The sequence below is a fragment of the Fundulus heteroclitus genome, chromosome 24 (genome assembly GCF_011125445.2).
Source record: "Fundulus heteroclitus isolate FHET01 chromosome 24, MU-UCD_Fhet_4.1, whole genome shotgun sequence".
In the NCBI taxonomy this organism is placed as follows: Eukaryota; Metazoa; Chordata; class Actinopteri; order Cyprinodontiformes; family Fundulidae; genus Fundulus; species Fundulus heteroclitus.
The window spans coordinates 24,310,907-24,415,784 of record NC_046384.1 but is presented as its reverse complement, the minus strand read 5'-3'; the positions used below and the strand labels follow the sequence as shown (position 1 = coordinate 24,415,784).

At 41.3% G+C, this 104,878-nt stretch overlaps 3 protein-coding genes and 1 long non-coding RNA gene across 8 annotated transcripts; 2 read left to right on the top strand and 2 right to left on the bottom strand.

Moving 5' to 3' along the window:
• The first annotated feature begins 6,441 nt into the window (after positions 1–6,441).
• On the top strand, positions 6,442–73,424 carry LOC105931049 (unc-80 homolog, NALCN channel complex subunit). 3 transcript variants are annotated; one of them, XM_021320012.2, is made up of 66 exons: positions 6,442–6,868; positions 7,078–7,126; positions 7,440–7,596; positions 9,311–9,654; positions 9,728–9,851; positions 9,929–9,993; positions 10,252–10,394; positions 14,511–14,784; positions 14,882–15,016; positions 15,113–15,329; positions 19,075–19,215; positions 20,856–21,124; positions 21,247–21,579; positions 21,684–21,818; positions 22,031–22,178; positions 24,480–24,530; positions 24,994–25,142; positions 29,004–29,167; positions 31,760–31,858; positions 32,025–32,233; positions 34,149–34,255; positions 34,578–34,731; positions 36,692–36,864; positions 36,941–37,153; positions 37,233–37,368; positions 37,977–38,110; positions 38,199–38,376; positions 38,459–38,668; positions 40,856–40,953; positions 41,038–41,238; positions 41,311–41,418; positions 41,568–41,706; positions 41,893–42,074; positions 43,036–43,167; positions 44,383–44,569; positions 44,670–44,798; positions 45,739–45,882; positions 47,255–47,355; positions 47,942–48,028; positions 48,111–48,294; positions 48,384–48,478; positions 51,697–51,786; positions 52,406–52,507; positions 52,593–52,773; positions 52,860–53,125; positions 53,444–53,578; positions 53,667–53,805; positions 54,353–54,449; positions 54,534–54,704; positions 54,779–54,871; positions 54,953–55,171; positions 55,871–56,101; positions 59,019–59,142; positions 62,434–62,559; positions 62,648–62,771; positions 62,850–63,056; positions 63,135–63,319; positions 63,479–63,644; positions 63,732–63,911; positions 64,288–64,435; positions 66,090–66,146; positions 67,080–67,161; positions 69,495–69,600; positions 69,888–69,908; positions 70,163–70,335; positions 72,540–73,424. In XM_021320012.2, exons 1-66 carry the CDS (start codon positions 6,777–6,779, stop codon positions 72,990–72,992), a joined length of 10,266 nt encoding a protein of 3,421 aa, XP_021175687.2. In that variant the 5' UTR covers positions 6,442–6,776; the 3' UTR covers positions 72,993–73,424. The 3 variants fall into 3 exon arrangements, with proteins under 3 accessions (XP_021175687.2, XP_021175686.2, XP_012724993.2); XM_021320011.2 differs by having other exon boundaries at positions 44,667–44,798; XM_012869539.3 differs by lacking the exons at positions 31,760–31,858; positions 69,888–69,908 and having other exon boundaries at positions 6,443–6,868; positions 44,667–44,798.
• A 906-nt stretch (positions 73,425–74,330) lies between these two features.
• LOC118557719 lies at positions 74,331–77,600 on the top strand. Its single transcript, XR_004927955.1, has 2 exons — positions 74,331–75,473; positions 75,633–77,600. It is a non-coding gene; the product is annotated as an uncharacterized LOC118557719 (long non-coding RNA).
• Positions 77,601–78,673: 1,073 nt separating this feature from the next.
• Positions 78,674–84,833, bottom strand: LOC105931044 (high affinity choline transporter 1). Its single transcript, XM_012869534.3, has 8 exons — positions 83,028–84,833; positions 82,826–82,939; positions 82,323–82,478; positions 81,105–81,253; positions 80,829–80,972; positions 79,703–79,856; positions 79,396–79,610; positions 78,674–79,319 (listed from the first exon to the last, which is right to left on the bottom strand). The coding sequence occupies exons 1-8, from the start codon at positions 83,209–83,211 to the stop codon at positions 78,789–78,791; spliced, it is 1,647 nt and encodes a 548-aa protein (XP_012724988.2). The 5' UTR covers positions 83,212–84,833; the 3' UTR covers positions 78,674–78,788.
• A 122-nt stretch (positions 84,834–84,955) lies between these two features.
• On the bottom strand, positions 84,956–103,956 carry LOC105931055 (oxysterol-binding protein-related protein 11). Of its 3 annotated transcripts, none has more exons than XM_036127947.1 (13): positions 103,536–103,955; positions 103,307–103,375; positions 103,025–103,200; positions 102,740–102,867; positions 101,501–101,689; positions 98,668–98,866; positions 97,907–98,052; positions 95,230–95,370; positions 90,149–90,611; positions 89,526–89,712; positions 87,928–88,110; positions 87,688–87,841; positions 84,956–87,603 (listed from the first exon to the last, which is right to left on the bottom strand). In XM_036127947.1, exons 1-13 carry the CDS (start codon positions 103,649–103,651, stop codon positions 87,532–87,534), a joined length of 2,223 nt encoding a protein of 740 aa, XP_035983840.1. In that variant the 5' UTR covers positions 103,652–103,955; the 3' UTR covers positions 84,956–87,531. The 3 variants fall into 3 exon arrangements, with proteins under 3 accessions (XP_035983840.1, XP_035983841.1, XP_035983842.1); XM_036127948.1 differs by having other exon boundaries at positions 102,788–102,867; positions 103,536–103,954; XM_036127949.1 differs by lacking the exon at positions 103,307–103,375 and having other exon boundaries at positions 103,536–103,956.
• Positions 103,957–104,878: the final 922 nt, after the last annotated feature.

The window sequence follows — 104,878 nt, the reverse complement described above, 5'->3', positions numbered from 1 at the left end:
CCAGCCCCTTCTTTGCCTGTGTAAGTGTATTTAAAGAAATGTAGATGTGTGTGCACTATTTCCAATGTTTGAGATGTACTGATGACAAATGCTCCGACAAGATGATGACAGCATAAATAAAGAAAATGAAAACTGATTTCCATGAGTCATATGTATTAATTCAGGAGAAATATTTTCACTGACATGTTATGTACTGCATGCTCCAGAAATAGCTAATTTGCGTTCACACAGAGTTACTAAATGTGGGTCTTCAAGGCAATGTAATGTTTTTCGTTTCTTCATTTGCATCTTAGAAAATGAGTTTCCAGGAACTGTTAATTTCATGTGTATATAAAATGAAGAAAATACTTTTTCCTCATTCTTTGAATTAGGGGGACTATTACCATATATGAAGTACGCCAACACTCTTTGTAGTTAGAAAGGGAATTAAACTGTAACAATTATATCTCACTTTTCCAGTCATACTCGCCAACAAACAAAAATCTGAAATAATATTCTGAGAAAATTTATATATTTTTTCTTTTTCACGTAATAATAAAGATAAAAAGGAGCAGTCTCATGAAGACAACAATGTGTATACTCCAGTTTTTAGTTTTCTTCCTCATCCTCCTTGTCTTTATGTGTCTGAATTACTAATTACAGTAATTGCTGATTACCAATTACTCATAGCTAGACTTCCATGTGCCTGGCAGGTCTGTGAGGCACATTGTAGCTCTGGCTGTGTATTTATGGACATTGACTGGCTGAAAGGTGAACTTCTGCCATCCCTGCAGAAGAAAAGCCTACCCACAGAATGATGTTGCCACCACCGTGTTTCACCATGGGGTTCAGTGGGTTCAGGATGATGTCTAGTGTTGGTTTTCTGCCACGCCTTGACACAAATACTTAATTAGTAATTTTTATTCCAGACATTGTTGTTATTTAATATCAGTCATATTACATGTTTTCAATCAAGATGTCTGTATTCTTTTAAGCACACTACACAAAAAATTAAAGGAACACTTTGAAAACACATCAGATCTCCAAACTTATATAAAATGGCTAATGTCTTAGGAAGGAAGCCACATCACTTGACCAACCCACAGAAGGCATAATCCAAAGTCACTAAGAAAGTGAAACTGAAAAACACTCCAATTTGTCCTCAGTATTATAAATGGGCCCCAGGTGCTTGTATGCAAGCCTGACATTGCTCCTTATGAGATGAAGGAAGATGTCCTTGGGTATCTCCTCTCAGAACCTGACAAGGGCATCACTGAGCTCCTGGACCGTCTGAGGTGCAACTTGGTGTCGTCAGCAGGATCTAACACATGATGCTCCAGAGATCATCTATTGTATTTAGGTCAGGGGAGTGTGAAGGCCAGTCAAGTGTTTTAATTTCTTCAACATGAATGAACTAATAATGGGTCTAAGGGTTTTATCCTGGTACCCAGTGGAAGTCAGGGTGCCATAATTTATCCTGCACAGGTCTCTGCGTCCCTCCATGGATTTGCCTCCTCAGACCAACACTGACCCACCACCAAACTGATGATGCCGAACAATGTTGAGGGAAGCATAACATTTCCTGTAGCTTCTCCAGAGGAGGCACTCTGAGCTCCGTCACAGGAGCTCAGAGTGAACCTGCTCTCATCTGTGAAAAGAACAGGGTGCCAGAACTGAACCTGCCAAGTCCAGTGTTCTTGGATACCAGTTGAGCTCCACAGTGTCAGGCACTAAGCACAGGACCTACTAGAGAACGATGGGCCTTTCAGACACCCTCATGAAGTCTATTTTTGATGGTTTGGTTAGAGACATCCATGCCATTGGCCAACTGGGGGTCATTTTGTAGGGCTCTGGCAGTACTCATCCTGTCCCTCCTTGCACAAAGGACCAGATGGCGGTCCTACTGATGGGTTCAGGACCTCCACCGGCCTGTACACCTCTGTAGGGTCCAGGTATTGCCTCGTGGTACATTGATCCTGGCTGAACACAACACTACTGTAGAGGATTCACAAGAAATGAAGAAGAAAAAATATCTGGGGCCTCCACCTGCAGAACCATTCCTGTTTTGGGGATTTTCTCATTGTTGTCAGTTTAGCACATCACTTATTAACTTCATTAACACCAGAACAGTCAATATTAATTAACAACCCCTTCTACTGCTGATATGACCAGATCAATTCTATTCAATTTATTTATATAGCACCAATTCATGATACATGTCATCTCAAGGCACTTTCCAAAGTCAGATTCAATCAAACTATACAGATTGGTCAAAAAGGAAACCCAATAGATTGCATCACTTGTTGTGTCTCTGTTCTGTCTTCTGTAACCCCAGTCGGTCGAGGCAGATGACCGTTCATACTGAGCCCGGTTCTGCCGGAGGTTTTTTTTTTTTCCCGTTAATGGGTGGTTTTTCTTCCCACTGTCGCTTCATGCTTGCTCAGTATGAGGGATTGCAGCAAAGCCATGTACAATGTAGATGACTCTTCCTGTGGCTCTACGGTTCCCCAGGAGTGAATGCTGCTTGTTGGGACTTTGATGCAATCAACTGGTTTCCTTATATAGGACATTTTTGACCAATCTGTATAATCTGACCCAATCTGTATAATATGATTGAACTTGACTTTGTAAAGTGCCTTGAGATGACATGTTTCATGATTTGGCGCTATATAAATAAAATTGAATTGAATTGAATTGAAATCTTGACAAGCAGCATTCACTCCTCATGAAAGAGCGTAGAGCCACAGGGAGAGTCGTCTGCACTGTCCATGGCTTTGCAGCAATCCCTCATACTGAGCAAGCATGATGTGACAGTGAAGAGGAAAACTCCCCTTTAACAGGGAGGAAAAACCTCCAGCAGGACCAGGCTCAGTATGAACGGTCATCTGCTACGACAGACTGGGGGTTAAAGAAGACAGAGCAGAAAAACAAAAAAGAGACAAAAAAGCACAGAAGCAAACATTAATCCAGGAATCCTTTTGATGTTATATGGTAATAGAGGATGGTCTGCCTCCCCTGGATGATGTCACAGCTAATAGAACGCCAAACCAGGTGTACCTACTGTGGAAAAAAATGACAGAGAACCAAAAAGGTAAAGGATGAAATAACAACAAGCAACGTACATTGGAGAACAGTAGGAGAACCCAGCAGAGTGAGAGAAATAGACCCTGATGTCCTCCAGCAGCCTAAACCTATAGCAGCACAACTATAGAGATAGCTCAGGGTAACATGAGCCACTCTGACTAGAAGCTTTGTTAAAAAGGAAAGTTTTAAGATTAGTCTTAAAAGTAGACGGGGTGTCTGCCTCACAGACCAAAACTGGGAGTTGGTTCCACAGGAGAGGAGCCTGATAGCTAAAGGATCTGCCTCCCATTCTACTTTTAGAGACTCTAGGAACCACCAGCAGACCTGCAGTCTGAGAGCAAAGTGCTCTGTTAGGAACATACGGGGTAATCAGAGCTCTGATATATGATGGAGCTTGATTATTAAGGGCTTTATACGTTAGAAGAAGAATTTTAAATTCCGTTCTTGATTTAGAAGGAAGCCAATGAAGGGAAGCTAAAATTGGAGAAATATGTTCCCTCTTGTTGATTTTCATCAGAACTCTTGCTGCAGCATTTTGGATCAGCTGAAAACTTTGAACTGCATTTTGTGGACTTCCTGATAGTAAAGAATTACAATAGTCCAGCCTTGAAGTAACAAATGCATGGACTAGTTTTTCAGCATCACTCCTGGACAGAATATTTCTAATCTTGGCAATTTTCCAGAGGTGAAAAAAGGAAACTCTGGAAACCTGTTTAATATGGCATTTAAATTATGTATCTTGGTCAAAAATAACACCAAGATTTTTTTACTTTATTACTAGGAGCCAATTTAATGCCATCCAGATTAAGTGAATGATTAAGAAGTTTATTTTTTGAGGACTCAGGTCCAAAGATTACAATTTCTGTCTTGTCAGAATTTAAAAGCAGGAAATTTGAAGTCATCCAGGTTTTGATGTCATCAAGACATGCCTGTAATTGAAGTAATTGATTGGATTCATCAGGATTTATGGATAAATATAGCTGAGTGTCATCAGCATAACAGTGGAAATTAATCCCATGCTCTCTGATAATTTTGCCAATAGGAAGAATATATATATTAAATAGACTTGGCCCAAGGACTGAACCCAGTGGTACAGATCAATTTTCCACAAATTAACTGACCTGATATTCTGCCAAACATCCTCTTTTGCCCAGACATAGATTAAATAAAATGTCCAGTTTTCATCTTTTTTCATGGGACCAATAGATTTGTTTTAACTTGACTATGTGAATGGACCTTGTTGTTCACATGGGCACAGAATGTAAAAAGGCTGAGCGAGTTAACTGAGTCACACAATGAAAATGTTAAGAAGGGTATCTCACTGATGCAGAGCCTGCGGATCAAAAATAGAAATCAGCTGTCAGTTAAGTCACTGAAGAGAATTCTGCTTGTGCAATATAAATTTAAAATGCACTTATTGAAAAGACTTCCGTGCTAATTTCCTAAATAATCAAAAACTAAGAAGTAGAATAAAATCAAAATGTCCCTTATTTATGGGGTGACTGTGCCTCAATGGGTAGAGTAGATGTCTTGCAAATGGAAGGTTTTGGGTTTGATTCCAGCTTCCCACTGTCACAGGTTGATGTGCCCCTGGGCAAGGTGTGAATGTGTGTGCATTAATGAGTGAAATGATAAACGCTCCATCACCTATCAAAGACTGGGGGGATACCTGGGACAGTGTTTTACGGACTTACACTAACTCACACATAAAATCATCAAGGATAACAGTTGTTCATAGTTTGTAAATAGTAAAATTAGATTTCGGTTTGATCCCCTTCAGTCATAATGGTCCTTAATAATAATAATTTTTTTCTGGACTTCCTTGAAGAAAAACCTTCTAATTTCTCATCACCCCTCAGCCAATCACTGAAAGGCGGTCTGTTGATTGGGAAAATACAAACAAATATCAGATGCTTTTGATGTTAAAGTTTCCAGTGACATTTGAATGAAATATCTTCCCTCACACAAGAACCCTCAGAACCGAGAGAACCGAGAACTACAAGTTCCTCTGTGTCCACACCTTCACTGACCTCACCTGGAACGCACATCTCATCCCTTGTGGTGAAAGCACAACAAAGACTGTATTCCCTCAGGAAGATGAAGCGTGTTCTCCTCCCTCATCAGTTTCTCACAAACTTCTACAGGTTGGCGGTAAAAAACCTCACGGTATGTTGATGCACTGCGTGGCTCTCCAGTTGATCTCAGGAGAAGAACCTGCAGCGGGTGGTGAGGTTAGTTGAACAATTTGTTGGATCACAGCTGCCCTCTCTGATGGACAATAACAGCTGCTGACTCTAAAAGGAAGCCAGCGCCATTGCAACTCCACTCAGCCCGGACTAATTCCTTTTTCTTCACTCCCATCTAGTAAACGGTTCAGGGCTTTAAAAACCAATACACACAAAGTATAATATTATCCCAAAGGAAACAAATCAGTCACCCCCATCACTTGAAGACACCATATGGGAAAGACGTAGTAAATATCCTGATTGCTGCTAACCCTTTTTAAGGGTATAAAATCCAAAACAAAAACCAACATGTTCTTCCATTTAAAAAGTTTCATAAAGAAATTCATTTTCAATTTCACAATTTGAAAAAAAAAAAAAAAGACATAACTATTAGCGGTGCTTTAGGCTGACATACACAAAGATCTTTTGAAAATAAAATATAAGCGTTTTCCATTTATCCACAATTAGTAAAAGTTCTTGCGTGATTGACAGAGGCCCTCCTTGAGCTACCCCACAACCAATCAAAAAGCAGAAAATCATTTAAATGCTTGGGCAGGATTAAATACAGTGTACTTTCACACAACGCACATAAATTAGCCTCCCTATTCTCTTTTTTATGCAACTGAATCTAACTAATAGCTTTATCAGAAAGAAAAGTTTTAAGCCCAGACCTAAAAGTGGACAGAGTGCCTGGCTCATGGCTGCCCAGGGTAACTGCCCAAATGTTCCATAGAATAAAAAAATCAGTTTACAACAAATGATTAACAAGTTAGGAAAAGCAACATTAGTATTAGTTAAATTATAAAAAAAAACAGGTTATTTTATCTCTTAGTACAGTGGCGGAAAATGTACCATAATAACATTTTACTTCCTTACTACAAAAACAACAACAAACAAAAAACAAAATGACAGTTGGAATTAAAAAGGATACACTTTGTAATTGTATTAAATGCTATATGCTTTTAAAAATATTCCTTGATTGTGGTTTTGCAGATTGGAGGAGTCAGGCTTGTTGATGATGATGTTTCTTTCCCAGGTCATCAACCAACCTGTTGATGCTCAACACGGTGCATCGTTGTCAAGATGTGAATAAAGATGCGCCAATTTGTTTTGGTAAATCTCATGCACAGCGAGTAGAGGGGGCGTCAAGGTGGAGAAACATCTGTCCTGCAGCTGCTCTCTGCGTCTTTAAGCGATAAATGAGCACCGATCATCAGCTTCTGTACGCTGACGGAGGTGCAGAAAAATCAGACCCCCCCCCCCTCTTTTTTCTCTCCTCCTCCGCTCCCTCTGCTCTCTCTCCCACTCAATTTCTACCGCCGCCGATCGACACTTGCAGCCATTTTACGCAGGATGAACCCAATCATGTCGTGAGGAAGGCTGGCTGGATCACCTGGGCTGAGCCAGGAGCAGCAGCAGCGGCAGCAGCAGCGGAGCTCCCACACAGCCAGTCGGGAAGGAGTCCAGGAGGACCGATCCAGAGGCAAAATGGTGAAGAGGAAAAGCCTGGATGAAAACGAGCCGGAATGCGGGAAGGGAGTACCGTTCCCTATCCAGACCTTCCTCTGGAGGCAGACCAGGTTGGTGTGTGGGATAACAGGTGTTTGTCATCGGCGTAAAGAACGAAGGCTTCTCCCGGTTCGGATCTGCTGTGGCTTGTTTTTAATAAAGGAGGGCACGTTCGATGCAGGATGCCGCACCTGGAACGCACATTTGCACCAAACGCAAACAGGTCTACCATGCGCCGCTCGGATGTAATCTGATTCCAATCATTTTAATGTGATTTCAGTGCTTTCCTGCGGCCAAAGTTGGGGAAACAGTATGAAGCCTCCTGTGTGGTGAGTCATTTCATGATGAGAGGCTTCTAATCTGGTTTGCCTTAATGCACCTGCAGGTTGAGTGGTTTTTACATTTAACAAATGAGTTCTCCCTCTTGCTTCCTCGTATTACCCAGGAGCTTGAGCATTTGTAAACTCATATGCATAATGATGCTTCCTCCATGCTCCCAGAGCAAAAGCTGCTCCTGTTTGTCCCAAGGGCATTTCCCCTGCTTGGGGCCATGTGGGACATTTAGATAATCAAAGAAGGGCCGCTCTAATTCCTGTGTTTTGCTGCCTTCTTCCTCCCCAATGTTTCTGGACGCCTTCCCAGTCCTTTGAGCGGGTACTGGTGGAGAACAAGCTGCACGGGCTGTCACCGGCGCTGCTGGAGGCCATCCAGAGCATCTCCCGCTGGGAGCTGGTCCAGGCAGCCCTGCCTCACGTCCTCCACTGCACCTCAATCCTGCTGTCGAACAGGAACAAACTGGGTGAGACGCATTGAGACTGTGGCTTTGCTCGTGTTTTCATTCAGAACCAGAGAAAATTGTGTCATTGACATCAAAATGCATAAAGGTATATAACTGAAAGAGCATCATGACCTTGTTTAAAGCACTTTAAACAGCTGATAGATGCTCTACACTCCCTTTGCACCATAAGCTGATCAACTTCCAAAGTGACCTTTTTTACAGTTTGGAACAAGTTTTTCCTGCATAATTGATTCAATTTGGTTTATATCATTTTATGCAACATTAAAGAACACCTACCATCAGTTTATGTAAAAAACAAGAAATCAATTCAAACTCATCCAATTCATTTCAGTCCATCTACAGCCAAGTATAAGGTGCATATAACGACACATTATGTTGCAATGTAATAGGTTCAAAATGTAATAAAATGTCAGTAAAACCGTGTTTTGTAATAATCACTGCAAAATTTAATAAATCTGTGAATGCATTTCGCAATAGTTTCTACCGCATTGTGTTTACAATTTAGTGGCGGTTATTATAACGTGCCTAAATTCCAAACTTTTGGTTATTTTGTCACTTATTTGGCTTCATCGCAAAGGCAGGAACATGAAGGATGCACTCTCCAAGGTGCTGAATCCGTGATTGCTTATAGGGTAGTAATAAATGTTGTTTATAAGGTACTTAAGTTATACATATCTCAAAGTGCTACAAAACAACAGTAAAAAGATTTAAGAACATGAGAGTAAAACACGGAAAAGTTGACAGCCACAATCAGACATCGAATTAAAGTTCTAAACAGCCAACCCTGCAAGGAGTTCATAGGGGAGTTTTTTGTTTGTTTGTTTTTCCTCTAATGTCACTTTACAGGCTTTATAAATGTTACCTGGTCTCAGATGGCTGGTAATATTCACTGTTGCTTGCTTATACACGTACCACAGTATTTAGGTTTGGTCATAGATTTTTTTCGTTTTGGTTTAATTGAAGCTTGTCTGAAGTCCCACTGCATTAATCTATCCCCCACAATTTATGGAACATGCAACAGACAAATATAATCCGCATCACATTTTCTGGGCTATAAACGAGCGTTCCTCTAGTAGTGTGATAAAACAAATATAACAATGTTATAACATATTGTGGAATAAACTGTTTAAAATTCTTCATGGTTTTTATTACATTGTGCAGCAAATATGACAAAATGCAATTTTAGTGATGTTTCATCACATTTTTAAGTCTAAATTTGTTACAATAATGCAGCATTACAGTGCAACTCATTGGGTTGCAATAAATTTCATCTCAATTCAGTTCAAACATTTAATTTAAGTTTCAATGAATTTAATTTGGTCAAATTCTAATCCAATTAAATACGTGCCAATTCAGTTCCATTTAAAAGTCAAACACAGCTGGCACTATGAGACATACTATCTTCTGTAAAATTCTGATTATGTAGTTCCGATCCTGAGAAAGTCATCTGAAAAGTCAACTGAAATTCAAAAATATGGTTTCGGATGAATAAAGACCGATACAGCAGTGGACCCACCCACCAGAAAAGAAAACACACGGGGGAACCAATTTTTTAGCAGAACTGACTGTTATAGTTGTTTTCTTATAGATGTCCTACCCACTAATGCCGCCATGGGCAACTGTCAATGTGTGTCAGTTTTATGATGCTTTATCTGGACAATAGATTGGTATTAATGAAATTAATTGTTTTCTACCTATTCAAAACCTCCGACAGGCCACCAGGATAAACTAGGTGTGGCTGAGACCAAGCTGCTGCACACACTGCACTGGATGCTGCTCGATGCCGCCCAGGAGTGCAACCATGAGCCCATTCTGAGCCAGGGGTGGTCCCGGGGAGGTAGCAGCAGCAGCGCCTTCCTCCAGCCCGTGGGGAATCAAGGATCCTCCCCAGGTGCGCCCGGCTCTGGCTCCGGGTCGGCCCTCAGCGGCTTGGGGCCACAGCACAGCAGCTCCCTGCTGGAGGACGACGAGCACGCTCGCACCAAGTTGTTCCACAAGAGCATGGCCACGGTGGAGCTGTTCGTGTTCTTATTTGCACCGCTCATTCATCGCATCAAGGTCTGTGGAAGTTCATGTTCAACACAAGAAGTGGGAACGACAACTTTCTGGAATCTAAATGTGGTTTGTTTAGGAGTCGGACCTGACCTTCAGGCTTGCCAGTGGTTTGGTAATATGGCAGCCCATGTGGGAGCACCGACAGCCGGACATCCCTGCCTTCACTGCCCTCATCAAACCAGTCCGGAACATTGTGACGGGTAACTACAAATCCCTGTTGGACTTCTCTGTTTATTTGTTCGTGATTAGGATAATCGGCTCTGTTCTGTCCCCACAGCAAAGAGGAACTCCCCAGTCAACAACCAGTGTAGCCCCCACGGCTCCGCCAACCAAAGTCCCATGGTGAGTGAGTGTATTTAGCTCCTATCTTGTCAGATTCAGCTTCGCCTGTTGATTAAATGTGTTCAGGCAAGAGTCAGAGGATCCTTCCCCCTCCTTGTTTCCCCCTCTGGGGGACGGCTGCTAGTATTCATTAACACCAGCCAATCGGGAGCAGGGTAAGCTAGGATCATGACAGAAACCTCACTCTAACCTCTTTAATCACCAGGACGGGCCTGCTCTCCTTCCTGCCCGTGTTATCTGTCCATCTTCAACCCACAGGGTTTCCAGGTGGTCTGTGAAGCCGGCCAGTCGGATTCCTCATCTCTGGCAGCTGGTGAGCAGAGCTGTCGTCGTGCCAACTCGGTTGAGAAAGGAGGCACTTCCCAGCAACCCCCGTCTGCCAAAGGCCCCTCTAAGAAAAAGTGAGCACCATCATTTACCTTAATGTGAAGATCAAAAGTGTTAATAGTTAATAATTTTCATAAAAAGATTCTATGTATTCTTTAACTTTAGCATATTCATATTAGCAACAACCATCCCTGTTTAAAATCTATCAGCTAAGTAATAATTCAAAAAGTACTTTATTCTTTCCAAAGTAAATAAATCCATTAGTGTCACATGGATGGATAAATTATTAGAATAATACATGAATAGGTGGACGGCTGGATGGATGGATGGATGGATGGATGGATGGATGGATGGATGGATGGATGGATGGATGGATGGATGGATGGATGGATGGATGGATGGATGGATGGATGGATGGATGGATGGATTTGCAGATGGATGGATTGTATTCAATTCAGTTCAATTCAGTTCTATTTATATAGTGCCAATTCACAACACACGTCATCTCAAGGCACTTTATAAAGTCAAATTCAATCAAATCATACAGATGAGTGATGCTGAAGTATGGATGAACAATAGAAGGATGGATAGCTGTTGTCACATTCAAAGTTTAAATGGATCACTTTAGCTGACTGAAATGGTGTTTTGAAAACATTTATGGTCTATTTCAGTTTTAGAACTTTTTGGCAGACATACACATTTTCCAGACAATGTTTATCCTATAATTCAATCTTTAGACTTTAGATTTTGTGAAAACATTTTTTTAATTGCAAAGTACCTTTATGGGCATATTTTCCCACATCTTATCTTATATATTGAAAAGCAGGTATTGCTATCACCAGCACCCCTCGAGACCCCAATAGGGATAAGCGTGTTAGAAAATGGATGGATGGATGGATGGATGGATGGATGGATGGATGGATGGATGGATGGATGGATGGATGGATGGATGGATGGATGGATGGATGGAGGTATTGCTATCTAGTTTCACCCAGTGGGATTCTTATTGCTGTAGAATTCACTTCTTTCAAATACTTCCAATGTGTGGAGTTCATACACCCAAAAAAATTCCCTCCCACTATATTTCATCTTAGGAACTTTCTTTTAAAACTGGAAATAAATTCTGTTTGTAATCTTTTAAACGTATTTTAAGTCTACCGTGTTTTACACAGTAGACTTATTAAAATGTGAATGCTTTCAGTAGGTTGTGCCACCCAGGGTTTTACATTGTCCTCTGATACAACTTATAGTTTTGGCAACTAGAGACTTTTTCTGATTCTCTAGTTCCTAATTGTACACTTTGAGGCCTGTAAAAGTTTCACCACCAAAGTGGAATAGAAAGGGGGGGGGGGGGGAGTTCAGGTAACAGTCTGAGCCATGGTGATGTTGGTGGTAGAGGAAAAATGATCCCTTCAGGCTTCTGTCAGATAAACTGCACAGTTTATATTAATAGCTGCATTGCTTGGAGCAGTTCTGTCTCATCAGGCAGACACAGAGGCTCTTGTTTCACTGTTCTGACTTTAACCCACATAACCAGGGTAATTATGCTCAAGTAATGTGGCACATGTCTGATGCTGGCACCGCTGGTCTGGCATGACACGGCCTGGCTCGCCAAAAACTAAAATAGTCATGAAATAAATGTCTGATTGCTCCGAAATGTCACCGGGTTGTTTGCCGCTAACAGGTGTGTGTAGTTCCACTCCTACTGTGGTGTTTTTGTTTTTCCAAATGCATCACAGCAGGTTGGAATAATTCTGAATCACCCTTGCAATGGTTTGGAGAGGGAATGAGGGATGGAAGAGGAGGCAGTGCATCACAACAAGCCCTAAAAGCTCCCCTTCCTCCATCCCAAACCTCTGTGTCCCCGAGTCGCATGGTAATCCAGAAAGACGGAGAGGTTTATCCCTTCTGCTCGGCAGAACAAAGTCAGATTAACTGCCTTCTTCACCTGCTGGGCATTTTAATGGGGCATGACTGCAAGATTCATGCGGGTAAAAACAGACTCCGTCCAGTTTGGGCTCATCTTTGTGTTTCTTCATCAATTAGGCCGCTATTTTTATCCGCTCCTCTGCTCGGTTGCAATTGTTTCCGGCGCGGGGTGATTAACACGGCTCGCTCCCGTCCCGCGGCGCCGTGGTCCACACCTCTCCCCCAGCGCCGCTGATGCGGAGGCAGTTTCCATGGCAACCCCCGGCTGCTACCGCTGTTGCATCTTTCCCCGTCTCTTTGCGGATGGAGTGCTGGGGGACTGTCGTCACTCGGTCTCCGTGGCAACCTGAAACAACAGCTGAGGAGTAGGCAGGGAAAAGGAGCCGCAGCCTCCTTCAGACTGATAGGGCATCGTTCCGTGCTCGCTGTAGATCATCCCAGGCTCCCTATGTCTCTCGCCGCCCTTCTTGTGGTTTTCAATATGTTTCTCCGCGGTTGAGCTCTGCAGCAACCGCTGACCTTCATTCCAGCTTATTTATAGTGAACTCACGTAGGCCAAAGCCCCCCGTCTCGCTGCTGCTGCCCAAATGATGCTGAGGGGGATCTTTGCCCTTGTTCACGGTCCTTCTTTGATGTATTATTAATGAGGCATTGTGGCAGGAGTGGACAACAGGGCTAGTTTGACAGGAGGAGGCATTGGTATGGTATTATTGTTGTGCACGTTGCAGGAAGGCTAAGGAGCCACAAGCTTTAAAGGTTAAAGCAGTAGAATGCTGGTTTTGCTGCAGTCACCACAGTGCATGGTTGCTCTGGACCTAAAGCAGCTGAAATTGAATAGATTTTGTAAACGAAAACCTGAAGAGCTTGAGAGTAAGGGCTAAACAATGCACAGAAGTGGGCTGCATTTTTCTACTCTGAGCCAACATTTCACCAGTACAGAAATGCAAAACGGCAGACGGAGTGGCTGAGCTGTCCGACTCTCAGAAGTGGGTCTAGACAGCATGAACACAAGCTGTGTCATGCTTCGTCCCATTAACTTCATCTCCAAATGTAACTCTTGTCTCCCAAAATAATCCCCGGCCACGGGAGTAATATGTGCCGTGATTTATGGTTCCCCGCGCAGCACTGTCAGAGGGATTTCAGAGTCACTTTAAGCTTGCACGCTTGCCCTTGATGGACCGAAATTTCTCTGGATTTCTTCTCTTTTTTTAAAGCCTTAATACACGGTTATTTCAGCTGCTGCTAATCTGGGGCACCATGTCAGCTAGTTATGAGCAATATGACCACCTTTAATAAAAAACTTGAGCTGGGTGATGTTATTGTTTTGGAGCATGAAGATGTGTGTTGAAACTCTGCCAGAGTGGAAAGAAATCACCGTTGACCTTCGTGGACTATGTTGTAAAATTGGAAGTCAAAAGTCAGCCAGATGGAAAGAAACATTACTAATTAATTTAATAAGGAAAAGACTGTCTAAATAAGCCCTATCTATTACTTAACTATACACATTTATCCTTTACCTCTGTATTAAGGCCTTCCCATACTCCAGCGGTCTCTGTGCGAAAGGTAGGGTACACCCTGGACAAGAGGCAAAAGGACTCCATAAAATTGGTTTAAAAACATCAGAAAAAAGATTAAATACCACTTTTAATAGGGAGAGGTGCTGATCGTCGTTAAAACAAAGTCAAAGCAGCAATGACCTACAATGGCAGCTGATTATCTTGTAACATGGAGAAGCAAAATCAGTCATGTGCAAAGGTAACCATTTAATTATGGCATTTAAAAAAATACAAGAATTAGGTGTGTGTTAACAGGACGGACAATAGCAGCACCCTCCAAGGGCCCCTGAACTTGTTATGAAATGATAAAAAGATCCATAATTACAGAAATCGAAGGGGAAAATAGATGGTCCTTCTTGACACAATGCCAGGGTGAAAAGAAATCAGCGATGACATCCATACCTGATGTCACAAAATAAAGCAAAAGGAAATCAGCAAGTTACAAAGATGCAAAATCACATACACTGTGCAGGAGGGAAATGAACAACTCTGTATTAACACAATGTCAGGAGAAAAAGAAATCAAAGACCATAATAGGCCTCTTATTGTGTTATTAGAAGAGGAAGAAAAGTGAAAAAAATACTAAATTTGAATACCGTACAACAGGAAAGCTTGTCCACACCCTAATGCTGGCATAATCAATGCTAATAAAAAGATCCAGTCACAATAGTGCTTTTTCCTAAAGTTGAATATTTCCTCCTTCAGGACTTCAGCTCCTGCCGGCCTCCCGGCGTCTCTGGCACATCGAGCCCGTTACGCCACCTACTTTGACGTGGCCGTGCTGCGGTGCCTTCTGCAGCCCCACTGGACGGAGGAGGGCGTGCACTGGGCCCTCATGTACTACCTGCAGCGCCTGAGGCAGATCATGGAGGAGAGACCCGAGCGCAACCCGGAACCCCTGGTCACACCTCTGCCACGGCCACGCAGCAGCTCCATGGTGGCCGCGACGCCCTCGCTGGTCAACACTCACAAGACCCAGGTAACGGCAGGAAGTTTGACTAGTCGAGCTGTAAGACTGTAGACTGTAGAACTTGTACTACTTCAGTGACCCTACAATCACTAATAATAATTTGCAGGACATGAGTCTGAAGTGCAACGAAGAAGGCAAATCTCTGAGCACAGAGACCTTTGCGAAGGTGTCTCTCACCAACTTGCGTCGACAGGCAGTTCCGGACCTGTCCTCTGACCTGGGCATGAACATCTTCAAAAAGGTCAGTTCCTGGCGCCCAGTTTGGACCCTGAGTCGGAGTCTTGTTCTGCCAGGAGGAATGAGGACTGGCATAAACCTGCTTCCTACTCTGCTGTAGTTCAAGAACCGACGGGAGGACAGGGAGAGAAAGGGCTCTATCCCCTTCCATCACACTGGGAAGAAGCGCCAGCGCCGCATGGGTGTGCCGTTCCTGCTGCACGACGACCACCTGGACGTCTCGCCCACACGAAGCACCTTCTCCTTCGGGAGCTTCTCGGGCCTGGGGGATGAGCGGCGGGCTTTGGACCGTGGTGGCTGGCAGGCCACTATCATGGGTAGGTGATAATGTTCCTGCCCTCCAGTCAGGTTTGGTGAGTCAGAGGATTCAGCTAGTGAGCTCTGACAAGCTGTTATTTCCATTTTCCTCCAGGCTTAAAGACCTTTTGTGTTTCTGTTCAGGGTAACTGGCTTTGTAAGACCTTATTTCCATGAGTTCTTTATTTTTATTTATTTACCGTAACATTTTATGAATTAAAAACAAATGCATAACCCCTTATTTCTTTATTAAACCTTAAATCAGACTGAATTTGTTCTGTTTAAGTCAGTTAAGATTACCAAAGCTTTATCAATATGCTCAATGTTATTTCAAACATTCTTCAACTTGTGCTTCTGCTCCATCAACCATCCGCTTGGCTTTGCTTAATGCTAGGTCTTTAGCTAATAAGACCTTCGTGCTACATGACCTGTTTACTTCTCGGGATTTGGATTTTTTATTCATCACAGAAACTTGGCTACAAGAAGGTCAGTTGTTCCCGTTTTCTGAACTTCTACCTCAGAACTGTGCATTTATAAATTCTCCCCGGTTGACTGGCAAAGGTGGAGGTCTGGCTACAATTTTTAAATCCAGTTTTCACTGTCAACAATCATCTATAAATTCATTTTCCAGTTTTGAGCATCAAGTCTTTGAAGTGAAATTAACTGAACCAATTGTGTGTGTGGTGGTCTACCGCCCGCCAAAGTTCAACAAGGACTTTATTCATGAATTTTCAGAACTTATGGCATGGATTACATTAGAGTATGATCATATTTTAATTACAGGTGATTTTAATATACACCTATGTTGCCCAGATAAACCTCTGGTGAAGGACTCTTTGGACTTGATTAATTCATTCCATTTCACACAATCTGTGGTTGGGCCAACGCATTTAAAGGGACATACTCTGGATTTGGTATTATCATATGGGCTTTGTTTGGATGTCATTGAAATCCTCCAGACATGTATTTCTGATCATTTGCCTGTTTTATTTTCTGTTAATATTTCATCTTCTGTGGATACAAACAACACAAAACCTCTACCTTCTCGTAATATAAACTCTGAAACTGCTCTTCAACTAAATGCAATCCTTGCTAACACTACATTCCCCACTGATAGCAATCTTGATATTGAAACTCTTATTCTAAATTTTAACAATGCATGTTCAAATGCTCTAAACACAGTAGCACCCTTGAAAACCATAAAAATTACAAAAAAGAAACTTTTGGAACCGTGGCTTAATGAAACCACTCGTGCCCTTAGACGGGATTGTAGGCGAGCTGAGAGGAGATGGAAAAAAGATAAATTGAAAGTTTCATATGAAATATTGAAAGACAGTTTATTTAATAATCAGAACAATGTCAAATTAGCAGAATCTAAATATTTTATTAATCTTGTAGCTACAAATAAGCATAGGCCTCAAGTCCTTTTTAATGTCCTAGATAGGATTGTTAATCCCTCGACTACATCTGGCCCTTTAGCCTCTGCTGAACTTTGTGAGGCCTTTTCTAAGTTTTTCATAGAAAGAATTGTAGCTCTTAGAAGCTCGAATACCCTATTAGTTTTAGATTTCCAAGAAATGCCACAATGCACAGCTGTTCTGGAGCATTTTCAGCCAGTTTCTTTAGATGAACTCACCTCAGTAATTAAGTACCCGCGGCCATCAAATTATCCTTTGGACTGTCTACCTACTCGTCTGATAAAAGACATTTTTCTTACTTCTGGCCTATATATCTTAATGGTGATAAATGCCTCATTGCAGTCAGGTTGTGTCCCATCAATACTTAAACATGCTGTCGTTAAACCCCATCTTAAAAAACCCAATCTAGACTCAAGTGTACTAGCACATTTTAGGCCCATTTCAAAACTCCCTTTTTTATCTAAGGTCCTTGAAAAATTAATTTTTATTCAGCTTGAAATCTTTTTAAAAGACAATAATATAACTGAGACATTTCAGTCTGGGTTTAAAGCTGCTCATAGCACTGAAACAGCTCTGCTTCGAGTGTATAATGATCTTCTTTTAACAGTTGATTCAGGCAATGTCGCAGTTTTATTACTTTTAGATCTGAGCGCAGCATTTGACACTGTAGAGTAGACCATCAGATTCTCTTACATAGATTAAAATATTGTGTTGGCTTGAGAGGCCCGGTACTTGAATGGTTTAAGTCTTATTTAGAAAACAGAACTTTCTCAGTTCATTTAGACCAATGTTGTTCTGGGGCTAAACCTTTAAAGTACGGTGTCCCCCAAGGCTCAATTTTAGGTCCCATTTTGTTTATTTTGTATCTATTACCTCTTGGTCAGATTTTCCATAGGTTTAACGTTTCATTTCATTGCTTTGCAGATGATGTCCAAATTTATATGCCCCTCAAACTACAAAATGGCAAAAGTGAATCTCTTCAACTATTGAACAATTGTTTAACAGAAGTCAAATCTTGGATGGAGCAAAACTTTCTTCACCTCAATCAAAGTAAAACGCAAGTTATACTATTTGGTCAGAGTCTTCACACAACAGATCCAGATCTGATTCTTGGTTCTTTAGCTCGGTTTTGTCAGACCTCTGCTAGGAGTCTTGGTTTTACTTTTGATAGTTGTTTAAAGCTAGATAAACAAATTAGCTCTGTCGTCAGATCAAGTTTTTATCACCTGCGTATTTTAGCTAAAGTTAAATCTTATTTTTGTTTAAAAGACTTTGAAGGACTTATCCGTGCCTTCATCACATCTCGTTTGGACTATTGCAATTCATTATATAGAGGCCTGGATAAATCACAGATGCAGCGACTTCAAATGATCCAGAACGCAGCGGCTCGGCTTCTTACAGGAACCAGGAAGCGTGACCATATAAGGCCCATACTGGCCTCTTTACATTGGCTGCCTGTTTTTTATCGAATAGATTTTAAGATTCTCTTATTAACTTATAAAGCTTTAAATGGATTAGCGCCCCCTTATCTTCTGGAACTTTTAAAATTTCAGGCCGTGTCCAGAACCCTACGTTCTAATAATCAGCTTTTACTAACAGTTCCTCGGACCAGACTTAAGAAGAAAGGAGATCGGGCTTTTTCTGCTGTTGCTCCTTCTCTATGGAACAATCTACCTTTCCAAATTAGATCTATCCACAGCCTGGATCATTTTAAATTGCTTCTTAAAACTTATTTTTATTCTTTGGCATTTAATTAAACTAGTGTTTGATACTTTGTTTTTATTCATTTGTGTTGTTGTCACTCTTGTACAGCACTTTGGTGCAGTTCTATGCCTGTTTTAAAGTGCTATATAAATAAATTTGACATTGACATTCAAATTCAGAGGTTTAAATCTACTAAACTGTCACACTTGGGTCAAAGTTCTGGAATGTCACCCATTTGTGCTCAGGCTTGAACCTGCCTCCTTTTTCTGAAAGACAAGATGGCTGAATATCCTCATGTTTGAGCAGATGAAGGTGGAAACTTCAGACATCTGGAATTGGTCCACATTTCTCATCCAGATGCAGCATCTTGGCTGATTTCTTTAGACTTTTCCATGACCTCAAACAAAGAAACAAGGTGTTTAAGTTCCTGGCTTGAAATAAATTCACAGGTGTGCCTCCATTTAACTCAGATGATACTATTATTTCATCCCTCATTATCTCTATGAGCTACTAACAGAAAACGGGGAACCTTTCATGCCACAGATTCACATTTTCCAGCTCATCTACCTCAAGCAGCATCTGCTTTCCAGGTTCCTTTCCTCAAAAACACTTTGCGTTCTCTCCCGTGTGCATCACTTTCCAGGCAAATTCACACGCCGAGGCAGCACGGACACAGCTGCCGACGCGGACAGCCTGAGCGCCAAACACTCCCACTCCCACCATTCTCTGCTCCGGGACATGCCCGACCACTCCAACAGCCACGGCGACAACACGGTGAAAGAAGGTGAGCACACCAGATGAATAGCAGGCAACACTGGGGAGAAAGCAGGAAACCCGTCAGATGATGAGGTGAAGTCATTAAACATTTGGAAAGTTTATTAAGGTTGAAATTAAACAGAGTCCAGGAATCATATTGTTTCACATATAATCAGGTTCATTAAAAGCAGGGCAGATGCATCCGGCTCCACTGACGTGTGCTGAGCAGAAATAGCGCAGGGTTACGTAACAGAGGTATTATTGAGACTATGCTAATTTACACACAGATAACAGGGCTGAATCCAGACTTTGATCGCCACAGTCACATTAAAGAAAGACTGTTGGTGAAGAGATGTCAAACCTGGACTAAAACAAAGGGTTTCAGAGGAAGTTAATTTCTGATCAGTTCATCTTTACTGAAAAATAATGACTTGTTTTCTTCGTTTTTGTATTTCATTTTGGTATGAGAGCTACCGAAGCCCTGGAACGCAGCTAAAATACTATTTATTTTTACCATAAACATTTAAATGATTAGGAGGTAACAAAGGTTAAATTATGTATGTATTCATTTTGACACACTTGTTTGTCTAAGTTTTTTTATTTTGTGATTTAACAAAAAAATCTTTTTTTTTACAATCCAAAATTCTTTACATTCTGTAACCTTAAATTTATCAGCAGGTAAATATTTTTCCAAGATTTATTGCGTTGAAAGGCAAACAGAAACATAACAGTCTGATAAGATAGGTCCAACTTTGGCTGTTGAATTTAAGGGATTTTGAAACTAATTCTTAGGTTTTACCTTGTCCACATTTTTTACTTTTTTGTTTGATAAAATCTGTTTATCTGCCTTTTTGGGGGGGTTACTCTGAAAATCTTTTCAACATTAAAAGGTCATGTAAATGGACAATTTTGAAACAGCTAAATAATGGACTCTAGGATATCTAGTTTTGATAAGTGCCATTTCAGACCCATAGAGGAGGAAGTAAAGATGTAATCCTGCTATAAAGTGATAAGACTGTTTTTCCCTCTGGGATTATTAAAGTATTTCTGATTCTGAAGAGACTCAACGCTTGAGTACTTCTTTATTAACCAGAAAAAGTGTTTGAATTGTATTCCCAGATGGGAAATTAGTCTTGTACAGTGAGACAAAAAAATAGTTCCCTTAAAAGCATAAATGCTGGGACGCGCTGGTGGTGCAGCGTGACCCATGTACGGAGGCCTAGCTGCGAAAAATCTCCAAAAAAAAAAAATCGTAAATGCTGTAAATAAAGCAAAATTTTGAGGAATAAATACAACTAAATTCAGCTTTGTTATACAGTATATTTAAAAGAAAACAAAACAACCATTTTAACACAATAATTCCCATATTATTGAAGAATAATATGGGAACCTGTAGACATTGCCATGTAAAGGATGAATAGCAGGTTACAGAAAGCTAATCACTCAAACAGATAGTAGTGCTTCAACATTATTATGGTCTTTATTTACTAACTTGGGCTTTAGAAGGATAGCAGACTAACTGAATGGAAGGATTGGGAAAAATATAAAGTGTATTCAAAGGAAAGATTTTTAGGGATTTCACAGCTAATGTTTGACAACCCCACTTTTGCTTTATATCAATCAATACCTTTGAGTTGAAATTTTGGTTATCCAACTGTTTTCTTGAAGTCCGATCTCAGATCTCCACCATCACCATGGCGGCGTTCAACACAACGGTTGCGTCCTTCAATGTGGGCTACGCTGACTTCTTTACTGAGCATATGAAGAAACTGTGCAACCCAGTCGCTGTACCCGAGATTCCTGTTGAGCCGCTCGCCTGCACCAACCTTCCACGGAGCCTCACTGACTCCTGCATAAACTACTCCTGTCTGGAGGAGGGGGAGAACATCGAGGGGACCAATAACTTTGTGCTGAAAAATGGCATGTTGGACCTAACGGTGGGTGAACTAGCCAGATCTACCAAATTCTAGTAGCTGATAATGTCTATTCCTTTTGGACCATGGTGTACCCATGTTTTGGTAGTGGCATGATGCATATACCCTTGCCTTTTGTAAATTAGGCTGTGCTGCGGGCTCTTTACGCTGTACTCAGCCATGACATAAGCTCCAGGATCTGCGATGTGGGGCTCAACATCATCGACTGCCTGCTGCAGTTGGGTGTTGTTCCCGGGATGGGCAAGAAGCTGTCCAAGCCTGACAACAAGGAAAACCAGGAGGCCCGAACCAAAGACCCAGCAGGCCAAAGCCTTGGAGGCGGCGCCCAGGGAGGTGGACTGATTCAAGGAGCTGGTGGGGGAGGAGATGGAGGTGGAGGAGGGGGAGGGGGAAGTGGTGGAGGAAGCGGGCAGGGGAGCAAGGATGATGTAAAAAATAACAAGGATAATGATAAAAAGGTGTGTTTATAGTGCATTTATTGACACATTCATTTCTTGACACAGTTTTGCCACAGTTTAGTTGGACATCTAATTCATTGTCTTCTTTATCTCTTCTTTATAAGGAGGACGAGGGTTCTGGTTTTAGCACCCACCGGTTGGCTTTAACCATGCTGATAAAGATAGTCAAGTCTCTGGGCTGCGCTTATGGCTGCGGGGAGGGGCATCGAGGGCTATCAGGAGATCGGCTCAGGATGCAGGTTGGCCACTTGGTCTCAGCTGATCGTTTTCTGTGCAATACCTATTTCAATTCAGGGGATGATTTTTATTTCTTTATCAGCAAACATAGAAGACTATTCTTGGTTGGACCTTATAAAAGGAACACTGGCATTCTTAACAGTTCTTTGTGTGTATTGTTGTGAATGCCCCATGAGACCCTTTTTGTATTTTGAAAAATTATCTCTTGTTTTAGGCCCAGAACTGCCTGACTAATCTGTATAAGCTGGACAAGGTTCAGTTTCGCCAAACAATGCGCGAGTATGTCAACAAAGACTCCCTCAATAACATTGTGGACTTCCTGCACGCATTGCTGGGCTTCTGCATGGAGCCCATTACTGACAGTGAGTATGCGGTGTATCTCCGTGGGATGCAAGCCCCCTAAAAAAAAAAAAAAACTGGCAACTGCATTCATACCAGATGCAGAAAAGGGATTGAGTAACACAAATTATTGCTTTTATTGTTGATTAGTATGCCATTTTTTTTTGGTACGATTCATTTAACTTAGAACAGGTATGTAGGATTTAAGGCTCAACGCAAAAAGTCAGGACTATAGCATGCTCATAATATCTTAACACGCTAAAGTTTAGCAGCCATGTTAGCACGCTTACCATCAAGCATTGGTTGCTAACTTTTTAGCATCAAATAACTGCAAAAATACTAAACATTTCCATTCACCTTTAACTTCTCAAGGGCTATTTTAATAAATTCATACCTTGTAGTTCTGCAAGGTATAAAAATGCAAACAGGAAGCATATTCACATTGCTCAAAAAATAATAATAATAATAATTGACTACACCGGGACTAATATCAAGTTTTAGGGTAAAACTAGTTTATAAAGTGGTGAGAGTTTATATGGATAAAGGAAGGGAGAAATTCAAACTAACGCATTAAAAATAATGACAGACGGCTTTTTAAACTGAGACAGACATCTCAAAGTACAGCCTGGTACATACGCCACACAAACTGAGATAATTGTTCTCAGCGTGGGTGTGATGTATACAACGGTGGGTGGGACTTATACAAATTTGACTGCTGACTTTATTGTGAAGCATGAGTTGTCGGAGGAAAAAGCTATTTTGTTCTTGTCCTTACCATCTCTAAAACAAGAACAAATTTATTGGTTCTTGCTGAGTATGAGACAGGCTTAAGTGCTAACCAGAATGTGAACATTAGCAGAAATTCACGGCTTGTAAAGTTTGAAACCATTAGAATATCTTTTTGATTTTTGAATAACAGGGATGGGAGGCATTCCTACAGATACATTTTCTAAAACATACATAAAATTAGGACAGAATATGCTAACATTAGCATATTTTTTTGTACAGATTTAAACCATAACTTTTTGTACATTTAAAATTTGGGAGAAAATCGTCAAATTACAGCATAGAAAATTGTTATAATACATATAATAGCTTGTTAGATATCGAGACAGTTGATCTCTTTTTATGTACACTTTTAGAAAAAGATGCCCTGCTAATGGAAAAGTAAACATTAGCAAACAACCACGATTTATAATGTCTGAGACCATAGGCTTTTCTATGGGACTAAGACTAACATTTCCAAAAATGTTACAACTTAAAAAAATATTTAGTCAGCTGCTCTACTTACAAAGGGTTACGTAAAGACGTAAAGAAGTTTGATCTGAAATTTGAAAAATATATACATGTAAGGCTTAATAGAAAACAACAAGTCAAGGAATAAAAAAACTTAATATTCATAAAGGCTTGTTAAAAGGTCTAGCCTAGTAACACAATATTTGCCTAGAATAGGATTTGGGAAGACCATTCTTCTTTGCCAAATGTCCAGAGTCGGTAACTAAGAATACTTCGTATGTAAGTGAAATTGGTCTTTGGTGTTCAGCAGCCAGATTACCCTTGAACTAATGTAACACAAGATTTAAAATTAATGTGATGTTTTTTTTTTTTTTTTTCTTACACTGAGGGCAAATTTACAACACAACAGAAATACTATGTAGTTATTAGGTATTAAAAATAGCATACTGAAGTAGCAGAATGTTTGAATAAAGCTAACAAAATAGAGCTCACCAAAGCAAAATTGTTATCCTGCTGCCTCACCTTGCACTTTGACCTTGCATTCCAGCCCTACTTCTCTGTATAAATGTGTATTTCCCTTCTCCTCCTTCCACTTGTCTTCGCTTGTCATGTTTTTGATGTTTTCCTCCTGCTTACATGCGCCTACTTTTCCTTCATCCACTTAAATAAGCCGAATCCTGACTTCCTTATTCACTCATCCATTCTGTACACTTGCCAATCCGAAGCTTTTCCCATTGCATTGCTGCTCAAACAGTGGCTTTACTCCAAAGCATTGAGATGCATCGACCATGCCAATATTCCGGTTTTGTGCTGAAATTTCAAGTATTTTGTACACGATCGCTGCAACCAACCATCATTTAGTTCAAAATACTTTGCAATTGGCAAGTTACTGAAGCGATGAGTGTTTTATTAACGAAAGTGAACAGGGCACCTTCTTCAGTTTGTTGTTGTGTTTTATTTTTTGACTGTGTGCATCTTGGGGTCACCTCCTTGTGGAGGTGGGGTGCCATGTCCTTTCTGAGACCACCTTACATGTCTGTGCTGGCCTGATGTCAATCAACTTGTGCCCCGCCTCTTTTCTCTTGCAGAGTACGGCAGTGCAGGTGAGAGGTCCAGGAGGGCGAAAAAAAGAAACATCGGTAGATACACACGATTAATGGTTAATAACAGTCAATAACATAAGCAATAAGATGAATATACTCACCCAATCAGACCCTTCCCTAGACACCGCTTTCATTGCTGCACCCCTCACTCTGTCCGAAAGTGACACACTCGCCTGCAACTCCTAAATTTACACTTGTGTGGTTGAATCTGGCTTTTTTGCAGCTTCATCTAACTGGACCCAGACAATAAACCCCTTACTCTGTTTTTAAAGCAGGCCTTAGTCACTTGCATGTATTCCCTATTCCCTTCCCAGAATCCTTTTACGTTTGCTTCTCCCCCATATGCTTTATGAACCCCTTTCCTTTGCCCCCGGCTCTTTTTCTGTTGTATGGGCTCACTACTCAAGCTGGTCAGTATTGTCCCCCTACCCTCCCATCCGACTGACTAAACTACCTCCTGTATCATCCCTGGTCTCTCCTGCCTTCCTGCTGCTTCCAGACAAGGCGGGCTTTGGTAACAACTTCGCCACAGGGGACAACAAGTCGCTGGCGCAGAACATGGAGGCGGTGGTGGTGGGCTGCATGTTCAAGTCCCTCATCACCCGCTGTGCCTCGACCACACATGAGCTGCACAGCCCCGAGAACCTGGTGAGTTGAGTGTGAAATCGTGGCTCCGCCATCGCTTCGTCTGTTTCGGCCTGTGATATTTATTCAGCTCGGGAATATTGTTACTGACAACCCCTTTGGAAACATGCATAGGGTTGTATCTCTAATATATGGAAACAGCTTGACTTGCTACTTTACTCAATGTGATTAGAATGTATAATCAGGTCTTATTTTCCATGAACAGGCCACTGTTTAGAACCAACCGAAACACTCAAGGTATGGGCAATTGTTTTGTTTATATGTATCATCTTGTTAAAGTACCAAAGTCAAATTTCACTTTTAGTATAATTTGATCACATAGTTGTTTTTTTTATAGAAATTCCACAAAAAAGAAAATTAAATGATTAATACGACTATATCAAAAAACAATATTTGAGTCTCAAAAACTAATACCTTAATGGGAGGAAATTCTGAGCAGAGATCATGTATTAAAGTATTTGACTGACTAATCGTTCTCTAAATATAAAGAAAAAAGACAATTCAAACATGTGGCACTTGGACAGAAACCATAGAAAGAAGCTTGAGTTACATTGTTACATTCTAAACCTGCTGTGTTGGGTTTTTTTCCGCCACACAGCCCCAAACTTGTGTTGCATTACAGAAAATCTGAAAAGTGACTGTTACTAAGACCAAATTTTTTAATACTTTGAAAGGTTGCTGAAAAATACTAAAGGAATACGGGAATACAGATCCTGATTTCATTTATTTTTATATTTTTGTTTATTTGTATATATAGACGAACAAGCATTACATGGAGCATTACATGTTATCCCTCTGTTAATGAAAGAAAAAAAACAACAATGTTCACTGAAATAATTTGAAACTGACTAAAGTAATAATAGATAATAATGTCCCGGAAATGAACCAATGAAAATCTGATATTGTTTTTGAATTGTGGTTCAACAGAAACATCTAATAAAACTGGTCTGGATGAAAATTCTGGTACTCCGAGAAAATGATTTGACCATAGGGGCATGTTGAACTGAGGTGTGTCCTCTGATTAGCATTACAGATGTCTTCAATCAGTCATTCTTTCTATTTAAAGGGTTACATGCCATCACTGTATTGTGGGTAACATGTTGCAGACAACACTGAACATGAATGACAGGAAGGGAAGGAAAGAGTTGTCTCTGGAAACTAGAATAGAAATTATAGACAAGCATGTTAAGGGTAAAGGCTATACGACCATCTCCAAACAGCTTCATGTTCCTATAACCACAGCTGCACATAATATTCAGACGTTTAAGGTCCACTGGACTGTAGCCAACCTACTTGGACGTGGCCGCAAGAGGAAAACTAAGGACAAGCCGAAGAGAAAGATAATACAAATGGTGACCAAAGAGCTCAGAACAAACCCCAATTAAGTTGAAGGTGACCTATAAGGTCAAGGAACATCAGTGTCCGGTTGCATCATCCGTCACTGTTTGAGCCAAAGTGGACACCACCACTGTTGAAAGCAAATCATGAAAGAGCATAACTGGAAGTTGCCACAATGCATATCATAAATCCACAAAGCTTCTAGGAGAATTTCTATTGGACAGATGAGACAAAAATGTAGCTTTTTGGGCAAGGCACATTAGCTATAAGTTCACAGATGCAAAAAAAAAAAAAACAAAAAAAAAAAACAGTTCCTACATGGAGGAGGCTCGGTTATATTCTGGGGCTGCTTTGCTGCTTCTGGAACTGGAACTGGGTGTCTCAAATCTGTACAGAGTTCAAGGAACTCATAAGACTGTCAAGGCATTCTGGGGAAAATGTACTGCCTAGTCTCAGAATGCTTGATCTCAGCTGTAGGTCATTATCTAACAAGAAAATGACCCAAAACACACACACACAGACGAACTACTCAAGAATAGCTAAGGGCAAAATATTGGATTATTCTGTGGCCTTCTGTGAGCCCAGATCTAAATTCTACTAAACATTTATGGAAGGAGCAGAGAACAAGCTATCTGAAGATGGCACCCTTCAAAACTGAGACAACCGGAGCAGTTTGCTAATGAGGGGTGGGCTGCTGACAGGTGCAGAGGTCTCATTGACAAGACAGAAGTTGATTCACCGCACTGACTGCCTCAAATGCTTGCACAACAAAATATTAAGTTACAGGTACCATCATTTTTATCCAAGCCTGTTTGCTTTGTGTATTTTCAGCCAAATTTCTGCAGAATATTTGTAAATTTTTGCATGTGAAATTTTGCAGGCAAATTTAAATGAAATAAATCACATGCACAATTTCACATGATAAAAATTCAGTGTTATAAATTCAATGTCGAAATTGTCAGGGTTTGTTTACCGAAGAACTCAGGAAGTGCACACGGGACTAAAGCTTAAGAGTTTTTAGTTTAAAAGGAAGTGTGCTGGATGGCAGATGATGAAGACCGGAGGTTCAGGACTGCAGAAGGTCAGGGATGTAGGTGATGGCAGGAGCTGACGGCCCGGAGCGAGAGTCCACAATAATCTAAGTGGCCAGGAAGCTCAGTGCTACTTAGTTAGCAGATTGCAGGAGACACCAGGGCACTGAGCAGAGCTTCTCCAGGGCGGCTAGTCAGGTTAGCAGATCTCTGGAGACACTGTGGCACAGAGCTGGGCTTCACCAGAGCAGCTTGACAGGTTAGCAGTTCACTGAAGACACCTAGACAAAGAGCAGAGCTTCTCCAGGAACGAACTACAGAATAAAGAGACTTACAGAGGGACTGGCATGGAGTGGTGGATAGCAGAAGACGGCCCAGTGCTGAACTGAAGACAGAGGGAGGTTTAACTAGAGCATTAACAGGTGAAACAAGGGTCTGAATAATTAACAAGCAAATGATTATCAGGTGTGACTGACTGCTGAGGAGGTGAAGTGAAAATTGACAGAAAATAACTGATGACTGAAAACAATAAATAAAATTAAACCTAACTCAAAAGAGATGAAAAAATGAAAATAACAGAAAAACAAAGTCAAACCAAAACTCAACCATGACAGAAATAAAATTCAGATTCTAATGAAACTATGGCTGCATCCGAAGGGGTCTAATTGGTAGGACTCTTCAGCCAAAGGGGACGTGCTTCAGCGGTCACCATGATAGGTGCTGTCCTAATAGTGCACTATTAAAGGAGGTAGGAAAAGGAGCCTGCTTCCTATCATAGCTCCTTTAGCATAGGGAGCTTGCGATGTCCCTTACCAGCTATAAGGAATCTCACAATCCTTTGCGTGTCATGACATATGAGCACGGCCCACCTCATGGAAATTAACAAAAATGTCCAGAGAGAAAAGAGCGTGCGCTTTGTAGTTCAATTTCGGAAAGCTGCAGGCCTGTATTTGACTAGGATCAGTGTTTCCATCACGCAATGATGTCGGAGTTAAAGGCTGTTTAAAATAGGCACAGCAGTTCGAAAGCTCTTTCCTCCCCACAGTAGAGTTCTTACTTCTGACCTCATTAAAAAGGTCAAGGAACAGGAGCTAGGAGCTATGGTTAGAACATTTCGGACTCAGCCTATATTTCTCTCATATGGGTAAGATGCATGCTACAGTGGGTAGCTGAGTTTTTTGTGAAGTAGGCATAGACAGAGCTAAAACAAAATAAAATCTTGTTCTTGCCACCTTGAAAAGAAGAACACATTTTTTGGGGGGGGGAGTTTACATAGTATGTAACGACCTTAACGTCTGGCACCTAATAAAAAGGCCTGCCATTTGCACGGGTGCTTTGCTAAAGTCTAGAGGGCTGCCGCAAAAAATTCATGCCCTGTCTGTATGCTAGCGAATGAACAGAGGTAATATCAGCATGAATGTAGCTCAGTTCTCTGATGCAGTGTCTCATTCGCACATTCCCTGGCACATCGATCACACTCACTCTTCATCCACAGGGTCTGTACTGCGACATCCGCCAGCTGGTTCAGTTTATAAAAGAGGCCCACGGTAATGTGTTTCGGAGGGTTGCACTGAGTGCGCTCCTCGACAGCGCTGAGAAGGTCACTGCCACCAAAAAACCCGACGAGAAGGAGGACAGCAAGCAGTTCGGACCAAGGAGGTATTGCCAAGTAATTTGCCACAGTTATTCTGAGTGGCATCATGTTTTTTTCTTCTGTTCTGAATGCTGATCCTCTTCTATTACCTGTAAATGTCAACAAACCCACAGTATGTGTATCCCATCATAGTGACTGTTTCTCATCAATGTGTGGATATTTCTCCACATGTCTTGTCACCATTTTGTCTGAGTGAACGTTCTCATTTTCAAAGTAATATGGCTAAACACTTGAGAAATTCCTCTGTGTTTGCCACGTTATATGACCACACCCAGGTATCCCTTCAGCGCCACTGTAATCTGACGGCAGATAAGTTCTTGTTGGTTTGCCAGTGTAGTTTGGACCCGGATTTGTAAAGTAGCTAAAATATAAAGCAATGCTGTTGTTTAGCTCTTGGCTCGCTGAGCTTCTTCTGAAATTTGTTGGACCCTGTTGGATGACGAAAGGCTTGTGTGGAAAGTAAGACAAGAATAAAAACAACAACAAAAAGTGTAAAAGAGAAGCAAATGCCAATTTAAAGACATTTAAACCAAAAGAACCTGCAAAACTGGCGGGGGTTACATTAGGAATAACAAGTCCATCCATCTCCTCAGTCGCACTCTCCAACTCATTCTGGGGGATTCTGGAAGGGACACATACATGTACATCTAAAAGAAAATCAAACATCGTGAAAAAGTCACTCATTTCATAAAGTGAAAGTTTAATTATACAAAAAAGGAAATACTGCAACACTTCATTTCTTATAATTTTGATGATTAAGGCTTACACATAATGAATATTCAACATTTCTCAAATGTTGTTCTTATGTTTATGCATTTTTAAAGTAAATGTCATGAGGAAGACTATTGATGGGACAGATGTCCAGATATCAGTAACTGGCACCCTGTACTATGAGGGTAAGCCACAAAAGGTTATTGCTAAAGGATGCATAGTCATTGACAGTTGAATGGAAGAAGTGGAAAAAGTGCGGTAATAAAATGGTGCACCATCCAACCTCTTAAGCCCAAGAGCCCCCAGTAGGAATTGAACCTTCTTTGTTTTCTTTTTTTTGCCAGGTTCTTTACTGAAAGTTCTCTTTTGTTAAAAATAGCTAGATTGGTATCCACAGATTATCTAAAATTAAGCCAAGTTTATTTAAATGGAGTTTGTAATTGCTGAATAAAGCATGATTACATTTAAGCATGTTATTTTGAACAAAAATCTTGAGAGGGGGGTGTGGGGGGGTTAAACAATTGGAACATTCCTGAAATGACATTTGCCCAGGTGATAGCCTGGTTTCCCAGCTGATCGGACTTGCTGGGTACAAAATACAATGGCAACAACCGCAATACCAATCACTTTGGAAGATGACAACGTCCCAGGAGTTTCATTTCAACCTGCTTCAATCAAGAAACAGAGCAAAGAACAGCTGAAACTTTGGTAGATATATAGAAGCCTCGAAATGAGCGGAAAGAAAGCGGAGAGGCTGTCCTCTCCTCTCGCACAATGGATAAAACAGGAAGAAAGACCTTGACCTTGTGTAATATTCTAAATTTCTGCGACGAGTGGGTCTTCATTATCTATAAGCCTTGATCATCTAAATTAGAAGAAATAAAGACTTGAAATAATTCATGAATCTGCGTACTGCATGACTTTTACTTTTTTGAGATGTACTTGTATATAGTGTTTTCAAAGGTGTCACGGTCAATTGACCATACCTTCAAAGCAAGGTGCTCAGGAGGTATCCTAATCAGTTGCCCAAACCCACCTCAACAGCTTTCTTTCAGTGCAGAGGAGTTACAGTTATAGTTTGTGTATCTTCTCTAAGGCTGGCCAGAGCCAACCTTTGGAGAAAGGTCGTATCAGCCACTTGAAGCTCTTGACTAATTCAAGGGCATTGCTTTTTTGCTCACCTTTTTCAACACCATGACAGTCATAATCCGCAGCTCATTTATTACATATCAGACCCAGTTCTGTCTCTCCATCTCCTGCTGACCCAGAAGGGACAATCCACCTTTCTCTATTGGAGGGCCAAAGTCTCAGACTTGAAGTTGCTTACTTCCCTCCTCGTTGCTTCCCACATGACTACAAACCCTTCAAGTTAACGCTGAAGGTCTTGATTTGAAGACACCAACAGAATCACATTATCTGCATGAAGCAAAGAGGAGATGCTGAAGTCTGGCTTCCAAACTTCAGCGTCTCACCTTAAGATCTTACCTGGACTAGCAACAAGGGACAGCCTTTTTATGTGAGTGTCATCATCTGTGACAATAGGATAAAGTGGATGTTTCTTCAAACCTGATGAAACAAACAAACTGGTGAAGGAGACTGCAAAATGCCAGACAGTTTGGGCATACTTTCCTTCAAGTGGAACTGGCATTTTTGTCAAAGTGGATTGAGTTAGGAACTGTTCCCAATTACTGGGTATGGGTAGTAGCAGAACTCTGGCTTTATTTCAAGATCTTTGCCTGTGCATTCTTAAACATTTAGAGGTCTTACCTGCCAAATTAGGGTTCATTCTATGGCATGCATGTTCTGCATTGCACCTCACTGCACCAAATAAACTCATTTGGCGTCTTACTCAAGTGGCCCGTGTTGGTATGTGTGTGTGCGTGCAGGTCTGAGGCGGGTGTGTCCGGGGAGAAGGGTCAGGTGTCCAGTGCTGCAGATGAGTGTCGCAGCTGCATCTCCAGTAGACCCCCCCAGACACCCGAACAGTGAGTGTCCACCTCACATCATCTCCATAAAACATCATCTATGTTGATCCCAGTTGCCATTTCCAACTGTCTGTGCAACCCCTTTGTGTGACCTTAATTTCTGTCGTTTCTTGTTGCATAAGTATTCAAATCCCCCTCCTACTGCCTTTCTTCTATGTGCTGCTAGTGACGAACAGATCCCTGGCGCTCTTCTTGGCAGGAAAGACTTCTGGAGGAAGATGTTTAAGTCCCAGAGTGCCGCCAGCGACACCAGCAGCCAGTCGGAGCAGGACACCTCGGAGTGCACCACGGCGCATTCCGGCACCACCACTGACCGCCGCTCTCGATCCAGGTCCCGGCGCATTTCACTTCGCAAGAAACTCAAACTGCCGATAGGCAAGTGGGAAAATCTTTAACAGTTTATCAACATACATATGCATCTAAATAGCTAAATATTCAGTTATTTCATCTTAACAAAGTCTTCTTGATCTCAGCAGTGTTTTACATTTCCATGACCATATCTCAATTTGATATATGTGCTGTATGTCCAACATTGCGTCATCCTGAGAGGCCGGATCATTTCATCTCTTCGATCTGCTTTCCGTCCCTTTGTGGGTCTTAGCATGCCGTAGGACTGCCCGCCTTCCAATCACTCGCTCTGTCTTACGTATGTGGACATGGATCCATACCTTCGATCCATCCCCATGCAGTGTTCTTTCTGTCACGCCTGTTCGTCTTTGTCATCTGTATCCCATGTGTGCACGCTGCTCCAGCATGGGACTCGATTGCATTATGAAAATAAAGCAACCAATTTCCACTCCAAGCTGATATAATTTTTTTGTGTTTTGTGAATGCTTTGGTACCGCCAAATTGCAAGCGAAGGTTCTGCATAAATAAATCAGCTTTTCAGATAGTACAGTAACTCATTATATGACTGTACCTATAAGGCATCTCCTGCTCCGATTCAAAAAATGCATGAAAAGAGAAGAAAAAACAATAATACTCCTAATCAAAAACAATGAAAAAGCAAGTGTGTATGATAGTATTTACATACAAATATAACACAAAAGTGTATAACTGATAACAACCAGACACAACAAGCTAAAGACATTGATTATACGCTTATAATAATATTAAATATGGTTCATAATTTTACACCATATACTTCAGAAAAAATAGATTTCTGCTACATTTAGTGGTAGTTTTCATACGCTTATTGAGTGGAATATAATTTTGCTTTGCTCTTTATAGAGTAATAAAAGTAAAACAGGCTTATAGAGGATTAATTAGTCGGGCTGTATGTCCAGGTAACTTAAGCTGCATATCATGCATGTCATAGCTTGTCCAATTCCGTTTCATAACAATGTTAACTTAATAAGCCTTATAGGTGGGGTATGTGTGGTTTAAGAGCGACAATTTTCAGCACACCAATTTAGTCTATTTAGGAAGCAAAGGAGAAGTGTAAGAGCTGTCTTTCAGCCAGCTGAACAGCAATTTGTAGCAACAGGTGAGAAAAAGGCAACGTTGTATTATGCTGTGCTCCATCATTAAAAGGATTTTAATCTGTAGGAATAATAAAGCAGGAAATTTAAAACTGTCTCTGTTTAAATTGTAGCTGTACCTTAGAACAGCAGAGTAAAGCTTTGTTGACCAATAGACCATGTTTTCATCAACATAAATATGAACATTTATGAACAACATTTATGCTGCAATCCTTTCATTTTCTGGAGGATTCAAAACAGCAAACCTCTTTGAAAGAATTTTTGCCGCATTTTTTTCTCTTACGCTTCATGATTTTTCACATTCAAATAAAAAACTTTACAAAATGTTGATATTTTAATTAAAGTCCTAATAATAAAATTCCAATTGAACAAGCTCAAAATTTCCCAGGTCACACTTCAGAGGCAATCAGACAATTAGAAAATAAGCATAAATGATAAAAAGCCTGATTGATGCAGCTGTGACTTATTATTAAATATTTTGTATGCATTCAAACATAGTGCAAATTCACTCTTTAAAATAACTACCTTAAACTAATTCATTTTTAGAGCTCATACTCTTAGTTCGGACTCCCATGATTAACTACTTCATGTTCATATACTGTAATAAAGCTTTTTGGTGATTTATTAAAGTCTCCTAAAATGTTGTCAAGGCGTTATCTTACTTTATAAGTGTTTCCCTGTGTAAATCTGTGCTTCTCCTCTGTTTGACCCTGCATGCTTATTTGCCTTTCCATCTAAAAGTTTTTGATAAAGTCGTAATTCGATGTGTTCGTTTTCATTGTATATGCTTATTTTGTTGATTTCTCAAGGCAACTGGCTGAAGCGCTCCTCCCTGTCTGGACTGACCGATGGTGTGGAGGACCTGTTGGATATCAGCTCAGTGGACCGACTCTCCTTCATACGTCAGAGCTCAAAGGTCAGCTGTTGTAACAGAGGCCCCTCACTAGCAGAGTTAAAAAAGAATCTGTTACCAAAGTTAGAACTGATGGTATAAACTTTGGTCAAGGTTTCAAAAGTTAATACAAACATATTTACTGAGATTTACAGTAAATTTTTCTGTAATCTATTTATCGGTTGATTATTTGTGGAAAACATAGTGCACTTCGGCAGAAACTGGGCTTTGGAAGAAGGCTCAAATGATGCAATGCTAACTGGTCAATGGAGCAGGACAAAGTGAAGACAAAGACAGAACCGCACTTTGAAACTCATATTTCTGTTTTTACTTTCATATGTTTCAGGTGAAGTTCACAAGCGCGGTGAAGCTGTCTGAAGGGGGCGCGGTGGGGCCGGAGTACGGCAGGGACGAGGAGGAGAATTTCTTCAAGCGGCTCGGTAAATGGAGGTCTGGCAGGAGGAATCCATCCAAGCTTCACCACACAGAAGAGAAAGATGGTAGACCTCCCCCACCCTGGGGTGTCCCACGCTCCATCGTGCTTTTGTCTCTTTCCTCTCTTTCCGTCCTTGCCTCTGTTTTGTCTGAGTGGTGTTGTGCATCGTCCTGTCTTTGCCAAGTCGTGGTGATCTGTTCTCCTTTTTTCGCCAAATCCTCTGTCCACCATCTGACATGTTACTTGGACAGCTGCTAGCTGCTGACTGTAACCATTTCAGCTACATCAGTCATGTGTTTTGATCATATTTCTAAAAAGTACTGCCACAAAAAGTTTCCAGAAAGTAATGAACAACAATGCACTGATGACCCTTTAAACCAAAAGATATTATGTGTTGAGTAAAAGATATCAAGTAACTTGCATTGGATTCATTTTAAATGCTTTGCAGTGGTTTAACGGACAAATGCATAAACTCAGAACATTTTCCAAAATGTACCTAGTTATACGGTAATAGTCTGACCAAACAAATGTCTTTATGTCTGGCACATATGAGTAGGAAACGAGGTGTGAAATAGGCCCCTTATCAGATTAGTTATAGATTTCCTAATAAGCCCCATGGTACATGCTTGTCTGAATTTGATGCAGTGGAAGTGTGGAACATATAATTGATCACATCTAGAAGCATACACAGCCTTCCATCAATAAATTGTGTGGTAAAGGGGGGCGCCCATCTGTGCAGGATAGACAAAATCCATTAAGAAAGGATATGGGTGTAGATTCACATTGATGAATATCATGACAAGCTAGTTAGAGGCTAATAGACCTAGTTCTATGTTTTATTAACAGCAAGTTTGTAAATAGGGACAACAAAGTTCGGTAATGGACTTAAATATGGGCCCTGTCTCTGAAAGTGCAAGTTTCATAATGGCTCCATGGTTGTTTCCGATATAGATTTGATGAAGGTTAGCTATGACCAGTAAATGGAAACTATCTGGGAAAGGTGTATACAATCCATTTGACCTCATCTTTAAGTAACATATAGTTTCTACATAGGAGTAAAAGTGTTATTAGTGGGAATATTTTCTTAGTGGCACTATTTTACTCAATTAGAGAGAACACTGGGAATGGATTTGGCACAACTGAAAACAAAAGCCATCTTGGTTCAGCATTTACGCTTTGTGTTTGTCTAAACATACAGAACGAATAACTCAGTATTTCAAACACATAAACCTACTAATTAGGAAATAAAAAAAATAATGCTTCCAAATGTGTTAAAAACATCTCATTAAAAAGTGCATTCTGTGTTTTTGCCTTTTCTAAACTTTCTGCAGAACACTGCAATGCTCAGACGGATACAAAACGAAGCATTCTTAAAATATTGATTCCTTCTACAAGTAGTCATATTTTCAAATAAAATAAACAGAAATGCATTTTTCAATTACATTTTTGTGTTGTCTAAATTCTGCATTCCTGTTTTTGTCCAAAGGATGTACCTCATGTTCTTTGAACCTGGATGTTGTTTCTAAATAACCCATCACTCCAAGACCATCTTTCTGCTGCTGAGCATATTTCCATCCCAGCTCAAGCATGATGCTGTCTCAGCTCCCTCTTGTCTCTTCTGTGGTGACGTTGTGGTGGCATTTATCCAGCGCCTAAAAAAAAAAAAAAAACTAAAAGAAAAGAAGAAACAGTATTGTCTGCATACAGCTTTATTCCTGTGCGACTGTGCTCACGCTTGTCATTTCGATTTGATTTCCGGATGCCATTTAAATATAATTTTTTTCACAATATATGTCATTTAGCAGCAACTCTGCCACATTTATTTACCAAAAGCAGAAAGGGAAATTGAAAATGCAAGTGTAAGCTCAGCCCGTGGCTGTGTGTCATCTCTCGCTCATTTTTTTTTTCATTTGATATTTGTTAAATGTACTCATAAAGTGAGAGCTTCATTGACGTTTTTTCTGTGAAAATAATCCTCTCACCTGCTCAGTTATACCACCTTTCGTTTCCATGTCGTTCTCCAGGGCCTCATGGTTTTCAGGAGCGTTTAGCAGCCAGTCAGGAGGCCATGAAAAATAGGAACGTGGTGAATCTGGGCGCGATCCGGCAGGGGATGAAGCGCTTCCAGTTTCTCCTGAACTGCTGCGAGCCGGGAACCATTCCTGATGCCTCCATCCTTGCTGCCGCTCTAGACTTGGTAGACTTTGAAGACAGTAAAAACAAGCCAGACCTGGTCTGTTTAATCACTTTTTAAACTTTTTATCTGCTGTTAGGAGGCTCCAGTTGTGGCCCGTGCGTCCCTTTTCCTGGAATGTGCCAGATTCGTCCACCGCTGTAACCGTGGGAACTGGCCAGAGTGGATGAAGGGCCACCATGTTAACATCACCAAAAAGGGCCTATCCAGGGGTCGCTCACCAATAGTGGGTAACAAAAGAAACCAGAAGCTCCAGTGGAATGCTGCCAAACATTTCTGCCAGTGGGGAGATGTGAGTTAAATGTACATGGGGTCTGGTGGCAGTTGGTAATGGGCCCTCATTTATCTGTTGGTGGGCTTTTTCCTCTCAGGCAATCGGCACAAGGCTCAGTGAGCTCTGTCACTCGGACAGTGAGAGTCCTGCCAACATTCTGGGTTACATTTATGATGAAGAGACCAAGCGGAGAATGAGAAAAGAAGACGAGGAGGAGGATTATTTGGAGGACAGTGAGTCACTTCACTTTCTTTATCAAGAATCGAGAATCTTCATTGTCTCCATGTGTTACCATAGTGACATTATTTTAACCACCGTTCATAAATCTGAGGAAAGTCAATCTTAACTTGAATTCTTTGTACTTAAAATGTCCCTTAAGGTTTTTTTTACCTCTTTTAATTACCTCTACATCACAATGTTTTTCTTTCTCGCTTAAAATAAATAATTGAAATAAAAAGGTTGTTAGAGATTAGAGCTATGTTTAATCTCACCACCAGATAACAGAAACTGTTTCATACAGCCGCTTTAAAAGTTTTTCCAGGTTTCTCACCTGATCGTCAGCACCTATCTGAAAGAAATGTATCATGAGATGTGCCATATTGATAATTTGCTCTGCTGACAACAATAATATGCAATACAAAAACAAAATGTCCTCATAAACCTATAGAGCTTTGAACTCACAGAGTCAAGAATTTAAATATTATATTTTTCTTGATAAAGTGGTTGTAATTTAAAAATGTTATTATGGCTCCAATAAATTGAATATTTTCATTTTTTTTTAGAATGCATTTGAGCAACAGTTTAGATGCTTGATCAACATCTAAGTGTTTTATATCCCAAGACACAGTGAACCCCACAAAATGCGGCTGCCCTTTTGCTCTGAAGATGGCCGCCTGTCAGCTGTTGTTGGAAATCACCACCTTCCTGAGGGAGACGTTCCCGTGCTTACCTCGCCCCCGAACTGAGCCGCTTGCAGTCAGTTGTGGTCCTGACATCTATTAATGTTCTAAAGGAGAACATTGGCGTATTAAGTAACTGAGAGGCATTCAAACATTTGTTTTAGGACCTGGACAGCTGCCGTCTGCGTCTGGATCCAGACCTCGGCCGCCATCGCTACGAGAGGAAGATCAGCTTTGCGGGCATCCTCGACGATGAAGATGGACACGATTCTCTCAACAGCAGCAGCCACACTCTAAAGTCTGACACCACGGTAGATGAGAAGAAGACCCAGGAGGCCCAGGGTGAGACCAAAGCAGTTCTGGCTTTTCTCTCTACATCCTTTTGATGGTAGGTAATCTCACAGTTACTCCTGTTGCTCCCCAGCACCTGTCAGGAAGATCCGCATCGGAGGCGCTCGGCTGCTTCAGATCAAAGGGGCCCGCAGTTTCCGTGTGAAGAAGGGTGGCTCCCTGTCTTCAATCCGCCGGGCAGGGAGCCTGAAGAGCACCAAGCTGTCCCGGCAGGACTCCGAATCGGAGAATGAAGAAGGGCTGCTGTCACAAACGCAGAGCAGGGACACCGTCACCGACATTGGTGAGTTGGAGATGAAACACACAAGTCTGAGCAAAGACTGATAAAACACTGGATTTGTAATGTGTGGATTTTGTTAAGACTGCTGGCCAAAGTTACATTTGGTTAGAAAGCGCTTTGACATGTGTCTTTTTCTAATATACACTGTAAAAATGACATTTAGAGAATGTGAAAAAGGGTTAGGTTAGCTAATAAATACATAATCTATATACTAGACTTTAGCGTTTGCATTTTATTATTAATTATTGTTCTTGTTGCATCTTTAATAGATGATATTCCAACAGCCCGCTTGGAAAAAAGAAATAACATTCTAAAATAAATATAAGATATTAGCTGCATAGCAAGAAACATCCAGCAAAACAAAACAAATTCCTAGCTTTTTAGGGAAATGTTGTCAATTTCTTAAAATATTTAGTCAGAGGGAGCTGCATTGTGTTTTGGTAGATCTAGAGAAAGCAAATGGCAGGTTGTTGAGAGAGGAGCTATGGTATTTTATGAGGAAGTCTGGCGTTGCAGAGAAGTACCGGTATCTTAGAGTGGTGCAGGACATGTATGAAAGCTGTAAGACAGTGGGGAGGTGTGCTGGATGTGTGACAGAGGAGCTAGAGGTAGAAGTGTGACTCCATCAAGATCTGCTCTGAGCTACTACTTTGTTTGCTGTGGTGATGGACAGGTTGACAGATAAGGTCAAACTACGATGTTTGCAGATGATATCGTGATCTGTGGTGAGAGCAAGAAACAGGTAGAGGACCATCAAGAAAGATGGAGATTTGCCCTGAAAATGAGAGGAATGAAGGTTAGACGTAGCAAGACAGAATACATGTATGTTGATGAGAGGGACCAAGTTGAGCTGTGAGGTTACAGGGAGCAGAGTACTTTGGGTCAACAGTCCAGAGCAATGGTGAGTTTGGAAAAGAGGTGAAGAAATGTCTCCAAGCAGGTGGGAATGGGTGGAGTAAAGTTTCAGGTGTGTTTTGTGATAAGACTCTCAGCAAGAATGAAAGGAAAGTTGCACCAAATAGTGGTGTGACCAGCAATGTTGTCTGATTTAGAGACGTGGCACCGAGGAGACAAGAGGCCTAGCTGGATGTAGCACAGAGGCAGATGTTAACCCAAGAGAATTAAGAGAATTAACCTAATTGAATCCATGTTTAATATTTGTTCCATAAAATTGAGCAATAGTTTTGGTATTTCCTGTCATTTTATTTAAAAAAATTAAAATTATTATTGTTAATTTCATTTTGTATTTAATCAATCTGGATTCATTTTTGATTTGTAGTTGACTTTTAGAGTTTAACAAGTTATAACACCAGGTACTCTCGATTCATAAAATACGTGTAAACATTTATTTTCAAAACCCAACAAATTAATAAAACCTCAATACTCATGAGAGGGGAGGCACCCAAGACAGCACCCATTGTTATAGGGGTACTGTCATGGGCCCCCTGCCAACCCCTTATGACAAGGGGTGCTGCCATGGGTACAACCCACATATTCTCCACTGCAGTTTAAATAATTTCTTAGGCACATTAAGTAAACAAAAACAGGTACAGAGGATATGCGTTGTGTGAGAGATATGCAAGGTAGAATGAAGACAAATCTAAAAGTAAAAAATTACTGTAATGCTGTCATATTATAATTAATATTCACTGCATTATACAATGCAACATGTCAAATGTTTTAAATTATCTTGGTTTCTTTGCACAGATTTGCTTCATATTTTTCAAAAGATGAATCCCTTTTCCCTTATTTATTATTCTATTTCGTTTTGTTCCTTTTGTATTATATTACATTTTTATTTAAAGAACATAATCAAAGGACAAAATAACTAATACAGTTTCTTATGACTAAAACAAGAGACAAATTAACCAAATTAAGGAAATTCGAATAAACTATATTGAGCAGAATCTACTTTGTTCTCTTTTTTCAATGACTAAAATTGAATTTTTCAGCATCTTAGGGGATTTTAAATGCCAGTTTCACTCCTGATTTAACAAATGTTACCATTTTTTTAAGTTTCATCTAATAATATAAATTAAAACCCACACACCATTTATGATGAGATTTGATGCTTAATATCATGAGATTTTCTTTTTCAAAAATAATCGCTTAAATTTGTTGCATGGCATGGACAGAGGATAATGTCATTTTTCATTACATGTTAAGGTGTTTATATGTTTAATGCTGCAGGAAGTCCCTTCAGCACCAGTGAACCCAGCATTGAACCTGAGGGCCAGGGCTCGGGAGGAGCTGAAGACAACTACCACCGCAACATGTCCTGGCTTCACGTACGTCCATCAGCCTGAGCTTGCCCTTCTACAGTTTGTCCTCCTTCTAACATTCTGACTTCCTGTCTTTGAATTTCTGTACAGATTATGATTCTGCTGTGCAACCAGCAGAGCTTCATCTGCACACATATAGACTTCTGTCACCCGCGCTGCTACCAGCACCATGGCCGCTCCTGTGCCCGCCTCGTCCGTGCCATAAAGCTTGTTTACGGCGAGACGGTGGACAGTCTGAGAGAGGACAGTGCCTCTGGCAACGTCGGAGGACGCGCAAAGAAGACCAAGGAGGTAAAGAACAAGACTGACTGAAAGTTTAAGCTGACTGGGTCAGGGGTTTCTAAAAGTGTTTATTCCCAACAGTGTTCGGATAAATCTTGCCTGAGAACTCCGTCCATGAAGAGAAAACCAACCGACTCCAACACAGAAGGGAAGAAGGACACTGGCATGCTCAAGTACATCCGCAACCAGGTCAGGTGGTTTGTTCAAACTGTCAGTTCAAGGATTGTTTGAGGCAAATTTTTACAAGTGGACATAAATTTGTTTCAGTTTGACATTTCCACATCTTATTTCACAAAAAAAAAAGAAAAATGACCATAAATTGGTGAATTTGGTTTCAGGTGATGAGTTTGTCCCCAGCTCCTCTTTCACTGCTGATCAAGGCTGCACCCATCCTCACTGACGACATGTACGGAGACATCCAGCCGGCTGCCTGGGAGCTGCTGCTCAGCTTGGATGAACATATGGCTGCTGCAGCTGGTAAGTGTGACTGCATCACTGATCTGTAGGCTAAATTTAAAAGCTTTCCCCTTTAATCCATACAAAACAAAGGTTTTAGGCTTGTGAGAAAAAGCCAATTGATGATAGCACACCAACATAATTATTACTAATGTTTCCATCCTTCCTTACCTTTTCCTCACCGTTACCTCTCCGAACCCTGTCCAGCCGCCATGTTCCTCCTTTGTGCTGTCAAGGTGCCCGACGCGGTGACCGAAATGATGATGGCGGAGTTCCAGCACCAGGAAGCATGTCAGCGCATCAACTCCATCCTTAAGTTCTACACACTGTGGCGATTTCGCTATCAGGTGTGGCCTCGCATGGAGGAGGGAGCCCAGCAGATCTTCAAAGTATGGGACACCAGTGGGGCCAGAAAAAAAACGTGTGGCTTTTCTTTTCATTATTTCCAAAACAAAGATGAAGCCAACATGAAAAACCCTGTGTGTGTAAAACTGAAAACATATGGAATAAATAATATTTAACTTAAAAACTCTTACCATGCACCTTTAATGTTCATAAAATATGTGTAAACATTTATTTTCAAAGTGTTAGGCAAGAAAACCCAACAAATTAATAAAACCTCAACAAATAAAAGGGCCCCCCGTCAACCCCTCATGACAAGGGATGCAGCCATGGGTGCTACCCATCTATTCTTCACTGCAGTTTAAATAATTTCTTAGGCACATTATGTAAACAAAAACAAGTACAGTGTGATACAGAGGACATTCATTGGGTGAGAGATATGTAAAGTAGAATGAAGATAATATTAAAGTGAAAAATTACTATAATACTATAATATTAAAATTAATATTCACTGTATTACACAATGCAAAATGTTTTAGATTATCTTGGTTTATTTGCACAGATATGTTCCATGTTTTTTTTATTTATCTTTTTCCCCCTTATTTATTGTTCTATATTTCTTTTTGTTCGTTTTTTATTGTATTACATTTTATTTAAAAAACATAATCAAAAGGACAAAATAAGTAACTTACACAGTTTCTTCTGACTAAAACAAAATTAAGGAAATTCTAATTCTGCCTTGGCCAGAGAGGTTTTAGTCTTAAAAGAGTTATTGATCTAAAATTATCAATTTTGCCTTTGCTTTGTTTTTAATGTTGAATTAAAACACTCTGAGTTTATTTATACCTTATTGTAGCACAAACCAAATGCAATTTAAATCATCTTTTTATATGTATTTAGTAAGCAGCCCTTTGTTGCTATTACATTTTAGGCTGTACTTTGTTTTTCCACACACATCTTCTCTTTGTACCATCACCAGCTTATTTGATTACTTTCTGTGCTCCTCAGATCCCGCCGCCAAGCATCAACTTCACTCTGCCGTCTCCAATCCTGGGCATGCCTTGTGTCCCCATATTTGACCCCCCTTGGGTGCCGCAGACCACCGGCAGCGTGCAGGACCCAATCAATGAAGACCAGTCTGTAAGCTCAGATGGGTTACTTTTGATGTTTTAAGTAATTTACCAAGCTCTCTTCTGATTCTGATGACGACCTGCGAGCACACATTATATACCATAATTTTTATCTATGAACTGTCTTTGTTTTTAGTTCCCCACATTAATTCAATCAGTCCGTACCATAGTAAGTTGGTATCTCTGTCCGAGTGTTTGCGCTGATGCATCTTGTTAACTCGGGTCAACCAAAACATGAGGGGAAAGTGGTCCGATCTTGTGCTGCATCTTTCATCATTGGAAAAGTCTTCCAGCACTTGCTTTGACTGCAAGAAGAGTGAAAAATAACAGCATGCATCAGGCGTCCAGACATACTGACTGTTGTGCTGTTCATGCATGGTTCATCGACTGAGAATGGCTGAATGTTGATTGTCTCATGTGTTGAGAGGATTGGATCTAGATACATGGAAGCACTTTGAAGGATACAGTAACTTTCTCCCAGTTTTGGCCTACAAACATGTCCTTATTAGAGATGCACCGACTTTGGTTTTTGCAAAGCTCCAATCTGCCAGATTGGGCCAAAATGGAATTTACAAATCATATTTGTGTTCGAAAACTAACACTTCATGCACCCTGAACACACCATTCCTTACGGCTGCACACGGTGGTGGCAGCATCATGCTGTGGGGATGTTTTTCTCTAGCAGGGAGGTCAGAGATGAGTTTGATGAAAAAAGTAGAAGATAGAGTAAGGAGGAGGACATATGTGTCATGTGGAGGAAAACATGGTTTCACTAAATCTTTAAAATAATTTTTCTTAAAATAAAATATGACAAAAAATATGCTCTTACTGGCTTGGAATTCACTTTTCATCTTCAAGCTGGCATTAAAGCTGGCTAACATTTAGGCATTTTATGTTGTATTAACTTCCACATGTAAGACCTGCTGGTGCTAGCTTAATTGAGCCATTTAGCTGTGATGAGTTCACTGACAAAAGATTTTAAAGTGCAAAGGATTACTGTCTCCAGTTGACTTTATGGTGCACCTCTAATGTTCGTTTCATCACTTGTCAGCAACGACCCGATGCTTTAGCATTGCTTTTCAGGATGAGCCTGAGACCAGTGTACTGGAGGAGAGTTACTGTATTATCTTTTCTAGTCTTTTAAAACGAGAAAGTGCTCCTCAAAACAGCCATGCGCACACTCTTAACAGCTTTGAATGTACTTTGGGCCCTCTCTCCTGTCTAGAAATCCTTTTCTGCGCGGGCGGTGTCGCGCTCCCACCAGCGAGCCGAGCACATCCTAAAGAACCTGCAGCAGGAGGAGGAAAAGCGGCGCCTAGGCCGCGAGGCCAGCATCATCACGGCCATCCCCGTGGCTCAGGAGGCTTGTTACGAGCCCACCTGCAGCCCTCCACCAGAGCAGGAAGAGGAAGGTGGGGCTTCCGGCACACAGCGAGCCGATTTAGCATGGGTTCTAATGGTGTCACTGTTCTTTGACAGTCTGTTGTTTTTTAACATTGATCCCGCCAGCAGAAGAAGTGGTGAACCTGGCATCCCGCCGTCTGTCCGTCAGCCCGTCCTGCGCCTCCAGTAACTCTCACAGGAACTACTCCTTCCGCCGTGGCTCGGTCTGGTCCGTCCGTTCAATGGCCAGTGCAGAAGGTATTAAACTAGAATAAAACCTTTTTTTTATTATCATTATTCAGCAGGGTTTGTTTGCAGTTCGCCATTGTATGGAATTTATTTTTACAGCTTTCCAGGTCTGGATAAGTTTGGAAAAAAACAATTAGGAATGTAATTTTTTATTTTATTTTACAAATTTATTTACTATCCTATTACTTAAATAATATGCCCTTCCTTCCTTCCTTCCTTCCTTCCTTCCTTCCTTCCTTCCTTCCTTCCTTCCTTCCTTCCTTCCTTCCTTCCTTCCTTCCTTCCTTCCTTCCTTCCTTCCTTCCTTCCTTCCTTCCTTCTATCCTTCCTTCCTTCCTTCCTTCCTTCTATCCTTCCTTCCTTCCATCCTTCCTTCCTTCCTTCCTTCCTTCCTTCCTTCTTCCTTCCACATGTACTTCCTTCCTTTCTTTGCGATTATGCTTGTTCATTGTTTAAGGCATGCACAATGTAGGATGCTGTGAATAAGAAATTTTTACTTTATTATATGTTCTCAAATCAACATTAAGGAATCAAAAAAAGCTGGATAGTTCCTTCCTTGTAATGCTTTTTTTTCTTGTGGCCTTTCTTTCCTTGTTTGTGTCCTTCTTTTGCACTTTCTTTTTTTCCCCTCATGTCCTGCCTCTATTTCTCCCTTTTTGCCTTTTATTCCTTCCTTGCCTCGTTCCTTTTTTCTTATTTTTTGTCACCAGCCTCCTGCCCTCCTTTATTGTGTCCTACTTCCCTTTCTCCTTTCTGCCTTTTCTTTCCTGTCTTCCCTTCCATCTCTGGTGCTCGCAGGTTTCATGTGTAAATTCTACCAATGTTGAAATATGTACAATAAATTATTCTGTTGAATTTTAAAATTAGCTTAAAGGCCTGAGGAACTCATTTTAACATTTAACAAAATGTTAAAATGTTTCTTAATCTACACTGATTTGTTGTTTCAAAGATGAAGAAAACACAACGGACCACACCCCTACCCACCACATGCTTCAGCCACCTCAAGCAGTCTTCCCAGCATGCATCTGTGCTGCAGTCTTACCAATAGTCCACCTCATGGAAGACGGAGAAGTCAGAGAGGATGGCGTGGCTGGTAGGTCCAAAAAACTGTAAATTGAGTATTATTCAATATTAAGTATAGTACTTTATGCTACAAACTATAGTCATACAATATCAGAGAGAACCATATGGGCCAGATCTTACCCAGAACCCAGGCCGTTTTTTCTGGCCACTTATATTTATGATTATCTTTAACAGCCTTCAGGGGTAATTTCATGGTCAGTCCAATGGTAGGATTTAAAGGATAAAACAGAATGACCATTTCTAAAACAGAAAAACGAAGAAGGAATATACATGTTTCTATCATCTTCAACAGATCTAGTAGATGTTTCATAGTTGCTGTCATTGAAAGAAGCTCTGTGATAAACTGATGGCACAACCATTCAGTCAATTGTCTTCACAATTTCTTCACTAATCACAAATTTCTCAGATTTTAACAAATGTCAAACACCACAGCCATTACTGCATAGCATACCAAATAAAAAGGCATGAAATGTGGAATCAACCTGAAAAGAAACAGGAAAAAAGCCTTCAACTTAGCTAACACTTATGGGGCCCTCTTGGATAGGAATTATGCTTAAAACGGAGTCACATATGTGAGTGTCTGTGGGTTCCAGAATGATTTGTCCATGAAGGTCTGATACAGAAGACCTCTGGGTCAAAATGGGACTCATGTGGGTTCTAAATTTGTCAAGAAATATCAACTAATTTTCAGCCATTTGAGACCCAGTCGGAATCTATATTAGGTGATTGGTTTTGCTGTGATATATTGCATTAGGACATGCCATTCCATTGACATGGAATGGGAACAACATGGGAACAACTCGGTTTCAGAAGTCAGGATACACCTCTGTAGATGATCAGTTTAAACCAAATCCAAATAGTCCACTTAGGGGAATCTCCCAATAATCAATCTAATTTCCTCTTAAAGCAAAACAGCTAAGAAAGTTGAGGCTGTTCTGTTTTCAAGCAGCCTTCTGAGTCCAGAGATTTTATTGACTCCATCATTTGTTCTTGCTGACCTCCAAAATGGCTGACGAATCCAGAATGGAAAAAGTTCATGTACTCAACAAGCTGGTTTAGTCATCTTGAAAGAGCCTCAGCTTAGAATATGATTGGCTCATCAAAACAACCATTACAATCTATGTTGTTACTTAGTTTGAGGCCAAAGGCACTGAGACCAGGATACAGAATGCCTCCTACAAAAACTGCCTAGTGAACGCAGATGTGAACGTCTGATTGGTTTATAATTTTACAAAATACAAAATGAATGCAACAAACAGCTCTTTCCCACAGACAACTCAACATCAAGCTTGTTTTGCACCATTATGTGCTTATGCTTATGTTCTTCTTTAAATACTTGACTGTTGACTCTCCTCCTAATATTTCCTGTTGTGTTACTATAGTGAGTGCTGTTGCCCAGCAGATCCTCTGGAACTGCCTTATTGAGGATCCCGCTCTGGTTCTCCGCCATTTCCTGGAAAAGCTCACCGTGAGCAACAGACAGGTTGGCAAGCTTTTTAAAAACACATGCTTATTATGATTAGGCATTTTAGAACCAGGAGAGTTTCTTCATGTTTAATGTTCATAAAATACGTGTAAACATTTATTTTCAAAGTGTTAGGCAATAAAACCCAACAAATTAATAAAACCTCAACACTCATGAGAGGGGAGGCACCCAAGACAGCACCCATCGTTATGGGATACTGTCATGGGCCCCCCGTCAGCTCCATATGACAAGGGGTGCTGTCATGGGTGCCGCCCACCTATTCTTCACTGCAGTTTAAATAATTTCTTAGGTACATTAAGTAAACAAAAACAGGTACAGCGTGATAGAGAGGACATCATGATACACAGCTGACTGACAGCTCACAGTAAAATATAGGGGAGGATGAGGGTTACATTTTAGCAGAGAACACAACTTTCTCCTTCAGAATTGCTGCCATCTTATTTGAAGGAAGTTAAACTCCAGCAAAGTGTGACAGGGCTCTGAAAAACAACAGTATAGAAAATTCATTTTAGAACCAGGAGAGTTTCTTCTTGTTTAATGGATTTACGTTTCACAAGCTGCATGTGCTGCTCTTTCACTCCAGGATGAGCTGATGTTCATGTTGAGGAAGCTGCTGCTAAACATTGGGGATCTGCCCGCTCAGACCTCTCATATCCTCTTTAACTACCTGGTGAAACATTTAATAATATCCAAATGGTTCTGTTTTTTATGTTAAAAAAAAGATTGTTCCTGAACCAGACTTCTGTTTCCAGGTGGGGCTCATCATGTACTTTGTGCGCACCCCTTGCGAGTGGGGAATGGACGCCATCTCGGCCACGCTGACCTTCCTGTGGGAGGTGGTCGGCTACGTGGAGGGCCTATTCTTTAAAGACCTAAAGCAGACCATGAAGAAGGAGCAGTGCGAGGTCAAACTGCTCGTCACTGCCTCTATGCCAGGTCAGCACCCTGACAGTTACAGTAATCCCATTTGTGATCCTTACAACATCTGCTCTGAGATAACATCGTCTGTGCTGTGGTCACATCAGGAACTAAAACGCTCGTGGTACATGGCCAGAACGAGTGTGACATCCCCACTCAGCTGCCGGTCCATGAAGACACCCAATTCGATGCCTTGCTGAAGGTAAAGACCAAACGCATTATATTTCCATGCAAGTTTGATGCTCACATGGGAATCACTCAAAGGGTATTTTGGAGTCAAGAAACCAGAATATCTACTTTCTTAGCTTGTGCTTCTGGTACAAGCATAGATGAAGACTCCAACGGCTGAAACAGATGTACAATGTGTCTCTTGAAGCTTTTTTTTTAGAGTAGACTAATCTCATTTAAACATATCCTCTTCTGTTTTGAGATATGATTTATTGAGTGCATGAAGCCACGTCTACTCATTTAGACAACAAGTAGATGTTACAAAAATACTGTTAAATCATTGGCTGCCAAAGCGTGGATGAGGTTAGACAAAATGACGACCACCTATGTTGAAAAAGTTCTTGCAACTTAGTTTCTTCCATCCTCTGTCTGTGGCGTTTAGCCAAGTTTACCCCCATAAAGTTCAAATCTGGGGTGAAAGTAGGATGGTATGGTCCGGAACTGCTTACCGCTAAAAGAATTATAGCTGCCAGCTATAAAGCCTTCATTCAGAAACAGTCATGGCCGCATGTTGGATCAGAAAACAGATGCAATCTAATGCAGTCTAAAACACCACAATCTGTTTATAAATTTTGTTTTTATTAATCCTGAATTGTTTCTGAACCATATGTGATGTATGTGTCTTTGCTTCAATGCTCTGAACTACTTCTCCTCTCCCCTCCCTTCCCTCCGAGAAAGGGGCTCTTACAGCGTCCAGCCTGCAAAACGTGTGCCATTACGTTTCATGTCCTTCCGCCCATAGCAAAATGTCCCAAGTGAAATCAATAGGAGAGTTAGTAGTTGTGTTTCGGCTATTTTCCTAAATCTTAACATAGACCGAGTGCTGCTTCAGTGGACATGCTGCGTTGCCTTACACTTGATTCACCTGCGCATAATTAAGTCCCACATAATTTAGGTGCATGCATTTAAGGGGCATTTTGAGGGATTTGTAACATTGGGAGATTCAGCCCAAACCCCTCATTCCTCCTCTTCCCTCTAAAGGAACCTTTACAGTCTTTATTTAGAAATATTTTCCCACTGTTTATTCCTCGTGCACCACCCACCAATGGAAAAAATAAATAAAAATTTGCCCACCTCAACATGGTAGAGTAAATTATGCTGGGACAAGACAATCCAATCCCAAATTACGTTTTTCTACTGTCACAATGAACCAGTGAGGCGCATAGCTTGAAAAACTGCGCTTACTCATAGAATCTGGGATTAAGATACTTAAAAAGGCACTATTTCCCATAGGCTTCTGCCTTTTAGACTATTAGTGGGTTGAAAACGAAGCAGAAAGTAATCATTCCGTCCGCTCGGACTACAAGCAAAACATCTGCTCGGAGAAATACTTCAAATCTTCGGCGTGCATAATTATGCGCACTAGAGAGCGCTGCGCAATACAGGAGATATAAGGTCTGGTCAGGGCGGAGACTGAGATGATAAACCTGTCGCTGTGTAAGGTGACGACAAAGGTTAGAAACTACAGTCTAAAAGTACATGGAGCAGAAAAGAGGAAACAAATCAGTAGCTGGATCATGCATAATGATGCAGCATGAACCTCTGTGTACTTCAAGTGTGGCAGCTGAGGGGATAATGTCGGCTTGATGAAAGTCAGCCACAAATGAGGTTATAGGCCTGGATTAATAAACTAACCTGTAGATTATTGATTCATTCCCTGGATGTGAATCTTATAATTCAGATTGTGCTTTTTATAATCAACTACAATATTTTCTTAAAGTCGGGGGTAAGGTGGGTTCTAAGAGAACATTTAAAAACAGAAAGTGAGTCTTCCTGCCTGATATATAAAGCTACTCCAGTCCATAGTTCCGGTGCAACGACAGAGAAAGTGCTGTTACTTTGTTTTTCTAACGACTAATAAAAACTGATCTGCCAACCTGAGCAAATTAGAGGAAGCATGCAGATGAATCAGATACGGGAATACAAGGCCATAAAGACATTTAAACACAAATACAATTATTTTAAAATCAATCCAAATGTGAACCAATGAATTGCTGCTAAACTGGAAAAATGTGTTCTTGGTTTCTGGTAGCAGCTACAAGAAGAGCAGCATCATATTGGAACAGCTGCAGTCAAGCCGCTAGAGTTTTGTTAAACCCAGATTAAAGTCCAGTGCAGTAATCTAAGTGAGCTTTAATTAAAGCATAGATTAAAATCTTTAGTCAGTTGTCTCTGTTTGAAAAAGCTGGACCGAACCACAGATTTTAACTGGGCGTCAAAATTAAGATTATTCTCAAGCATTACACCCAGGTCTGTAGCAGTCTGTCAGGTACCGACTTTAAGGTCCCAGGTAAACACTGATGTTAGAGACAGCAATGGGCCCAAACAATTCAGTCTCTTTATTGTTCTGGTGTAAGACATTTGTTGGCATCCCTGATTTCTGCAATGAATTCGAGAAGTTTATTTTGCAGAGCAAGTGTCATAAAAGTCTGACTGTCTTCTGCCTTAAAAAAGAAGACTAAACCAAATTTTCTTATAACTGACCCGAATGGAACGGGGTAATGAGAGAAGAGGAAGGGGCCAAGAATGGAGCCTTGAGTCACTCGGCATGGGTGGGACTCTTTAATGAAGTAAAATTAAAAAACAGTTTTCCATTCTTAAAAACACTGCAGTTTAGTGTGTCCTGTCTATCTAATGGATGATGATTTTGACACGCTGCCTTGGTTTATTGGAATGACCCAGAAGGTTCTCCGTCATGCTTGTGGCTCTAACATATATTAGAAGAGAAAAAGGTTCTGATTAATATTTTGTTTTTCCTTGAATTTACAGATGTTCACATGAACAGAGAAGGTAGTTTCTCCTTCCCCTTGGCCTGTATCCTCTTCATAATGATTAAACCTGCCATTTGTGGGCAGTGCTAATCCAAGTTCCACCTTTGAGACACACAAAATAACACTAAAAATGGGCGCAAATATTTGCAACTATAGTGAACCACACTGCATGTTAAATAACCATATTTACATCCACTTCTAGCAGTATTTGACCACTTTGCACTGAAACGGCCACACATGTCAGTAATAGTACCGGCAAGAATTTAAAACTACTTTCACCCCTGGTTCAAACTGAATCCTTAACGTGATGAAAAGTCTGCCTTCTTTAAGAATGGGGGGGGTGAATAACTTTTTCCAGTGGATTAGTTAAAAGAGAGTGACCCAGAAAGGATATTTGTGTTATCTGTCTTCCTCTTACCAGGAGTGCCTTGAATTTTTCAACATCCCTGAAGCCAGATCAGCGCACTACTTCCTGATGGACAAAAGATGGAACCTCATCCACTACAACAAGGTAGAACTCAGATGACCGTTTGTAGTGTTGGTCTTGAAAGTGCACAAAACGGGACAAATTGTTAATTTTTTTGGAAATGCTTTTGACCTTTTCATCTTAGAATCTTAACATTGATCTGGCCCCTTATTTTGTACAGATTGCATCCTCTTGTTGCTCAAAAAGCATAAAAGTTATATCAATAGAACTTTTATCTATTTATCTATATTTATGAACAGATTTTAAATTTGCTACTTTGTCAGTCATTAAATGTCAATAAACATTTCTGTCACCAAAAAATATGGTATAACTGTATCCCTGTTTTAAATGATTGGAGAGAATAAAATGCCAAAGATGAAGTTTTTCACTTTGTCCCTTGTAATAATTTGATGTTACTTTAAATATATTTAACAAATGAATCACTATTTGTCATGTTCTTAAACAAAATAGGCAACAAATATTTAAAAGAAACAATAAAAGTAGTAGAAAAAATTTTTTGACCCCAATTTGAACAGTCATGAAGAAAATAGAGTTAAAACAGTTTGACCATGTCTTTATTGCTGGTGAGAAAAAGCAGCTTCTCCAAATGTTATTTGGCAGGAACATTTGACTTTATGTCAATGTCTCCGTCTGCTTCCCTCAGACGTATGTCAGGGACATCTACCCATTCCGGAGGTCAGTTTCTCCTCAGCTCAACCTAGTCCACATGTTGCCTGAGAAAGGACAGGAGCTGATCCAGAAACAGGTAACGGTTTTTTTAATCTGAATCGTCTTAAATGGCAAAAGTTGATCCTAACATGATGAAAAAAATCTCATACCCACCTGTTCAGGTGTTCACCCGTAAACTGGAGGAGGTTGGTCGGGTCCTCTTCCTGATATCTCTTACCCAACACATGCCAGCCGTGCACAAGCAGTCCCATGTCTCCCTGCTGCAAGAAGACCTGCTGCGACTTCCCTCCTTCCCTCGAACTGCCATTGATGCAGAGTTCTCCCTCTTCAACGAGCCACAAGGTGAACTAGGCACCGGTTCAATCATTACGCAGGCGAACAGCAGAGCTTATTACGGGGTCGTCACCACTATGTCCGCCCTCCTGCAGGGAAGGAGTTGTTCGGCCTGGACACCCTCCACAAGGTGCTGTGGATCAAGCTGCTGGAGGAAATGTTCCTGGGCATGCCCAGCGAGTACCCCTGGGGGGACGAGATGATGCTGTTCCTCAACGTCTTCAACGGAGCGCTGCTGCTTCACCCGGAGGACAGCTCCCTCCTCAGGCAGTACACCGCCACCGCCATTAACACGGCCGTCCACTTCAACCACCTCTTCTCGCTGAGCGGATACCAGTGGATCCTCCCCACAATGCTCCAGGTGTGAAGCCGGCAGCCGACAAATAATAGTCTTTATTGGCCTGATGTTGAAAGGAGTGGACCGGAAGTTAGGGACCATGACACAGAGAGCTAGTGGAATGGTTTAGATCAAAGCATATTTGTTTATTAGGATGGCCTAGTCAAAGTTTAGAAGAGTGAACTTTCATCCGTCAGACTGCCGTCCATTGATTTTCTTCCTAATCTGCTGAAATTCCTAGTTTTGGGATGTTATAACTTTGCAACCTTATGTCGAGAAAGCCAATATCTCTGCCTGGTGATGGTATAGAAAATGAATGGCCTCTTCGATCTGCCGGTTCAGGTCTACGCGGACTACGAGAGCAACCCTTTGCTGCGACAGGGAATCGAGTTTTGCTGCCGGCAGTTCTACATCCTTCACCGGAAGCCCTTCATCCTCCAGCTGTTTGCCAGCGTCGCTCCTCTGCTCGAATTCACCGTAAGGCCCTCATAGACCACGCAGACCTTCAGATAAGTTTCACCCCTGTGATTTGTGCCAGTTTTAATGTTTTTAAGTGTTCTCCCAGACGAGCACCAGCACCGGTTTATCAAAGGGAGTGTCGGCCCAGTGTCTGTTCGATCTGCTGGTGTCTTTGGAGGGGGAAACCCAGGACGCTCTGGATGCTCTGGAGCTGGTCAAGGCAGAGAAACCACTCCGCTCTCTGGGTAAACTCACACTTTGACAAAGGGAAGAGTTTTCATCCAATTAAGGCAGAAAAGGGTTTAAGCAGTGTTACCCAGTGTTACAAGTATTGTCCTGTCCGCCTTTACATCAAATGAGCCCAAAACCAGCCACAGCCTGGAAATAGTCTGAAATATGACTTTGGTATTTTCTGAGTCTTGGTAATCAGGTAAAATAAGAATATGCCAATATTCTTTCAATGTTGTATCCTTCCTCGTGTACTTCCTATCGTATCATCCTTGTGTCCTTCGTTTTCACCTCCTTTCCTTTTTTGTGTAATTTCTATCCTTCCTTTGATTCTGTCGTTCCTTCCTGCTTCCTTTATTTATGGCCCACCCATTGTATAAATATGTGAATTAGAAGGGAACTTTATTATTTCATGTTTTCAAACGAACATAAAGGAATAAAACATGCTGGACAGTTGATGCTAAAAGAATCGGGAGTCTTTATATGAAAACTACTGGCCAAGTGTTCACAAAATACTTTTGCTTTTCATCGAGTTCCCTACAGGTTTTTTTTTTCCCCTCACAGACTTTTGCTACGGCAATGAAGACTTAGCCTTCTCCATCAGTGAGGCCATCAAGTTGTGTGTAACTGTTGTCGCCTACGCGCCTGAATCCTTCAGGAGGTAGACAAGAACCCTCCGAACTTTCTTCTTTGTTGACGACCTTAATTCTACAGCAAACAGGTCCTGATGCAGGTCTCTCATTAGTCTTCAGATGCTGATGGTGCTGGAAGCTTTGGTTCCGTGCTTCCTTCAGAAGCTCAAGAGCAACACGGCAACAATGGAGTCCGCGTCTGCCGCCAGGGACGAGATAGCGGCCATCGCTGCGATGGCCACATCCCTGCAGGCTCTCCTCTACAGCTCTGAGACCCTCACCAGGTCTGGTTTCCAGCAGTACAAAGCTCTGGGTGTTTTTGGTCTTTTCTTTCAATGCTTGTCATTTCCATCTACAGACCAATGACCGCCCCACAGATGTCGCGCTGTGATCAGGGCCACAAGGGAGGCACCACAGCCAACCACGCTATGTCCGGAGGCGTCAACACCAGGTGAGAGTGGACTTTGTATTCCTTAAAATAGTTCCCAAAAGGACAATAGAAAAAACACTAAATAAAGGTATTGGTTTACAGGGATAATCTCCACCTACTGGAGGAGGGTCAGGGCATGCCAAGAGAGGAGCTGGACGAGCGCCTCGCCAGGGAGGAGTTCCGCCGGCCGCGAGAGTCCCTGTTAAACATCTGCACAGAGTTTTATAAACACTGCGGACCTCGACTCAAGATTCTGCAGAACATCGCTGGAGAGCCTCGGGTCACTGCTCTGGAGCTACTGGACATCAAATCCCACATGAGGTAGAAATACTTCCAGTGCCTAGCAAGAGTATTCATGCACCTTGAACAAACTTTATGTGAAACCCTTAGTCTCAGCCTGAAGCCAGCTGCTCTGTAAAGGCCTCAGAGGTTTGAACATTAGAGAATACAGCATCTTGAAAACTACCTGTTAGAGCCAGCAAAAGACTTGAGACTGGGGTGGACGATCACCTTCCAACATGACAGCCCTGGACAAGTCTGGACTTTGACTGGGCCATTGTAATACAAGAATATGCTTTGATCTAAACCATGATCTGCCTGTTTAGGGTCAATATCTTGCTGCATCATTCAGGGTTTTATTCCAGGACTTCGGACCACTGTGGAAAAAGCATCTCCACAGGATGATTCAGCCACCAACATAAATCACTGTGGGGACGGCACTACTGTTTTGTTATTTCTTTTCGATAAGGATGCCTTCTAAATATTTTTAACATCAACTTTCTTGTGGATGAAATTCTGGAAACTAGGAAACCCCTGATTGTAATTGATGGTACTAAATTTTATTAAGGGTATTAGCAAGGCAAGGCACTGCCAAATTGACTTTTTGTTTCCCTTCTACTTCACAGTTAAGTAGTTTGTATTGATCTATAAATTTACATCCTCCAAAAGGTTAAATTTTTTTTGAAAATTCTACTGATGACGGATCTTTTGTCTTTATTTGCTTTTGTTCTTCTCCCTCAGACTGGCAGAGATCGCCCATGCTTTACTCAAGCTTGCACCCTACGACACCCTGACCATGGAGAGCCGAGGCCTGCGGCGCTACATCATGGAGATGCTCCCCATCACCGACTGGTCATCTGAGGCTGTGCGCCCCGCCCTCATCCTCATCCTCAAGAGGCTGGACCGCATGTTCAACAAGATCCACAAGATGCCCACGCTCAGGTGCGCTCGCCCACAGGCACTGTGCACCAGGTCTGTTGAAAATACGACTCCTTTTTCTGCCGCCGCTGTGTAGTGCTGTGACGATAATGCCGTGGTGTGTGCAGTAGATAGACGGCTTCTCGGCGCTGTCGTCCATCGAGCTGTCTTTGTGGGTGCTGTACCGTAAGTGGCTGCTTCTGGTGTGTTTCTGTGCAGGCTGAGTGTGAGGCGTTCAGGTGTGTAACAACTTGTTGGCTAACAGTGGACGCAGTGGCAGTGTTCCTTCTTAGCAGAGGGGTGTTATGTCACTCTGGGAAGATAACACATATTTTCATTTAAACAGAACAGTGGCTTGACTAAAGACTGATTGAAGTATTTTTGTTTTTTACATTTTACACAAGAAACAAGTAATTTATTGTGATTTTTGCATGCAATTTCACCTAGATATATACATACAAATTGATATTCTGACGCTGTGGTGAATATCTGAGTAAAAACCCAACAGAGCAATGAAAGCAGAGAACAAGTGGTTGCAATAGACATTGAACTCTAACTACTGATGAGAAATAATTTGGTAATCCTAACTGACATTAATAGTTTGGTCTGATTTAATGTTAGAGAGTGAGAAAAAACATGAGTATGTCTTTTTAAACCGTGTATGTATATAACTGGATTCCACACAGTTCATGTCTGGATCTAGTGTCTTTCATATCTCAAGACAACCAAGCAACAGGACATGGCTCAAAAATCCTTGGTCTACAGTACTGCCTCTCCACTGGCCTGTGTTCAGGATCCATGGTAACCAACAGTTTCCCTGGCCAATAACTAGTTGTAGTCTCCAATACATTCATTACAGCTTTGTTTTTTAACTCAATCCCCGCTTCATCAGGGCATAAATTTTGTCTTCTGGACAGAAAGATGTTACCCTTAATCCTACTGTCCCAACGTTGTTGATTCAGATATGTTGCTATGGAGACTATGATACATAACAACACTTCAGTTGCTTACTTGGAGCATTCAGTGCAACTCTAGTGTCTGTCATGATCCATACCTGTTTCTATTCATCGTAGTTGTATTTAAGTTTGTGTTTTCTGTTCCTTCATCATTTGGTCATTTGTTGTCGTCCTGGATTCCTGAGCCCCCTTACTGTCTTGTGAATTTCTGTTAAATCATATCCATCCAACATGCATCTGTTGATGTCCTGTTGGTGTTTAAGACCTTCATTACCACAAACCAGGACAGTTGCTGTGTTTCCACTAAAAATGTCCACAAAACTTTGTCAACATTGTGATTATGTTGAAAAAACATGGTATCTCAGTTGTTGTATTTCCATTAAATAGGAAATGTAATAGAAAAATCACGTGAATAAGTTTGTTCACGCAATAACTAATTAAAAAACATGGCCCTTCATACTTGGTAGTGGCTACTTATGAAACGTTGTGGGGAAAATCTAGACGGCAATTTTACAGAAGAACAATGGATTGAACACTTCCTGTTGTCTTCTTCGTCTAACATCTGGTTGTCGACTCATGTAATGCAAGAAAAACAAAATTCCATTGCAGTTTTGTGAAATACACCAATTTCAATACGGCCCAAAAAACAGTCCATCCTAGCGCAAAAACTTTACATCAAAAAGTGGGAGTTTTTCAAAATAGCTGCGTCTCCATTAAGCTGATTAGGTTTCCTTAATTACAATTTGCGCAATTTGACACGAGTACCCTACTGCAATGACAGGGTGCCGCCATTTTTACAATCGACGCCGGATATTCACACCAGACGTCTAGTGCTGCAAGTCGCTCATGAAAGGTTTTTTTGTTTTTATGTGTGATAATTTGACTGTAATACATGTTGTCTATGCCTTGAAAATCCCCCCACCACCACCCCCATCCCAAAAACAAATCACTCCAAAAATTACCAGTCTCAACTGTTGCAAGTCAGTCCTAACAGGAAGTTAAAGAAGTCGTAATGAATCCACTGGCCTATGGTTTAGGTTTCTCGTCCACCAGCTCTCAGGGGAAGGGATAAACAGCAGGTATTAAATTAGGTTTAGGTATTATATCCACTGACCTTAGGTTTAGGTCTTCTTACCTTTCTCTCGGTTTCTGCGTATTATACGGTTCAAAACGTCTAGTGTGAACTTCCAAAATTGATTGTGAAAATGCCAGCACCCCGTGCGCGCAGTAAGGTACCTCTCCAATTTGATAATCAATGGAAACACTGCTGTGGTCGCCTTCCAAAGCGAGGACAGTCTTTCATCTTCACAGACCAACAAAGAAAGCCCCTCTCCAAAGCCCAAACTGTTAAACCACAGTGATAAGAAATATGTTTGTAGGAGTCAAAGTGAGGATTTCAAATATCAAGAACATGGAGCAGGTTTGCACGGTGGTAGCAGCGTCTTCCTCTAGGTCTGTCTGGCTGTGAGCGATGGTGGTGGATTGCATAATGTGAATGGAATAATGCTTCCAAAATTCTGCAGCTTCACCTCAGATTAGCAGAGGGATGGTTGAACTTAATGTACTATTTAAAAAAGGAATGGCAGCAAGTTGACCTATAAGAATAATAATCCACAACTTTTCATTTTTGGCTGCCTCTAAAAGTTTAGGTCTTGATTACTGGAGACAAACTTAAGAAAGAGGAGGAAATCTAATTAAAAGCACAAGCGTATATGATAAAAGAAGAGCTCAGAGGGAACACTGATCTGAGATGTGTATTTACATACCATAGCTGTCACTGTTTTTGAGCTTTGCTAAATTTGATGTCCCTGTCTACACATGTTTTTTTAAACTAAGATATCAAAAAAAATTTGGAGAGTAATTAATGCAGTGGTAAGTGATCAAATGCTTTGTTTAACAGCTTTAATTTGATATTTTCATTTCAATTAAAAAAAAAAAAAAACATTAAACGTGTTTAATGTTTCACTTTCTCGCACTCTTTTTGTGTCATTTGGTGGAACTACGTGATTTTCCAGGAGACAAGTGGAATGGGAGGCGGCCAGCAATCTGATTGAGGGAATTTGTCTGACCCTGCAGCGCCAGCCAATCATCTCCTTCCTCCCACACCTACGCTCACTGATCAATGTCTGCGTGAACCTGGTATGAAAGTAGAACGGGTCACAAACCTGTTATTCACAAGAACACAACTTTTTTTTTGTGACTACAAAAATTTTGATACCAAAAAAACAAACAAAAATATTATCCTGGAGGAACAGTACTGCATTTTAATATATTCATGATTAACTATTATTTGAAAGCCAGATGAAATACATTTTACATGTATCAACCTGATACATGTCAAAGTAGCTGAAACATGGATAGATTCAACTGTGACAATTACAACAACTTACCATGAATGATAGGAGGATATTAGTACTTTTTAACACCTTGTCAAAGATACAAGAAGTAGTGCTTTTTGTTGAGTGTCACTACAGCAAATTGGCAGATTAAGCTACTATCTAAAGCACTCCACGCCAAATTAATACAAAAGATCTGGTAAGGATGGCACATGAAGGCTTTAGACCTAACTGCCTATTTTGAATTAGTGGTCGTCCAAGTTATTTTGGGTTTCCAGTGGCAGAAAAGCAGTGTACATATGGTCAATTAACACCATACAGGGCAGCCAATTTGTCTACTTATTTTATAGTGTTGATAATGGGTGTTTTTTTTTGCTTTGCCACCAAGCAGTAAACATTACTAGGTTCATAACAAACTTCATCTAGTGTTCAAACATCTTCATGCCATCTGATCCATTTGATTAAAATTAGCATTATTTTTTATTTATTTACAATAAAATGATAATCATTATCTTATTGTCATTGCAACATGCATTCCAGTGAAAGTTGTTTTCTCAATTTAACTCATCCCCTTGGGGAGCAGTTGGCTGGCACTGTGGGAGTTGAGCCCAGAGCACAAGTGCAATGCTCTACCCACTAGGCCACCACTTTTTACATCTCACCCAGGGCATGTACGTTTCTTTAGTTCAGAGAGAGAGAGAGAGAGAGAGAGAGAGAAAGGGGGAGGGAGGGAGGGGGAGTAAAGGGAGATAGATGCGCTGTGTCTCTGGCATTATACGTTTAGTGGGGCACAGAAACTCAACACCTATTAGCAACGACAACATTTTTTTTTGTAATGCATACAACCTGCCTTTGATCAATTTTAAATAAAACAGATAAATGAGCATAAATCAACACACTAGAAAATCCATTTGCTATAAGCTAAATTTAATTAAATTTTATACATTAAATTACAAATAAAGGCTCACTCATATTGTTCTGTTTATTGAACAGAAAAGATTCACATCAAACCTTCAATGAGCTAGCAAGGATAACCAACACTAGATTAATATTTGCTTTTAGTTTCCATTTTGCTATGTATGTATTTTGTTTATATTTTCCTACATTTTATTCCAACAGTTTTATTACTTGCGTTTATTCTGTTTTTATTTTCCAATGTTTTAATCATGTAAAGCACTTTGCATTGACTTGTACTAAAATGTGCTATATAAATAAATTTGCCTTGCCTTGCCCAGATTGTTGCACACTATCCAGCAGAACGTAAATGTAACGTGTGCATTTCCAGCATTTTGATTGGACGATCCGAGCTTGGGGCCAGAGGATTTGTGCCCCACGGCTGTCTACTGAGAGCGTGTTGGGCATGCGCACTGCGATTTCAGATGTTCGTTATTTAAACAAGTGTTGGGAGGTTGCCCCCAATATCAAGGCGCCTCAAGAGGATTTAGCCTACTGAGCCTGTCAGTTTTCTGGCAGACTTAGCTATATAGAGACAAATGTTTATAACATAATTTTATTGGTTAGGGAATCGGTCTTTTTTACAATATTGCTTTATATAGAACAATCAAGTCCCACTGATTATTGTGAACATAGACCTCCACTGGTGAAGCCAGGCCCACTGGCCCCAAATGCAGAGCTGCCACATATTCACATATTTTTATACGTGAATATGTGTACATATACATATGTATATGTATATATATATATATATATATATATATATATATATATATATATATATATGTACAATCATTCAGTTGTAGGGTTGGGAATTGATAAGATTTTCACGATTCTGATTCCCTTATCAATTCTGTGAAACGATTTGATTCCTTATCGATTCTCTTATTGATTCCAATTTGGGGAAATTTTTTTTAACCTCTTAAACAAAGATAGACATGGTATTAAGCAATTAAATTTAACGTAATACTAATTTAACATTTTAGAGACATAAAAAGACAACAAATAAACATTAAAGTACGGTTTATAGGTTGGGTTCTGCAATGTTATAAGATGAGTATAAAACTCATCTTTAGAACCAATCTCTGATCAAAATGGTGATCTGCACCGCCTAATCTACTTTCAGCATTTATCATCAGTTATTGCAGGCGTAAACTGCAGAAAATACAGGCAGAGCGGCTCCTTCTGCCTTTACTCTGCTGCTGTCAGGATGAGCTGCAGTGCGTTATGAGGCGGGGGGATATTTCAGCGTCACTTAGTTTAGAGCCCAAACAGACTTCACTTTCAGAAACAAGCCCAAAAAACTGCAACCCCACAACTCATGAAATTTACAAGCGACTTTAGAAAAAATAAGACCAAAGTCACATAAAATCAGTGGGCTTCGCAACAGTGAGCATTCTGTCTAAGTGTGTCGTATCACTCTGCCCCTCTGGTCGGGTAAACAAATGTCCAGGCAAATTCTACATCATAAAAAAAGAAAATCTACCGGAAAGTCTCGCTCTCATGTCATCTTGAAGACATTCTTCTTCGAAATGTTGGCTACAGACGACGTTTTTTCTCTCTTGCCAGAACACGATGGCAAGTTGGCTATCCAACAAAAGAGCCCGTGGTGGATCATGAATCTGAAAGGTGAAAAAAACGAATGTGTTTTTCACTTTTACCCGATGTATTGGAACATCCAACGGCCATGCACGTGAGCATTGTTGCTTCAACAATAGCTTTCGCGAATTTCAATGGTGAAGTCCTCTGGAAATCCGAAATAATTGTTGTTGTAGAGCGCAGTGCCGTACCCGCAACATTATGTCACAGGATGTGATGTAATGTCACATCCTGTGTCCATATTTAGGCAAAAACGTGCTTGCGTAAAAAACAAGACGTAAGTCGTGCTGCCCGGCTCTGGTGCTGCCTGGAATCGATAAGAGAATTGTTAAGCGTACTGCCAAACGGTGCCATGGAATTGGAACACACGGAACCAGTTCTGAACAGGAACCGGTTTTCGATTCTCATCCCTATTCAGTTGTAAGAATATTGGTTAAATCAAAATTACCAAAAAAAATATTTTATTAAAAAAATAGAAAGGGTTGAACCAGATTTCCTGTCAAAGAAAGGTGTAAATGTACATGGCTACTTTTGTCACCAGGTGATGGGTGTGGTCGGTCCCTCCAGCGTGGCAGATGGGCTGCCCCTCCTCCACCTCAGCCCATACCTCTCTCCTCCACTTCCTTTCAGTACGGCCGTCGTCCGGCTGGTTGCTCTGCAGATTCAAGTGCGGCAAACTTATTACAAATTCACTTAAGCCATTAAAAAAAGAAAACTTGTCCATATACTAGATTCCATCTTTCCCTTCCTCTCAGGCCTTGAAAGACGACTTCCCTCTCAGTCATGTGATCTCGCCTTTCACCAATCAGGAGAGGCGAGAGGGGATGCTTCTCAATCTGCTCATCCCTTTTGTTCTTACAGTGGGTTCTGGAAGCAAAGGTGAGAACAACAGGCCTCTGCTACTAAAATCAGTCTTTGTTGCACTGTTAGTTAATGTACATTTTCATCCTTCTTCAGATAGCCCCCACCTTGAGCAGCCAGAGATCTTTCTGCTCCTTCAGACTGTCATCAACATCCTGCTGCCTCCTCGGATCATCTCTACCTCCCGCACCAAAAACTTCATGTTGGATGCGTCGCCGGCTCACTGCTCTACGCCCGGAGACACAGGAAAGGATCTGCGTAGGGAGGGATTAGCAGAGTCCACCAGCCAGGCTGCATATCTTGGTGCGAATAAAGATGCGGAAGCAATTTGGATTTATTTTAAAGCTGTCGCTTTGGCTTATCTGGCTCTACTTCCCGCAGCTCTGAAGGTGGTGCTGGTTTGCTTTGAACGTTCGCTGGGAAACCAGTGGTATCGTCTGAGTCTGCAAGTTAAAGAGATGGCTCTGAGGAAGGTGGGTGGCTTGGCTTTCTGGGACTTCATCGACTTCATTGTGCGGACCCGCATCCCCATCTTTGTCCTTCTGAGACCCTTTATACAATGCAAGGTAAATAGCCTACCAATGTAACTTTATCCGTGAAGCCATCAATTTTTTAGATTCACTTAGTACTTCTTGCGCACAGGGGTGTGATGGTTATCTTCATCAGCCAATAGGCGAGAGGCACGTCTTTTCCAACAAGTTGCCAATTCTTTATGTGTTTTATAGTTACTGACCCAACCAGCTGACTCCCAGGAGGAGATTACAGCACGCCACCACATCGCTGACCAGCTGGAGCGGCGCTTCATCCCAAGACCTCTCTGCAAGAGCTCACTCTTTGCCGAGTTCAATAATGAACTAAAGATCCTCAAAGAGGCTGTCCACAGTGGCTCAGGTCAGATCCTTTAACTGTGACATGTTTCTTCTGTAACAATCTACAAATGTGGTCTATTTAGCTTTCATTTGTTCTCCATTCCAACAGCATACCAGGGAAAGACGTCAATCAGCACAGTTGGCACCTCTACGTCAGCCTACCGGCTCAGTTTGGCCACCATGTCGCGCTCCAATACGGGCACTGGCACGGTTTGGGAACAGGATAGCCAGCCGTCACGCCAACCATCCCAGGACACGCTCAGCCGCACTGACGAGGATGACGAAGAGAGTCAGAAACACTATTTTCAATTAGGGATGGGCCTTCATCGTATTTAACATTACACTTTTCTGTCCTGAAGTTGGCTTAATTGTGACAATGATAAATTCAACCATCCAAAAACTGATTCTATGGTTGGAATTGTTGTTTTTACAATTTTCTACACTTCGGTATCATGAGAACATCAATAAATTCAAAAAATGTTTACTGTGTAAAGTTAAGCGCTAACAATCTCACTTCTTTATGTAACTCATTTCCTAAAGAATTCTACACAAACAATAGTACTTTTTAAGAGCAATAGTTGTGTTTTTGTGGGGGCTTTGATTGCTGTGACATTTAGTTTGACACATTGTTTTTAACTTACTCTCCTACATTCCTGTTGCTATAGATGACTCGATGAGTATTCCCAGCGTTGTGAGTGAGCATGAGGCTTTCCTGCCCAGGGTAATGTCACAGCGCCGTTTCTCCAGCCACGCCACCGGCTCTGCGACTTTGCCGCCTGAGAATCCCCGCACCACCATGCTGCCCAGCCAAAGGTAGTGTGCCAGTGCACCCACAAGCAGTAAAACACACTGCAGACAAAAGAGTTGACATTTGAAATTCAAAGGTTTTTAAGGTTATGGCTAGCTTAATTACTTAAATTGAAATGGAATGTTTCTTTAGATACAGATACATTTAATCTCAATAGAAAAAAGATCAAGCGTCTGGACTTTAAAACACTGAAGGAACACTGAACAGTAAAGTTAATGTTTTGTCATCAAAGTTCGTTATCCAGTTTTGGAGTCATAAATCTAAATTGGATAAAAGCTCGTCAAGACATTCTTGTAAAATGTCAAAAAGTTAGTGCTAGCATGGTAAGTTTTGACGTTAGCATAATAACGCTAATGTTTAGCATTAACCACACTGTTCACTCACGACACGGATGTATACGATATTTTTTAGTTATTATTTTTTATCTTTCAACCAGTATCTAATGTGGTCTACAGATATTATTTGCAATGTTTGCATCTCATTGCACATTGTAGTATTTAAGAAATGTTCCTAAATGAAGATTTAAGATGTGATAACTTGACGTTTAATATCAGCGGGCTCCTGTTGATATAGTGCTACATTATTTATTTTAAAACTTGTGTCCAATGTGGTCACCTGTCAGTTTAGTAGAATTATGCTAAATACATTTTATTTTAGATTAGTGATTTATTTACAAAAGTTTCTGTCTTAGCAAGCTAATGGTCCACAACAACAGTTTTTTAGAAAATGAATTGTTCCCGAATTGTGATTATTGGTAAATACTGTGCTCTGTTTTTATGAACAGTAATGTTACACTTACAGTTTTGTTTTTGATTTTAGTCATTCTTACATATTTCCGTTTTAACATACTTTAATCTCAAAGATAACCTGAGTTACAAAATGCAGTTTTCAAATGGAGGGAAAAAGCAAGACAAACTATCCCTGTATGTAAAAGATATTGCTTTCGTTTTTAGAATTTGTACTCGAATATGTTTGATTAACATTAAGAGTTTGGAAGATCTAAGAATATCAAGATGTAGAACTTAAATCTAAAATGGCAAAGTGCAGACCCTTGAGGAACATCAAAAGTGGATTATCTGTGAAAATTGATGACTTGTTGCATTGTATTCTAATTTTTAAATCCAGGTAATCTATAAAAATAACTGTTGTGTATTTTTTTTAATCCAATTTAGGAAAAGGTTTTAAATCCTACTGCCACAGTTTCCTTTTAAGTGTTTCTAATCTTGGCATTGAGACTATATATAAATTACTATTTTATAGCACTTTACCAAGCCATGAATATAATGTAGCCTCTGATCATTATGTTAGAATATAGGGAAAATCTTTGTTGAAATTATTTAAATTGATTAGAGTATCTCTGTTTCCATTGCAACTTCAGGTTTTGTTTATGGAGCATGCAGGATTTTAACCCAATCATATCCCACAACCACAGTCATATATTTCTGTGTATATATCTGTTGACTTAAAATCTTTAAATTCAGCTGCTCCTTAATTTTTATCTAGGCAAGATTTTAAAAGCCTCGTTCAGCTTTGGTTGCTTTGAGAGCAAACGCCCCAGCATTACATCCAGAGAACAAAGGGGCTCAGGGTGGTGATGGATCTCAACTACACTCCCTAAACTCCCACTCTCCCCCTTCCCTCCGCCCCCCCTTTTTACAGTGAGCCAAATGTGCTAGATGAGTCCCAGGGCCTTCTGCAGGAGGGTAACCTCTCTAGGTACAGTGGCCCAATCTTTGTGTGTGTCCCATTGGTGCATTCTTTGCATCTGTCCGCCACTGAGAGGGGGCATGGCCTCGGGACGGCCTCCTCTGCTGGCCGTTGATCACTCATCCACATCCAGTCAAATCGCCTTGGCCCACGTCACACCCCTCTCACAACTCTATTCTCCTGTCTCCTATTCTTTTTGTGTGGGTCCAGCGTTCCTTGTTTCTCCCCCTCACCCCCACCCCTTTGAGCTCCACACTGACCCTCATCTTCTCAGCTCATCTGCTGTGCTATCCTAACCAGGCCTTCCCTCCTCCTCCCTAAAGTACAGAGGGCCCCCTCCTGGGGTCCAGGAGCCCTGTTCCTCCTGTTAGCTGTGGGTCTTTCCAGTCGATGTGCCATCACAATAAGTCAGCCTTTCTTCCATCGGTGCCATGGTGTTTTCATACTGTTTACGTGTCTATCAGGCTTCTTGCTGATCAAATTGGGCGTCCTGTTGTGGATACCAATCTGTAGGGGCAGAGGGGGAACTGGGGTGGCAACAGCTCGATAACACTTTTGTGCAACTTCTATAAAGAAAAAACAACTGACCAGAAAATCTCATCCGACAAATTCATTTTTATAGAATGCGTAATGTAAAATTTGTTGCTGCTCCAGCCCCTACTACCCCCCGTTGTGTTTTTTGGTGTCTAAAGCGTAGCAGCACTTGTTTATTTTCCTGCGCTGTGGTTTGGTGTTCTGTAGCATACTGTGTGTGTTGTGATGAGTAGTTTAGCAGCAGCATCTTGTTGTAATCAAAGGTGGGTTCAGTGAGCGAACATTGATGAGACTGAACTGTCTTTTTGGTTCCTGCACATTGATGTATTTTTGTGTGTTTCCCGCATCTGTGTGTGTGTGTGGGTGGATGTAACTGTACGTGTGCGGCGATCGAATTGTCTAAACCAGGGTTGCAAGCGTGCAAAGTGAACCTGGCCAGCAGAACCTTCTAATCCAACCTCCATTAGGAAGGAAGCGTGGACTAAGACAGGTATGGGCATCCCTTCTATTGGGCTAACTGTGGGAGGAGATGTGTGCAGAGTTATAACCATGAAGTGTGAGGGGGGGGAAAGCCTTCAACCTACATCAAGAAGTGACATAGTTTAAACCTGGAATTTTTTTCCCTGCAAAATTATTTATTTTTGTTTCTATTATTTTTTTGCTACAAATTTTGGAACCGGAATTCTGCCATAAATATCACAGCATACACTTTATGGTGTGTACATGCATACTTTATGCTTCGTTTAAGATGCCAGACACTTTTTATGTGCTTTCTTATCAATGATGCACGAGTAAAGAAGAATCTACGGTGTATTGAAGCAGAATGGCTCCTTTTTGGGGCTTGGCATCCTCAGATAAGTTGAATATTACAATAGATATTTATGGGAGTTAGCATTAGCTTTCTAATTTGTTGTGTTAGCATGCTAACAAGAAAGTTTATCATGGTCTTGCTCTCTTTGCTATTGCTTTTTACTTAAAAACTAGGGATGCACATTGTATCAACAGTGACATAGAAAACGGTCAATTTTAGTCTATCTTTAACATATTGCCACTGGCCCGATAAGTAAAACTGGGCCAATATTAATAACCAATGTTTAATATCTTCTTGCATGTTTCAGGGAGGGGAGTGGGTTGGCTATGTGGTGTTTGTTTGGACATGTGACAGTGATGCACCGCAGCATTGTGCGTTGCTCAGCTGAAGCAGAGAAGCAATGTTAATGTTGTGGTCATTTTGTCTGTGTCGAAAGGGAAAGGAACTATACATAATAATCAGCCATTATAGCAATATTAATATTGAATATGGATGTTGGCCCACATTTTTATATCACTGCATCCCTATTTAACCAAATTCTGAGATTTTCTACATTTTATTTAGAGTTATAATTTTAGCTCCTCTAAGTCTGAAGTCATGGACCTCAAATAGCTTGGTGGACAGACATCTCTGTCCATCTCTCATAGACAGAGATGTCCATGAGAGACATTGCGGACTTTGTCTGTAATGCAGACAAAGTCGCATCACAGAGGCTTTGTATGCTGTAATGAGAATGCTACTCTGATCTGTTGTAGTGAAGACAGAGCTTAGTCAGATATCAAAGCTTTTTATTTACCGGTCTGTCCGACCCTCACCTATGGTCATGGGGTATGGATTATGACCAAAAGAACAAGATGTTGAATACAAGTGGCTAAAATAAGCTTCCTCCGGAGGGTGGCCGCGCTTAATCTTAGAGATAGTGTGAGAAGCTCTGTTATCCGGGGTGAGCTCAAAGTAGAGCTGCTGCTTTTCCCCATCAAAAGGAGCCAGTTAAGCTAGTTTGATAGGGATACCCCCTGGGGGCCACTCTTTGAGAGGAGACCACCAGGGAAGACCCAAATGTTGCTAGAGGGATAACATATCCCGTCTGGCCTGGTAACATCTTGAGATCCCCCAGAATGAGCTGGAGGATGTCACTTGGGAGAGAGAGGCCTGGGTTCCCTCCATGACCTGCTGCCCCCGTTAGCTGATCTTGCCTAAGTGGAAGACAGTGGATGAATGGATTGGGAAATGTTAGCATTACCTATGCTAGCTTACAAACTAACAGAAAAACGTTACCAGGCTTTGTTTCTTTTATTAGTGTCTGTTCATTGAGACGTGTTGTACAACATTAGCTGTTGCTAACAGTAACATATGCTAACATATGCTGTTGCTAACAGAGCGCATATGCTCCTCCTAAGTGCATATGCGTTTTGTTCACTTATTACTTTGACTTTAACAATGCTTAAGACCAGCTCCAAACCCCCCTACCAGAGTGACCTACTAACAAAGAAATTTGTAAAGTCAGTATGTGACTAGGCTTCTTTAATGCTGATGCATTATTAAGTGTTAAGTGTTTTTTCAGAGCTAGTTATTGCTAACGCTAACAGTACTTGCACGCGTTGTTTGTTATTGTCTATATTACTTTCTTTTTTTTACCAATTTGTCATATAAAGACACAGTTTTGACAAGTGTTGCCTCTAAATAAAAAAAGTTTGAAGAGAAATTTTTGCTTTAGCATTACCCTGCTCTGCACTGCAGTTTTGTTTTTACTGATCATATGAACATATGTAGCACACGACATTTGTTATAACATTAGGAAATATTGCCAATGCAATACATCATACCCTGCATGAAAAATAATTTATCACCACCTGTTCAAAGCAACGAGGTATCAAATGTAGCCTAATTAATGCTGGGTACTTGATATTTCATTGTATATCTTTTAAAAAAATTTGAAAGTATCTACCATGCCTGACCCTGCAAGTGGATAGAAGCGCTACCCATTGAAAGTAATTGTTGCTTTTCTGCAGCTACGACGCCCCCTACTGTCCATTCCAAAGACTGAGCCCCGAGGCCGTTCAGGGGCTAGACTCTCCACAACCCGAAGAAGCATCCAGCCTAAAAACAAACCTCTGGGTAACAAGTCGTTCTGTGTGTTTTCTGTTTGTAGATGACACGGCAAAGACAGGGCAGATTAGTCGTGAGTGACGTACAGAATTTCAATCTCGTCCTGCGCTTCATATCAAGCACACAACAACCTTAACACTCTCTAAACAAGCCTCCCATGAAAACAATATCTGTAACAGATCCGTCCTCCCCGTTCAAACCTCTGTCTTTGTTCCAGAGCTGTATGTTGTACCACTTTCCACAAGACTGACTCTTGTCACTTTGTTCTGTCTCATGCCTTATGTTTCGAAATAAAGAAACTTTATTGGACTGTGAAGGTGAGACACAGCCATTAACCCTTCCTCTCCGCCCTGCAACGGCCCACCTCCCTTTCTATCTGCAACCTCACCCAATAGGGCGCTCTGCATGTCTGTCTTGCTACCCCACCCAGTACCCTACCTCCCACCCTCTCTTTCCCTTCCTGCCCCTGAGCCTCCACTACATTTGGTGGTGCTGATGCGTCAGCGAGACGCTTGCAGCCGAATTTATTTTCCAGCGGTTTAACAACGCGTGTGTGCATGTGTGCCCACAGCGCATGGGGACCAGAAGAGGTCTGTCACCTTTACAGAGACTCAAGGCCAGCAGGCGTCTCCCGGCACTGCAGATCCTCCAGGTGAAGGCAAGAAGGCCAGTCCAGCTCCATCAAAGTCCCCCACACTGGAAGTGCCCTCTGTCACCTCAGCCACAGTCACAGCTAACACACAGGTAGGATGGATAAAAAGTGGATGTAAATGCAGGAGTGAAACAAACAAATCACACACTTATTAGATCAGCGTTAGGGATACACCAGTTGCTCAAAGGGGCTAAAATAGGCCCATTTTTGGTGTGACCAAGAAGATGCAAAACTTACTATTTGAAAACTGTGTAAACTGTTTAGATTTGATGATGGTCTATCAAAGCAATAAAGCTTGAAAAACATCTAATAGTAAAGAATGGATTTCTTAAAGTAGATATGTCTTCTGTTCACTTACTTGCTCACCAATTATCCTGTTAAAATACAGTAGCTCAAGTTTGCTGTGTGTGATCCATAGTTTGCAACAAGGCAATTAAATAAAGTTCAATTCAATTTTATTTACATAGCGCCAATTCATGAAACATGTCATCTCAAGGCACTTTCCAAAGTCAAATTTTATTAGATTATACAGATTGGGTCAGTATATACAGATTGGTCAAAACAATTTCCTAAGGAAACCCAGTAGATTGCATCAAATCTTGACAAGCAGCATTCACTCCTCCTGAAGAAGCGTAGAGCCACAGGGACAGTCATATGCATTGTCCATGGCTTTGCAGCAATCCCCTCATACTGAGCATGCATGAAGCGACAGTGGACAGAAAAACTCCCCTTTAATGGGAAGAAAAACCTCCAGCAGAACCAGGCTCCGTGTGAACGGACTGGGGGGTTAGAGGAGACAGAGCAGAGACACAAAAAGCACAGAAGCACACGTTGATCCAGGAATCAGTTCTACATTATATGGTAATAGTGGACTGTCTCCCCTAGGTGATGTCACAGCTAACAGAACGCTAGACCAGGTCCACCTACTATGAAGAAAAAGTTGGCAGAGAACAAAATGTTAAAAGCTGAAATGACAACAAGCAATGCAAATTGGAGAACAGTAGGAGAACTCAGCAGGGTGAGAGAAATAGATCCTGATGTCCTCCAGCAGCCTAAGCTTATAGCAACACAACTATAGAGATAGTTATGCTGCATGATAACCTAAGCCACTCTAACTATAAGCTTTGTCAAAAAGGAAAGTTGTAACTCTAGTCTTAAAAGTAGACAGGGTGTCTGCCTGATAGCTAAAGGATCTGCCTCCCATTCTACTTTTATAGACTTTAGGAACCACCAGCAGACCTGCAGTCTGAGAGCGAAGTGCTCTGTTAGGAACATATGGGGTAATCAGAGCTCTGATATATGATGGAGCTTGATTATTAAGGGCTTTATACATGAGAAGGAACATTTTAAATTCTATTCTTGATTTAACAGGAAGCCAATGAAGGGAAGCTAAAATTGGAGAAATATGATCCCGCTTGTTGATTTTCATCAGAACTCTTGCTGCAGCATTTTGGATCAGTTGAAGACTTTGAACTGCATTTTGTGGACTTCCTGATAGTAAAGAATTACAATAGTCCAGCCTTGAAGTAACAAATGCATGGACTAGTTTTTCAGCATCACTCCTGGACAGAATATTTCAAATTTTGGCAATATTCCTGAGGTAAAAAAAGGAAAACTCTAGAAACCTGTTTAGTATGGGATTTAAATCACATGTCTTGGTAAAAAAATAACACCAAGGTTTTTTACTTTATTACCAGAGGCCAATTTAATGCCATCCAGATTAAGTGATTGACAAAGAAGTTTATTTTTTGAGGATTCTGGTCTAAAGATTACAACTTCTGTCTTGTCAGAATTTAAAAGCAGGACATTTAAAGTCATTCAGCCTCTGATGTCATCAAGACATGCCTGTAGTTGAAGTAATTGATTGGATTCATCAGGATTTATGGATAAATATAGCTGAGTGTCATCAGCATAACAGTGGAAATTAATCGCGTGCTGTCTGATAATTTTGCCAATCGACAGCATGATACAGAAGTGAAACTATTCTGATTATAAAGCGGAGAAAATACGTAGGTGCAATGAAATAAACGAGCTAATTAACAAGGGCACATTAAATATTAAATGAGGACACTTTCCTTGGTATCATACTGAACATCACTTAGTTAAAAGAAAAAAAAGTCATGATATGGTGAGGTTTAATGGTTTGAGCTGGATTTGAACAGAACAAATATATTTAATATTTGAGAGGACTTTATTTTATTCTAGTTCTAAATTTGTACATTTAAAAAAAAATAAATAAACCAATCTGTACTTTCCTTAAAGTTTTCTTCTAAGATGATTACTTCACTGCATCCAGGTTCTTTCAAGCATGAGCAGCAAGGAGAAGAGGGAGCAGTGGGGGCTCCGCAGCAGCCTCTCCCCTCCACCTTCCATCTCCCGACCCTCCACCCCAACTCCTCCCTCCCGGACCTGCTCCCCCCTCCCTCTCTCTCGCACCTCCTCCCCACTGCCTCCTCCGCTCCCAGTGCTAAGCGCGGCACCCGCCCCGGGTCCCCCTCCGCCACCACCGCTGCCGCCCGTCTCCCTGCTCCCGGCTTTGCCGTCCAGCATCAGGGAGAGCCCCGGGGACGAGGACACGACGGCCCTCCTGCCCCGCGGCGACGCCCGGCTGCACCTCAGCGAAGATGACGGCACAGAGAACCCGCTCCTCGCCCCACTGCTATCCCCCGTGTCGCCCCGCCGCTCCCCCCGCCGCTCCCCTCTCCCTCTCTCCCCTGTGGACTTGGACCTGGACGAGTCCCACGTGTGAGAGGATAGGAGGAGAGAATTATTCATCACGGTTTAGGTTTCACAATGTGACAATCGAAAAGTTTAAAAGGACCGGAGTAAAGCTGGGGATGAATGTATATTACCTGCAGCAGAGATCTACCTTATTCATCTTTTTTTTTAATTAAGGTTCAGACTGTTTATAAATCATTTCCTTCACAAATTCAGAGATTTATTTTTTAAATTATATTTTCAATCACACATATGATTTTTAGATGTTAGAACTAAATGATGTAAGAGCTTCTAAAAGATGTTTATTTAAAAAAAGAAAACCCAAAATATATATACATGTACATTCACTGTGACTTCTACACTTACTGACGCGCCTGGTAGACATACATAAAATGCCTTCCTCTTTCATTGCAGTGTACAATCACACACTGATGACGTTTGTAAAAAACAAAAACAAAAAAAACCTACCTAATTAGGCTTTAAATTCACAAACGTGCATACCAAATTCTTTATATATACATATTTACTGTATGTACCGTATTTTCCGGACTATAAGGTGCACTTAAAACCTGTATATTTTCTCAAAAATTGTTGCTGCACCTTATAATCTGGTGCGTCTTATATATTATTACAGTTACTTACTGACTGATTTTATGTGGTACAACATGCTAACAAATCTGTTAAAATGTGTAAGCATGACTTTAGTTATCAACGAAGCTGCTCCACTCGATGGATATTTGGTGCATTACGGTACACTGTGTCACTACCTGATCGTACCCCTGAGCTGTCTACAAGACTGCCTGACTGTAATGTCTAAACTGGAAGTGCATTCATGTAAGGCAGCCCACGTCCGGAGTACGCCCTAGCAACAACAAACCTAGTAAGTTAATTCAATATAAAAAGTTACGTTTATTTTGGCCTTCTGTTAGAAACAGGGCAGTGTAGTCCAACTACTCTGCCCTCCCAACAGAGACGGATAACTCTCTGTCTCAGGAGAGGGGTGGAGTGATATTACACTCTTGGGAAGAATATTTAGTGCGCCTTATAATCCGGTAGGGCTGTGCATAAATATCGATACAGAGATTAATATCAATGTTTTTAAAAACTATTTAATATCGATATTCTGACCTTCAATATCGATATACCTCCCAACCCCTAGGGGGCGTTATTACAGCGCACCATTACTGTTCACAGCGAGGAAGTTCAAGTGAGATGAATTTGCGGAATGGCCGACAGGGTTTTAGAAGCGCCTTCGTCCATAAAATCAGATATTTGGGCACATTTTTGGTTTCTGTGATACGTTAAATGCATTGAACCAAACGCACTTTATTTTCCTGTTAATATACCAGTGTTTTGAACATAAATATAAAAATTGGCTTGTTTTGTTGATTGAATAACTGAGCATTAATTAATAAATAATAACGATAATATTGGAGTCAAATCAAGCAAGGCTATATGGAGAACCGTATTGTATCGTGAATTATGTATCAAGAATCGTATCGAATCGGCTCATCCTAGATGATACCCAGCCCTATAATCTGGTGTGCCTTATGGTCCGAAAAATACAGTACTATGTTTAGATTTTGCGTAAAAAAAGTAACTAATGCTTTTATGGAATTGACACGCAAGTTCAGACAGTAATTTTAGTGCCATTTACTCTGTTGTTTTGAAAAAAAAATCCGAGACGCCATGTACATTAATGAGACCCACACCATCACAGATCCTTCACCATACCTAAGAATAGGAGTGAGGTGCTTTGTTTCATAGGAATAGGAGTGATTTGTTTCATACTAATTAAAGTCTCAGTAAGGTTTAATCAACTTAACATATTAACTTTTGAGATTGTAGGGCAGAAAATGCCTTTTCTTTGGCTACATTTGTTTTATAGGACATTTTAGTGTGAGGGTGGGAGTTGTGTGGCAAGTGAACGTCACTTTGTTTAAAGGCCAGATTGCAGGAAATGTCATTTTCAGTCATACCATCACAATGTGCAGTCTGCTAAACTGTTCTGGGACTTTAACTGGAACTGTGCACATACAACTTTGGTCATATTGGACCACAATAGCACTTTTCAGGAAAACAAATGTGCAAAACAAAAATGGTGAATATGTGGAAAACCGTCTCTTTGTCCATTGTTAGATACGGTGAAGAATCCATAATGATGTGGGCCTGTTTAACCACCATGAAAAAATTACTTGGTTTTAAGACTGTATTTCCTATCCTATTGTGTAACCATTGTGTGCTTCCTCCCATCCATCCCTCTTTTTCTCCTGCCTTTCTTCCTGGTGTATTCTTCATCTCACCCTCTGTATTTTGTCCTCCTGCCCACCCTCAGGTGTTTTTTTATTTCTTTCTACATTCCTCTCTATATGTCCATTCCTTGCTTCCCTCCTTCCTTGTGACCCTCCCACTTTTCTCTCCATCATTCCTTCCTTGTGATGTTATTCTTATCTCACTATAAGTCATTCCTTTTTACCTTCATACTTTTCTTTCTTTCCTTCCTTCCTTCCTTGTGTCCTTCATAGATTTCTTTCTATCCTTCTTTCCTTCATTGTGACCCTCCCACCTTTCTCTATCCTTCCTTGCTTGTGACATCATATTTTTCTTCCTATCCTTCCTTTCTTGTGACCTTCTCTCTCTATCGTTGTGAAATTCATACTTTTCTCTCTAGCCTTCCTTCCTTCCTTCCTTCCTTCCTTCCTTCCTTCCTTCCTTCCTTCCTTCCGTGTGACTGTCCTACTTTTCTGTCTATCATTCCCTTCCTTGCTTCCAGTTGGTGTATTATTCCAGGTTTGATATTTATTGTTTCTTATCAGAAATATCAGCCATAAATTAATTATGAACTTGTTAGTGTTATACATTTTAAAATGGACTCAAAAGAGTAAGAACTCTTTGAAGTTGAGTCTGGAAAAGTGTGGAAATTTTAGACGAAAGAAATTTGTAAAAAAAAAATATTCCTCATATTAACCTATAACTGTAGAGGGGTCTATCTCTTAAAAATAACAATAATCATTTATTCTTTTTATTATAAGACATTAGCACATGTATTGTGTATGTATTTAAAACACAGTGGAGTAGGAGTAAAAATGTATTAATATTTAAGTGTTTGTCAGTGATTCAGTCTTAAAAATGTATATTTTAAGCCATCTGGAGCCAGCAGATTATGTGAAATGCAGAGCAGCAAAACTTTCACAGTTGGCCCATTTTTAGAGAAAAGCAATATCTACTCAGCTCATTGCCCCTTTAAATATATCTATTTAGATTTTATTATGCATTAATTGTGTTGTAATAGAAAAAGAAAATAGCAGAATCACAAGCTTGGAAACATTGAGGACGTGTAGATTATCTCTAATTTGCTCGTTTCTTACGCTGCTAATTTGTTTCAGCATGTTGTGTTCGCTGCCAAACAACGTAGCATCTCTGAAGCAAAACATACAAGGTTATCATTTTTAAGATGGTCGTCCTGATGTTTTTGTCTGTGTTGTCTTCATTCAGCAGAAAGATTCCAGCTGTGATAAAGCCATGCAGTAGAAGCCTCGTTGCTCATTTCATGCCTTAAGGGGGAAATGTTTGGTTATCCATACATCTGTTCAGTTGAATTGAAACCTCCAGAGAGGTAAATGTTTAACTGACACAGATTGCATTAGAGGTGTTATATGCCATAATTCACGCCAATGCACTGTGAGTGTAAGTCAGTAGCTGCTTTCTGTGCTTTCTGTTCACCAGTAATGTAACTCCTTGACTGGAAACCTGGAATAATGGCTGCATAAGACACAATACATTTTCTATTTACAGAGCTGACAAAGGCTGCATCCGAAACGTTCTAATTAAAGCTTCTTGCTCCCGTTTCTTGACCTTTCATGAGGTCAACAGTAAGAACGCTATTGTGAGGAAGAAAGGAGCTTCGGACTGCTGCTTTTAACATCCATGTCATTACCGACATGGATGATGCTCGTCAAATACAGCCTTCGGAAAAAGAACTACAAAAAACACAAGTTAGATAAATGAATATGCAAAATAAACGATGTGGGAAACCTCATCAAATAATGAGAGATTAATTTTCAAGGTTAAAATATGTATCGATACATTCAATTTCAAAGCTTTAAACATGGTTTAATACTTTGCCGTTATGCTAGTACACTATGGGATCTTTTCTCTCTGGACAGTTTGGTTAATCTCTGTGAGCTGGGCTGTGCTTAAACGTCATATCACGCAAAGGATTGTGGGATTTCTTATAGCTCCCTAGCACCAGTAAGAGACGTTGCAGGGTTCCTAGGCAAAACTAGCCGCGGGAGGGAGCATACAGGCTACTTTTCCTAACCCCTTTCCTTACCAGCTTGCACTAGTCGGACAGCAGTTGTCATGGCAACTGCTGATGCACTTCGCTTTGGCTAAAGCTTTACCACTTAGACCTTTTTGGATGCAGCCATACTCTACTTGGTTCATTTGACACCTATGTCAAATGTTGCTGTTATGACACTTTTTGCCATTAGGAGGCAGTCTGATTCATACATGCCGGACAAAGAAAGCAACTCAAGTCTGTTGAACTGTTGTTGCCCTTTAAATGTCTTACAATCTGTCTTGTTTGGTCAAACATTGAACATTTCTCAAATATCTAAATAAAGAAATATTGTTTACAGTGTGTTTGAACAGTCTGTTCTGTCAAATACGACGGGGAACCAGCAAAAAAAAAAAAAAAAACCTGAGATGAACATATACACGCCCTTCTTTTTTCATTCTTTCAGGTTTTCAATCTCATATCTCATATCTACAGGAAAAGAGAATCGCCAAGAACTGCAAGGTGAAATGTTAAGTTGCAGTTAAGAATGTGTAAGCTATTGTGTATCTCATTAAACCAGTAGTATGCCTTATAGTTACATTTTTAGTTGTGAACATGTACCTTTTGTGTTTAAATGGATAGAACTTGTATTGCTAAAAGCTGTTAGCGTTACAACATTTAGTAAAAAGTTTGATGGGGCACAACAAAAATCTAGAGGTGATACCTTTGCTCCCAAAGTCCAAAGATCTGAATCCAACTAAGCATATATGGGATGTGCTGCCCAAGCAAGTCTGGTCCATGGAGCCCACAACTCATTAGTTCCTCCCCCAAAGGGTCTACTGCTAACATTTTGGTGACAGATACCAAAGTGGTATCTTAGGGCCTAGTAGAGTCCATGCTTCAATGAGCCAGGGGTGTTTTAACAGCAAAAGGCAGACCAATACAAAATTAGGCAAGTGGTTATAATGCTTTGCTTGATCCATATAGTCTATAACTCTTTAAAAAACTTTTATGGAAAAAAATATATAGTTATTCTTACCCCACACAGTATGTCATCGGTGTCAGTGTGTTAGTTTATTGTAAACTTGTAAGATTGTAATCTGAGAATTATGATCTGAAAAGTTTCTTGCAGTGAATCCTGTAAATATAAGGATAAATCGTCTGTGTAAGAACTTACTGATTTTTGCTGCAAGTAGCAGAGAGTGGACATTGTTGTCTGGAACGAAGTGCGAAGGTTTGGGATGTAACCCTAATCCTGATTAATGTCGCCCTCCGTAAGATGCAAAATGTTTACACGTAAGGAATCAATGATGGCAGACATGCAAAAAATTAGCTAAGTGGTCATAACATTTTGCCTGATTTGTCTGAAGGAACTCTATAATTCCAATAAACTTTAATGAAAATATATTCATACGTATATGAAGGAGAAAACGTTGACTTTGAATGTCAGCTTTATTTAACACAATAAACCGTCAGTATAAAAATTCCATCACAATCATTACATCACAGTACCATGCATCACATCAGCAGAAACAGACGAGGGCGTATTTAGCATTTGGAGTTCAGCATTGGTTCAGAGGCAACTTTTTCATTGTCGTTGTCTGACTCTGGAGCTCCCTCTGGTGGTGATAAACCTCCCCACGCTTTCACCTTGAAAACGTCCCAATTCTCTGGAAGGATCCCCTTGTTGAACAAGAGCGAAGCCATAAACGAAACTGCGACAATGGAGAGCAGAGAAGAAAGCATGCAGATGGTCTTAAAGGGCCAGCGTTGTATATAAACACCGTCCTCCACTGTCCCATCCGGGAAACGCAGCACAGCAGGCAGACTAAACACCGGTTCCCCACACAGAACTCTCATTACAAAAGCCACAATGTAGCCAGCCGTCGCCCCGTAGCTGTTAGAAATCCTGATGAAGAGGACACAAATCAGCTGGGGGAGCATTATAGTGTAGGTCAGGTCCGAACTCAGGATCCAAAAAACCAGAACTCTGCTGTCCAGGTAGGTGAGGGACGTTCCTCCAATGCCCACGACCAGGATGGTGATGCGAATCACCCACTGCAGCTCTCTGTCGGAAACCTGAGTATAACAACAAACTGTAAGAGACTAGTTTGAAACTTTATGTCAGCACTTGCCAGAATTCCTGTTTTTGTACCTGATTTCTGATCAGCTTGTAGATGTTGGTGGTGAAGATGGAGGTCGCAGCCAGCAGACAGGAGTCGGTGGACGACATGGCAGCACCAGCGATAGCTCCCATTCCCACGACGAAAACGGCAGTAGGGGTGAGATGCAGAAGGACGATGGGCAACACCATAGCTGCCTCTCCTCGCTCGTACGGAGACGGTGATCCATAGGAGGTCATGTTCCAGTCTGACATGAGAGCAAATTTGGTCGGCACCCTTGCAGACATATGGAATTTTAAAGCCTGTTCCCCAGCTCTAGGCTTCCCTATTTTGGTTTACCTGTTGAGGCCGCGACAGCACCAATCAGCACAGGTGGAATCCCGAGAATGAGGACGACACCTGCAGCTATAAAGCACATCATCCGGGCTGTGGAGGTGGAGGACGATGAAAGCGTTCTTTGGTGGAAGTCTTGGAAAGCCAAATTTCCGACGCTCTGGAAATTGAAGAAATGCCAACATCTAAATTTAAAGCGTTGCCCAAACCATTCAGAACATGATGCTTTTGGAAACGTTTTTGAATGATCCAAATACCTTATTGACGAAATATTTTAAATTTGATCCAAAATGCACTAACAATATAGAAACACCATGGCAAAACCCTGCATTCAAAGTTAATGTTTTTTTTGCAGATAGGGTAAGCCTTTTGCACAATTACACATGATAACATTAATTCAATTCAATTCAATTTTATTTATATAGCGCCAAATCATGAAACATGTCATCTCAAGGCACTTTACAAAATCAAGTTCAACATTATAGGAGTAACAATGTATGGGTGACAACATACATATCTTGTATATAGATGATGTACTTATATACTTTTTTTGTACTGTAAAATTTAATTATCCCGCACCTGAGGACTTGTCAGAAACTGTTTGGATGGTAAAAAATTGAGACCCATATGGGCCCTATAAGGGCTGCCCAATTTGAACCAATTTTCTTTCAAATTTTTCCAAATTTTTCCCAACTCAAGTTGGCCCCACATAAAAAGGGTACTGGGGGCCCAATTATTAGCCATCCAGCTTGATAAAGACCCATAGGGGCCCCATTTATGCACGTTGGGTCCCAGTCCAGCATTCATATATGGGGATCTCATTGTTAGGAAACTCAACTGAGATTGGGTTTGTCCAAAAGTAACATAATACCCCGTTATGCAGAACTGCTGGTGAGAAGTGAGACCAATTTGGGTTCCAGATTTGTTGCCTATTTTGAAATGATTTACTCATGCCCATTTGAAACCCATCTAAGACCAACATACACTTACATGGTTGTCTTCGGTCAACCAAAATGGGTCATATGCTAGAAGCATTCTTTGAACCCAGGGCAATTTACTACCCTTTCGGTCAAAGCATGCCCATATGGGGCCCAAATGCACATTTTCCAGATGTTCCTTTGGTGCTTGTTACCATTGCGAGGAAGTTATCAATCCATCTCCACATGTCGTCAGGGTCAAGTCGTCCAAGCCAGGGCTCCTGATGTGTGTGGTTGAAGACCGTCAGGCTGAGGTCAGAGTAAACATCACTCGCCAGAACGAAGGGAGCACAGAGCCACTAAAATCAGTAAAATGAAAGTAGCAAAGGCCTGAATAAAAAAAAAAAGCTAAACCGCCACACATTGTGGCAATATTGATTCATGCAATTTTGTTTACCTCTGGTGTCCTGTTAATGTTGTGCTGAACTCACCAGGCTACAAAACACCAGCGTTAACTGGATGACATCGGTAAAAGCAACTGAATAAAGACCTCCAAGAACAGTGTAGAGGATGGCCACCGCCGCCGAGATCCAGATGCAGAGGCTCAACGGCAGATCGGAAAAGACTGAAACAGTAACTCCTGATGGACGTGCACACAAACACAATATCAGTGCATAAATGGTTCCAGTTCTGCGTTCATACAGAAATTATTCATAAGCATCAATGTCAAATTAACTTTAGGCTTTTAATGATTTATCTGAAGCACTTTTCCCCACGTAGAAAGAAGTTTATATTCTCGTCCCAAGAATTTGGTGGAATTGCCCTTTAAAATGTGCGACTTAGGTGCAACATTTTGAGCATCCTTCCACAAGCTTCTCAAACTAAATACTCAAATTTTGTCCCATTCCTCCTGATAGAACATGTCTAACTGTATCAGGCCCTTCTGCTCACGACCCCTTTCCCACCTCTTGTGCCAAGTTTTTTCTGAGACTGACGTTAAGGGTCTAAAACCACAACTTTGTTGTCCTTAAACTATTTTATAACTAATTTGTCAGCAGGCCTAGGATCATTGTCATTTTGGAAGACCCATTTGTGCCCATGCTTTAACTTCCTGGTGCACCAGTCCCTCCTCTATAAAAACACCAACACATCATGATACTGCCACCGCCATACTTTTTTTTTTTTTTTTTGTAATGTCAACTGCAACAGCCAAAGATAAATTTTGCCACGGTAACACACGTTGACAGCAAAATAATGTTTTGACTTTTGACAGCTGGGAAGGTGACTTGTTCCTCTCTAAAGCCTGTTTGTGTATAGGTTTACTGTGGATAATGACACTACCTTACATGCTTCAGCCAGCATCTTCACAAGGTGTTTTGCTTTTGTTCTGGGATTTTTACTCACATTTTGCACAAAAAAAAAACATGCCCCTTGTTGTAAAACCATACTGTTAGCCCTATTTGGTATCATTGTTCTGTTGGAGCGCCAAACTAGTATCCTAGCTCCAAAAAGCACAGGGTCGAGCGGGCAAATAGCTAAGCTAATAAATTAGCTAATCTTGTTTGAGCATGGACGCATATAGTTAAACTTGACCCACTGTGGGTTAAAGATCAATGTTAAATAATTTGACTCTGGAAAAGACCAGTTTGGGCCAAAATTAGTCCAACATCCATGTTTTGTCACAAATCTTCATATTGTGTGCATATTACCCAAAGAAATCAGCGTGACAGGAACCCACATCACTTCGCTGATGAACGGAACAACAGCCAGGAGCCCAGTGAGCGTCTTTCCGTACTTCTCCTGGAAGGGGTCCATCATAGTGATGTACTTTTTGTCCCTCATTGGCTTTGCAAAGAACAGCCCACCTTTAGAGAAAGATGTGAATGAAAAGGGGGTTATTTTACCTATGTTTTCTGCACTTTTAATTAAGCTTTAGTTCATAGTGACACATTCTGCAATTGCAATCTCCAAGGTTACTGGCTCCGACACATTTTAGGCTCTTATCTTCCTGTAACAACTTTCTTTATTGGTCAGGAAAGGTTTGTGGAGAAAAATCAAGAAAAGGCCATTTCTTTGCATATTTAGGGAGAAAACACTGAAATGTTGATTAAATGGCTACAAAAGGGTCCATATTGTAGAAGTCTTATAGGTCTTGATGTTGCTGAGTGAAAATACAACGGATAAATTGCACCAAAATATTACTTAAACGTACCGATGATGAATGAAAGGGACATTTGCAGAGGTATGAGGGCCCAGACGAGTCCCTTTGTGGGGTCGTAAACCGTCTCTGCAACCCCAATGATGAAAGCACCTCCGACCCATGTGGCTGCAGGGGCATAAAGAACAAGCCAACCCTCCCCCGTTGAGTGCTCAAGAATTAAGGAGACCCTCGGCGCTCTTTAGCAATCTCTTACCCGTCATTGTGAAGACTCCCACTGCTAGAGTTACCCTCCGGTTGGCCAGAAAAGACACCTCCATCTGCCCACTCAGCGAGCTCTTCTCCATCCTCTTTGACTTGACGGAGGCCCAGATGCCGATGGCCATCACCAGCAGGTAGAAGCCGACCATCACTATCAGACCGGCGGTGTGCAGAGCCATCGTGGAGGAAAACGGTCAGAGAGCTCAGGATGGACGACTTCTCCTGAGCAAGAGGAGGGTGGTTCTGAGGGGGCTGCGGACACGACGGTGGAGATCATGTAGCCTTTCCTCTTTCTTTCTTTCTTCCTGTGTGAGCCCAGGGAGTGGAAAATTACTACAAGCGGGTGAGCACTGAAGTGTCTCCGCTGGGAGTCCCTCGGAGGAGCTTTTTGCAAATAGATTCCCTACTTTATGATTTACTTATTCTTTAAATGAAAACAAACTACAAAGAGACCCTCTTCCTGACATCTAGCCTTTAATTTTTATGTCAAAAGCAGACAGAGTCAGATCTGGAGGTCCGTCCTTGACGTTTTTTTCCACCATTTACTTGGGCATATCTTCCCCAGTCCTTGGCATTTTCCTCCTCAGATAGTGTTCTTAATTTGTATCTGCACAGACTGGACATGTTTCCTTCTGATGAAGTGGATGTAACAAAGTTTCCCCCCGAATGGAAAAGTACAGCCATGCCCTAATGCTCTGGCACTCACACAAACTGTGTGCCATTATCTAGATAAGGAATCCCCTAGCAGCCTCCTGTTTTTGCTTTGTCGTCACGCTTAAATGCTTTAGATGACCAAAGTCTAATTTTAAAAGAAAATACATAGTTTTGAACTTAATTTAGAAAAGGAAAGGGGTGGAAAGGAATAGGCTCCTGCCTGTCTATTGTTTACGGGGAGTTTTTTTCCGTTGCTGAGGAGGAATTTAGGTCCACTCTTCTTTGCATAATTGTTTTAATTCAGCGTCGCTGGAGGCTTTTGTGAGCTTGAGTGGTCTGTTCAGGGTCACTCCACAGCAACTTAATCAGACATAACGCTCGACTTTGACTAGGCCACTTTAAAAGCAACCTTTTTTTCGAGCCATTCAGAGATGGGCTTAGTTCCATTCATGTGTCTATCTATTGGGGCAAGTTGTCCGGGCCACAAAGCGGCCCCATCGAATCACACTATAGTCCACCATGTATGACTGCAGGTTATGTTCTGAATTGCTGTCAGTTTCATCCACATGTAACTGGATGAAAAAAAATAAAAAATTCCAAAGAGCTGCTTTTGCCCTCCCCAAGTCTAGAAAATAGTTTCCCAGAAATCTGAGACGGTCGGAAGTTGTTTTTGCCTGGGATCCATTGTGGTCCGGTCTTTTTCTTATCAAATCATGAACGCTGACCTTAACGGAGGAGAGACCTGCAGTGCTTTAGATGTTGTTCTGGGTTCTTCAGCGACCGCCTAAGTGAGCTGGCAGCGCTGCTGGAGTCCCGGCGTCTCAGAACCAGACTGATAACCCTTTACAGAGACATCAGTGAGTTTATTTTTCATCCATCCTTGAATTTCTTTAGAGATCTTTTAGCTCACGGGTTCTTTTTCAGGTAATTCCTGGATTCTACAGGTCTGGGAACAGTCAGGCCCTGTGTGTGTGACTGATCACTATAGCTGCATTAGTTTTGAGTTGCTTTGAATCCAGGGCAAAGGGTGGGTCTTGGTCTCGTTTGACCAGAGCACCGGGCTCTCTGGGGTCTCAGACCCAAGCGGGCAAATGCAAATGAAGGCTACATTTTTTTTTTTTCACTTGTAAACAAAATTTTCTTCCACTTGACAATTTAAAACTTCTCTTGGCGTATTACATCAAAACCCAGCTAGCCCATATTTGGGATAAAAACATCAGGTTCTAGAATTATAAAAGACAATCTAAAAAATAAATAAAGCCGGGTTAACACAGTTTACACAATTTTATTTGATTATTACCACACATCCGTTCCTCAACAACATCGGGTCTCCATCAAGATCAGTGCATTTCACAAATCAGCATGACAGACAACAGAACGTCAAAACCTGGAACCAAACGCGTTCCCCTGGTTCTTTTAAAAGAAAACAATAGTGTGAAAACCGAGCATACATCAGTGCATCATTCAGGTAAATGACTGGTGGAAGTGACGGCGCTCCTTCCAGGGAAGAGACGCACAGGAATAAGTCGCATAAGGCACCAGGACTGCAGAGGGGGGTAGCTTATCGATGGCCGAGTGGATTTAACCGGTTCTGATGGGCCTGCTGTGATAAAAGGTTTCGGTTGAGATGAAACAAAATGGATCACAGGAGAAGAAAATTCTCGTATGGAGACCAGCGAGTTTCTTTATAAAAAGCAGCTCTAAAAATAAGAGCAATTAAAGACCAGGGTAGGGGAGAGGAAAACGCTCCTTTGCATTCCAAGAAGAAGAAGTGGTTAAAAAGCGTTTCTATTCCCAGGAGGAGAGCAGAGAGACTTTACCGCCATGCAGGGGACCGTTAGGGAGCAATCTTTAGATGCATTCACATGTATTTCAGCTATTTTTTTTTTTTTTTTTATGTCATCTACTCTACTGCATGCCTTTGTAGGTGGGGCGAACATATCCACTCTTACAGGGTTTGTCTGTTAGAGTCGTACTTTTATGAAAACATCCAGTACATTTCACTAGCAGCTAAATTAGGGAAACCCAGTCAGTACATGTAGTGTCAGGTTTAAAGGCCATTGTGTTTTTATTAAGCATTTATGAGGCATAATAAACATGTAATAAATGTTTAAGAAACACCACCATAGAATGGAAAACATTGTTAAAAGCACATTTGGAGCTAGAAAAAAAAACAACTTCAACATTAATGACTTTATAACCATTTTGTTTTACATGTTTGTAAAAATAACAAATCTTTCTTAAGAATGAAGCCTGTGACGCAAAATAAAACCTGTCAAGAGTATTTGAAGACATGACAACTAATCCATGTCAAAAGTACACATATCTTCAAGGCAATTAAGTATTTATAGGCTGTAAATAAACATATAATAAAGGATTTATAGACCTAATACAATGAAACACTAAAGTGTTAATTGGAAATGTATGTCCTGTGTGTAAACATGCCCCAATAGAAAGCTGTTAATTATTTATTAAAGGTTTCAAATGCCAATAAGTACCTGTTTAAAGTTAAATGTCTATTAATTAGTAGTAATTAATTAGCTGTAAATGATTATGTTACATGTATAAACACTATTGGGTTTATGTTTTTAGGTATTTATGTTGTTGGTAAGAAATGAGTCCATTTGTTCAGTGATAAACATTTATCATATGTTTATGATGCTAATAAACAGCAAGATTCAAAGTACACATAGAAAAAAGTATTTATAAGCATTAAAGCATGTAATAAATTATTTAAAATAGAACAGTGAGAAACTGGCTAGAAAATTGTTCTTTTAGCTAGGAATTATTCTTTGGGTTTGGATCCTAGTGACTTGTTAATCATTTATTCCATGTTTATAATGCCCATAAATGCTGATTAAGCGGGACCTAATGTGTTTTATACCGGCAGAGAGACTTAATTAAACCTGAACATGCTGGGTTGTTTGATAAAGGATTTGTTGTGACAAAACAGATGTAGGACAAGAAAGCTGTAAGTTTTTAATGGGCTAAACTGATTAAAACTACATTAAAGAGTGGAAGAAAAAGAAGAAAAAAAAAGATGATATCCCTCTAAAAGTAAAATGGTACATTTATGTCAGTATCATTAAATAAAAAGGAAGTTCATAGGCCAAAACTTGTCATTCTTGCAAATATAGATATATACGAATACAGCTTATAAAATTACTTTAAAGGTCTTTTTGTATTTCTTGAACCACCAAGTCTAAACTCAGATTCTCCTTCTAGAACCATTTCATCCCCCTTTAAAACAAAACTCCAGCAGCTTCAATTTGCCGCCATAACTGTGGGATTTAGAAGATTTGGAGCTCAGTTCTTCCTTTGGTATTTCCCATCAAGCTTGCGTTAAAAACCGACTCACCGGATCGCTTCTCTAACATTTCGCCGGATCATTATATAAGGTCATTTGGGAAGTCAGAGAGGTGATAGACATAAACTCTCCTAACGAAATACTCGGACTGTAGAGGCCTGATGTCAGGGGATGAGGCAGCACTGCGGTTACTGTCGCTCACAGACGTCCCGCTTTTTGAGACTGAAGCGTAAAGGTGAAGAAAAGAATCAACCGAGCAGATCCCCAACTTTGAGCATCATTCATCCAAACTGTCTTAAGGCTGTAAGTACCTGTACAAGAATGTTTTCATTGATGTTTAATTAGTAATAATAAAAAAAGAAGAAGAAAGAAACCGACAGATCAGCGGTATGTAGCGTCGTACTCTGAGGCTCTGTGAGCGTCCCCTGATATGCCGTCTCTCCCCGTGTGGCTTTCAGAGCAGGCACTGCTTTCGCAACCCAACTGTGTGTGCAAAGACACGCTCACACTCACATCCCAGAATCTACAACACAGGACCTTAAAGACAGGAAACGTAGGACTTGGACGCAGAGTCTTTCCACAGAGGTTTGCGGTAAGCCCAGCCTTCGCCCTGGAGAAAAGAAACAAGCGGCCTCATTTAACTCGTCCTGCTGTCAGATATCAGCCAAGGTGCCGGGCATGATGGGACGCTCACCTCCCGATCGAAGTATCTGGTCCTCCATGGTGTTTCCGTCTCCGCTCGGTGCCTCTCCTCCGTCCGTTGCCTCTCCTCCAGGACCCTCTTGTGCTCCGTGGCTTTTTCAATATCTTTCTGCCGTAAGGCCGCCGTCACGTGCTGCCACAGGCGTCTGCGAAAGGGCGTCGGGTTTTCACCGTGTTGGAGCGAGCACACTACTCCACATGGGAGTTCACGAACAAAGCCAAAAGGACTGACCTGGACTCGGTCGGCGCTTGCTTCTCTATGGGCCGGACCCGCTTCCTTGAGACGGCCAGCTTGGTGACGTCGACCACCTTGGTCTCGCCGCTGGTGTAGCTGAACTCCAGCACGCCGTTCCACTCACCCTGCACTCGGCACACCACGGCATTGCTGGGGTTGTGCTTCACCTCCGCCGTTACCCTGGATAAGGGAGTATGTGGCATTGATAAAATACAATTTATACCCATAACATAAAGAAGAGCGGCGACTGAATGCAAGGTCAGACTAAATGCACACCAACAATGACATAACCCTCTAGTTATTAGCTGCAAATAAAATAAAATAAAAATAAAATAAACATGACAATCCAAGATGCTCATGCAAATGCTGTTTAGCTGGTAAATACTTTAAGATCTTAATGTGTTATTAACTATTTATTGCACAGTTGTAATGTTAATAAATGCTTATTAGGGTAGAGAACAGTAATTTGCTGTCTCTTCATGCATGCTCAGTATGAGGGATTGCTGCAAAGCCATCAACAATGCAGACGACTGTCCACTGTGGCTCTACGCTCTTTCAGGAGGAGTGAATGCTGCTTGGAGAGACTTGATGCAACCTGCTGGGTTTCCTTAGAGAGGAAACTTTCTCACCATTCTGTCTGATTTGATTGAATTTGACTTTGTAAACTGCCTTACGATGACGTCTTGTGAATTGGCGCTATATAAATAAAATTTTATTGAATTAACTTATTTATGAACACTATAGCACAGATAATGATGAAGTGTTTAAAGGTAAACAATATGCTAAGGGCTACATTAAAAGTGAAGTTTTAGCCATTTATCATACAGTTATAAGGCTAAATGGTGATTATTTACCTGAAATTAAAGCCTGACCCACTGAATTTATTTGTTGAATAAACTGATTCAGAAAGACCAGTAACGTCCTGGTAAACGCTGTTCATAAGCATTACGTAAATCTTTAATGATTTCTAAGGCCTATAATACAAAAATAACAATTAAAGTTATTTTAAACTTTAATACAACAAACAATTGATTTAGGGCTACACCAAAGGTTATAAATAATTTATTAATGTGTAATAAATGCCTAAAAAGGAGTTTAAATGAAACCCGAGGTTGCCTGGAGATTAAAGTGCACCCCGCAGTGAAAAGCTGTCATTAAAAAATTGAAATTATTAAATAAGAGGGACAAGAAAAAAACAAGGCAAGTATTTCAGGCAGCTAATTGAAAAGTTTTGAAAATAAAATGCAGTCTCAGATTGAAAGTAGAGTTATTCTAAGTGTTTACTATGCTGATACTGGACAATTAGGCAGTTATTACATGTTTATATTGCTAATAAATGTTCCTTCAGGAACATTTGAAATCTTGTTTTGTGGAAATGAATTAAAGCAGATTTTGTTGCACTGGATAGAAAAGACTGGATAGAAAATACTTCAAACAGTGAAGAGACAAGAAGGTTAAATGCATTCATTAAAAAGTGAACCATTTCTTAGAAGGAAACAAAAGTAAAATGGAAGCTGCATAAATAACAGTGCATTAAAGCCATGAGCCTGAGCTTGGAAAAGTGTGGTTTCCATGGGGCCCCGGCGGGCACATACTTGTGTAATTTGCCGCCGTAGAAGGGTTTGGTCTGGAACGTGATGACGGCCGAGTAGCCGGACTTGTTGCAGCCGATGTTGACCTTGCCCCCCAGCTCCACCCAGGGAACGGTGAGGATGGAGCGGGCGTAGGCACAGGGCAGCGTGAAGGTGTACTCTTCGTCGTGCTCCAGCAAATGTAAACAACCTGGATGGAAACGTCATGAATCAGACTCTGGATAAATCCTAGAAAGGCGCTTCTAGTCGTCCCTGAAAGGAGAAGCTGTAAATCTAATCCTCACTGGTCTCAGAGAGCCTCATCAATTACTTAAAGCTGTCGTTAAATATATATTGGGTGCTATCCGTTCTTTCCAATCTGCATTAAGTACAGAAAAACAAGCCGTTTCTACAGTTTCATGCCTTTAGGAAATCAATTCTAACCGATCTAGTAGATAAATTAGAAAGGAAAAGCACTTCCTAGGTTTTTACAGACATCGTCTACAGTAATTTTATCCTCCTGACGGAACACAAATGAAAAGCAAACGATTGCTTGGCTATTTTACATTTCCTCAGAGACGAATCAAAGAACAAAGCCGAACTGAGCTGAAGAGTACGATGGCTGGACGGTGCATTGATTCACTGACCTTCTCCAATCATGGACACGCCAATAGACATCCCCATGAACTTGCTCTTTGTCCACACGTGCGTGTTCACACACATCTGCCTCTCCTGGCACTCGGCGTAGAAGCCCGACACCGGCGGGTGATGGGACACCTGCTCCGCTACGAAGCGCACTTGGTAGGGCTCCTGGGCGTCGGCGGAGGGCTCCGGACATCCCTGCGAGGGCTCTGTGGGGGACTCCGGCCTCCGGGGAACCCTCCAGGAGCAGTGGAAGGTCTCGCCGATGATGGGGTTGTAGGGCTTCTTGGCGATGGCGCCCTTGCGGCCCTCGTGGAAGGACGTGAGGTAGTACTCCACGAAGCGGACCATGCGGTCTTCGGGGCTGCTACCATCGGTGATGGCGACGAAAAGCTCCGGGTGGGACATGAAGTCTGCGTACATTTCCAGCAGAGAGCGCTTCTCCAGGATGAAGGTGGGGAGGACCACCTGGAGGGACATTTTCAGAGGTTTAATCTTCCGAACCCAAAAGGTACCGCATCACACCCAGCCGCTCCAACTCTGGGAGCTCAGAAAACTTTGAAAGCCACAATTAGCCAAGAGTTCCCAGCGTCTGCCCAGCACTGATGCATTAGTGTGTTCACGAGCAGCCGACCATCAAGTTTCCTCAGGCCCATCGCTGACATCTTGTGGTCATAAAACTCAAAACAGGCCCAAAAAAAAGGGTTAAAATAACTTGACTTTTATTTTGAAGCTGAAGGCGTTTCGCTTCCCATCCAGGAAGCTTTCTCAATTCAAAATGTCTGGAGTAGTGTGGAATTCCACGCTTTATAGACCGACTGCCGAGGCCTCGTTAGAGCTTAGATTCTTGTGTGTGAGCCAAACGACTCTGCGTTGTGAGAGGCGATCAGCTCCAGGTTGATCTACGTAGGAATCTAAGCTCTGCCTCACCGGTGGCTCTATAAAGATAGAACTCCACACTACGCCTGACATTTTGAATTGGGAAAGCTTCCTGGATGGGAAGCAAAACATCTTCAGCTTCAGAATAGAAGTCCAGATGTTTGTTTTTTTGGATTGATCATGATCTGGATGACTGAGAATCTTTAACAGCTCATTAACAGACATTTTTCTCAATGTGGGTCACGGTTTCCTTTTTCTTTAGGACTGTTCTTTTGCTGAACATCTACACAGATAATGCAGGGAAATTAATGATCCAAAAAACAAACAAATCACTGATTTCCCCAGATAGACCGAGGAATCTGCGCCTATGCTTTACACATCTTCTCTAGATCATGGGTTAAAGCAAAAATAAATCAGTTTGACTGAAATTTTTTCTAGTCAGCCCATAAAATCCCGGGACCATGGACATCATGCCACATTACCTCACTTGCTTATTGTGCAGTCAACTTCAATCAAACCTGGTAGTTTTAAAATATGCATTTAAAATATACCATTCCTGTCTCTGTCCCACCTTTCAGCATCAGAGCCTTGGCGTAATCCTGGACAGCCCTCTACATCCTCTCCTTCACTTTCCACATCCAGATCATCACCTGGTTAGCTTTCTATTTGCAGCATCAAGTTCTTTCTTCACACTTTTGCCAAACTGGTCCACAGTCCACTTTACAGTTTCAGCTCCATTCCCTCCCTGTCCTCCAGAAAACCCCCATAAACTACGAGTACAAACCCAGCAGCTTGCATCATTACATCATCTACTTCACACCTCCACGGGCTCCCTGTCACATTCAGTATAAATTAACCCTATGAACATACAAGGCCAACCATAGCCTGGACAATGCAGGACACATAACCAACACTATGATCACGTCATCCATCTTAATTTAACACAGATCGGACATTGAAATAATCAGTTTCTGCTTTGCCCGTTATTGCAGAGCAATTAATTATCACAACTCCTGAGTTCATAAAAAGGCATCACTTAACTATTTTAAAGTGTAATAAAATTGCTAACTTTTAGTGCTGTGACTGGAAACCTGTCCAGGATGGACCCAGTGTCCTGACTGCTGGAGAGTTAGCAGCGTCTAATTCCTCATCATTTAAGGAGTGTCCTGGTGTGCAGCGGCTCATCAGGTGGAGCTGCTGCATATTTATTGACTGACAGCCGCTCTTGACTGCAGCATCATGCTAAATTAGCCTGAGCTAGCGCATTACTCTAAGTTTTAAATAAAACATAATAGTGTATAATGAGGAGATCCCTGGTTGGACGCTGCGTTTATCAGCCAAGTTTTTTTTTTTTTTTTTTTTTTTTTTTTTTTCTCTCCCAGTGTCCTGTCTAGCAATGTGGCAATAAAAATTGATATCTTAATGCCAAATAGAGCTCGACAGATTTTACTTTCACAAGTGGAGCAAACAGCTTTCGCCATAATGCTCCGCTTGATTTGTGCGTGTAATTAGCTTTATTGTGATTCCTGCAGGGAGAATTTCAAATTATATGGACACTACAATGGGAAAGTAGGAGAGTAAAAGAAAAACAAGAAGAGAAAAAAAAGAGAAAGAAGAGGTGAAAGAAAGAGGAGATAAAAGGAAGAGAATGATAAAACGTCCTCTGTCTGCTCCATCACCTGGAAAGAGACACAAAAAGAACAGCACAACCAACAGACATAAAGCAACAGATACAATCGTGTAACACCTTGATACCATTGCTAAATCATATGTATTATTATTTACGCTGACATGTGTAATGTGATACCTAAAAAAAAAAAAAAAGTAAAAGAAAGTAAATAAATTATAGCCTTTCTGTATATAAGTGAACATTTAATACCTGGGACCCAGCACCTGTGGGAGATTGTACTAGTTTAGGTGAAAATTATCCAGAAGGAAATGGCTTGATAGTGATTGTGGAGAACCGAAGACCCACCTTCCCCGAGCACAGAGGCAGGGGTCAGGGAACCCATAACCCCGGACTCCCAAAGGGGCCCCCAAAGCAGTGCGCCCGAGAGGGGCCTTCACAGGAAATCTACAACCCCCCCCCCTGAGGAAAGAGGAGAGACGACCCCGAGGAAATCCCCCAGCCACCGCAATGCCGACGCCCTCAAGAGCCGCGGGGACGAGCCCGTGGGCTCCGCCGGCAGCCGGCCGCGCTGAAGTGGTCCTGGCCATGGGCCCTGGGGGCCAGAGGCCCCAGGGGCGTTTATCAGCCAAGTTACTGGAAGCGGGGGAATAAACCTGACAGGTGACGTGGCCACAGGTGGAAATAATTCATTAATTAACCGCAGGAGCAGCGACAGACTCGCTTACCAAGGGAAGTTGTTGTCAGATGTTCAATCCGCTGAACTTTCCGACCTGCTGGTTCATAAATCCAAAGAAAACCTTTGACCACTGCTACTTTCATTCATAGCATCTGTGGGCAGTTTGAGACGCTCCTCCAAAAGTTAATATGATTGAACGCCGATAAACGTGACACCCACCATACTCTCTTTCTGATTGGCTAATATCCCGGCACTGCTAGGTTTCATTGGTTGAGAGCAGCTTCAGTTTAAAACTTTGAACAAAAAAAAAAATGCTAGATGGAACAATTTGGAACGGAGAACTTTAACTCCTGCTCTAGATCCTCCAGAGTCTTGGATCCTCTTTTCATGTCACCACAGAGGTTTTCTGAGAGATTTAGGTCTGGGGGTCAAGGATGACCACGGACAAAGGTATAGTCCCCCTACTGGATCATTATCTTGCTGGAGGACCCATTATTTCAGTTTTCTGGCAGAGACCAGCAGACCTTAGTTGGCATCTTTTGGTTGTTATGCAGACCCAAAGACGCCACTGTCAGCTGAGGTTCTCCAACGGGGAACTTTTTACCTCCCTTCCCATCCTCCTCACTGTGCAAATAGAGCTTGAACAGCACCATCTCTGGTCTTTCCCATCTTGAAGAGTGGCTGAGATATATAGGCCTGCGTGTCGCACCTATATTTATACAGCAGGGATACAGGAAATCATTGATGTTCCTCTGATTACTTACATTTATTTCTAGGGATTAAGGGGAACAATAAGTGCAGCAGAAGGTATTTTCTTCAAAACAATTATTCCTTAATGTCAGAATTGCTGTTTGCGTTATTGTTGTGAGAATGTCCTACTGTGGTACTGTGGCACCCTTAACAACTTTAGATTTGACCAGGGGTGCCGGTGATGGTTAACGGCGGTGTTGTCCCTTGCTTTGCGGCGAGGCTGGTTGGCGATAAAACGGTGAAGTTTCAACCACTGCGCCGACACTAAAGCGCTGCAGGATCTGGCTTTGAAATATTAAACAGCGCGGTGAGCTGCAGGAGTAAACAGCGACTCCCACTAGAGTCACTGATGCCTTTTTCAGCCACATTTGGTTACCATCCAAACAGCAGCGTTTTTGTTTCACACGCACACATTTCTCGGATGATTCAAATGCCAAACAAAAGTAGCTTTTGTTAAATCATTAAATGCATCAAAACGGTCCGTAAAAAGCAACGTTATGCCTTTTTTTTGACAAACAATTTGAATAAAACAAGAAGGTTAAAGAAACTGAATCAGAACAACCTTGAAATTCCTTCATTTTCTGTTGGATTCAGAGATTTTACCTCCTATCAGAAAAGCTCAGCAAGTTATTTTTTATTTATTTTTTAATTAAAAACAAAAAACACCTAAAGATGTCCTGAACAGTTAGAACTGGACTTGGCCAGAAAAAAGCCAGATCAGGGCATCTCCAACAGGAACAGGGCAGAAGTTTATCCACGTCCAAACAAATGGTTGATTTGTGAAAAAAAAAGTTTGAATCTTGAACCAGACTTTGGATTATTTAACGAAACTAAATATAAAGCCTGACATCCTAATGGATAATCTATGAGCGCCGACAGGGCCTTAGCTCCTGTCTGATGTCCTTGTTGTTGGCAACAGACGTAACATACCGTGGAGTATTAATTACAAAATCTGGAGGAAAAATAAGACCATCAAGGTGTCAATAGTTCATAAAGCAACAAAAAAAAAAACACATTTAGAAATAGGAAGCATTGGAGTGGATGTGGCATTGTGCACAAAAGCCTGTGAAGCTATTAAAGAGAGCTTTAGATTGATAGAAGCCAAAAACGGTTTCAGATGGAAGCATCTTAACCGGTGGAGCCCGACGTACCCGAGTCAGGTCCATTCCAAGCTTGAGCTGCGACAACAGGTGCAAGATGACGCTGCGCTCCTCCTCCACCACTCCCAGGTCCTCCTCCTTGTCTGTGAAGGAGTCCTCCACCTCATCCTCCGGGTCGACCTCCTCCTGCTCCTGAACAGAGGAAGAGGAGGGCTGAAGCTTTCGTCACAGGGCTTCTGCAACTCTTACCGTTCACTTTAAACTTTGTAAGAGCCTCTTTGTTTAGATTTTGGAGCCTTCTAAATGAATCAAGTCAACGTTACACAACAGCTTTAGAAAGTAGGATCTTGTTTTAAGACGTTTTCCCATTCTCTCTAGGGCTGGACAATTAATTGCATTTTTTATATAATCGCAACTAGGGCTGGACGATATGGCAAACACTTATATCACAATATATTTCTTAATTTCGGTCGATACGATATAATTACAGTATCAACATAAACAAAACAAAGGCCTCAGAAAGACTGCAAAGAATTCCCAAAATAGATGCCTGCACAAACGTAAGACAATTATTTCAGCATGTTTCTAAAACTCCTCCAATAAAAACATTATAGAAATATTTGTTTTAAAACAATTTAAGCCACATAAAATCACATAAAACCCACAACGTCAGTCACTGACAAATGCTGATGATTGATTGTAATTACAGACTGATGTATATTGAAATAGTCATATCATCTTTACTGAAAAAAAGTTATGATCGATAGATAGATAGATAGATAGATAGATAGATAGATAGATAGATAGATAGATAGATAGATAGATAGATAGATAGATAGATAGATAGATAGAATCAAATTTGGTTATTTATTTTAGAGTTTATATAACCAATAATTTTTTTCCTTTTTTTTTTAAAACCAGAAACACATAAATTCTGTCAGTGTATTTTATTTTTAGGTTTTTTTTTTTTCTTTTTTTTACTGATTACATCAAGTCTCTCCAAGCAGCATTCACTCCTCCTGAAAGAGCGTAGAGCCACAGTGGACAGTCGTCTGCATTGTTGATGGCTGCAAAGGCTTTAATGTCTAGTATCTGGGACATGATCATTTTTACAAGTGTATTTATTAGAGTGAATACAAGCGCTGGTTTGTGACTGTTTTGTACATAATGGGCCACATTATCATAAAAAAAAAAAAAGAAAAAGCTACAACCACATTTCGGAATGATCTGCGCAAAATGTAATAATGTTATTACATAATTAGCAAAACATATTACACAATGCGTTCAAAGATTTTCTTACATTTAGATGTTTTCTTACATTCTGAAGCCCGATTTTGTTACATTATTATGTATTGTGGCGTCATTACATATTGAGGTGTTACAAGGTCCTTTAAAAGTTTATTCCTACAGAAATAGTTTTTATTCAGGCATACCACGATATATCGGCATTAACTTCGGTATCGGCCAAAGTTAGTCATTTATTAATATATCGGTATCGGTCAGATAAGTCAAAGTTTTGCATTGCGGCCTCATTTGTGTTTTTTTCTTTTAAATGAAGCAGAGACGCTGTCATGCAATAGTAATTTTTTTGTAATACGAAAAGCAGTGCGTAAGTCTAGACTATAACGCACATTCAAAAATTCTGTTAGTCTAGTTTTCAGTCAAAAATGTGCAAAATTTGAACATTTCAGAAACGCAAATGTGTGTCTGTTTCTATTCACGCACAAACATCGGTAAATATCCTTAACCGGACATAACAGCAATATTAATATTTGGTATCGATACCGGCCCAGATTTGCATATCGGTGCCTCCCTATTTTTATAAGTATATGTATTGCATTTTTCTGGTGAACGCCTTTAAACTTCCAGGCCATCCCTCACCATACAAATTAAATATTCACGACATTTCAGAATTCTTAACCCTTGTATACCAGTTTTCATGATTTCATGTTAAAAAAATATTTTATTTTTAACATGTATGCATTGAATTATATAACGTCTTAAAATACATGCATATTGGTAGGTTTACAGTACATTATAGGCTTTCACCACATAGAAACATTAAAACATCTAAACTGTGATGGGATATCGACACCAGAGAATGAAATCAACTTGTAGGAGCAGCTTATTAAAGATGTATCCGAAAAGGGCGTGAAGGGCACCAGGAGTGCCAAATGAACACTGATTGATCCAGTTAGGTAGGAATGCAGGCACATTTTCAGTTCCCTGGGAATCAAAACCTCTTATTTTACACTATTTGCATTAACATAATTTAAGTTATGAAGGAAGGAAATAAATAAAAACAATACAAAAATAAGTCTTGAAATGGCTTGTTTGTTTTTCATAACTTTTTTCTTTGAGCCTTTTGAACTAAACGAAAATGGCCTTTTTCAAAATTTCTACCATTACAATTTGATTTGTTTTTTTTTGTTTGTTTTTTATTCCCCTGTGTGGGAAATCCTGTCAAAATTTCAGGTTTTGTTGCTTCCCTGTCTGAAGATGTAATTTCATGTACAGGTACAGAAATCCACTCATTTCTATAAATGGGTGGAAAATCCTTCACTTTATGCCTTCATGCCCTCCTAGATTCACCCCTTCTGTCACAGTTCAGCTTGACATGTGTGAGACGGGAAAAGAATCAGCTCCTAGTGTTTTAAAGCTGATAATGAACTACATAAAGTTAAGACCCGGCAGAACGTCTGTGGACACAGCGGGTTGGTGTTCTTACCCCAGAGAAGCTGCTGGACTCGGGGACACTGAGCTCCAGGCGGCTCCCCTCCAGCGGGGCCTCCCCCGCGGTGAAGTCGCTCAGCGAGCTGCTGCCGTTCTTCAGGATGTCGGGCACTTTGGGCTCCAACCACTCGATGGTGGGTCCTGCGGAGGACGCGGGTTCAGACATGCTGGTGGTACTGGCCCTCCCCCCTCCCCCCCAGCAGCAGGTACAGCGAGCATCCACCTGCTGCTGCTGCACAGACAGATGGCTGCTCCGTTCACAGCAGCTCTGGGTCTAAAGGGGGTAACCCAACACCGCTTGAGGGGACAGGTATCAGGACACCCCGACCCCACCCACAGGAAGCAGCCTCCTGCTCTGATTGGTCATCTCTCTTAATTCACATTCAGAGTCCCCTGGTACACTGCAACCTGATTGGCCCTGCCCTGATGAAATATAAATCGGGTAAGGGGAGCCGCTGTAAGAAACTGGGACACATTTACACATTCCCATCGAATCCGAACAGATATCTGCCGACCTAAACTTTGGTTTACAGTTGGCTGGTCGGTACGCAGCTCAGCTCCAGCAGCCGCTCGCTCCCTCAAAGTGTTTCAGGTGAATTTTTAACCACTGCAGATCTAATTACCTTTCCAGACAGGTGGTAAGAGTCAGTGGGTACGTTTCCCCCATCAATAATGCAGAATAATTCCACACAAGCCGGGCGCTCTGGTTTTAGGTGAAGGGCGGCATGTCGGAGGCTATGATTTTAAGACACTCACCCCCCAGGGAGGCCCTCTGGCGGGCGACCTGCTGCAGGTGCAGGATGTGCAGGCACTCATTCAGGCAGCTCATGGTGGCCATGGAGGTGGCCTTGAGCATCAGGAGGTCCTGGTCCAAAGGGGAGAGGCCGGGGGCTGCCGGCAGCCCCTCGATGCTCTGGATCAGGTCTTTGTGCTGACCCTGGGCCTGGCTCATCATCTGGAGAGGGAGCAAGAGAACAGTCGGTATTTAAGCTCAACTTTATCCTTTTTATCAGCTTACACTCTGATTACTACATTTTCTTTTGGATTTTAGTCATTGCTATTGTCATATTTTAGCTCTGATTTCTTCATTTCTTCTGCTGTTGGGGATCCAAAGGCAGAGGAAACCTGCAACGCTAATATTTATACAAATTCACCCCCTGGTGGACGCATAATACATTACAACACAGCTGGTTAAGTTGGCCAAAGTGATCCAAATGTTTGACAATGGTTTAGCCAATCACACAACAGGAATATCCCCTTCCCCCTTCTTTGCTGAGCAAATCTGACCAGACACTCTATGGCAACCAGACCCACCCGCCTAGTCAACCTGTGTTTCTGCTCAGCATAGTAATGCAATGGGGCATGATTATATTTATGGCTCATTTTGTCTACCTAGTAACAACCCGTTATGGAAACCAACAGCTTTAAATCTGATACACGACCTCCTGATGTGGGAAATCTGCAATTAAGCTCCATTTTTCATGCTTTCCGATGGGAACCGTCTGAGTTCAAGGCCAGATCTCTGTGCGGACGCATCAACTACCAGTTATCCAAAAAAAAAAACAGGCTGTTAAGGTAAAAACACAGTTACTTTGTTTTTCCTCTACTAGTAAAGATGCTGTTGAATGCATTCCATCTCGTCCTATTCTGCCTTTAGCACCAAATTTCACTTAGTAGGGTTCTGAATGTCTTTCTTTAAAGAAAACAATTGGTTCCTCCAGTAATTCAACCATTTAGTTGTAAATAATAATTTAACTGAAACCCCCCCCCCCCGACTACTAACATCTGCATTGGGTTCACGTGACTCACACACATGACAGTAGTATCGCTAAAAAAGGGCTAGTGGGCTCAAAGTGACACTTTTCTCCCCATATCACTGGTCAAACGTGTGGAACACAAGAGAACGTACGACTCAGGATGGAACCGTGACAACACGCGGAACCGTTTGCTCAGAAGACGATCAGACTGATGGACGTCTAGATGGAGCCGATGAACTGAAGACGTTTTTCAGTACGCATGAGGTTCAGAAACAAGTTCAGCTTCCTGCAGCCAAAATGGGCTCCAACCCTCCCTTAACTCACAGCTGGCCTGCTCCACATTTCAGGAGAAACAGGAAAAAAACCAGGGCTCTTTCATTTCTGTCACGATATATTGTGGTCATATGTTGTGATAACGATAAAAGTGATGATAAAAGACTACCGCATTTTTCGGACTATAAAGTCGCTCCGGAATATAAGTCAGTATAAGTCAAAAAAAAAAAAAAAAAAAAAAAAAGTCGCACTGGACCACAAGTCGCATTTATTTAGAAATTTATTTCACACAATCCAAGATTAAAAACTGACATTTGGTCTGGCACGCTGACTTATTCAATTAAACCTGGACAACAAACTGGACTGGAGACGCAACTGTGAAGCCGTCTCCAACAAGCGACAGAGCGGACTGGACTTCCTGAGGAAGCTTAGATCCTTCAGGGTTTGCAGCAAAGACGCTGCTGATCTTCTAGAAGTCTGTTGTGGATTGTGTGATCCCTGCTGTCGGGCTAAAACATCAAAGTCAGTGACTCAAAAGCCCCATTTACACTACCCTTTTTTAACCGATCCATGCCGAGCTCGGACCAAGAAGGCACCCTTTTGGTAAATTTACTTGACAGAGTCGGCTTTTGAGAAGTAGATAAGACAAACAAACGTCTAATCAGGATTTACAGACGCAGGAAACAATGACAGACGCTGACGTTCATCATGCTGCTAAGCACAATCATCACTGGAAATCATGTGGCACGGTAAGGAAGCTAGTATTATTATGAATGTCTGAAACAGCAAAATTAGTCAGCTGACTGTAAGGTCTGCTCATGCGCTCTTCGTTATCTGAGAACCGTGCCACTGAAAAACCGGGCCGAGCCCACCATCAAACTAGTCTAGATTTAGCGCGGTCCGGTTGTGTCTGGCTTGGTTCAGTTCAGGTTGCGTTCCATTTACACTCGAAAGTTATCTCAGTTACTGAGCTTGGACCGGTCTCGACACGGTTATAAAAAAACGGGTAGTGTAAATGGGGTAAAAGTCTCAAGCTGAAACAGAAGGCCGGCTCTGTTCTGGTGACCCTTCTGGAACCTCCGAGGGCAATCGTGCAAAGAAGGATTCTTCATAAAACGAAGAATAAATAGAATAAACAACCCGAGCATCCTCTCCATCAGCCTGTCGTACAACAACAGTGTCTCCAGTCAGAGGCGCCATCAGCACCGCTGTAAGACAGACCTCTGCAGGAGATCCTTCCTGCACGCAACTATCAACAACTGCCATGGGTCACATCGCATTTAATTTCCTCTTGGGATTGATAAAGGATTTTTTAATTGAATGAGAACAAGGTAAAGTTTCCAGAACCATTTGTTAAGTTTAGGGGTTTTATGACCTCTTGCTGGACTGTTGATAAAGAAGGTAAGAAATGTCCCGTAGAAGACGGGTCGCTGTTGTGGATGAAACAGTTTATTATGATAATAAAGACGCAAAAAGAGCTTTGCTTCACTCAGTAGGAGGAGCCTAAAGACCCACACGGTTCTGGTTTACTTGGAGTCAACGGCTGCAGCTTGTCGTACCTCTCTGGCGTCCAGCAGGTGGTCCGGCAACAAGGATTTCTTGCTGGAGTAGATGGACGAGGCCTTGTTGGCCTGCGCCCAGCCGAACAAGGCGGGGGCGTTCTGGCTGGGCCGCCGGAGGGACATGGGCGAGCTGGCGCTGCTTTGAGACGCCACCGAGTAGCTGCGGGAGTCAGGAGCGGGATTACTCTGTGAAAACACAACACCACAAGATGTTAAAAGCGCGATGTAGTTTTCACACGCAGGGCCACCAAAGCTAGAGCAAGAAAAGGATGAAGGCTATTACAGTTGTTTTTGTTTTTTTTTATAAACTGGATGGCGAGTTATTGAGAATATAATTTTAAAACAGATTGACCAAATTTACGTCTAGACTTTCACAAGGCCATTCTAACAGATGAAAATGCAGAAACCTAAACCACTGTAGCCCTATGGACTGGATTTTGTTCCATTGTTGTGGCAAGCAAAGGTCACGTTTTGTAAATGGGAATAAAAATAAATGAAATGAAACGTTAAAAAAAACTTCTTAAATCAAAAAAATTATAATTTTTTAATATTTAATTTTTTCGAATGCTTCTTTTTCGAATCCCGTACTCTTCACACCTGGGGGCGGGCTTTCCTCTGCAGAGAGGAGCAAAGACGCATTTTGATTGGTCCGCGTGGTCGCGGTAAAAGAGCGAGAAGCGAAATGAACACAATCTGTAAAACTCAGTATGAAAAAAAAAAAAAAGAAAAATGTGAAAACAAATGTATTTTTAAATCATATTTTAAACAATAAAATGCGATTTAAAAAAAATTTAACAACAAAGTTATTCTCAAAACCTTTTTCATTAAGACGTTTTTCAAAGTTTAATTTCTAGATTGCACTTTTTACCACCCGTTCTTTCCATTTACGAAACGTGTTCTTGGCTTTGCAACAATAACGGGGCAACATTCCCTCCGTACAGCTCTGCCTGATGGTTTGGCGTCGCTGTCCAGGTGGAACGTGAACCTTCACCCAAGTCGCACGTCTTCTCCCGCCTCCAACTACTTCACTGATTTGTGTTGATCTATCTAAAGCATCAAATCTCAAAAAAAATACGTTTGGGGTTTTAATGCGGAAAGGTTGAAGGGGTATGCATCCTTTTTGAAAGGCATCTAGCCCATTAAAGCAGGCCGTCTTGAGCAGATCGATACCTGAGATCACAGCACATACGCACAGGATAGAAACAGCTATAAAATTATTAATATTATTACACAAACCTCAGTTTCTCCTCTGGAGTACAGGGGAGCCGTTGAAGCACTTCCTACCTTGCCCATGGCCTCCGTGTGGTGCTGAGTGCAGATCTGCAGCCTACTGACCCAGTGCTGCCTCTCTTTGGCATCGCTGGCTAAAGAAAGAAAGAGAAGAAGCGTATTAAAGCCAGTCCGGGATGATCCCATCTCCGCATCGATTCGTGCGCCTCACCGGCAGCAGATAATGGAAAAACATCCAGATCAATACCGGTAGACGGACGGCGGTGATGGGAGTCCAAATGACGCACTCACCTCTGAGCTTGTACTGCTCGCCGCTGATGGCGTTGACAGTGAAGGTGTGCGAGTCCTCGTCGCTGGGCGAGATGACGGCCCCGGCCAGGGGGAGCATGCCCCTGGGCTTCTGCGGGCGAGACTGCTCGTTGACGAAATACTCCAGCAGCCCTGCTTCATTGTTCAGGACGAAGAACCTGTGTGTGTGTGTGTGGGGGGGGGGGGGACCAGACACCCAAACAAGCAGCCCATTTAATGATCCGATCACCTGATTCAAAGCGGTCCAGCTGGATCAAAACTCACCTGTACTGCCAGCCGGTCACCAGGTTTGTGTATTTCATCAGGTAGCCGTCAATGTTCTCCATGTGATCGCTTGGTAGAAAATGGGGGAAATAAACAAAGGGGCAAAAACACAGAGACTGATCAGCAGGAACTCCTTAAAGTCAGCGCGCAGGGCAAAGTCCACCCACCACGCAGAACCTGCACAGTACGTTTCCCAGGTGAGTCAGCCTGGCAGGTAAACAACACCCACCTGTACTGCCAGCTTTTCCCGCCCGCTCTGCCCGAGCTCGGGGTCCTGTTCGGGGGAAAGCCATCCAGCTTGCTCTCGTTTTCCGCGACCCGGACCGCCGCAGTCTCCCCTTGCATAGTCCGTCAGCCCTGCTCCTGCGGCTAGCTGCTGGGGCTAAAACTTCTGACGCTAAGCTGAGATTTGATCAAGCAGGTCGAGCTTCCGCGTTTTGCTTTTTGTTTTAGTTTTTCCCCCCACGGCAGAGAAAGAAGTCTCATCCCTCAGGGGTGGGGGGGAAGGGGGAAACCGACCTCAGGACCTCCTGCGCAGACTAGGGCTGGGAGCTCATAACGCGATCAGCGGGGAAAGAGGTGTAGCAGAGTTAGCATTATCAGCGCTAGCTGCTGATATTTACTGCCTCGGGAGGAACGCGGTCACGTGACGTGGCGACGGAGTACGTTTCCGTTTGGGCTTTAAAAAATAAAATAAAACAAAAATAAATAAATGAAACAACAACAAAATGATCAACCATAACCAAACCGTAAAAAAAAGAGAGAGAGAAAAAAAAACATTCATGAGGAATGTAATGTCCCACGGTTTTCGGTCTTACATCAGGCGAGTGTTAAAAACAAATCTGTTTTATGAATAAATATTTGCCCCTAATTGAAATTTCGAAATGCCATTTTCAGTTCAATTTCACCAGTCATTCCAGAGTATGTCTTAAAGGTGCACTGCATAAGGGGTAAAGGTAGGACAATTCTAATGACCCCTGAGTGACAAGGGCCTCAAAAAAGAGAATGTTGTTGATATTATAAGCTTTATGGATGATATATATATATATATATATATATATATATATATATATATATATATATATATATATATAAAATACAATAGAATTCAACTTTATTGTCATGGCACTGTCACAAGTACAAGCTACGAAATGTGGTTTTATCCAGAAGTGCTATACACAAGTTCTATCTATCTATCTATCTATCTATCTATCTATCTATCTATCTATCTATCTATCTATCTATCATAGATAGATAGATAGATAGATAGATAGATAGATAGATAGATAGATAGATAGATAGATAGATAGATAGATAGATAGATAGATAGATAGATAGATAGAGAGAAAATTTATGTCATGGGTTTGACATAAATTTCTGCCAGCACCCCACTGGTCAGGTAGACTACTAGACCTGTAGAATCACACGAAACCTGTCTAGCAGCATCAAGTGGGCTAAAAATATCACAAAGAGCAACATGCCCCACTATAATATACTATACACTATATACACTATATACCCTGTCCTGGCCTCACTTCACTGGCTGCCTGTATATTTTAGGATTCATTTTAA

Coding starts and splice junctions, on each gene's coding strand:
- LOC105931049 (XM_021320011.2), top strand. CDS start 6,777: ATGGTGAAGAGGAAAAGCCTGGATGAAAACGAGCCGGAATGCGGGAAG. Junction 36,865..36,940: donor TTGCTGCCGCTCTAGACTTG/GTAGACTTTGAA, acceptor ATCTGCTGTTAG/GAGGCTCCAGTTGTGGCCCG. Junction 40,954..41,037: donor GCAACATGTCCTGGCTTCAC/GTACGTCCATCA, acceptor ATTTCTGTACAG/ATTATGATTCTGCTGTGCAA.
- LOC105931044 (XM_012869534.3), bottom strand. CDS start 83,211: ATGGCTCTGCACACCGCCGGTCTGATAGTGATGGTCGGCTTCTACCTG. Junction 81,254..82,322: donor TGTCACGCTGATTTCTTTGG/GTAATATGCACA, acceptor CACGTCCATCAG/GAGTTACTGTTTCAGTCTTT. Junction 79,320..79,395: donor ACAAGCTGATCAGAAATCAG/GTACAAAAACAG, acceptor TGTTATACTCAG/GTTTCCGACAGAGAGCTGCA.
- LOC105931055 (XM_036127947.1), bottom strand. CDS start 103,651: ATGCAAGGGGAGACTGCGGCGGTCCGGGTCGCGGAAAACGAGAGCAAG. Junction 103,376..103,535: donor GGGAAAAGCTGGCAGTACAG/GTGGGTGTTGTT, acceptor TTTTCTACCAAG/CGATCACATGGAGAACATTG. Junction 101,690..102,739: donor ACTCCAGAGGAGAAACTGAG/GTTTGTGTAATA, acceptor GTGTTTTCACAG/AGTAATCCCGCTCCTGACTC.